At 37.2% G+C, this 137,340-nt stretch overlaps 2 protein-coding genes, 1 long non-coding RNA gene, 4 other non-coding genes and 5 pseudogenes across 10 annotated transcripts in view; 9 read left to right on the top strand and 3 right to left on the bottom strand.

The window, feature by feature from the left end:
* The first annotated feature begins 29,465 nt into the window (after positions 1 to 29,465).
* LOC148792181 (uncharacterized) lies at positions 29,466 to 32,622 on the top strand. The gene is made up of 2 exons (XR_016085378.1): positions 29,466 to 32,176; positions 32,270 to 32,622. It is a non-coding gene; the product is annotated as an uncharacterized LOC148792181 (long non-coding RNA).
* On the top strand, positions 31,500 to 31,687 carry LOC148792182 (U2 spliceosomal RNA). Its single transcript, XR_016070995.1, has one exon. It is a non-coding gene; the product is annotated as a U2 spliceosomal RNA (small nuclear RNA).
* A 4,310-nt stretch (positions 32,623 to 36,932) lies between the features above and the next one.
* On the top strand, positions 36,933 to 37,047 carry LOC148792180 (U5 spliceosomal RNA). Its single transcript, XR_016070985.1, has one exon. It is a non-coding gene; the product is annotated as a U5 spliceosomal RNA (small nuclear RNA).
* Positions 37,048 to 41,947: 4,900 nt separating this feature from the next.
* On the top strand, positions 41,948 to 45,986 carry LOC148792179 (uncharacterized; annotated as a pseudogene). The gene is made up of 2 exons (XR_016085983.1): positions 41,948 to 45,251; positions 45,344 to 45,986. The product of XR_016085983.1 is annotated as an uncharacterized LOC148792179 (transcript).
* Positions 45,987 to 57,327: 11,341 nt separating this feature from the next.
* On the bottom strand, positions 57,328 to 60,371 carry LOC104607338 (7-deoxyloganetin glucosyltransferase-like; annotated as a pseudogene). Its single transcript, XR_016085651.1, has 4 exons — positions 60,236 to 60,371; positions 60,061 to 60,124; positions 59,069 to 59,667; positions 57,328 to 58,967 (listed from the first exon to the last, which is right to left on the bottom strand). The product of XR_016085651.1 is annotated as a 7-deoxyloganetin glucosyltransferase-like (transcript).
* Positions 60,372 to 78,309: 17,938 nt separating this feature from the next.
* On the top strand, positions 78,310 to 78,469 carry LOC148792178 (U1 spliceosomal RNA). Its single transcript, XR_016075267.1, has one exon. It is a non-coding gene; the product is annotated as a U1 spliceosomal RNA (small nuclear RNA).
* A 3,194-nt stretch (positions 78,470 to 81,663) lies between these two features.
* Positions 81,664 to 81,782, bottom strand: LOC148792177 (U5 spliceosomal RNA). The gene has a single exon (XR_016070980.1). It is a non-coding gene; the product is annotated as a U5 spliceosomal RNA (small nuclear RNA).
* Positions 81,783 to 82,430: 648 nt separating this feature from the next.
* LOC148792176 (U2 spliceosomal RNA) lies at positions 82,431 to 82,594 on the top strand (annotated as a pseudogene).
* A 1,322-nt stretch (positions 82,595 to 83,916) lies between these two features.
* On the top strand, positions 83,917 to 88,048 carry LOC148792175 (uncharacterized). Its single transcript, XM_088902942.1, has 2 exons — positions 83,917 to 87,345; positions 87,438 to 88,048. The coding sequence occupies exons 1-2, from the start codon at positions 84,054 to 84,056 to the stop codon at positions 87,815 to 87,817; spliced, it is 3,672 nt and encodes a 1,223-aa protein (XP_088759068.1). The 5' UTR covers positions 83,917 to 84,053; the 3' UTR covers positions 87,818 to 88,048.
* Positions 88,049 to 102,931: 14,883 nt separating this feature from the next.
* Positions 102,932 to 110,889, top strand: LOC148792174 (uncharacterized protein At1g01500-like; annotated as a pseudogene).
* Positions 110,890 to 118,927: 8,038 nt separating this feature from the next.
* Positions 118,928 to 131,317, bottom strand: LOC148792173 (putative galacturonosyltransferase-like 7 pseudogene; annotated as a pseudogene).
* A 4,573-nt stretch (positions 131,318 to 135,890) lies between these two features.
* Positions 135,891 to 137,340, top strand: part of LOC148792172 (putative disease resistance RPP13-like protein 1) — a 5,003-nt gene continuing 3,553 nt past the window's right edge. Inside the window, exon 1 of one of the 2 annotated variants that reach the window (XM_088902941.1) lies at positions 135,891 to 137,340. This exon is cut by the window's right edge and continues 2,293 nt beyond it. In XM_088902941.1, the coding sequence (XP_088759067.1) occupies positions 136,054 to 137,340 (1,287 nt within the window). In that variant the 5' untranslated portion in view covers positions 135,891 to 136,053. The other variant, XR_016085421.1, reaches the window with a different exon arrangement.

The following is a 137,340-nucleotide window of genomic DNA, read 5'->3' as shown; positions in this document are numbered from 1 at the left end:
GTACTTCCAGCTCAATTATTTGTTTCGCAAATGTAACCTATCATTGTGAAGACCTCATGGGACAAACCTTTTTAAAAGTTTAAAATCAATTAGTTGTTAAATTTTTCTAAATTCCTAAATTTAACATATTTAGGGTACCAATTTCCACAAATCTTATTTTTTAGCTCAAAAGTCCAAATGAGAAGTTTTATCTATTGTTTTGAAAATTTCATTGAAAACTAAAATGAAAAATCAAGAGATAAGAAAATTTACTTGAATAATGATTTGATGTTAAATAATCGTTAAGATTAACCCATACTTTGATTCTCTAAGGATGGGTTGTTTTTACCTTTTCTAATGTCTAAAAAGAGAAAAAAAAAGTAAAATGTTATTTTGATCAGCTAATAAAAAGATTAAGTTTCTTCACTTACTGCTCCCTTCTTAACAATTCTTTTATTTTTGCTAAACAATTTCTTTTAATAAAAATCTGCAAACAACTGTTACTTCTTTCTCACTACTATCATTAATTGTTATTATTATTTTCTTTTTTTTATTAGAGTATAGACTCTTGAGAAAATGTTGTAACAAAATCTAAATTGGTTATATGGATGTATATATGTTAATAGGTGAAGATCTTGTTATGATTTACGTATGAGTATATATAGAATAAAGAAAACCCCACATGAAAAAAAATGAAAAGTTCAAAAAACTTGTATACAAAGATTAGCCCATAACCTAATAGTTTAAGCTTTTTTTTAAGGCAAGACATCATATTTCATTCAATTATGAAACTTGTATGAATACAGAGTAGTGATCACAGTACCAAACAAGAAAGTACCACAAACAATGTATGAAAATAAAAAAGTGATAACAATACTGAGAAAAAAACACAAGCCTCTAGAAAGAATAAAATATAAATAGTAGATAAAGGAGAAAATGAAGAAACTTCTACAATAGACAAAAGATGTAGCAGAATCACAAACAAAAGAGATAAATGAATGCATTTCCAACCACTGAATGAGAGAGATAAATACAATAGCGATTTACCATAACTTTAACCATTTGGAACCATAACCGTCAAAACTTTAATGAACTAGAACTAAATAGAACTTTAAAATTCTAGAACCATAACCGTCAGAATTCTTATCGCCGAAATTGGAACCAACTAGAAGTTTAACCATTTGAAAGAAGTAACCACTAGAACTAGAATGATTAAGGCCATCGCCCAACACTCCGCCTCTTATACTAAAATTCTGGCAAAAGAGAACAAAAAAACAAGAAAAAGAAAAAAGGGAGAAGAAATGAAAGAGAGGAGGATTTAACCAAATTAATCAAAAAGAAAGAAGACTAAGGGAAAGGGAGAAGGGAAGAAGAAAACGAAAACGAAAACGAAAGGGAGAGAGGGAAGAAAAGGAATTACTGAAATTGAAAGAAGAAAACCTGAGGACAACCCCGAGATGGTGACTATTTCAAAAAGAAAGAGAGAAAACCTCTAGAAACCCAAAGACGGAGACTCTCTTAAAGAAGAGAAGAGAGATAGAGAACCTTGAGGAAAATCCAGAGACAATAGTTTAAGCTTTTAGGTTAAAGGTGGTCTAATTCTTATATATAAGTCATAAGTGTGTATACAAATTCTTCAGTTTTGTAACTCTCCTAACCAATGCAAAATAGAATGTTAGAATTCCCTTATAAGAACTCCGCATTGAAAAAGAATAAGATGTACAAGGGATTTATATACAAGGATTAGCCTACAATTTAATGGCCTTAACTTTTGAGTTAAAGATAGCATTTAACTCTTGTATATAAGTTCTACGAGCGTGTATAGGTTCTCTGAATTTTATAATTCCCTCAAAGCACAATAGAATATTGAAGGTTCCATTTTTATGAGGTGAAATCCACAAATAGAGATAAAAAACTTAAAACAAAAATAAAAGATAAAAAAATTAAAATATTAAAATATTCTTTATATATAAATGAAGTGATCCACACATTGAAAAAAAATGAAAGAAACTAATATATAAAGACTAGCCCATAATTTAATAATTTAAATTTTTAATTAAAATTAGGTCCCTTTATTGAGGTGAGCCCCACTATTAAAGACAAGGGAAGTTAAAATAGAAAAAAAAAACATTGCAAATTTTGTAAAAAATCAATAATCATTTTTAATATTTTTTTCTTATTTCTTTATTGTGAATTCACTTTTACTGAAAATTTTTTTATATGTTATCCATCTTATTAATGATATTTGTTGTTGAAAATCAATGGTTATTGATTTAATATTTACTATATATTTCTAACTAACTACAAACCATTATAACTTATTATTTAGTCTCACAGTTATCATGCAAATCTTGGTGTTCATATTATTGCTTATGAATTAGTATCAAAGCTATTGATTCTTATATAAATCATAGAAGCAAGTTTAGTTTGGATGATTTTATTAAATGGAAAAAATTGGTCTTATAAGGAATATTTTTATCTCCATTAGTATAAGATTTTGATCTTATAAGAATGAGATTAATAAATTTTCAAAATTATGAGATGGGTTATATAAAATAATATGAATTGCAAATCAGTTTTCAAATATGTAAAACGTGTTTTATATCTCTACTTAAATTTGATTTTAACTAAAAAGCAAAATAAAGATGCTGTAATAATTAATTTAGTAGTGGAAATAGAAACTCTACAAAGGGTCTTTTGTGGTATATCTTATTTTGTTAAAATACTTGGTGATACATCCTATTTTGTTATTATTATAAATTATATTATTAAAAAGTATTGATTTATATTTTAAAATCTATAATAGTTGTTGTAGATACCTCATTTTTGAACACTTTTATCATTTTCTCTTTAAGTATCGTACAATTGACTTGTAATCTTTTAATTACTTCTTTAAAAAAATGATACTTTGGTTCTTTCAAGATAAAAGTTAAAAATTATTTAAATCATACCAATAGATAGAGTTAAACTTCAAGTATTTTAATACCTTATATACCTAAATCTGGGCTAAATTGCTAATTCAATTTAAGGTACATAGCTGGTTGATTAAGATAATCATAAATCTTCTTTTAGAGTTTTTATTTCAAAATAATTAATTTTACATAATATATTATATATTTATAAACAGTTCTTTAAGTCTACTTTTCAACACAATAAACTAAGTTTAATTTAGAGTTTTCTATACAAAGTCATAATCGGTTTATAAGAGAGGTACAATATAAGATTAAAAATCTCTCATTTTATTGTTGTTACTAAATATTGTGATTATGCCACAATACAACTTTCATTTTTGAGATCTTTTGTCTATGATAAAATTTACTATATAAATTTCTAAAATTTGTTTTATTCTAAGTGTTTATATATTTATATATTTATATAATGTACCATTAAACCTTTAATTAGTTACAATAATGCTATTATATAAGATAAATGTAATCATAACCCTCTCTCATCTTTTCATATTTATTACTAAATATTTAACTATCAACGATTATACCACCACATAAAAGAAAAACAATTCCATATATCTATATCTATATATAATGCTTCGTTAGTTTGTTGGTATTTAGTAGGGTTAAGTTCGTTAAACGGACAATTGATTATAATCCCTGCATTCATATGTTGCTATATTAGGTCATACGAAAAACTAAGATATTTAAGGGTCTCAATTACTTTCGTACCTAATACCTCCTTAAAATATGGATAAATAATTTACTCGCACATTAATAACATTCTTTCCCTTTGCCATCTCTCTTTACTTAGGTAATATATATCATACAAGAACATTGGAATCTCGCTTATCCAAATAAGAATAATATCCTAAACACTTGTATGAGTAAGCATACTTACCAAATAAGTGAAAATGAATAAGACATAAAAAAGACAATTTCAAGTATTTCTTTTGAGATATTTCATCCATTATAAAAGTTTTATTTTCCAAATTTACTCTTATAAATTTCTAAAATTTGTTTTGTTCTAAGTGTTTATATCTATATTATATTATATACGTCAGTAGTCATCTCCTTCTCCGATTCCTCTTTCTTTGATCTCTCTTTTCTCCTATACCCCTTCCTAACTTTCATTCATTATCTATTTCCTCTCCTTCTCCTACAGGCCTCTTATTGAGCCATGGGACAAGGATCTATCTACCACTAGTTCAAATCATGTTAAAGTGAAAAACTTCCTCCTTAACTCTTTTGCACTCTCTCTCTCTCTCTCTCTCTCTCTCTCTCACACACACACACACACACACATGAAGTGGAAGATAAGCACTTGTGGGTATTTGGTAGGGTTGTTCATGAATCGGGTCAAACCAATCAAACCGACCAACCCAACCCAACTCGATCAAAGTTGGTCGGTTTTGTTAAATTTTCGGTCAGCCTCAGTTTAAAGACATAAATAAACCAACTGATCGGTTTGGGTCACTATTTTTGAATTTACAAACCAAGTAAAACCGACCCGAACAATTGTATATAATGGGATACATAATGTGTAATAGTCGTTTAAAAAAAGTTAATTCTTTCTCACATGTGATATGTTTTGTAAAGTATTTTTTCTAAGATATCACAAGACAATGACATGACCTACCAAGTTTTGTAGGCCTACAATCCTAGCCCTTACCCCTAGGCCTATTTTAGGCAAATCTGTACAATTCCTTTCATTGTTTAATTCTTTATCCCTTTTTCATTAAATTTGTATTTTGATATTTGATTAAAATATTCAAATAATTATTTGTTATCAAAACAAATGTCAGAAAATCTATACCCATCATAATGATTTCCCCTTTTTATTAAATTTGCTTACAACCTGTAAGCAACAAAAATACAAGAAAAGAGTAACTTCGATTCAGTTAAAATCAAGCAAACCAAGTGTAACCGAACCGAACTGAGATGTTTGCTTTGGTTGCTAAAATACTATGTAACCGAACCGAACTGACCCATGAACAATCTTAGTGTTTGGTAAAAAATGTACTTATTTGGTAAAGAAGTACATATTAAAAAAGCCACTTGAGAGTTAATTTTTTTAAATACTTGTTAATAAATGGACCTACAAAAACTTTGGGACAATTTGGTCCCTATTTAATTTTTTAAATTACCAAAATACCCCTATATCTCCTTAAACCTCCTTCCTCACTCGAATAGGGATAAGCATACCAACGACAGAACCTGTTTTGAGAGCGACCAGCGACGATCAAATGAGCTACAAACTCGTCGGTGACCTAGTCGGTTTCACATTTGGACTTGTTTCCAACATGTATTCTTGAATATTTTGGGTTTTTTGAGGTTTTAAACGCTTCAAACCCTCTTTACTAGATCTGGTTTTAGGGTAATTCCATGCATTCTCATTGTGCTCTCGTCGGTGACACTCAGGTCTGCCTTCCTCCTCCCTCATCTTTGCTTTAAAACTATTTTTAGTGCAATATTTTGATTGAAACCAATTTTTTTTTCATAGATAAATCCGAAATATTTGTTTTTTCTTTTTTGCATTGTCTATGTGATGATTCCTATGCATGAATATATATATTTTTTCATTTTCTTGTTAAAAATGATGCAAACATATGCTGAAATATGTGGGTTACAAAATTCTTTTTCTTAATTTTATGTATGAATAATTAGTTAAATGTTTATATTTTTATTGATTTGTGATTGCATTTTTCTTTATTTTTGATATATATAGTTGTGATGTCTTTTATATTTTGTTGTGATTAATATTTAGTTAAATGCTTATATGTATTCTTGATTTGTGATTGCATTTTTCTTTATTTTTTATGTGAATATTTGTTATGTTTTGTATATGTTATTGTAATTAATAATTAGTGAAATGTATGAATTATTTTTTTTTGAAAACTTGTGATTGCATTTTTTTCATGAATTTTTTGTTCATATTTTATTATTTTTTTGAATAATCCAAAATTTTTACTTTTTTGAATAACCCAAATTTTCTTATTTTGCTTTTTTAATTCTCATTGGTATTGATGTCTTTTATCAATACGTTGGTTTATTATTAATATGTATAATTAATATTATCCTATTTTATTTTTTTTTAAATAGGATATTGGTGGTGTTCTTTATATTTTCTTGAATAATCCAAAATTTCATTTTTTGATTATTATTGACATGTATACCTAATATTAACCTAATTTATTTTTTTCTTTAAATTCTCATTGGTATTAGTGATCTTTTTTGTGTTTTTCTTTTGAATAATCCAAATTTTAATTTGTTGCATTATCCTAATTTATTTTTTAAATAGGATATTGGTGGTGTTTTTTATATTTTCTTGAATAATCCAAAATTTCATTTTTTTGATTCATTATTAACATGTATACTTAATATTATCCTACTTTATTTTATTTTTAATTCTCATTGCTATTATAACTTGTAGGTTATGGTTAGTAGTCATGGGAAAAATGGGGTGAGTTCTCGGGCTACGTGAACTCCTGAAGTACATAAAATTTAGGTGGACATATGCTTACAACAAGTCATTACCGACCACCAAACCAATATTACCCTATATAGACAGGGATGAGTAAATGTAATTCAGTAATTCAACGGGATAACGGGGAGAAACTACACCTAGAAACAAATGAAGAATCACTGGGATGTTGTAAAGAAATTGTCAACTTATACCGGTTTGGGTTGGGATCTAGTGAATGAAACATTCACTGTTTGAGGATGACTATCTGAAGGTATGGTGCAATTTAGTATTTTAAATACAATAAACATGTTGGTTAATCATTTTGTTAGGTAGAACCTTACATAGTTATGTACTTGTGTGATAAACATACTTTGATGCATCACAGTTTAGATACAAGGGTCTTCTCCATGCGGCAGATTTGGACATCATATTTGGTGGCACAGTTGCCCACGGCTACGATAGTTGGGCACCGAATGAGAGTACACTACTGGAGGTGGTACCTCTAACTCAACTGACTCTAAATGATGATCGGATGGATGAGGAATTACAACATGAGCTAGAGACACCCATGGGTGCATTTGAAACAATGTAAGAGGTTGAATGGGCCCAACTAGCACTTACTCATATAGAGTTGTCAACAAAGACATAGGGGAGAGTAGCAGCTATACCAGGAGAAAGAAGACAATGGGTGCTATACGGATCAACAAGAATCTAGAAAGAATTACATCTACATTTGACCTATCAATTGCTCATAAAGTTGGCAAGGACACGAGGCTAAGTTCTATGGAATGTTGCATGAACCTCCTAAATGAGATCCCTGAGAGTGAGGAGGGGAGTCCTATATTCATGTTTTCTAATCTCTAGTTCATGAAGGGTGAATTTCATGACTTGTTTATTGCAAACAGGTTTCCTGCCTTACGATTGAAGATGATTAAAGAGTTGTATGAGCATTCCGATAGTGTGTGAAACTTATTTGCATCAATCTGTATTTTCTTTTCTTTTGTCACATAGACTTGAGAACTTGAGTACTCTTCATTTTGATAAGTATGTCTTAAGATTATTATCATTGGACTTGATTTACATTATAATGTTAATTAGATGTGTGTTTTTTATATTTTCTGCATTTATGTCTTCCATTTTATGACTATTAATTTTGTTTGTCTTTATTAAATTGCATGATAGTTTAAGAGATGGCTACTAAGGAAACCGAAATGGAGACTAAGGTAGTATTAGATACCGAGTCAGATTCTGATAGCTTACCTTACAATGGGGTGATGGACAATGATGAGGAACTTGAGTGCATTATGGACATTACCTCTATGGTGAGTGAGTTTTACTATGATACTTGGGTTCACAAAGAACCCAAACACACAATGGATTGCACAAGAGCGGTGTACACAAAATCTCTCTTCGAAGGGCACGATGGTTGGTTGTATGAACTTTGTCATTTGGACAAGTAATGTATTTATATGGTTGTGCAATATTCTGAAAGAGTGTGGCCTCATTGCAAATAATCGAGATGTTTTGATGGAGGAATAGCTAGCCATTTTCCTTCATGTTGTTGGACATAATGAGAGGAACCAGATGATGCAAGAACGATTCTAACATTTTGACGAGGCAATTAGTTACTTTTTCAATGACATGCTGATGGCGATAGTTAAGCTCTTATTGTCAATAATATGCCCCCAACTTCGACATTGTCCATCCACTCAGCTACCAGAATCCAAAATACTAGCCATATTTCAAGATAGCATTTGTACACTCTGAGCCCATATTAAAACTACATCATAAATGGATACTAAAAGCTACTGTGTTTTTTTTTTGGTAGAACTGCATAGGGGCTATTGATGGGACACAGATCAGTAAGAGTCCCTACTGATAAGCAGACACCATACCAACATAGAAAAGGGCCTTGCACACAAAATGTAATGGCCGTATATGATTACATGCAGTTTACATTTATCCTTGCTGGATAGGAGGGAACCGCACATGACTATTGCATGTTTGTAGTTGTACATAATCCAAAATATAATTTCCCACATCCACCACAAGGTATGGCTGCATAAATTGAAATTTGATGTGTATTATCTGAAGTTGTGCAAAAAAAAATATTCATATCCCCATTCTTAATCTCAGGTAAGTATTATGTTGTTAATTTTGTGTACCCCAACATTGCTGGCTACATGGCATTGTATCATAATACACGGTACCACCTGCTTGAGAAGTGTTATTGAGCAAAGTTTCAGTGTGTTGAAGGCTTGATTTCCTATCCTAAAGTGCATGCCATGCTATCCATTGAAAATACAATGGTTGATAGTTGTGGCTTTCATGGCAATACACAATTTTTCAATAGGGACAACCAGAATACATACACCCTATTTAATAAGTTTGAGAATGATGAAGAGATCAAAATTCAACATCTGCTTGATACAAATGGAGAAGATTTCATTGAGGTTGCTATTGGTGGTGTGGATCAACAACAAGAGATGTTGCTGCCTAGGCAACAACTTGCAGATATGCTGACCATACTCTACCACCATTAAGGAGGCATAGGTCAACATAACCCATGTTGGTGGGCATGGTCTTTGTTTTTCTCTTGCTTTGATAAATATTATGCATCGAATGTGGATGTATTTGATTTTAGTTGAAGTAATTACACTAGGCATGTTGTACATGTCCAAGTGAGATGCAATTTTACAAATAGTTGCAATTGTGTTACTTTAGGATACATTAAATGAATATGGACATGGAAGTAGTTTGTGAAAACTGCTCTTTAATTACATTTTCTAGAAGTATTTTGTGAAAACTACCCTTAAAAGTGTTTTATGGAAATACTTTTGTGAAAATTGTACATTAAAAGCACTTTCTAGAAGTATTTTGTAAAAATTGCACCTTGAAAGTGCTTTCTAAAAGCATTTTGGGAAAATTGTTCCTTAAAAGCATTTTCTAGAAGTATTTTGTGAAAATTGCACCTTGAAAGTGCTTTTTAGAAGTATTTTGTGAAAATAGTGCCTTAAAAGTGCTTTCTAGAAGTAATTTGTAAAAATTACGCCTTAGAAACACTTTCTAAAAGTATTTTGTGAAAATCGTGCCTTAAAAGTGCTTTCTGAAAGTATTTTGTGAAAACTTTGCCTTAAAAGCACTTTCTAGAAGTATTTTATGAAAACTGTGCCTTGAAAGTACTTTATGGAAATACTATTCAATATTTATTAAATTATTATTATTATTATTATTATTAATTGAGTCTATATGGCGCTTTACATGTGGGCCCACGTGGGCTCTCAGTTGTCATAATATGGCGATTTTTCATTGAAATGTATAGTATAATATGTGAAAAGAATTGTATATATGTATGAGTGAAGTGAGGGCTAAAATTGTCTTTTATGTCAATATAAGCACTTCTGGGAAAGTAACTTACCAAACATCCCCACCCCTAAGTGTTTAAAATAATAAGTGATTTGGTAAGTGGGTCACCAAACAACCTTAAGGGGTTGTTAAAATAAGTACTTCTAAAAAGTACTCGTGCAACAAGTACTTCTTTTAACAACCACTTAATCGTCAAACAGAACCTACCTCTTCAGGCTATCCCATCATTTTATCTTTGTTCATTTAAACTATCTTTCTACTTTCATATCATCTAGCCAAGTGGCATCACTATCCCATACTTTCTCCTAAATTATCTTTAATTCCTTTTTATCCACTTCCACATTTCATTTATATCTATCTAAAAAAGGTCTAAATTAAAAAAATTAAGAATTATTTAAATATTATAATGGAATTAAGTAATAAATTGAAATATTTAGTAAAAAACATAAAAATAATTATAATAAATTTAATAATATTCATATCATTAATAGTTTTATATTTTATGAAATTCATAACGAAGTTATGTACTAAGAATATAAATTACAATTTTACAGATTATTCAACTTTAATGTTAGTCAAATAACTTTAAAATAAATAAAACTTAAACAACAAAAAATTTAAATATTTTACATATTATTTAAGCATTTAAATAACTAAGTATTTTAAATCATGAAATATTTAACATAACTAATTTTTAATAGTTAAAATAATGAAATTTTGTAATAATAATCATTTTATATATTACAAAATTAAGAACAAAATTATGTAATAATAGTATAAATTATAATTTTATAGATTACTAAATTCAATAAATAATTAATATTTTAAAATCCTATTTAATAATTTAAAATTTGAAATAAATATTAAATTCAATAACTAATTCTAAATATTTTAAATATTATAGAAATTCATAATTAAATCATATTTTAAATACTATTTAAAAAGTAAAAATATTAAATAACTAAATTATTTAATTAGATTAAAAAATTATGAAAAACACAAAAATAATTGTAATAAATTTAGCAATATTTGATAGTAAGAATATAAAGTATAAATAATTTAAAAGTTTTTAAATATTATTGAAAGAATGAAAAATAGATTAAATAATTTAGAGGTATTGAAGCTTCCAAATAACAAAAATATGTAATAATTTCAAAAAAAAATATTTTTAATAGATACTATAAATAGAATAATAATTTCAATTATTAATGTACTAATAATAAAAACATTATTCCACTTCTATCAATTATTTATGTACTAATAATAAAAACATTTTTAACTCTCCCATTTCATATTTTCTATTAAATGTCTAACTATTTACAATTATGCCACAATATAAGACAAAAAAATGATGACAAAAGTTTTTTTCTTTTACCCAATTCTTTCGCTCTCTCTTTGCCTAAGCCTAATATTTACGGCTGTCAATGGGTTAGGTCTGCCCTGAGATAGCCTATACCAATCCTATCCTAATAAATTTTTATTTATTTGTTAAATTAAATGAACTATTATCTATAATATTTATTTATTATTTTACTAAATTATTTATTTATTAGAAATAATTTACTAATAAATTATTATTACTAGAAAAAAATAGATCCAAAATCATCCTAATTAATTCACACATTCTATCAATACCTCCTCTCCCCTCGAGCCCAATATTTAGGGCTATCAACAGTCGGGTCTGATTTAAGATGACCTGTCCTAATCATATCCAAATAATAAACAAATTTTATTTATTCATTTATTTGATAAATTTATTTATTTCTTCATCTCCCCCACACTCTCTCTCCCCCTTGAGCCCAATATTTAGGATTGTCATGAAACGGGTTGAGTCTAGTTAAGGATTGTCTATACCAATCTTGCCCCAATAAACTTTTATTTATTTATTCAATTATTTTATTAAATTAAATAAACTATTATCTATAAGCTCTAATTTATTTGATTTACTAAATTAATTATTTTTCTATAAATAATTTACTAACAAAAACTAGATAAAAAAACCATCATGATGATTAATATTCTCTCTCTCAATACCATATCTTTCTCTCATCTAGCCCAACATTTAAGGCTATAAATAGGTCGAAAAATTATTATTTTGTCAATACCCTCTGTGACAATGCCATTTATTGCTTATTTTCTAATTTTCTCAAAAATTTCTGTTGTTGTTATTGATTTTTATTTTTTATATAATGAAAATGTAAATGAAAATCACGGAGAAATTGCCTAGAAATTTTTTATTTTTATTTTTTTGTCTTTTCCACCATTATCTATACCTTTTGATTAAAGACTAAACCTCAACCTCCAACACATACTAGATGAAAACCAGTCAATGTGCCATCACCCCATTTCTCATTTTGTACATTGTTATTATTATTTATTCTCAAGTGACACCATTTCTACCTTTGTAATTAACAAGAGAAAACTTTACAAGAAAGTAAAAAGTAAAAGACAAATAATGCTTACCTAACTCGTTATTACATTTTACTTTTACTTTATTATAATATTACTTTTAAATGTAATAAAAGTGATTATCCACCATTTAAATTATGTTTTTTGCATGTTATTGATACTTATTAATTAGAATAATTATAATGTAATCAATTATTCTTTAAAGTTGTAATATTCTTTACACATTAGGATTATGAAAATAATTTATTTTTTTATAATGTGACTTTTCTTCTTGGCTTTAATTTAACAAAAATTATTATTTTTCATATTATTAATAACTTTTACTATTATATACATTTTTACATTAGATGCACATGTGCGGCATGTGCCCTTTTGCTAGTAAGAAAAATTAATCAAAACTCATGTACAAGGTTTCCTTAAAGGAGAAAGTAGTTGGAAACCCCTAAAAAAAGGTTGTAAAAATATCAAGGAGGAACTCTATTTAAGTCAAGCATTGAAGTGGCCACATTCTCCATGAGATAAGCTCCATTCCTTTCTTTACTTTGGTTGAATTTAGATCAAATATACACCATAGTTTATGTAAATAGCAATTCCTTTCATTAGATGCATGCAGATAGTTTCTTTCTTAATGCATATAGTTCAACTCCCATCAAGTTTTAAGTCAAGCATATAGTGTTATTATTAGCATCACAATAGTGTCACAATCTCATGATTTGCATCTAGAATATATAACCCTTAACTTCCTAGTTTTTTTGTTAGTAGTTTTCATGTGTTTTTCTAAATTTTCCTCAAGTTCTTTTACAACTTTTTCCATAAAGTTCATCATTTTCCTTATTTTCTTAGAAAATTCATTGGCATTAGAATCTATACATGTTTTTCTTGATTTTGTTCCTCCTTTTATCCTTGTTACTTCTTATTTAGAATTTCGTTTTGTACTTGGTGATAGTCCTAGGCATCATCTTTGCATTTAGACAATTAAACCATCATTTTTATTCAATTTCATCATCTAGTGTTCATACTATTGCAATGTTCATCATTAAAAGGTACATTCATAGCATCCTTATTGCTTGTTACATTTTGCTTCCTTTAGTTTGAAATCTGAAATTTTAAGTTAATGATGTGTTTAGCACTTTTTCTCTTAACTAGAAATCTATTTCTACATGCTCATTTATAACCATATTACCTCTCATTAATTAGTGTAGTTTCAGTTTGTATAGTTAAATTTTAATGTTTTCTTTTGTTCAATAATATTTTGCTTAAGGTTATTTTTCTTGTTTGTTTTTTCTTCTTATTTATTTTCCTTGTTAATTTATTTTTAATTTCTATGTATACTTATTATAATTAGTGTAGCTTCATCCCTAGACAAGTAGAAACTTGAATTGGAAACTCTAGTAAAATAAAGGGCAATTTTAATTGGGCTTTTGTGGGGTGCTAACACCTTCCTATAACATACCTTGTCCCCTAGATTAAGATCTTTGGTTTTTATTGGGAGAGTCACAAAAAATACATTTTTGGTTTAAAATTCAAAGTTTTCCTAAGTGAGACTCTATTTTGTTTACCATCTAAGCAATGAAAGCATATATTAAAATGCACACCTTTCACATTGTTAAGTGATTTTTCTTAGCAAGAATTTGCATTCCCCTCTTACTCATGTGGCCCAAATGTCTACGCCATAATTTTGTAGAATTCCTTCTCCATAGTGTTCATTTCATTTGCACACGTGTCCCTATGTATGGTAGAGAGTGTAGTACCTCTTACCTTTTGCTACCACTAGAGATCCCTTCGGTAGTCTCCATTTTCCATTTTCAAATTGGTTATTAAAACCTTCTTCATCTACCTTCCTAGATGAAATCAAATTCAAGTAGAGATCCAGAACATATCTAACATCATTAAGAATTAATTTGCAACCTATATTAGTTTCAAGATACATATCACCCATCCTCACAATTTTGGAGGTTCCACTATTTTCAATTCTCACAACTCTAAAATCACCTGTACCATAATAGATAAAGTCTTTCTTGTGAGAGGTAGTATGATAGGAAGCACCCGTATCAACAATTTAATGTGTGTCATGACATGTTAATTAATAGAAGACTCTTCACAACTTGTGAGAACAATGATATCTCCACTTGTAACTTTAGTAGTGTCCTTTTTTCATTCCTTTCACTTTCTTTCCTCTCTTTTTTGTTTTCGCTCTTGAGATTTCAACACTCACTCTTGTAATGACCTTGTTTCTTGCAATGAAAGCATGTGTCTTTCCTTGACTTGGACTTGCCTCTAGAATTGTCACGGCTATGTGGAACTCTACTTTAACTTCTACCTTGAGTTTTTATAAGAAAAATATATGCTTTTGAGTCCATTGATTTTTTCTAATTTTATCATTGATCAAATTGCTTCTTGCCATGCTTATTGTCACTACTCTATTGGGTGTAGAGTTACTAAAAGAAACCATAAGTGTCTCCCAACTTTTTGGCAATGAGCTAAGTAAGAATAGAGCTTGAAGCTCATCATTCATCACCATCTTCATTGAAGCTAATTGGTTTACAATATCTTGCATTTGATTCAAGTGTTCGGTGATGGAGGTACTTTTCTTACTTCAAATTTATAAGCTTCTTAATCAAGAAAGCCTTGTTGTTGGCGGTCTTCTTCTCATACAATTCTTCTAATTTGTTCAAAGTGAAGCAATTGATGTTTCATTTGCTGATGACAGTCATTTAACCATTGTTTAATAAAAGCAATTACTTTTAAGTTAAGGAGCTCTCAATCTTCATTGGACATATCTTTTGGCTTACCATTATCACCTCTCATAAGTGCATACAAGTTTTTGTAAAGCAATAAGTCCTTTATTTAACAAAATCATTCTAACCAAACCTCCTTCCATGATTTACACAAAAACTAAGAGCTCTGATACTAGTTTGTTGGGAATGAATATCTTTCTATTTTTCCTTGTACAAATCAAAGAGATTTTAGCAACAAATAACAAGCATGTAGTAGTAAGGGAAAATAATCAAACACAAAAAAAGCGATAGTAGTAAACACCAAGATTTATGTGGAAAACCCCTCGATGTAAGGGTAAAAGCCATGGGGCCGAAGTCTAAATCATCCACTATCAATAATAATAATAATGGGATACAAAATGGATAGCAAGAAAGAAATTTCTCACCAAGAGTGGAAGCACAACAAAGAAGTAAGAAGAGATGCTGAAAATGGATTTGTCTTTGCTCCACCCTTGTAAATCTTCTTCTTCCCAAACCTTCTTCCTAAAATCTCTTTTTTTTTTCTTTCTTTAATGTTTTCCCTTAGAGAAATGTTATAGTTTAAGAAGAAGTGCGATCTATCCCAATTCGTTGGGTAGCCTAAGACGTACAAATGCAAAACCTTTTTGTATTCTAACCCCTTTGTTGTCTTTTTTTCTTTACCTTTTCTTTGCCTTTCTTAGTGGGTCCCACCTCATAAGGAGGGAACCCTAACACATTGTACATGATGGAGGTTATAATTTGTAGTGCCAATACAGTTTCAACATATTGACAATATGGCCTGAAAAACATGACTATAAGTACTTACTGTTGGGTTTGCTAGCCAATGGCTTATTCCTAATGAAGGTAGATAAGGATCTTGTCTATATTGCTACAGAATCACTAGAAATCTATAACTATAATCTTAAAGCATTGGGAAGGTGTACGGTAAGCACCTAAGGTTTAACATGTTGTGTATTCTTAGCTTAAAGGACATACTCTAATTTTCTAACACTTGTTTTTATGATTCGCACCCACGTTCTTTGTACCTTCTCAAATCATATATCTTTCGTTACTTCTCTCTCTCTCTCCCTCTCTATCTCTCTCTTTCAAACCTCTGTCTTATTGTCTTTTCTTCATCTTCTCTATTAGAACTCTCTCTCTCTCTCTATCTATCTATCTGTCTATCTTTCTTTCTTTCTCAATTTTGGGTTTTAGGTTTTTCCCTTTTGCTTCTTTGAGCAGTGGCTGTGGTAGTGACGGTGAATGGTAATAGTGGTCATCTGGGGTGATGGCAGACCTCCCCTTGTTTCAATTAGGTTATTTTGAGCGGTGGCAGTGACAATGTTGGGAAACGAAGATAGTGTTAAACCTTCTCTCTCTCTCTCATAATGTGGTGTTCTAGGATAGTGGTGGGCCTATTGACGATCGAAGACAGTGGCAGACCTTCTCTCTCTTACAATGTGGTGTTCTAGGATGGTGGTGGCTTTCTCTCTCTCTCTCTCTCACACACACACACAACAATTCTCCTATTTTAGTGCTTTTTTTCCCTTTGTTTCGATGCAATGACAGTGGTGTTGAACAATTACAATGGCAGTCTTTGACAATTGTTAGTAGGTCATCTAGTGGTGTTGTTGTTGGGACTTCATTTTTTGGGTAACGTATCTTCATTATTTTTTATTTTTTGTTTTTGTGTTGTTTTGGTTTCTTTGGTTTGTGTATCCGAGTTTACATGTAGGGATGGAAATTTTCCCCATCCCTGACGGGGGCCCAACTTCCCCGACTCGATGGAGCCAAGGAGGGGGATTGTTTTGGTGGGGCAGGGACGGGGACGTGGATTAATAGGAATCCCCAATCGGGGAAGTCGAGGATGGGGATAGAGGTCCCCGCCTCGCCCCAACCCCGATTATATATATATTAAATATACTATTATATTAATATATATATATATATATATATCAAACCATCTTTAAAACATTATTTATAATTTAAAATTTTTATTTATTTTAACTTTAAGTAAATTTGTTTTAAAAATAATAATATCTAAAAACATTTCAGGGATTTGGGTCCCCAAGGGGAACCCATCCCCGTCGGAAATCAGGGATGGAGGACAAATTTTATGCCCAATGAGTTTCAGGGACAAGGACGGGGCTTACTCTTATAATTGGGGTCAGGGACAAGGAATATGATCCCCGCCCTGAACCTGCCCCATTGCCATTCCTATTTACATGTATTGTCATTCTTAGCTTAAGAGCCAACTGTGCTCGACCTCTAGACTACTAGTTGCTAGTCTTTGGTTTTCTACCTATCCTAAGCTTGATTTTCCTTTGGTGGTTCTCTCAAATGGAAAATGTGTATCGACTGAATTGTTGGTGTAGAAAGGATTATTATCCTAAAACAGAATTCTTTCACTACTTTGACTTAGGTAACATCTTAGCTAATAAATGTTGTCATGTGTATATCTCCAATTCTTTCTCCTTTTTGTTTACAACATTTAATCTATATCTATTTTTGGGATAACCCATGGCTTCCATGCAACCAATTTGATAAATGTCTTTTTGGGTTGTTTCAATGTTTAGAATTTCACCATTTAGTTCTACTTCTTGACACTACACTTGATGAGAATGCACATTAAGTCAATGAGTTATCTAATTATCTAATGTTTCTTTCTTCCAAAGTTTTCTCTAGGCATGTATAACAGCTTCCTTAACTACTTGAGATTGTTGGTTTTTCATTTTTTTGTCTTTACATACCATTTACCTCCTATTTATATCCCCTTCTCTTATTTTGAATGCATGCTCTCATTCTTTTTCCTTCTGCCTTATACTTTTTCAACTCTCCTATTTGTTGTTGTGTTCTAAACACTTTGTAGATGTATTTTTTTATGCTATTTGTAGTGTTAAAACTTTGTAGAGGTATTTCTTGGGTTCTACTAGTATTATTGTTTCTTGGTGTACATAGCTTTTCTGTTCAAAGGTAATAACCATGTGCTTCTACTTGGTGTTGTTATTACTCTTACATTAGCCTTTACTTCCAAGTGTTTAATGCCTTTTTTTAATGTTGGTAGTTGTTAACGCATTTATTTCTTGTTTTGTTGGATATGGCCTTAATTATGCAAAATATTTTATGCATATGTTTTTTGGTTGTGTTATATCTTTTTATTACATGGAAGCAATGATGCATGGTTTTTTTTTTCTTTTTCATTCCAAGTGTTTAATCTTTGCTCTTGTTTTGTTGTATATGGCCTTAGTGTTGCAAAATGTTTTGTTTTTCTTTGACTTGAACTACTTTCTACTAATTATTGTTTCATAATCTTTTTGCACTTTTCATGTTCTCCTTTCCTTTATGTAACTATATTTGCATTTCTTTTTTTTTTCTATGTCTTCTTAAGATTTTTGCCTGTTTTCTTATGCTTTATAAACAATAATGCATTTTTTTATTTTAGGAACGGCCTTTGAAAAATTATTTCCTTCCTGTATTTTATGAGCTTTTTCTATGTTCTCCTTGTTTTTATGAGTTTTTTGGCATAGATATTCTATGTTTTGAGAATTAACTAGGCTTAAATGTCTTAAATGATAATTTGGCAATGGACCCATGTGTTATAAATACTATGTTTAGGGCCAAAGCTAAATAGAATAGAAAACAAATACAAATGAAATAATAGGACTTTGAAAATTTTAAGTCAAGAAATCTACCGAGATAAGGCTCTGTAAATTGGCTAGGTTTGGATCCGACACTTATGACAAATCTTAGACATTGTTGAGTGAAAATGTTAATTGAGGTGGTGTTTGGTATCATGAGATTGCATTAATTCATGTAAATGCCACATGTACTTAATTTATAAAAGATGGTATCAAACTTCGCAATTTGCATTATATTAAGTTACATGATTTAGTGTCTATTTGGTTTGTAGTCAGAATCAAGATTGGAATCAAAATCTCCCATAATCATAATTGGAGTTATTCCCCATTTATTTGGTTCATATAGGAATTGGAATGAGACTTCATTAGATATGCATGACCCTCAATGAGGGTTGGCATTGGGTAAATAAAAATAGGATTAAGTTAGTTTATCTATTTTTGCCAACTAAATGAAATACTCCATCCTAAGAACAGAGATAGGAATGACCATTCCCTTCAATAGAAAGATGTTATTCCACGAAGAATGGAAATCAAAATTTTATTCTATCAAAGTGGCTGAAATCAAAAATCCAAATGGCTCATTTCTGTTCCAATTCCAAACCCTTATTCCAAAAAGAAAAGAAACCAAACAGAATTAATGCCCACCATGTAAAATACCATCCCATGGCATATATGGACACATGCAATTAGACAAGATTCATCATTGATATTACAATTCCTCATCCTTTTCTCGGGATGTTGTGTTAGAATAAGACCAATCATGGCTTCAAAATAAAATGAAGGCATATTCGCCAAATCGCCAAGTGTTGACTACCCATTAAGGACAACATTGGGTTCAAACATTGGATGATTTGTATTATTTTCAACAAGTCACTCTTAGCTTTACATAAGTATATCTAGCTTTCTTGTGCATGGATTTCTTTAGCTCTAGTATCACTTTTATAGGTTATGTAATTAAGGCCTTAGGTATGAACAAACTCATATTGGCTTAATCGTTGGTCAATCTTATTGTGCAAAACTACCATCAAGTATCAACCACCAAGCACCTATGAACCAAAAATGACAAAAACCTAACGTATCAAATATCATCATCAGTGTAAATGTAACTGGATGATTCCGTAGTGACTCTACTTTGATCTCTTCAATTGGGACTAGTAAGATAATGAAAACATAATTCAAGACCAATGTTGATTGATTAAAACAACAAAAATATCACTTACCAATACTGCTTTGGTTTATCGTGGTTGATTGGTTGACTGGTTGAAGCATAGGAACTTCACTCTTCCATCGAATGGTTTTGGAGATTCACAATTGACCATGAAAAGCTCTAACCTTGTATAATTAAGAGTATGCATGGGATAACCTTTCATAATCAACAACACCCATTACAACCCATTACCTGGATATTTAGCTAACAGTGAGTTAGCTATGTGTTAGGCTAGAGTATCCTGATCACACATGGATTGGATAACACCCAAGAATTCAAACACATACCTAACCCATACCTTATCATGGTAATTTGAAAATGAAGTTATTAAATCTCTTGGTCTCTTTTCTCAAAAGGTCTTATAGTCCTTATATAATTATAGAAACACTATTTCTCTTTGAGAAGCGAGTCAAGATCTGATTCATTGGATCACAGAAGGGCTTAAGGAACTATTAGCAACAGGGATTTTCTGCAACCTACCGAGCCAATCTTAAAAAAACCCTTATATAAATAGTAATGTAGATAAACTGTGAGAAACTTATTAAATGTTAAGAGATATCTTTGCCCTTATTATCAAAGGCTCCCAACATTTAGGAAAGGGGTAATTTGGACCATGATATTTTGGTTGTGGTGTTTTTTATGCTTATTTTATCTTTTACATGTGGGTAGTTGAACACTAAAATACCATGAGAACAAAAAACCAAGTGGTGTCATTAAGGTTTCACATACTAAAAAAATTTGGTTTTTAACTCTAGAGGAATGGAACTGCATAACATGCCATCATACTCAATTAATTTCAGAAAATTGTTAGAACGACTAATTTCCAAGATGCATTTGACAACCTTAGAATGGATTATACAATGGAGCAATAAAGGCATATATGTTAAGGTTTCCTTTGATCAATATGGTGAATATTGGGTATTTGTGGGGGTATGAGGTCATTTAGAGCAAAAGGCAAGAGAAAGGGATGCAAGAAAGACAATATACAATATTAGAGATTCTTTTGACATATACATACATGATGCCAATTTTGTTCAATATCAATACTACTTTTGGAAATCTAATTCTCTTGACATAGAAATTGCTTACTTAGAAAAATGAGTCGCAAAGCTAGAGGTGGATCTAGCTAATTATCTAACTGAAGAATACGCCCACAACTTAGAGGACTAGTTGAAAGATCTTAAGGAGTAGTTTCTTGTTACCCCATTGGATGTTGAATCTAAGACAATATAAGATCTATATTGGAACTAAAATGTGGATGTTTTGTTGTTTGATTTTTCACTACTAGATCTTCTATTTTGATGTTACCAACACCAATATATCATGGTAGTTATATTTTTTTTGGGGTTAATACCTTTTGTTAATTGGCATGTGGTGTTGCATGAACGAGTACTTTTTATGTATTGACTGCTTTTTATATGAATAGGTTTTTGAAAGTATGAAATGTTTTTTTGAGATGGGATGTTATGTATGGATTGAACACCTAATTGAATGATGAAAATTGTTGTTTCTTATTCTCTATCTTCTATCTGTTTTAGTATGTATCAAGCAAAATTTTTACCTATTTAATATTTAGATATTTTAATTCTTTCAACCAAGAAAATACTCCACATTAAATCCAATTTATTTTCAAGTATTTTTTTTTAATTTGCAAGGTGTATGTCATTACCCAAATAATTTATAAATGTCTCATTTTTTCAGTTTTTATCCATTGCGTATTTTAATGCTCAATAATCCTTTTTTTTGCTACTCTCCAATAAAGTAAAAAAAAAACAATATTTCAATCTTTATAAACAACGCTCAAGCACGATAGCTCCATCAGGTACTTATGTCTTGAGTCTTTACGTAATTATAAGTTTATGACATAACCAAAAATCTTAGTTCTTGTTCTCATATATTATTTTTTACACTAATAGTCTTTAATAATTGATAGACGTTTCATGTCTAGAGTTTTATATATGTTTTCAAAATGGCAAAGTTGAAGGAGTTGTTGCATGATACAAAAAAAAAAAAAACAACTATTTAAAGTAGTTATAGCAAGTTTGTCCAATAATATGTTAACTTATTCAGTCTCATTTTTCTCATTTTTTCACCTTTCCCCTCTTTATAATAGTTTTAGCATCACTTTTGTTTTCTCTTGTAATAAATTTTCATGTTATAGAATTTCAGAAGTGGGGGTTACCTCATGCCCATATTTTAATCACACTTGCTCTAAAGTCAAAACCTATAACAAGCCTTGATATAAATAAAATTGTGTGTGCTAAGATTTCTAATGAAATTGAAAACCCTGTATTATATGACACTGTTGTTAAGTTCATGATACATGGACAATGTGGTTAAGCTAATCCGAATTCACCATGTACAATTGACTTTAAATGTTCTAAGCATTATCCAAGAGATTTTTGTGATGAAATATAAGGTGAATTCGGTTTTATCAAGAACTTAATGTTGAGGTTAGGCTTGGGCCAATTTAGCCCAAGTTGTAGCCTTAAATGCACCTACAAGGCTATAATCTTCTTTTTTTTTTAATTCAGACCATTACATATTTAATAGTTGTACTTATATCCATTGTACTTTTTCAAGGTTTATCAATGTCAACAACGAAATATAGCAAGCTTACATTTAGACCTAAAATAGCTAAGGCTAAGGATCTCTTAAAATGATAAGTCATACAATGACCATAGAAGAATTATACTTATTGTTAGCTTTTATCTTTTGTCAATAACTTTCCAATGAAAACTATGATTATTTTTTTATAGTATTACAGTTGATGATAATGCCTAGAGGATGCTTAGATATTATTAAAACATTGGGTCATTCTCTCATCAAGTTGCCTCTATACAATGAACAAATTTGTCTCGATTCAATTCTCTCTCTAGCAACCAAGTAACATAGGTACCAATCCTCTTCAAGTACCATATAAACACCAATAACACATTTATGCACATTACAATTTTATACATAATTATATCTATAACTAAACACTTTTTATTATTTAGAATAATGGCATTAGGTATTGGATACCTGCATATATTTCCTATATTGACATAGAACAAGGCTTTTGGTATGAATCATGCCTTACTTGCAAGTAAAAAGTTATCCCGTTTAATGAAGTTTATAATTGCTTCTATTGTAACTTATCACCTATAAGTACTTTTCTAAGGTAATTACAATCACATTAACCTACTCAATTTTTTTTATATAATGTAATGTGAAAGTACAAACAATTTGCAAGTATAAAATATGCATTCATTTACAACACTATAGTGGCAAGAGACCATTCATTATCTTCAACAAGCAAGCTAAGTTTATTTTTGGGAAACCCATATTGCATGTTAAAGAATTACTTTCTCAAGTTAGGGAAGTTACACTTGCTTTTTCTTTTATTTTTTTGTGTGTTTTTTGTTTAAAATTAATTCCCTATGATAAGTAATTTATTCTATTAAAACTTTTTTTTTATAGAAAACCCAGTTGAAGCCTTGAATCAATTGACTCATGAATGCCTCTAGAAAACCTACACTTTTATTGTTAAACCACCAAGGAAAAGCTCTCTCTTGTGATTAGTTTTATAAACAATATTGTTTGGGCCAAAGAAAGTTTACAACTTCTGCAAGAAATTAACAAGATGCAAACTCCTCCAAATAAGCACACACAACATGGTGGTAGAGTCTAAATATTTTTAAGTGCATCTTTATACTTATTTCCTAATGTATATGCTTAAATGTCTTATTTCTTCACCAAGTGCTACACTTAGAATGCCTAAGTAAGGAATCATACTATACCTGTTGCTTTAATTAGAAATCAATTATTTACTAATATTTTCTATTATCTATTAGTTTCAATTGCACTTACCATTAGGGAGCCAACTCTCGCAATTGAATTAGGCATACAAAAATCACAAGGTAATCATTCAACATATGATTACTCTTTCATAAAACATTATCATTGTCACACAACTACAATTCCTCGTTATTTATTTCCCATGTTCTAGGTGGTAAAAGAAAAGGAATTATTGGAGAGAATAGTTGCTCTCCAAAGCAGAATAAATGATGATTTCCACTACAATATCCACTATAGCTTTCAATTCCAATGATACTCCCTTTAACTTTCTATACTTTTTATGACAAGACATAACAATAGGCTAATCAGATATGCTAAATTTACTTCATTTACTTTATTATAATCATTTTTATTATGCTTTCTATGTGTCTAAGACATAATACTCTGATAAATTTGTTCCTTTTAGCTTATTTCAATCAATACTCTTGAGTCCTATGTTGAGCACGAACCTTTGGCCTACATGAAGAAGGTGGTGCCCATGTTTTCTGCTACATTTTCTCATTATCTTCTTTGTGCATGCTTAGCATGAGCCATTCCCCTAGTGATGAGGATTATTGGGAGTATAACATTCTATTCTACTCTCCAGCTACCAAGAAGTATGGCTACATTAAAGGATGGAGAAGAACTCCGACATGGTTTCTGATAAATAGTTTTGTGCCAACTCTAGTCTCTCCCAAAGCTATCGTTGGCCATGGTTAGTCTTTGAAAATAATAAAAAAAGACAATGAAGTTTCTTTTTGGTTCTAGAATTGGCTATGCTTTGTTTCTTAAGCTATATATTTTGGACATCTCTGGCAAATTTCTTCATTTTCTCCGGTGATATTTTCCTAACTCCAACGGTATTCCCGATGGCATTTCCCTCTCTCCGGCATGATCTATCACTATCGATTTTTTTGGTTGTTTTGAAATCTAGGCTCCATTCCAATGTCTTCATTAGTAATTTTCTTGTGGATTTTTATGCAAGGCGATTGGAAGATGCTTCAAAATTGTATGACTAGATGCCTAAGAGGACAATCATGTGCTGGGCGGGCGTCAATGATGGTGGGTTATTGCCAAAACGGAACTGTCGATGAGATCATATCGGTCGATTTTTAGGCAGATGCTGTTGGAAGACAACCTCTCTCATATCAGATTGTATATTCAATGGAGGCTCAGTTTGGAAGGAGTACAAATACAAATTTGTAGAGTTAAAACTTTGCATTTTATATTATTTTGTATGTATTTGTGCTGTACATATTTATATAAATATTACTCTTTCCAAACTGAGCTGGACTGGTCAAGAGGGCCTTTGTTTTATTCTTCCTCATGCTACAAGATGGAATTGTGCCAATTAAATCAGATATCGATTATAAGCATGATCCAGGCATGTTGTTTAGCAAAGGAATGGCGATTATTTATGCAGATTCATGGTTATATAATAAAATCAGATTTGTGCCAAGCCAAGACACCCTTGTTATGATTTCTCTTGTGGAAATATACTCCAAAAACGGCTATTACAAGTTTTTTATTCATCTTGGAACTTGGAAGTACCGAACAGTATAGAAAAAGGAGTTCACATCCGTGCCTCACAGGGGGGCACCCTACAATGCCCTTAGCACATCTCCACCTTGTATAGGGAACATCTCCTGATAATAGTATTGTCACGGGGCTAGTCATTGGGGCCCCGTGCAACACTCGAATGCGACAAGTAAGTCTAAGCAACAAGCAACAACACAAGAAAAGGCAATAAAGATGGCACACAAATTAGACAAAAGGAAACTTGAATTGCATTAATGGATGGCAAGCATAAGCACATAGTTCAGTGTCGAGGGAATCCCATGCTTAACCTTTACATGCTCTTGATTCACTCGACTACCTACCTCCCTTCAAAGAGTACGTTAAGCTTTTGGGGGAGTGACATAAAGATACATCAAAAGGATGAAAAATCATACTAGGTAATTATAGAAATGCCTTGGCAATCCACCCATACAAGAATACATGCATAGCCCACCCATGACACACACTTGGACATTGGAGTGGCGTTTGTAGGCACGATAGGTGGCACTTGATGGTGCGGTGAAGAGAACACTTGTGACAGTCTCCCCCACTCAATTCAGTCTTCGTCCTCGAAGACTACCTTCTGCTTGAGGCTCAGATCTGTTGTTGATGAAGGAGGGTTCTTCAGCTGCTCCACGAAGTTTATCTCTTCCAAGGCCCAAGCATGATGATGGGTGGAAGTCTTTACGGTGTTCTGGATGGTGGGAAAACGTATGGCTAGTCCCTACGTTAAGTCCTTGCCTGGCTGCTTCAAGGTAGGATTTTGGTTGTTCTGCTTTGGTGTTAGGAAGGTTTGCGGCCAAGGCTAGGTCAAAATGAAAGTTTGAATTTTTCGGGTATTGTTCCCCCTGATGATTTTTTTCCCAAGGGTTGCTCCTCACAAGGATTCTATGAGGGTTAACTTGATCATTGTGGTGGCGGACAAGGTACCTAAGTGGATTTGGTGGTACTCTCTCTCCTCGATGATGGTCATAGTGGAACTGGTTGTGGCTGGAGATGGCCTTGGGTCTTCCAGGAGTCCTCGATGTTGTCGACTCGTGGCGCTGATGTTGGTGTCATTGTTGATGCTGATGTTGGCGCTAGTGCTGCTGCTGATATTGGTACTGGCACTAGTGCTGATGTTGGAATGGCTTTGGGGGAGACTTCTTCCTGGTGACGACTTCCCAACCAGTTTCAGTGTCGATGTGAGATGATTGGCAGGGGGTCTTCCTTGTTGTCGCGGCGCTGGCTTCATGGTTGCTTGTTTCTTGGTACAACTGCAAGGCTGAAAGCTGCTTCCCAAGTATATGTAGGGTTGATGATACAGGAACCATGCAAGGGGAGTGTTCATTCAAGACAAGTAAGCTGCTAATGTGTGGCATAAGTGCTGCTTCCGCCTGCATGAAGAACTCCACTCCAAGAACAACCTGAAAATCATCAAAGGGTACCACAGATAGATTGATGGGTCATTTCCATGGTCCAACTTGGAGTTCTCCTACGTAGAGGTTGATCTCTGATCTCCCCCACTCAAGCTATTGGTACGCGGGCTATGTGGTTGGTGGTCTTCCTCTTTTGACTTCCTTAGATCAACTAATTGCTCAGCCACCGCCATGGCTGATGCTAAGTCCTTCACCCCATGCCGTTGTAGTTCAAGTTCCACCCATGGTTTGAGACCATCCATGAAGTTGAACAAAAGGTCTTTGTCAGACATGTCAGAGATCTCAAGGGTCAGGGCTGAGAACTCTTGGACATAGTCGTGCAATGAGTCTTGGTGCTTCAAGTTCTTCAACTTTCTTCGTGCAAAGTACTCAACATTTTCGGGGAAGAACTGTCGCTTGATCTCTCTCTTGAAATCGGCCCAGGTGTTGATGGTCTGAGTGCCACATTCAATGTCCTTGCAACATCTACGCCACCATAACATTGCAATATCATTTAAATACATGGCGGCTGTACGTACCTGAAGTTTGGTCATCATGGATGCCAGTCGCGGAGAAGTACTGATCAAGTTGCCACAAGAAGTTTTCAAGCTCCCGAGCGTCGAAGTATGGAGTCGGTTGGTGCACCTTGATGTGGGTGGAAGGAGCAGGTGAGGGGCTGGTGGAATTGGCCATAGCTCTTCTCATGATTGTCAGCTCGACCCTCATCTCATCCAACTGCGCTTGGAAGCTGTCCATCATGCCTTGAAGGCTGCTTTGGGAAGAGCTGGCTTGTGACTGTTGCATGGTGTTCTAGACGTCTCGGAGGGCTCCATTAAAGCGGCTCTCCAGCTCCACCACAGCATTCTCTATCGTCTCCATGTTGAGATGGAGTTCGTCGACCCGGTCTCGGGTTTCACCTACTGTTGCCTCGCAGCATAGGATGCGGATGTCCATGCTAGCTAGTTGGTCGTCAGATTTGTCACGCTTGCTAGCTTTAGTTGTGCGGCCCTTTGGGGCTTGCGTCTTGGCAGGATCGTTGAGTAGAGCCTCATTGGTGTCGTGGGCTTGGTGCAACCCGTGTAGTATGTCATCGGCAATGTCACGGTTGCTCTTCATTGTGTTGAAGTAAGGGGCGAAGATAGGGTCCAATGTGTGTGTAGGAGCTCCTGCTCTGATACCAACTGTCACGAGGCTAGTCAATGGGGCCCCATGTAGCACTCGAATGCGACGAGTAAGCCTAAGCAACAAGCAACAACACAAGAAAAGGCAACAAATATGGTACACAAATTAGACAAAAGGCAACTGTGTCGAGGGGATCTCATGCTTAACCTTTACATGTTCTTGATTCACTCGACTACTTACCTCCCCTCAAAGAGTACGTTAAGCTTTTGGGGGAGTGACATAAAGATACATGAAAAGGATGAAAAATCATACTAGGTAATTACAGAAATGCCATTGGCTCCCCCATACAAAATACATGCATAGCCCACCCATGATACACACTTGGACATTGGAGTGGCGGCTGTAAGCACGATGGGTGGCACTTGATGGCGTGGCGAAGAGAACACTTGTGACAGTACGGCTGATGATGAAACATCACTGGGAGATGTTCCCAATACAAGGTGGGGATGTGTTGTAGGGGATTGTGGGACACCCCCTTGTGGGCGTAGATCTGAATCTTAAAAAAAGGTGAAATAATTTTGTAGTTTGTAAATATTAACATTAAGTTATTTATGTACAAAAGACAATGAAACATAAAAGTGCAAAATAGAGTTTACATATGCACCCCACGAGAGGACACCTCACGACGTCCCACATCATTGGTAGATATTCCCAATACACGGCGGGAATGTAGTGTGGGACATTGTAGGGTGCAGATCTGAACTCGCAAAATAACCAACAGGCAACAACTACCTCATCTTTCTCGTGCCTGCAATTTATATATCTTCATTTCCTTCTTTCCAAATCTCAGACAAATTAAGCTATTCTAAATTGTGTGGGTAGTAGATCCAAACATCCTTGAATATACTTCATTCCTTCCGACAGTACCCTTTCAAAATTGAATACATGGCACCAAAGCAAACGTCGGATGGTTATCCCTCGGATTAAAATATTGATGATGTTGAATAGATGGTCGACATTTGTCGGTTAACTCACGGATCCAAAGTCCAGACACATCATTAATTCCAGTCGTCAATACAGAACTGTAAGACGCAAGAGGACTCCACCCATGGCCATGATGATCTCTATATATATAATGCTCTTTCAGCTTGCTTCAGCTCTCACGCAGCTGCGCGGTGACAACAAAGCCAGCCATTCTTTTCGCCTTTTACTTTTCCATTTCTTGGATGGATGGCCCCAACAATTCTTTACTCCCAACTCCCAAGTTTTTTCTTTCAGATACACTTTAGAGTTTAGACTGTGGGGTATTCAGATTTCCGATCATGCAGCTCTTTATTTCATCTTCATTTAATCCTTTGTGTTATCGGTTTCAAACGGAAAGATTCTCGACCAAATCGACAAATTGCAATTTGCAGTTGATCTGATGATGGTCTGTCGTAGAAGGTTTTGATTTTTAATGGTCTGTCGTAGAGGATTAATTTCTAGTTTAGTGGGTCAGAAGTGAGAATAGCCATTTCAAAAACTGGAAGAGGTACACCTCTAGTTTTTAATTTTGACCTTTTTTGCAGTGGAATTTGGCGATACAAACTAATTTTGGTTGTTTTTCCATTTGATTCTCTTTGTGGTTTAGGTCTTTGAGCAGGTCTGCATTCGAATTCTGTACTTTTCTCTTTAATGAATTGGGGTATTGGGGTTTGACTGATTTTAACCTTTTGGATTCGTTGTAAGTTACGTGCTAAAGTCTGAAAGCGTGGTAGTTCAGAAAAGTTACCAAGAAAGAAAAAGCTGCATTAATATATAAGAACTTGTCATGGTGATATATTTTAATTCATCAAACTCTTAGTGTTGCTTTTGTTGTTCAAATAATTTGTTGTACATTTACTTTTGTCAATTATAGTCCTTCTTTAGATGTTATTTGTTAACAATGTTTTGTGTCCATGATTTATAATACAAACAGAACATCTCAGTGATCATTTCCTTATTGTCTTTGCATTTTCCTTTAATCAATTCTTTTATGGTTCTGTTTTCTAATTTGAGTTCCAGAATTCTTCTCTAGTTAGATGGCTTATATTTCGATATTTTAGTTATCTGAGTTGCAACTGTTATCTTTTACTAGATTGCATCGGGGCTCTTGTTTTTCTTCTTTTTTGCTGGGTTATATTGCAGGAATTTGGTTGCATGAATTTTCTTTAATAATGGGTACTGTCACTTGGATAACTTTCTTTGATCTTTATGAGTTCATGTTTGTGCAAATGAAAAACATATAGAAACTAGACAAGTATATTTATTTATTTTGATTAAAATTTTATATTGAAGAGAAGTGATCAGATCTGCGTCTCTTTTAGAAACTAGACAAGAAATCCAATTCATGTGCCCAAAAATGAGATTTTTTGTTTATATTTAGTCTTTAAGACCCTGCTTTATCAGTATTTCAATGTCACTCTATGCAGCCATCCATTGAAAGGCAAATAGGCCTTTTTCAGTCATAAATTAGACCAGATAATAACAATGAGATATTTTTGGTCAAGTGATATGGAAGAGTTATGTAGGTTAAGGACAGCAAATTGTAAGAGTAGCTTGGGGAATTGGAATTCTCCATCTCAACCTCTGTACCAAGAAGGCAAGAACTTTGTATTACAGAGAATTTAGTCTTGGATGACTGCTAAATATCCATACCCATCAAAAGATATCATGACAAAAAAGGGCTTAAACCATTGAAAGGAAAAGAGCATAACTGGAGAAGATCCTTGTTAGAACAGAGTTCTTGGTACAGAGGTTGTCAAAGAATAGGCTACCAGGAAGCAACCAGATACAGATACAAAGCAAACTTTTCATATGTTAATATAAGAGATAGGATGCAATTAGGAGAATTTTTTATGGGTATAGAGGAACCATGGTTTTCTAAACCGGAGGTGACCGGTTCCGTTTTACCCCAAAACCATTGATTTGATCAGCAAACCGCTGATCCAGGCAGTCGAACCATTCAACGGTTTGGCCGGTTTTTATTTTTTAAAGTTTTTAAAGTTTTTAATTCTTTTTATTAGAACGGGTCATTCTTTTGGTTCAAATGGTCAGACCGTTCAACCCGAAAACCGGACCCCTAACCAGTTCGTTGTCCGGGTAGGTTTTAAAAACCTTGAGAGGAACAATGCATTGTTTCATTACTTGGTATGCAATCAGAGAGCCATAAGAATCACTCTTACATTGACCTTTTTTCTTTGGTTAAGTTGACTGAAAAGATGAAATATAAAACAGTTAAGCATACAAATTACTGTTAAGCAGAACCAAATGTGGGCTGAGGTAGAATCATTCATATTCTTGTGGTACACAGAAAGGCCCAACTAACAACCAATTGTAACTGAAACTGGAAACCTCATTTTCATGGAAAATAATTTTCAAAACAAAACTTGTTTTTTATAGATAGGGTCTGCCTAATAATGTACCCTTCTTCTTTGAACAGTTAGTGGTTTTAAAATATACTAAATGCATGTGACTTGGTGGCAGTCAGTAAGTTGTATCTTCTAATTTAGTTTAGAAAATTTGACAACTAGAATTTGGGGAAGAGTCATTGGATGGGTCTCCTAGTAAGGGAATTAACATGAACTAGAACTTGGCAGCTTTGGTGGCAACCAGAAAGCACTCATCTTCTTCTCTTCATGAAGTAAAGCAACACTGAAATATCCAGATAGTCTGAAGAAGTGGGTCCTCTAACTAAGGCTAAAGAAGAAATATTAGCTAACTCCGTTGTAATATGGAACTCAAAAGTGGACTGGGTTTAGTCTCACATTGTTAACATGGAGAAATATGTGGAAAGGTTAGGTTATAAAATGGAGGTTAATAAACTGATCAAGCCATACCTTTCTTGGCCTTTTGGCTAAGTGTAATATCTTTTCTTAACAATTTAATATCCGATATGTGGTCCATTGGCCCCAATGGTATTAAATTAATCTTTTTAGGGGAGGTCATATCGCAGGAATTTACTACTGGAACCTTCAGAATTTTCTTGGCTATATATACTCGTTACTTGTGAACTCCCTTATTTTCTATACCCTAAATGAAAATGTTGTTTGGTTATAATTAGTAATTTGATATATCTTCTCCTTGCAATATACTATAAGAAAAAATGAAAATATCAGTTAATACATTGTGAAAATATGTTGATAAATAAATATTTAGATCTATATATGTCTTCAACATTCAAAATTTTGAAACTGGTGGAGTGAATCCAAGGTCTCTGAGGACTAATAAATGCACAGGAAAGTCAAAAAACTGATGTAAAATATAGATAAATTGATCAATTAATTCACCAAGACCCAGAGGGATTTTTCCTACCCAAGAAAAGAAAAAGAAAAAGAAAAAAGAAAAGAAAAGACTTAGAAGGATTTGACTTGTCTGAAACTTGGAAAGAAAGAAATGGAGATATATTAATTGTAGGCTTGGAGAGGATCAGAACTCAGCAAAGATGAGGTTGTTGTTGGTTCTTTTGCGCTTATGCTTTATTGTTCTTTTGTTGTCTCTTGTGTATCAGAGGTACATAAACAATTTATTTTTGGTGAAATCTGTTCCTTTTGTATGAAGCCTGCAAAGACTGAATTTTAACACATCTTCTTTCGTTTTTGACAGGGTGCTCTGTCTACAATATCCGCCTGGTGCTGGTGAAGGAAAACCAACACCAATTCCCCCAGCACCAGACCCTCCGATTCCTTGATGAGAAGAAATGGGCATTGACAAGGCAACAGGAGAGATTGATGATTTCTTTATGGATTTTTGTGGTTTTGTGGAAGCTGTGATTGTATGAAATCATAGAAAGTATGTTTTTTTTTTTTTCGTTTTCTGAGAATTTGTCCTTGTTGGACATGTAAAATATGGGAGAAGTGAAGGATAATGAAAACAGGGTTAGGAATTAAAGGTGTCCAACAATGTTTGAAGTAGAGATGTGTTTATCTTGCACCATGATTTGGTCTTACAGAGTAAAATGAACAAGTCTAAGTAGAAACTTTTGAATCAATAATATATTTATTCCACATATCTGTATCAGCCTTATAACCTACTTTGTGTTTTGTATATGGAGATTTTCCCGGTGATATTAAGGATTAAAAGCTCATGTATATCAATTCAAAAAAATTTCATCAAAAGGAGCTTATTCTAGACATGTAGCAAGAGTTTCAACAATGTTGCTTTATGGTTAACACAGTAATCACGCAATTTGGTGATGCTTGAGTTGATGCAATTTGGTGATTAAAATGAGTTCAATATCACTTCCATGAGACTTGAACAAACTATAATTCTCTAATTAAAATGAGTTCGATATCACCAAAACTTAAGTCTATGTTTGATTTGAAGGGCCTTTCCCTACCTTTTCCTTCAAACCAAACATAGCCTTAGGGATCGGAGATGGGGTAAAGATGGTATTTGTCCATATCCTGTTCCAATCCCATCCTGACTATATTTACATAATATATATATATAACTATTAATATATGTTAATATATATTATGTTATATTATAATATTATATTGTACTATACTATATTAAATTACATAATATAAACTAGTTTTAGGTAGGTTTCAAAAAAATAATAAAAAATAAATTTGCAAATATGAAAGAAGGAACAATCGGCCGGGGTGGGGTGGGGCAAATTTGGGGATCCTTGTTCTCTGCAGGGATGGAAATGGGGTTATGATTTCTAGCCCCGGTGGGGTTCAAAGTTGGGAGAAGGCATGCAAAACTTGCCTGGCCCCGTTCCATTGCCATTCCTACTGATTGCATATTCACATGCCAACATATGTAGATGCATATATGCATACATATATGTGTATATATCCATACACACACGTGCATATGTGCAAAATATATAAATTTTCTATTTAAATGTTTAAATTACTAGTATTAAATAGCTTCATGAAATTTGTCAATACAGTAGACATAATTAACTTTGGCCCACCAAAGCCTAGCTTGAGCTTGGGCTCAACCCAAGTATGTATATTTTATTCCGAGCTGTGCCGATGTTGGACAGATCGAACTTGACCTTGGGCTTGGTCACTATTTAAATGCAATGGGTTGGATTGGGTTTACACTCAATCTAAGTAGTATGTCAAATTTTATTTTGAGTTGGGCTAAGGTTGGACAGATTGAGCTTGACCTTGGGGTTTGGTTTGAGCTTAGCTGTTAAGCCCAATGCTTAGGGTCGCCTAATGTGTACCCCTAAAGTTTGTTGATTAGAAGAAGGTGCTTTGTTCAATTTTCAAAATTTGAAAACTTGGTGAGAAAATTTAAGGTCTCCAACTATTAATGAAAAAGCATTTATCCACTTAAGTAACGCTATATATTAAATGGGCCAATAGAAATGCATACATATAAGTAGCAGGAAGCTAAGAGGTTCACGAGTATGGATTCCTTCCTCACAAAACTGTTATTACGTCGCTCTCACAGCCTTTTGTAGTCATGCATCGGGAACTAGTGATGGCAATTGGGCGGATTGCGTTGGGTTTGGTTTGGGTTGAGTTTTAATCCAATTCATTTAATCTGCTAATCCATTAATGATCCAGTTATATAAAATTAAATGGGTTGGATTTAACCCTCACATTACATGCATGTTATTTTTATACAAGCAACAAAGCCATTTAACTATGTTCGGGTTTTGGATTTGACAAACCACATAGGTTCAAACCGGTCAGACCAACTCGAACTATCTAAGTGGATTGTCATCGAGGTAATCACATCAAGTTCAAGAATGGTTGAATCGTTTAGATTTGGATCAGTTCGGTCGGACTAGACCCTGCCCGAACCGGTTCAGTCCGGTTGGACAAAACCCGATCGGAACGGTTCAGTTCGGTCGGGCCAGACTGGACTGGTTCAGTCAAATGGTGGATTGACTTGGGTCGGCTCATATTTGGTTTGTGCACGGATTTGGGGCCAAACCGATTGGCCCAAAGCGGGTCAAAAGAAGTAAATCGGAAAGGGCCAAATTCGGATCTGGTTGCACGAATATGAACCAAACTGGACAATCCAAACCGGGCAAAGCAAGCATGGTGGTTTAGGGTTCGGACCCCACCCCGGTTCGACCCATTTTGGATTCGGGTCGACCCGAATCAACTTGTGTCAGGTCGAGCCTGGCTGTATGAATAATGGTTGGACAAGACAACCCAAACTGAGCAAAGCAAGCGGTACTGAGCCATCCTTTCTGAGGTCTATTTTGGATTCGCGTCGACCCGGATCGGGTCAGACCACGTTGAACTGGTCTGGACTTGGGTCAAATTGATTTGGATTTATGTTGGGTGAAGTGTGTTGATTTAAGACAAAACTAAATTTAGTCAATAATTAATAGAAAATTAATGCATTAATTATAAATTATTTAATTCAAATGAAGAAAATAAAAAAAATGCTAAGGAATTAATACTAATGTTGTAATGGTTAACCCAACGGTTATCCACAACCCAACCCAACCATACCCATTTAAATGGGCGGGTTGGGTGATGGGTTGATCACACAACCCGCCAAGTAAATGGGTGGATTGGGCAGGTTAGATGCTGGGTGGGTTGGGTGGGTTCAGCGGGTTGGGTGAAAAATTGCCACCCCTACTAGGAACATCTCTGTGTTTGTATATTTTCATTCATGGGAGATATTTCCAATGCATAGTTGCAAGTGGGTGTGAGCATATGGTTCTATGAGTAGAGGTGTAAATAGATCAAATTCGAATTGAATCAAACAATATTCCAATTCAAATTCAATTGGATATCCGATGGATAGTGAGAAATAGACCTGTTCATGGCCCGGGTCGGGCTAGGTTTGGGTAAGGCTTTGTCTATGTATCAATAGAATACATTTAAGCCCGACTATGAGTCTTGAGCCTGAGCTCGACCCTCATATAAAGCCCGAAGCTCGGGCCCAAGCTCGAGTCCAAGCATGACCAGAAATTTGAAAATAGATTTTGTTTTCTTTTTTATTCAATAAAAAAGTGTTTTATTTATATTAAAAACCTTCCAAACTCAAAAATAATAAACATCTCACTATTACTTGAAAAAAAGAGAAGAAGAAGAAAGAAAAAATATTATATATATTTTTTATTAAATAAAAGATGCTTTTTATTATTTAATATATAGTATCAAGTCGGGCTCGGGCTCGGACTAAGGTTTTTTGAGAAAACCTGAAAAAAAGTCGGGTCCAGTGCTTCAGGCCTGAGCCAGTGGGCCTAAAATTATGACCAAGGCTGACTTAGAACGGGTCGGGCCGTGCTGGCCCGTTGGGCTACCTTGCCCATGAACAAGTCTATTGAGAATCAATGTTCGAATTTCACCATTTAATAATTTTAGACAATTAATAAATATATAAAATAAATATTTTACTTATATAAAAGTATATAAATATAATTTAATTATTATATAAAATATTTAAGAATTAAATAATCAATCAAATTTGAATATTTATCGCATCGAATCAAGTCATATCTGGATTTGATACGAATAGTTTAAACGGTATGAATAGAATTTCCGAATTTGACCAATTATAATATTCGAATTATCCAAACTCAATTCTATTATGTTGAGTGTCGAATTTAAAATTGATTTTCGAATACTGTTGAGACTGCCAAATTGGGAAGTTGACAATGCATTGAGCATTACCTTCAATACTGGAAGTAAAGAATTGAAGCTCTTTTGCAAAAAATAAAACGACCAAACCATTATGATCATGAACAACTACAAACACTCAAGAAGGCAAGGGTGGTCTGCGCTTTAAAGATGATTGAGAATAGATTGAAGGGAACGCCATCAAATATCAGTTGGTTTCTTGCAATTGCTTGCCAAATTTGTCTAACACAATCTCTCTCCCTCCTACATAACAAACCAATTTTCTTCAGCGTGATTTATCTTGTCCAAATCCCACCACTGGAGAAACAAGTTGGTTCTGAATGTCCTCAGAACGAAAATCAACAGATGGGAGCCAAACCAAATGACTTTAGCGTCAATACAGTACAGGAGACAAAAAGATGCACCAAGTATTATTCTTCACCTCCCTTACTGCATCTCTTTGCCTGCCAGCCCAGCCATAATCTGAATCTGTGGTTGGAATTCTGTCGTTAACATTTTTTTTTATTCTTTTTCTCAGTTAGAGACCTCAACTCAAGATCAAGGGTTTCAGTTAACTGAGTCGGTGAGTCTTTAAATGGGTAACGGAATACTAGTTGAGTGCAGTAATACTGTAATAGTGAATTTGAACCTAAGCCCACGATTACTAGATCTAGAGGAATTTGATGACCGAATCCCATATCGGACCAAGAGGAGAACTCCACCCACGATGAGCACAGAGCGAACTATTCTTTTGCCTTTTACTAAAGAATACCGTGTGCTCGTCTCCTTTTTTGGCATACGCCTATTTTTGGAGGGCTTTTCCATTTGTTGGATTGATAGTCCCAGCAATTCTTTACTCCCAAGGTTTTTCTTTCATTCGTCTCTTTAATTCTTCTTCATTTTACCCTGTGTATTAACTGGATTTCAAAAGGATATCTTCTCGACCAAATCGACAGCAGTGCAGCAACTTTCAATTCAAGAGTCATCTGTCTGCAGGAATTCTAATTCTGTACTTTTCTCTTTAATTCAACTGACAGACTGAACAATAGCAGCACTAGACAAGAAGAACATGAATTGGGGTATTGGGGTTTGATTGATTTTAATGTGAATGCCAGCCTTTTGGATTTGTTGTAAGTCATGTGCTAAAGTCTGAAATTGTGCTAGTTCAGAAAAGCTACCAAGAAAGAAGAAACTGCATTAATAAGAACTTGTCATGGTGATATATTTTAATTCACCAAATTCTTAGTGTTGCTTTTGTTGTTCAAATAATTTGTTGTACATTTACTTTTGTCAATTATGGGCCTTCTAGATGTTATTTGTTAACAATGTTTTGTGTCCATGATTTATAATACAAACAGAACATCTCAGTGATCAACTGATCATTTCCTTATTGTCTTTGCATTTTCCTTTAATCAATTCTTTTATGGTTCTGTTTTCTAATTTGAGTTCCAGAATTCATCTATAGTTAGATGGATTATATTTCGATATTTTGGTTATCTGAATTGCAACTGTTATCTTTTACAAGATTGTATCAGGCCTCTTTTTTTTCCCTTTTTCTTGCTGGGTTATATTGCTGAAATTTGGTTGCATGAACTTCCTTGCTAATGGGTACTGCCACTTGCTTGTGTAAATGAAAAACAGATAGGATTTCTTTTGTAGATATTTTTTTTTATTTATTTAAAATTATGTATTGAAGAGAAGTGATCAGATCTGCGCCTCTTTTAGAAACTAGACAAGAAGTCCAATTCATGTGTCCAAAAATGAGATTTTTGATCCATATAAGACCCCTGCTTTATAAGCATTCAGATGTTCCTCTATGCAGCCATCCATTAAAAGACAAATAGGACTCTGTTAGTCATAAATTAGACTAGAAAATAACAATAAGAGATTTTTGGTCAAGAGCAGATTGGGGAATTGGAACTCTCCATCTCAAACTCTGTGCTACAGAGCATTTAGTTTTGGATGACTGCTAAATATCCATACCCATCTGAACATATCATGGCAAAAAACTGCTCAACCCATTGAAAGGAAACGAACATAACTGGAGAAGATCCTTGCTAGAACAGAGTTCTTGGTACAGAGGTTATCAACTAATAGTCTACCAGAAACCAACCAGATACAGATACAGAAGAAAAAAGACTTGGAAGGATTTGACTTGTCTGAAACTTGGAAAGAAAGAAATGGAAGGATTTTTCCTACCCAAGATAGCCATCTAAATTGATCAATTAATTGACAAAGACCCAGAAGGGTTTTTCCTACCCAAGAAAAGAAAAAAAAAAGAAAAGACTTGGAAGGATTTGACTTGTCTGAAACTTGGAAAGAAAGAAATGGAGATATATTAATTGCAGGCATGGAGAGGATCAGAACTCAGCAAAGATGAGGTTGTTGTTGGTTCTTTTGCGCTTATGTTTTATTGTTCTTTTGTTGTCTCTTGTGTATCAGAGGTACATAAACAATTTATTTTTGGTGAAATCTGTTCTTTTTGTATGAAGCCTGCAAAGACTGAATTTAACACATCTTCTATCGTTTTTGACAGGGTGCTCTGTCGACGACAATATCCGCCTGGTGCTGGTGGAGGAAAACCAACACCAATTCCCCCAGCACCAGACCCTCCGATTCCTTGATGAGAAGAAATGGGCATTGACAAGGCAACAGGAGAGATTGATGATTTCTTTATGGATTTTTGTGGTTTTGTGGAAGCTGTGATTGTATGAAATCATAGAATGTTTTTTTTTTTCGTTTTCTGAGAATTTGTCCTTGTTGGACATGTAAAATATGGGAGAAGTGAAGGATAATGAAAATAGAGTTACGAATTAAAGGTGTCCAACAATGTTTAAAGTAGAAATGTGTTTGTCTTGCACCATGATTTGGTCTTACACTGTAAAATGAACAAGTCTAAGTAGAAACTTTTGAATCAATAATATATTTATTCCACATATCTGTGTCAGCCTTATAACCTACTTTGTACTTTGTATATGGAGATTTTCCTGGTGATATTAGGGATTAAAAGCTCATGTATTTCAATCCAAAAAATTTTCATCAAAAAGAGCTTATTCTAGACATGTAGCAAGAGTTTCAACAATGTTACTTCATGGTTAACACAGTAATCACGCAATTTGGTGATGCTAAAATGAGTTCAATATCACTTCCATGAGACTTGAACCAACTATAATTCTCTAATTAATGAAACAAATAAACCAACTTCACCAATAAGGCAATAAACATAGTTTCCTGTTAAAAAATGGATTCCACGCTTTAAATTTTCATTAATTTTTATCATTTTTAATGAGTTCATTATGCACAAAAAATTTTCATTAATTTTTTACAAACTTATTGTAATTTTTTTAATATTTATATTTTTAATTATATTTTAATTTTTTTTATTTAATTGTAATAAAATTGGTTGACCCATTTTGAAATGGTGGTTTATTTTCAACGTTGGTTTTGAACACATTTTATATTATTAAAAATATTAGATATAGATTTAATTAGTATTTTTTTTGTGTGAGAAAAAGAATTGAATGAAGTGAAAAGTAATAATTTAAATTACATTTTCTGCCCTCACAGTTAGAAAAAGGACCAAATTCAAAAGTAGGGGTGTTTTAATAAAAAATTCGCAAAGCTCATTTATTTAATACGTAAATATAGTACTTAATGAGAGGAGATGGGAGTTAATACCATAAATATGAGACTTTATAAGATGGAATCGAATGAATTTAATATAAGTAGTGATGAAGGGTGATTTGACCCGACCCCCTAACTAGGTGACACGTGTACGTGACTCAACATATATGACAGCTCGGCATAGGCAAACCGACACGTGGACATGACTCAACGTGGGTAACAACTCAACAAGTATCAGCTCGCCACAAAGCGAGCTCGACTACGCTGGTGTCCTGAGCTGCACTCCGAGCTAAGCTCACCTCAGTTCGCGAACTGAGAACAAGTTCACTCCGGGCCCAAGCAAGTGGGTCACCCCGAAGGCAACTCGCCTAAAGCAAAATCACTTCGAAACGCCACCAGTAGCTCTCTACGGAGAAGCCCGCTATAGAGTAGCTCGCTATGGGGTAGCTCGTTGCAAGGTAGCTCAACGTCCTGCGTGAAGCTTCTTATTTGATAGAACAATACCTGCCGCACTGCACCCACGTCTCTCGACAGGCGGCACAACACCTGCTGATTCAAAAGGTTGTACCCACGTCTTTCGACAGGTGGCGTCGCGCCTATAGATTGTCTCCTGATTGGCGGGACCGTACCAAGTAACGGTCACTGTAGCCCGCTTTCCTTCAGCCCTGACAATAACGGTCCGCCACCTCAAGACAAACAGATCCTGCCACAGCAGGGATACGCGGCTGACTCAACCAAACTCGTCAGAGCATCGGTATATAGACACTTCAACTCCCCAGGGACAAAGGTATCACATATTCACCACTCTCTAGCTCTTATTTTCTTGCATACACATTCTCTTTCTGAGCTCGCTACCGAGTCCTAACTTAAGCATCAGAGAGTCCCCGCCAGGTGTCCAACCTCGGGTCCCTTCGTCCTTCTTGCAAGTATCTCTTGCCCATTTTCAGCTAGAAGCCTCATCACTTCTAGCTAGGAGTGGCCGGATTGCGCATCATCAAATAGCAATTCAAATTACATTTTTGTTTTGATAATAAAGAGAGACCAAAATTAAGAATAGGAGTATTTTAGCCGATATAAATTTATATAGATAAGTAATTTTTTGAAATTATAGGGTACTACTTAGTAGTGTCCAAAACAAACAAGTCAAATAGAAATAGTTATATATAAAAGAAAAAAAAAACTGAAACTTAGAGGTCATAATTTTGGCTTAGTTGTTGGATTAGGGTGATATGTTTTTAATTGTGGGTGACTTTTCGCATCTATGCGTGGGCCAAAGGCACTTGGACCAACGACTTCTTAGCCCACTCGACGAAATACCTCAAGGTCAGGGCATTGAAGGTTAGATAAAAGTCACTGAATGAAGCATGTCCATGCATGCCTTTCAATGGTAAACGCCTGAAGCTACTGAACTCTGATCAGGAAGATCAAGTCTCAGCTCTGAGTTTGAATTTGAATTAAGTGATAGATGAAATCTTTGTCTGCAGAAAGTAAGTAGGACAAGTACTATTCGTTTTTTAACCGATTTGTGTTGTTAGCCTTGTATTCAAATGTTTAGAAATGATGTTCCTTCTATAAAGGAGATAATTTGACTTGTATGGCATCGAAGATTCAAGTTCTCTGATCGAAAGAAACACAAAGGGATTCAGCAACAGCAACTTCAATTCACTGAAATTTACAGGCACAAATTGAAAAGCTGTAGAGGTTTCAGCTTCAAAAATTCAAAATGACTAGTAAAAAGAAATAATATTTAGACCGAAAAAGCATAGTCAAAATTAAGCAGTTAGTTGTCATGAGAAAGAGAGTTGTGGTGTTCACATTTCACATCAACGATGTTGCAAACTTTCTAGGTCCCCCATTGAAAGAGATACAAAGGGTTTCTGCAAAAGCAATTTCACTGAAATTTACAGGCACAAAATGAAAATGATGTACAGGTTTAATTAAGAACCAAAAATTCAAAATGATTAGCTTAAAAAGTAACATTTAGACTCAGAGAATAGTCAAATCATGCAAATCAGAATCCATTTTAATTAATCCAGATGACTAAATTGAATTGCTTTGATATTGCCTTATTCTACTTTGCTTTTCATTGTTCATTCACATAGAACCAGGGCAAGGCTAAACATTGCAAATCAGTAGAGCTGTAGCCATGAGAGAAACATTGCATATCACTCTCTACTTTCTCATTCTGTCTTGTGTTTTCCTGGAAGCTCATGCTCAGGATGAAGCAGAAGCTTTGGTGAAATGGAAGGACAGTTTAAGCTCTCACTCTCTCACTTCATGGTCCCTCACCAGTCGCACAAGCAATCCTTGCAACTGGACTGGAATTCAGTGCAATAAAGCAGGGGACATTGTTGAGATAAATCTTGCCAACTCAGGACTTGGTGGCACTCTCTACAAATTCAACTTCTCTGCTTTCCCCAATCTCAGCTCTCTCAATCTCAACCTCAACAAGCTTATTGGGGCAGTTCCAAGTCAAATTGGATTACTTGCAAAACTTGTTTTTCTTGATCTCGGCAGTAATAATTTTACAGAAGCTATTCCGTCGGAGATTGGAAACCTCCTGGAGTTACAAGTTCTTCGCCTCCAGAACAATTCATTCACAGGTCCAATTCCATATCAAATTAGCAAGCTACAAAAGGTATGGCATCTTCATCTTGGGGGAAACATTTACCTAGAGAATCCAGACCCAATTCGGTTTAAGCCCATGTTATGATTAACTGAACTCCGGCTTGATTATAACCAGCTGAAACCAGATGTTCCCCCATTCATTTTTGAATGTTCAAAGCTCATTTTTCTGGACCTGTCAAATAATCAAATTGCAGGTCCGATACCTATTCAACTTATGACTAGTCTTAAGAATCTTAAAATCTTGAACCTCACCAACAATCAATTTGAAGGGCCAATTCCCATGGAAACCATGAAGCTAGATGAACTTCAAGAGCTGAGGGTAGGAAAAAATAAACTAAATGGTACAATTCCAACAGATATTGGCCTTTTGTCCAACCTCAGAATTCTTGAACTGCAGGAAAATCAATTTCATGGGCCAATACCATCTTCTATAGGAAATCTCACCATGCTTCAGGAACTAAATCTACAGAAAGCAGGCTTGAATTCCAGTATCCCAGATGAGCTTGGCTTTTGCACCAACCTTACTTTCCTTGAACTGTCAGAAAATAACCTTGCAGGGCCCTTGCCCCCTTCAATGGCCTCCCTAAGCCAACTTCTTTATCTTCGAATATCTGGCAGTCAGTTATCCAGTACAATCCATCCACATTTGCTCTCTACTTGGACAAAACTCATTTCTTTAAAACTTGATACCAACAACTTAACTGGAATAATCCCTCCTGATAACTGGTTACCTATTCAATAACCAGTTATCAGGTTCCATACCCCAGGAGATTGGGAACTTGTTGAACTTGAAATTCCTTAACTTGAATGGAAACTTGATTACTGGTTTAATTCCTTCCAGCATAGGAAATTTATCTGTGCTTGTCAACCTAAGTCTCTCCAATAACCAGCTCACTGGGTTCCTTCCCCATGAAATTGGCAATATTGAAAGCCTAAATCATCTTGATTTGAATACAAATAAACTGCAAGGAACCTTGACTTCTTCCATAACCCACTTGAAAAACTTGGTTGCCTTTCATGTTTACAGTAACAACTTCTCTGGTAGTATACCTGAAAATTTTGGCCCCAATTCACTCGAAGTCGCAACCTTATCCTACAACAACTTCTCAGGCAAGGTCCCTCCGCAAATCTGCAGAGGAGGACAGCTCAAACGCTTCACAACTAATGGAAACAATTTTGTTGGACCAATACCCCAAAGCCTTAAAAACTGCACAGGATTAACCAGAGTCCGTCTTGAAAAGAACCTTCTTGACGGAGACATCACCAATGCATTTGGGGTATACCCAGATCTCCAACACTTTGATATGGGTGATAATCAGCTGTCTGGTATTTTATCAAAGAACTGGGGAGATTGTGCAAGTCTATCATTTTTCCGTATATCTGGTAATATGATATCAGGCAAAATTCCCTTGGAGATAATGAGGTTGAAAAACATGCAAGAGCTCGACCTCTCTTCAAATTAACTAACAGGAGAAATTCCTGCGGAGATTTTCCATTCAACTTCTCTTGTATACATGCTAAACCTGAGCAACAATCTGCTTTCAGGACAGGTCCCAGTTGAGATTGGAAGGTTGCCACATCTGAAAAATTTGGACTTATCACACAACAGTTTAGGTGGATCAATACCAGGGGAACTAGGGGATTGCCGAGAACTAATATCTTTAAATCTCAATGGAAACAAATTAATTGGGGATATCCCACACAAGATTGGGAATCTAGTGTTTTTACAGACTGCACTTGACCTCAGTCAAAATGTTCTCACAGGAAGCATACCACCACAGCTTGGGAGTCTAATCTCACTAGAATATTTGAATCTTTCTAACAATAGGCTCTCAGGTTTAATACCTTCTGCCCTGCAAGATTTGGTAGGCCTTCAAGTTGTCGATATATCAAATAACCAGCTTCAGGGTCCACTTCCAAATGTTAAGGCCTTTCGGGAAGCTTCTCCCAAGGAATTGGCAGGTAACATGGATTTGTGCGGTGAAAAGTGCAAGGTTTGGCTCCTTGTGGCAGCAAGACTAATAGAAGTGAAAGCACAAAAAATAGGCAGAAGAAATTGATCATTGTTATAACTGTACCTCTTGCTTCTCTTGCCATATTTCTACCCATTTTGTTTAAAATCTTCATCTGCCACTATAAACCCAGAGACCTATCTCAAGAAAACTATGATTTAGTGGGTGCAACTTCATTCTCAGTGTGGAATTACAACAAGAAATTAATATTTGAGGATATTGTCAATGCCACTGAAAATTTCAATGATAAACACTGCATAGGGAAAGGGGGTCAAGGGAGTGTCTACAAAGCAATTCTTCCAACTGGAGATGTTTTCGCGGTAAAGCGCCTTCACCCATCAACATCTGATGAAGATGGGCTTCATGATAACCAGTGGAATAAGAATTTTCAATCTGAAATATATGCTTTAACTGAAATTCGACACCGAAACATTGTAAAGCTTCATGGGTTCTGTTCAAACAAGGACTTCATGTTCCTGTTGTATGAATATGTTGAAAAGGGTAGCTTGGGACGTTTCCTACATGAGGAGGAAGAAGCAAGGATGCTGGACTGGGAGAAGAGATTGAAGCTTATTAAAGGAGTTGCACATGCTTTGTCTTATTTGCACCATGACTGTTCTTCACCCATCGTGCACAGGGACATATCAGGGAATAACATTTTGTTGGACTCAGACTTCGAGCCAAAGATCTCAGACTTTGGAGCATCAAGGTTGCTAAGAGTTGGTGAGTCTAACTGGAGTGCACCAGCTGGATCATATGGCTATATGGCTCCAGGTTAGTTTTCTTATTCTCCACACCTAATCTAAACAGTCTGCACTGCTATTGATTAGACTATCTATTAATTTGTGTTCATCATGGTACTGCAGAGCTTGCCACTACAATGAAGGTGACAGAGAAGTGCGATGTGTACAGCTTTGGGGTTGTAGTATTAGAAATTATCATGGGAAAGCATCCTGGTGAACTCCTCTTATGCTTACAAAGTGAAGAATATGATCTGCAACTCAAAAGTGCATTGGACCAGCGACTACTACCTCCAACTGGTCTCATTGCACTAGAGCTGGCTTTGGTGGTGGCAATTGCTTTCGCATGCACAAATGCAAATCCGACTTCTTGGCCAACCATGCTTCAAGTGTCTCACCAACTGTCAATGAGCAGAAGTCTACCATATTCTGAGCCTTTTCATAAGCTCACACTACAAAACTTGAAACATCTTGGGTATAAAATCCATCAGTTCAGAGTTTGTTAATTAGTGTTTCAGTCTGTCATGGTTACATATGTGCTTGTCCAGGTGGATCAGATTTGAAATGTTCGAAGCATATTTGCAGTTGGTTTTATGCATAATACATTATTGGATGTAAAAGTATGTTCCGTTTGGTCAAAGTTACTATTACGCATGGTAGAGATAAAACTTCTGTATTATTACTTGGGCTGTCAACAGACCTATAGGAACACTTTCATTCTGTGTGCAAAAAGAAAATATTGAAGAAACAGAGAAAAATAATAAGTGAAATCTCCCTTTTCAAATCTGCAAATTCATCTTCTCTTTTTTCAATTACAATTAATGCATAGAAGACTATGCAGAGTATTCATTGTGAAATTCCTAAAGAATATTTCCTCAATGTCCTTAGGTTTTAACAGGCAGAAATGAAAGTATTAAAAATACGGAGAAGTACACTGTAACCCACTGCAAAATTCTGAAATTACAGTCCCCACAGTCTACTAATAGCCTCCCGCTATAAACCGCATCCTACCCGTGGATTTGGCATCAATCCATGGTTAGGATTCATCCTACCTGTACGGTGGGGCTAAGAATTCTGAGATGGGCTGAACAGTCATTTGCCCTTAAAAATATGGGGAAAGATTATAGCAAACCTCTTTAAAGTTAAGGGTGGTTATAATTCCATATATGGAGTGGGCTTGCTACTTAGGTTGTTTATTGAGTTTCCCCAAATAACCAATGCTCAGTTTGGAAAGAGTACAAATACAAATATGTACAGTACAAATACATACAAGATAATAGAAAATACAAGAGATGATACAAATACTCTTTAATTACAGGTTTGGTTTTAGATGCAAGCATTTTCTTTTTTCTTTTTTTTTTTTCTGTTTTTTGGTATTACTTGTTACGCATTACAGGGGGATTAAGGGGTGGGAATAGAGCAGGATGCATATGAGGTCCACTGACTTTACCAGAGCTTGCAGTTACATGGGTTTGATGCCAAATGACCATCTCAGCTACTAGGTCATAAAGGATGCAAGTTTATATACCTTCCTTCTTTATTTGTTTAGGTAGAGATCACATTGGCACCCCAAAAGTGCCCCACATGCACATCTCAGCATGCAATGGAAACATTTCCCGTACTTGTCATGGGGAGATGTTCCCAATGCACGGCTGGGGGATGCTATGGGGCGCCCTCTGCCCTCTGTGAGGCACAGATGCGAATTTGATTTGGTATTTCCTTTTACAGATTAAGCACTTAGGGGTAGGGACAGAGCAGGGTGCACTTGAGGCCCAAAACCTCATTTTACAAACTAATAATGTTTCAAAGTAGGTGGTAAAGGGTAGTGGGACTCAATCCACATTTCTACTCAGAATACCCAGCAAATGTACATATATACCAACTGAGTCACCACTCCGCCCACAACTCCTATTTCAGAGGTATGGAGAATGAAACTACTAGGTCATTCGTTATACAAACTTGTACCTACAGTTTCAGTTTTCTAATGTTTTGATGCTAGGATTTGTGATACATCATGAGATGAGCTTTTATCTTGGAATTGCCTTGCTTTGGGAAGAAAGTATTAATTTTTGAAATAGATCTTCGCATCATTACTTTGATTTTAAATGTCTTTTAACACAAGCAATTTGTTGAGCCATGTAAGTATGTTTGTATTCTAATGTTATTTTATTTTATGGTTTTTTAAACCCCAAACTTTACTCTAGATGAAGGGGGCACCTTTAAAAATTTATTAATTATGCTCACGTAAAAGGAATACAGGGAAGGACTTAGCCCACCTTTCCCTAAGTCCACATAGTAGATAAGCATTTGAACCGAACGCGCTACCCACCGAAGAGGCTACGGATCAGGGCTGCAAGTCGGGCTGGGTTAGGTCGGGTTCAGGCCAACCCTAGCCCACCCTGAAGTTCTAAACCCCCAACCCTAACCCTAACCCAATCCTATCTATCCAACCCTAACCCTAACCCTAACCCTAACTAAATTCCTTCAACCCTAATCCAACCCAAAGTCAACTTCGGGTTGGGCTGGACTCAGGTTGGGCCCAACCCAACCTTCTTCCCATCCCTTAAAATCTTGTAGAACTTCTTAATCTTAGATCTTAGCTCAACTTTTATTACATATATTAATCATATGTTTTATTAGTATTTGTTTTGATGTTTTTATTGGTTCTTTAAATATAAAATTCAGGAAAAAAGTGTTTGAAATGACTATAGTTTATTATGATGACTTATAATATATCTTTTATGGGCAGCAAGCTATGGGTGGCAAATAATAGAGAGGAGATAAAGAATAAAATATTCAGAAAGCATAAAATATATTATCAAGGTTTTAGTATTTCCAATTAGGATTAAGTGAAGTGATTATCTTAAATAAAATAAATGATAGTATGTGGTAGTGGCTATACGACTATCACCTTGGGCAACCTGACCCAACCCGAAGTAAAGTCGGGTTCATAAATTTCAACCCTAACACTAACCCGAGCATCAACCTGACTTTTTCGGGTTGGGTTAGGGCTGGGTTAGGGCTGGGTTCGGGCTAAACCAACCCAAGTTGCAGCCTTATTACAAATGCAAATAGATTGGATCAGATTCAAATCAAGGTATGTTTGAATCTGATCTGAAACACTATAGATTAGATTTGATTGGATCTCATCAATACTGATCTGAATTCAAATTCGATCAAGATATCAGATACCCAAATTTGATCCCATCCAAATTAATTTTTAAAAAAATTAATAATGTATTAAAAGGAAAGGAACGTATAACTGTTTAAATAAAAAACAAAAATACAAGTCTTTTTTTTAATATTTATAAATAAATACATAACATATATATATTATATATAAATAAATAAATAAATAACATATATATATATATATATATATATATATATTGGATAGAGGTGATCCAAATCCAATCCGAAATAGGGATATTCAAATTTGGCAATATAAGATCGAACTTCGGATTGATCCATTTGCATCCCTACAAGAGGCCAAAACTAAACAAAAAGAATACAATCATTTAACACGTATCCAAGGGATGCCTATTTTATCTTCTTGGATGCACTTCTTGATCTTCAAAGGAAGGGAGTTGCTAGGCCAAAACATCCAGTTATTCATAGTATGTAGAGGTGTCAATTGAACGGATTTGGTCCAACCTGATCCAGTCCAGTGTGAGCCACTTATAAATGGATTGGACCCAATCTAGTCCAAATCCAATACAAACCAAATCCCATCCAATCCATTAACATGTAAATGGATTGGATTGGATCTAATCCAAACTGAATGAAATATAAAAAATTATATTATATAAAAGCACTTTTAGCATTAAACAATCACTTTTGTAAAAGTATTTTGATAAAAATATTTCACAAAAGTGCTTTTACAAAAGTACTTTATTGAAAGTACTTCAGAAAAATGTTTTTTAAAAGTACTTTTGTAAAAGAACTTTTTGAAAAATACTTCCATAGACTTTATAAAATTACTTTCATAATAGTGCTTTTGTAAAAGTACTTTTATAAAAGTGCTTTCGTAGAAGTGTTTTTATAAAAGTACTTTGGAAAAGTGCTTTATAAAAGTACTTTTGTAAACGCACTTTTCGAAAAGAACTTCCAAAGACTTTTACGGTTGGGTCAAGTATATTCAGTTTATGGTTGGGTTAAGGTTTTGATTTTTCAACCCAACGGATGATGATGCCCTGCATATATACAAAGTATTCTTGTAATATTTTGACTTCTAACTCTATAGCCTTAAAGTTTAAGATTTATTTATATATTGAATTTGGTTTTCTTCTTTTTTTAAATGGAAAATGTGACACCTTAAAATCTATAAAACAATTTCCTAACTTAAAGTAATGGATTTTATGTCTTCAAAACATATTTAAGACATGCAATTGAAAATGTTGCAAGTCTAGTTGGGTTCGTATCGTGTTAGACCCTATAGGGTCGGGGTTGAGTTTGGGAATCATGCATTTTAAGGTCGGGTCAGGTCCGGTTCGGGTAGGGGTACTGGAGGGTGGGGCTAGGGTTGAGGCACCCATACCGAACCCGACACATTGACATCCCTAGTCCCACTTGTAGAGAGTTAAATGACGTCAAAGGCCCCATGAGTGTTCCCAGGGGTGAGGACTCTAACGGTCAAGTTAAATTGTTACTGCCAAATCTAGAGACGAGGGCAGCTTAGTAATTTCCAAAGATTGAAGGCTGCAGGTCCCACTTGCAAAGAGTGAAAAGACGTCAGAGGCCTGGGGAGTATTCCCAAGGGCGAGGACTTCGATAGTCCAAGTTAAATTGTTGTTGCCAAATCTGGAGCAGAGGGCAGCTCAATAATTTCTAAGGTATGAAAACTATGGGTCCCACCTATAGAGTGTAAAAAGACGTCAAATGCCCTAGGGAGTGTTCTTAGGGATGAGGACTCCAATAGTCAAGTTAGTTGAGGGCTCAAAGGAAAACCAACGTCACAACAAGAGAGTAAGTGCTAGGTTGAGTATAAGTCAACATAGTTGGAGTTGCCTAGGAGAGGAGTGATGAGCAACAAGTAATTGTCCCGTGAATTGCGGTCATGTACGGGAGCGGGTGTTTTCCCTTGGAGGAGTACGGAATGACATGGGTACCCTTGGGTGATGCCATGTGTCGGTGTCTGGCGTGCTGACCAAATATGCCTACACAAATTCTCTATATTCTTTTGTTACCATTAATCTTTAGGGTAGTGCTTCCTTAAACTAATTTTAGTATTTATTTATAAAATTTATAAAAAAGTAGTCAAGCCCCACCAAGATCTTTTCTAACATCTTTGTTCTTTCTTCTCCTATAGTTGTATTCCATATATAGTTGTAGTTGCATAATCCAAGTACTAAGAAATTGTTCTTCACAACTGCCTTTCAATAAATGAATAAAATAAAGACAATTCTATAAATCATTGCTAGAGGATGTTTGTATTTTTGGAATTTATCTTAATTGAAATGATGTAAAGCTAAGGATGGAAAACGAAACTAGAAAGGTTGGTCAAGGAGAATGAAGAGACACCTTTAAAAAACCAATTTTGGATACAAACAGTATTGGATGGTTATGGAAATATGAAAATTTCTGAAGAGTTAAGTATAGTTAAAAATTCCCCAATAATTTTACAATTTAATATCTAATAATTACCAAAAATCAAAATTTTTTTATTACCAAAATTAATTTTCAAAATCAATGGTTATTTAAAATTATCAAAACATTACTAAAAATGAATAATTATCTTAAAATTAATTTTCAGGTAATAATTATCAATTTCATCTAATACTGTTATATAATAATAAATTAATTTTTGAATGTTAAACAATGATCATTCAATAATTATTGATATGAATAAATTAAATTTTAAAAACATATGTATTTTTGAGTATTTAATTATTAAAAATATCAAAATAAAATTGATATTTTCATTATTTTTATTATCCTATATATTTAATGTTTGGGAAGTTTCTTCCTTTGCTACTGTGGGGAAATGAGAGGTAGTGTGAGCTGGCTAAAGGTCAAGAGCTCGATGATGTGGCAAAATGAGGCACTTAGTTAGGGTGAAGGTAGAGAAAGGCAGGTATAACAATATGAAAATAATAATAATTAATTTTAACTAAATTAATAGTCTAATCTCTAATAAATAACAATAGTTTAATCTCCAATAATTATTGAAAATATATTTATCAAAAAAGTATAATAAATAATTACTAAAAATACAATAAATATTAATTTTAGTATATATAAATACCTAATAGATATAGCTAAAGATTTTAAAACTATTATTCATACATATTAATTTTTATGAAAATTATTTTCTAGAATTGTTAATTGATATATGTTAAATAATGTTTTTACTACTAGTACATTAATAATTGCAATTATTAATTTTTCATTATTTCAATAATATTTAATTTTTAAATTATTTACTTTTTATGTTCTCATTATCAAATATTATTAAAACTTTTATATTATCTTTTTCGTTTTTGAGAAATTTTTAAAGTTATTACATAATTTTGTTTCTTAATCCTCTTTCTAAATAATATTTAAAATATTTAAAATTTAGTTATTTATAATATTATTTAGTTATCTAAATAATTTTGTTATTTAATCTTGTAAAATATTATTATTTTTATTAAATTGAATAATCTATAAATTATAATTTATACTATTATTACATAATTAGATTTTAGTTTTGTATAATATTAAATTATTGTTAATTTTAATATTATGAAACCTATTATAATTATTTTTCTATTTTTATGATTTTTTAAAATTTATTACATAATTTTGTTATTTTAACTATTGAAAAATTTTCTATATTAAATATTTTGTTTTTAAATTCTTTAGGTATTTAAGTAATATCTAAAGTATTTAAAATTTTCATGATTTAAATTTATTTATTTTAATGTTATTGCATAATATTGAATATTTTGTTATGTAATTATTTAAATATTTTTATGTTTTTTTATTTAATATATTTACTTATTGAAATATTTCAATAATGTTGTTATTTTAATATTTAGAATATTATTTATTTATTAATTTGAATTATCTATAAAAATATAATTTCTATTGCTATTACACAATTTCATTATAAGTTTCACACGAATATAGAATCATTAATAATCTGAATATTATTAAATCTCTATTATAATTATTTCTTGTGTTTTTAATAAATATTTTAATGTTATTATATAATTTCGTTTAATATTTAAATAATTATTAAATTTTTGAATTTGAAATTTATATCTATCTATCTATCTATATATATAGCAAGATAGTCCACGTCACCATGCCTCTCCTTGCTCCAAACCCCCTTCCTAATTTCCTATTTTTTTAAATTTTTTATTTTTTAATTCTACATAATTACCCATTAAACCAATAAGGAAATTACATAGGCTTAACTATTTCTAGCAATGATAAAGAAATATGAATTTGCTTTTCTAATGTTTAGCCATGTGGCGCCACTTTCCCTTCCTTTCTCCTAAATTGTCTCTAATTCATATTTAGCCCCTAAATTATCTCTAACTCCTATTTATCTCTTAAATTATCTCTAATTTAGTACAAAGATTTCCTCCTAAACTATCTCTAATTCCTATTTATCCTCTCCCCCACTTTTTTAACTATATCTATCTAAAGAAAGTGTCAATTAAAAAATTTCAGACTTATTTAAATATTATAAAGAAATTATATACTAACTTTAAAATATTTATTCAAAACACAAAAAATAATTATAATAGATTTAAAAATATTCATATTATTAATAATTCTATATTTTTACAAAATTCATCATTAAGTTATGTAGTAGCAATATAAATTATAATTTTACGAATTGTTCAATTTAAATGCTATTAAATATCTTAAATAACAAACCATTAAAAATAGCTAAACCTCCCATTAGATTGATTTTTCACAAATAGCTAAACACTCCCCTCTGTTTTTTCACAAATGCTTTAACCTCCCATTAGTTCGATTTTTATGTTTTGTCCCATTAGTCTGATTGATGATAACCTAATTGAAAATATTTTAAATTTCCTAATTTTCCCATGAATAACAATATTGGAGTGTGTATTGACCAAAATACCCTCAATTGAATTTTTAGGCTATCTTTCGTACTTTAGTTTGAAAGAAAAAGATAGGGAAAGCTATAAAAGTTGAATAGGTTTTGTTAACTTTTCCTTTGTTTCCCTACTTTTTTTTTTCTTTCAAACCGAAGACATCTTTCTATTATTAGTGAAAAGAAATAGTGGAAATGGTTATTAACATATGAATCTCCTCTACGCTTATTTGACAATTCTCCCAAAGTTACACTCACTTTCTTTTAAGTCGCCACTTGTCACCATGGGAAGTTGTTCACTTTCCTCTTCATTATTTTTTAAATACAAAAATAACCCTAACCCTAACCCATCAGTTAACTCTTCTAACTAATTTTCATATGACAATGATGCCCCTAATATATCTCTATCTCCTATTGCATGTTCACTCATTTTGCAACCAACCAACCTTTTCTATTATCATTTGCTTCTCCTCAAATGCAAAGAGTTCAATTGACTCAACGAAGACAATGCTAAATCGTTTCCAGACTTTTAGAACTTCAGTAATACAAAGGCATCTTGGCTTGCAATTACTTGTACAAAACATTCTCTCTCCATTTCACACACCCAGATAGAAAATTGAAGACTAAAGCCTAACTCAGTCATTTGTACATAGCAAAAAAATAGGGCAAACTTCTTAGAACTACGACTAATTAAGTTTTAGGAAATTGATTAACTCTATCCTTACCTTACTATTTACACATTATCTTAAAATACCGATAAGCTTCCTGACAATTGATTGAATCGTCCCCTATTGTGTTTGAAATTTTAACATTTCCCCTGCTCAATTAGGCAATGAAGCCGTACTTACCACCTGCTACAATTGGGCAATGAACCCATATACCTAATTGAACAAAATACTCTGCTACAACCCTGAGATCACATGCATGATTCTGCTCTTCCTCATCAAAGGCACATGAGATTTGGTGATACCATGCACACAGTGGGGGTTTGAGAGACCCCTGTAATGCTTCCTATGCATCTTGTGAAATCGGACGAAACCCTTGTCCACCAAAGGAGAGCGCTCCCCTTGGTGGGAGTTTTCTTAATTTGAAAACCCACATGTACTAAACCAGGGAATCAACAAGCTGGAGGTCCGACTTATCAAAACCCAGAAACCCAAAGTTGGTGTCCCGGGTAATCTTCCCCTTGGGTTTCTCATTCAAAACAGGCTTATCAAACCCAGAAAACATGTACATGTTCTCCATGTCGTGCTGAACCACGAAAACATTGAGCTGGACAATCGACAGGAGGACAGAATTTTGAGATGATAGGCCTCTCCAGATTTATACCCCACCATGGTTTTCAAAACTGGACCAGACTGGAAAAACCGGGAACCGGTCAGGTGATTAGTTCCCTTTTACCCCAGAATCATTACTTTGCCAAAAACTGTTGATTTGATCAGCAAACTGCTGACCTAGGCGGTCGAACCATTCGAACCGTCCAACAGTTTTTGCCGTTTTTTTATTTTTCTTTTAATATTTTAATTTTTTGTCAGAACGGGCCATCTGTTCGGTTCGAAAGGTTGGACCGTTCGACTTGGAAACTAAACCCTAACCGGTTCATTGTCCGGTTCAGTTATAAAAACCTTGTATCCCACAACTGAAATTCTTGACAACCGACACATGGTTACAGTCATCGTCAAACATCAAACAATGATTCCATGGGTTTTTAAATGGGAGAATGACGGTTCAGCCTAGGGTTAGAATTTTTAGGCCCAAAGTACAATTGGGGTGGGTGCCAGCTCGGAATTAATGCCAATTCACGGGCGGGCATTGATGTATAGAGTGGGGGTTTTTGACATTTTGAATGTTTATAGCTCTGCAGTAGAATTCAGAAATCTACATTGAGCCTGTCTGTACTTCTCCGTTTTTAAATTTGCCCTATTTCTTAAACCATGGGCAGTATGGTTTCCTTCCCATTTCCCCGTAGTCAATTTCCTCGAATGTCGGATCTGAGTTATTAGTTTAGAGAACAGTGGCGGAGCATAAGGGTGGCCACGAACTAAGCCTTTTATTAGCTATTCGAGTTTGGCTCGTGAAAAGGTTGACTCTGCTTGGTTTAAACCGAGCTTCAAGCCGAATTCGAGTTGAGCTTGAGCCCGGTGAAGCTCGGCTTGTGAGGCTAGTAAGACTAGTATTAAATAAATAATTTTTATTATACATATACATACATACATGTATATATAATAATATTTTTATTTTTTATGTATAATAGTAAATAATTTTTATATTTATTTTTTGTATATATATAATATTAAATAATTTTTATAATTCTTAATTTTTTGTCTAAAAAAAAAATAATTTTATACATATAATTTTTATTTTTCAAAACAAACTTGGCTTATAGTCAAGCTCGACCCAAGCTTGCGAGCTATGAATCGAGCCGACCTCGAGCTCAAGTCTCTAGATTGAATTGAACTCAAGCCTAATACTATTCCTGCAATCCGAGCTCAAATAGCCAAATATTTGGCTCGGCTCGACTCAAATTCAGCCCCAAAGGAGCACTTAGAACAGGGTATTCTGGCACCCTAGGTATTCCGACTTGAATACATATCCCTGTATAGATAATAGTTTCCATTTAATGGCCATTTTTCGGTGTAAATAATGGTTGCCGATGTTATACCGACGTGATTACAAGTTGTTGGCATCAAAAGCCATGGATCTTGACCACCTATTTTCGCTTTTGTGGTCAAAGGAACCACCACTCGTACCACTCCTTTTCTAGTTGTCTTCAATGCCACCATCATTGTTGGATCTCAACGAACCAACCCATATGTGATCCTATAATAGAAGAAGATGAGGAAGAAGAACCCTTGAGACAATACGTAAACAATAAGGGTAGAGTTAGTAAATTTCTTAAGTCATAGGGGTATTTAAGGAAATTTGCCCATAGTATAATTATTGATCCAAATTAATGCATAAGAGTAAGAAAAGTTAAAAGAGACCTGAGAACCCACCAATATGATCTGCTTCATTTCTCCATCAGCACATAATTGGCGGATAAAATCTACAATAATATTAAGGCTCAGTTTGGAAGGAGTACAAATGCAAATATGCAGAGTGCAAAACTTTATATGTTGTATTATTTTGTATGTATTTGCACTGCACATATTTGCATTTTTACTCCTTCCAAAGTGAGCTTAAGGCTAAGTTTGGAAGGAGTACAAATACAAATTTGTAGAGTTTAAAATCTTATATTTTATATTATTTTGTATGTATTTGTATTGTACATATTTGTATTTGTACTTCTTCTAAACTGTAAATGGGGATTGGAGGCGAATAAGATGAGATGTTGATGGATATGACAATGTTAGAATGCAGCAAAAATAAAAAGGATATTAGTCTTCCCCTAGCTACTCTTTATAGGCCCTTAAATAATGAGATGTTGATGGATATGACAACTAAAAGCATCTATATATACCTTCAGTTTCAAAATGGTAATCACTCTATGGTGTAGTACAAAAACAAAACACATTTGGAGAAATTTCAAAGAAAAGATCAGAAATCATCTATCAAAAAGAAGAATTATTTACTGAATAATTAAGAGAAAATTCAATATAAAAAATTGTATTAGTCTTCCTCTAACTACTCTTTATATAGTCATTCACCCCATGGATCCTACAAGAAAGCTTCATAATATATGAAAACACTCTATAATAGATTCCTATTAAAACTTTTCAAAAAAAAAGTTCTAATTCAATAAAAATTTGGAAATTATGATATAATACTAATTTGGTAATTATGAACTAGAATAGAAGTCCTACGCTAACACTAGCTTGGTAAATTTAAACTAACATAGAAATTCCATGTTGGCGCTTCCAATTAGAATAGAAGTTCTGTGCTGTGCTGGTGCTAACTTGGTAATTTATTAATTGGTTTGATTAGTAACCTCAAGTGGTCCCAATTTGCATAGAATTTATTGACATTCTCTTGTACTGCATCACTCTCTTATAAGATTAATTAAAACTAGTACAATCCTTTTGCTTTTCACAGGAATTTAAGCTAATAACCATTTCTCATCCATTATCTTTTGATTTTCATCGCACAGACACGCCCTTCTGTACATTTCGTGAAAGACACTGCTTGCTAGTTTCAGAGGGAGCAACCCATGTGTTCCATGTCATAATCAGAATACACGGCTCAAATTTCTTCAATATTCGATCGTAAAAGGCTCAGTTCAGGAAAAGTTTACAAATATGTACAGTGCAGATACATATCGTTTAGAAATACAATATACAAGGTATTGCATTGTACAAATCGTCCCTGATCCACCGAACTCAGTGGCAACCGAAAGTGCCTAAGAAGTGAGCTCACCCAGAATAGGATTTTGTGGGTACAGGGTTTCCATATATCTATCATCTCATACGGTAGTGGGATTAACGTAATTGCCACTGCAAAGGCTAGTTTGAAGATCAGTTCTTGTGATGGGATCCGGATGAATTGAGAAAGGTGACGAACTGTAATTTTCACATCTTCGTTTCAACGATAAATTTGATGAGGGAATTCAGGAATTCAGATCGTAGATGCCACCCCTATCTTTCATCATGTCATTGATCACTGTCTGTTTTGGTCGCATTCCTGTTCACCGGCAAGGAAGAAGAAGAAGAAGAAGAAGAAGAAGAAGAAGAAGAAGAAGAAAGAATGGGGAGATAGAAAAGAGGAAGTCGGTAGCTAGGTGGGTTAACTGCAGGGCTGCGGTTGATCCTAAAACAGAATTTGATTCCCCTAGCCTTATTTTGAGAGAAGCACTTCCTTAACCATTTTGTCAAAATTCAAGGAAGACGAGCCACCTTGAGACGTAGCTTCTTCGGCTTTCTTCTTCCATTCTATGGCCTTGCTCTTCAGTTCCTTCCCCTTCTCTCCATTCACTAATTGTCTCACAAGACTTTCAACTTCATCCCGCTTGACGTCGTTATCGATCTCCATGCCCATCCCCCATTCAGTACAGGCGACAGTTGGTTTGTTGCTCTGCGAAGAATGGCCAACAGATCATAGGCACTCCACCGCAGATGCTTTCAATCGTCGAATTCCACCCGCTGTGAGTTAAAAAGACCCCGGTCGATGGGTGGTTCAGGATTTGCTCTTGCGAGCACCACTTCGCCAGTAGACCTCTTTCTTTGGTATGCTCGACGAACTCTGGAGGTAGAAGCGCTGAATCACCGGCGACGAGATCAGGTCTAATAACCCATAAGAAGGTTTGATTGCTATTAGCTAATCCCCACGCAAGCTCGACCAGTTGTTGGCGTGTCATTACAGTGATGCTGCCGAAGTTCACGTACACAACCGAGTTGGGTTCCTTGGAGTCGAGCCACTCCATACATCCCGGTTGTTCTTCCCATAGATTTGAGCCAATAGACTCCAAATCATTTTCTGAGATATGATTGACGAGCAACTCAAGTGGACCAACAGAGTACACACGAGAAAACATGACTGAAAGAGCACCCAGGACGTCGCGTTCCAAGGTATCGAAAGTATTAAGAATGATTCCCTGAGCCCGTTTAGCTCTCTCTACTTCTCCCTTTAAAAAGTTGAGCATGATGTTTTCTGGGTTAGTGATTCGAATGAAGCTTGGGAGATCCCTCAAACGAATATCCTTTATTAATCCAGGAATCCAGTCGATGGTTTTGTCCAAATACCCATCTGTTACACAGCTTGCATCTACAAATTAAAACTAATGCCATAAAACAACCGCGTAAGAGCATAGTTCTTCAACAGATGATTGATCTGAGTCTGATCAATATAATTAAAGAGATAAATACCTTTGAGTAGCGTAAAACCTCTTTCGATAAGATGAGGATAGTGCAAATAGCTCATGAAGCCACAAGCGCTGGTGGTCCAAAATAGAACCTCGGGGACACCTAGTTCTTCAGCAGCAGCGACAGTGAAGCTCATGACCCCATCGGAGACGATGCAAGTGACAGGAGGAATGTTGGATGACGAAGAGTTATTGAGCTTGGAAAGGAGGTTGCAGAAGGGGAGCAAGCAAGACTTTGTGGTGGAGTTGCATAGGGAAGGGATATCTTGGGTGGCGTCGAAATCATCAGAGGGTGGAAGACCATCAGGGATGGTTTCGAACCTGAAATCAGGTAAGCCATTTAGGGAATTAGGGCCTCTGGACTTGAGCAACCGCCGGTGGTTGTATTCGGTGTTAACAAAAGTGATGTGGAACCCAGTGCAATAGAGGAGCTTTGCCAGCTTGAGCATAGGGTTTATGTGGCCTTCAGCTGGGTATGGGATGCATACTGCGTGAGGCTTATTATCAGCTACCCTAACAGAACCCCTCTCTCTCTCTCTCTCTCTACAATCTAAACTCAAAGGAATTTCAATGTCTCTGCTTACAGAACCATCCCAACCCAAACTTCATATCTGAATCATTTTGTTAATAATATGTAAAACGATTAATTAGTTTAAATTGTTAATGTTATTTAATACATGACAAAAAATGTAGGATCGGAAAATAGTAAGCCGAGCAGGCTGGACCCAGCAGATAAGGTTGGGAATGATCCCTCCGGAGTCCAGAACTCCAGATATTTTATATTTTTGGATAAAATACAAAAACCTTCCCTAAATTTTCTGACAATCTTAATAACCTCCCCTATAGTTTCATTTTAACAAAATCCTCCCCGCTATTTAAAAAAAAATTAACAAAAACCTCCCTTCCATTAATGATCATGATGGAAAACATTAAACTGATAATCAAATCTTTCTAAATGCCTATTTTACCCTTTTGCATTTTTTTATTAAAATATGCCTGTCGACATATTGTTGTCTTTCCCCTCCCATCGACCTCTTTACCATCTTCTTGTAACAAAAACCTGTACCATGCACGGGTCCCCATTGGTTATAAATATACAAATTTGGCCTCCTTTTACATCCGATCTCTCTTTCTCTTCTTCTTCTTCTTCTTCTTCTTCTACATCTCTTACAGTACTCGCCCACAGCCATGTATAAAGTGGCAAACCCGTCGGAGTACTTAGTGATCATCGGCATCGGGATACGAGACACCAAGCTTGCCAAGAAGGCATGGGTCCTTCCGGGGAAATCTTGCACTATCTTCGACATCTCTCCGGTAAACTACATGTTTGAAGTAGAGACTATTAGTGCAAAAAATCTCTCCTTTGTTCTCCCGACGGTGTTCACAACCATGGAAAATATATATTTTTTGACATATCTTTCAAGGTCTCATATGCAGCAAGGTCTGTTCCTGCATAAGGAATAATCTCAAGAAGAGATGGGACAGCACCTCTGTAGAAGGCTTGAGGCCCCTCTTGAATCCATATATCTTTTGTTAAAGCTCCGAGTTTAGGAACTTTTCACCTTCACAAGCATAAGTCCGCAATTGAGTTTTTACAAGATACATTGGACAAATAGCAGTCTGTGCAACTGCACCTGCATGTTAAAAAAATAATCCACTTTCCAGAAGTTTTCTAGAAGTTTCCTAGAAGTTCAAACTTCTAGAATTAATTAGCACTCTAGAAATTAAATCTCTAAGTCTCTAGGAAAAGTAATACACTTTCTAGAGGTTCTAACTTCTAGAATGTATTTGGGTCTAGAAGATGATGATTTCTAGAAAAGGTAAAATTCTAGAGAGAGATGTCTAGAATGTTGGTGGGCTTTGCTCCACCTACTTGGCTCTACTATAAATAGGGCTAAGCTTGTACATTTGAGAACAACCCAATACAAGTTCCCATTTTCCCAACAACTTGAGCCTTTATCATTTGCTACCACCCTATCTTACTACTCTCTCTCACATCCTAACTCCTAACAACTCTACTCTCCTCCATATCCCAATAGTGGTATTAGAGCCCGTTCGATTATTTTTGGGTGTTATATTTCCTTTTAGCTAAAATTCCCTATTATCCCAAAACTTATCATGGACATCATTATAGCTAATAGCCAAATTCCAATCCCCATTTTTTTCGAAGAAAATTATCACTATTGGGCCATTAAAATGAGAACTTTCTTCATGTCCCAAGGTTAATGGGAAATTGTAGATAAGGGATTTACATTCCCTAAAAGCAGTTCTACTCTATCTACAGTAGAGCAAGAGAAATTACAAAACAATATGGAGAAGGATAATCTTGCTCTCTATCACGTACAAATGTTAATGGCGGAATCGATTTTTCCAAGAATTAGTGGTGCTACAAGTGCCAAAAGTGCATGGGATACCTTGACGAAGGAGTTCCAAGGCAGTGCCAAGGTACATACTGTTAAACTTCAAGCTCTTAGAAGGGATTTGGAGAATATGAAGATGAAGGATTCTAAGACCATTAAAAATTATTATTCTAGATTCAGAGAAATTGTCAATCAATTAAGAGCCTATGGAGAAGATATTACTGGAAAAAGGGTGGTTGAAAAATATTAATTAGTGTGATAGAAAAATATGATCCAATAGTAACCACCATTGAGGAGACAAAAGATATCACCACTTTGTCAGTAATAGAGTTGGTGGGTTCTCTAGAAGCTTATGAAAAAAGACTGAGAAGGCGTGATGAAAGCTCTATGGAGAATGCCTTTCAGTCTAAGCTCAATATAAGGTCTCAGAAATCCAAAAGAGATGAAAGAAAATTTAGAGAAAATTCCGAAAAAGAATAAAGTTGTAGAAACGATGAGAATGGAGGAGATATTAGGAGAGGTAAAAAAGGAAAATATCCACCATGCCATATTTGCAAGAAAACCAATCATCTTGAGAAAGATTGTTGGTTTCGGGGAAAACCACAATGTCAAAATTGTAAAAAACTTGGGCATGTAGAGAAGGATTGTCATCTTAAGGAAAGACATCAAGCTAATTACTCTGAAGAGAAGAATAAAAATAATTATCTATTCTATGCCTATCATGCTGCTTCAGAAGTAAAGGGCGATACTTGGTATTTGGATAGAAAATGTAGTAATCACATGACAGGTAATGAGAAGATCTTTAAAGATATAAACAAGTCAGTCAAGTCACAAGTCAGGCTTGGAAATGGAGAATTAGTTGAGGTCGAAGGTAAATGAACTATCACTATTAAGACAAGGAATAGGATACAACTCATACAAGATGTGATGTTAGTCCCAATACTAGAGACAAATCTATTAAGTGTTGGGAAAATGGTAGAAAGAGGATATTCTCTACTCTTCAAAGGAGACTCATGCACGATATACGACAAAAAAAATAAAAGCTTGAAGATTGCTAAGGTAAAGATGCAGCACCAAAGGAAGTTTTCAATCATATGGCAATACACTGAGACGACGATGAAGGCTCAGGAAGATGAATCATGTCTTTGGCATCGAAGATTTGGCCACTTCAATTTGCACGGGCTAAAAGTACTCCATCAAAAAGACATGATGAAGGATCTGTCATCCATTCAAGTGATGAACGACATATGCGAAGGATGCTTGCTTGGTAAGCAACATCGAAAATTGTTCCCATCAAGTGGTGCATGGAGAGCCAAGGCAATCCTGGAGCTCGTACATACAAATGTTTGTGGACCAATGAGAACGACATCCTTCGAACAAAGCAAGTACTTTATTCTCTTCATTGATGATTTTACAAGAATGACTTGGGTTTATTTTACATGTGAAAGGTCAGAAGTCTTTAAGATTTTTAAAAGATTTAAGAATCTCGTTGAAAAACAAAGCAACCAAAGCATAAAAGTGATCAGAAGTGATAGGGGAAAAGAATATACTTCAAATGAGTTTGACAAGTTTTGCAAAGATGAAGGCTTGGAGCATTAGTTGATCGTCGACTACGTCCTAGAGCAGAATGGAGTTTCAAAAAGGAAGAACAGAATAGTGATGCAAATGGCAAGATTAATACTATTGGAACAAGGTATGCCTAAGATGTTTTGGGCAGAAACAGTATATACTGCAGTCTATCTACTTAACAGATGTCCAACAAGAGCAGTAGAAAACAAGACTCCTATAGAAGCTTGGAGCGAAAGGAAGCCGTCAGCACAACACTTAAGAGTTTTTGGATGCATTTGCTATGTTCATATTCCAGTAGAAAAAAGGCACAAGCTAGAAGAGAAGATAGAGAAGAGAATATTCATGGGATACAATACGCAATCAAAAGACTAAAGAATTTATAGCCTAAAGAGCAATAAACTAATTATTAGTCGAGATGTGGAGTTTGATGAGAATGCTACATGAAACTAGAACGAAGAAAAAGTGGAGAAACATAGCATCATGGTACCAAAAATACAAAGATTAAGGCTACTCAGTAATGAAGGAGAAGAAGGAACAAAAAGTCCTCAATCTACAACATCGCCATTAACTCCATCATTAGCTACAATAGAATTATAAAAACAAGAAGAGTCATCTCCAGAATTGCCACTAAGAAGGACAAGGCCACTCAGTGAGATATATGAGATATGCAACTTTGTAACTATGGAGCCTGAAAGCTTTGAAGCAATAGCAAAACAAGAAGTATGGGTAAACACGATGAAAGAAGAAATCGCAATGATTGAGAAAAACAAGACATGGGAATTAGTGGATCGTCATCAAGACAAAGAAGTGATTGGAGTCAAGTGGGTCTACAAGACAAAGCTCAACTTTGATGGCTCAATACAAAAGCACAAGGCGAGGCTAGTCGCCAAAGGCTATGCACAATTGCCTGGGATAGACTACAATGAAATCTTTGTTCCGATGGCATGTTTGGACACTATAAGAGCACTCGTAGCATTAGCAGCATAGAAGAAGTGGAAGATCAATCAACTCGATGTCAAGTCGGCGTTTCTGAATGGAGTGCTCGAGGAAGAAATATATGTAGAGCAACCTTAAGGGTTCACAGTAAAAGGATGAAAAGACAAGGTACTAAGATTGAAGAAAGCTCTCTATGGCCTAAAGCAAGTACCACGAGTATGGTACAGTCAGATTGATGGTTACTTCATCAATCAAGGATTCAGAAGGAGTCAAAGTGAGCCTACTCTATACATCAAGACCCAAGGTAACTCTAACACTCTCATTATTTCTTTATACGTAGATGATCTCATCTATATAGGAAACAATGAGACAATAATCAAGGAGTTCAAAGAAGATATGATGAAGACGTTAAAGATGAGTGATCTCGGGTTAATGCACTACTTTGTTGGCATCGAGATCAAACAAGAAGAAGAAGGTATCTTTATATCATAGAAGAAGTATATAGATAATCTATTGAAGAAGTTTAAGATGGAAGGATGCAAGACGGTCGCTACACCACTCGTTACAAATGAGAGGTTCAAGAAAGAAGATGGTTCAAAGAAGGCTGATGCCTCAATCTATAGAAGCCTTATTGGGAGTTTACTCTATCTCACAACTATGCGGCCAAACATTATGTATGCAACAAGTTTACTCTCAAGGTTCATGCAAAGCCCAAGTTAAGTTCACTATGGAGCAACAAAAAGGATACTAAGATACTTGTAGGGCACAAATCCACTTCTAACTCAAGATTCATCGGCTACACTGACAGTGATTGGGCAGGATCAGTGGATGACATGAAGAGTACCTCAGGCTATGCCTTCTCACAAGGATCTGTAATATTCTCTTGGGCATCAAAGAAGCAAGCCACAGTAGCACAATCATCAGCAGAAGTTGAATACATAGCAATGGCAATAACAACAAGTCAAGCTATATGGCTAAGAAGAATACTTGAAGACATGGGTGAGAGGCAAAAGGAACTGACAACGATCTATTGCGACAACAAGTCTACTATACCATGGAAAAAAATGCAGTATACCACAACAGGACGAAACACATTGCAATCAAGTATCACTTTTTACGAGAGGCAACTAGCAAAGGAGAAATTGAGCTCAAGCACTACAAGTCTGAAGAACAATTAGCAAACATTTACACAAAGGCATTACCGCGTTCAAAGTTTGAGTTGTCATGGGAGCAACTAGGAGTTACAAGAAAGTGCATTAAGGAGAAGTGTTAAAAAAATAATCCACTTTCCATAAGTTTTCTAGAAGTTTCCTAGAAGTTCAAACTTCTAGAATTAATTAGCACTCTAGAATTTAAATCTCTAAGTCTCTAGAAAAAGTAATACACTTTCTAGAGGTTCTAACTTCTAGAATGTATTTGGGTCTAGAAGATGATGATTTCTAAGAAAGGTAAAATTCTAGAGAGAGATGTCTAAAAGGTTGGTTGGCTTTGCTCCACCTACTTGGCTCTACTATAAATAGATCTAAACTTGTACATTTGAGAACAACTCAATACAAGTTCCCATTTTCCCAAATTGAGCATTTATCATTTGCTACCATCCTATCTTACCTAGTCTACTCTCTCTCACATCCCAAGTCCTAACAACTCTACTCTCCTAGATATCCCAATACTGCAATACCACTAGCAACAAGGCCGAAAGTACCAATATCATCCTTTTCTTCCCCTTTATCATTGACAATCAAATTATTCAGCATTTCATAAGTGTAAAACCTTATAGCACTTTCAGGTGCAACCTTCAAAACTTTTAATCCATCCCCTCGGAAAAATCCCAGAAACCACCTTTCCGCCATATGTCCTTTATGGCAGGCATAATGCAAGCACGTATTGTCTAGACTTGCAAAACCACCTTTAAGCGATCAAGTGGAGCTGTCGCAGTACGGGATGTTGCTCCTATAACACCTCCTGCTATTAAATATCTGCTTGCATGGACATGCTTGCCGATGCCTTCTGGAATAACAGCCTGCTCCCCAGTATCTACAAGGCATGCATATACCCTCTCCAGGTAATGATAAATATTCTCAATAGTAGCCTCATGGGGATAGAGTAGAAGAAAATCTCACCATTCTTCAAATGTTATAATTCCATTATTATCTTTGTCCACATGTTCCACAAAACGGGTAAGTTCTTCATCATCAATTTCAATCCCTACAGAAGAGAAATTGCCATGGCTTATAGAGGAAAACAAACTGACTGAAAAAGGAAATACTGCACATATAACTGGGAAGTCATAAATGGCTAAAACCACAATTTTAATCCCATCTCTCTAGCCACGTTAAGGAGCTTAATCAAGGGATCATCGAGGGTAAGACTCCAGTTCTAGCAGTATCGATGACCATGGAGGAAATCTTCAGAGGAACCAAGGAATTCAAGCAAAAAGTGTTCGAGAAAGTTCAACTGGAAATCAACCAGTTCGGCCTTCTGATCTACAACGCCAAGCGTTAAGCAACTGGTTGACGTGCTTGGTCTTGAGTACTTCTCGTACCTTGGCCAAAAGACCCAGATGGAGGATGCCAACTAGGCTCAGATCGATGTGGCTGAGGCCAAGATGAAAGGTGAGATCGGAGCAAAGCTTCATGAAGGGCAGACAAGGATCATATCAACCCAAAGGCAAGGAGAAGGGAAGAAGGAAGAGATTAAGGTGAAGACAGATGTGAGGATATATGAGAACTAGAAGGAGGCTGATGTTGCAGAGGCCAACGTGGAGTTGGCGGCAAAGAAAGCGGGGTGGACTCGGCAAGCTCAGATGGTGGAAATGGAGTCAGCAAAGGCGGTGACCATCCGAGAGGCTGAGTTGCAGAGAGAAGTTGAGAGGATGAACGCATTGACCCACATAGAGAAGTCGAGCTACTGAGTAAGGCCAGCATGGAGTATGAAACCCGGGTATGGAGCATTGCCGATCAATCCAGTCATGTTCTTTCTGTTTTTTTTTTTTTTTTCTAAATAAATTTAACTGTTCTTGATGAAATTTCTGCGATTTCTGAGGAATTAACGTCTAAATATATATTTGTTTGTACTTCTACATCTACAGTACTATATGAGAAGTAGAAAGAGGCCGAGGCATAGAAAGCAATTGCAGAGGCAAGTTTTTACACTCGCCAACATGTTGCAGACGCAGAACTGTATGCAAAGAAGAAAGAGGCCGAGGGAATAATGGTGCTTGCACAGGCACAAGGCGTTTATCTATGGACTCGGCTGGAAGCATTCGGAGGCAACTATAGTGCATTGAGAGACTATATGATGATCAATGGCGGAATGTTCCAACAGATGGAAATCGTCAAGGCGTATTTGGAAAGGATAAAATAGGTATTTACAAAGATTTAATCATCGGTTTAACATTTTCGGTTATGATTATTGACGGAAAGGAGGTTTTTGTTAATTTTTTTTTAAAAGTAGCAGGGAGATTTTTGCTAAAGTGAAACTATAGGGGAGGTTTTTATGATTGTAAGAAAGTTCAGGGGAGGTTTTTGTATTTTACCCTATATTTTATCGCAAAAGAAACAGTTATTTAACTTTCTAGGTAAATAAGATGACCATTTTAACTATAAAAAGAATTTTTTTGTCCAATCCAACGGTTGGCAACTTTTCCAAAGAGGGAAAGTTATTTATTATGCACCTGCGAGATGGGTATATTATCACTTTCTTGGATAAGTGATACCCAGAAAAATTAACTTTCCCTCGTCACCATATAAATTTGAAAAACCAACTTTCCCCCATCTCAAAATTCAAAATCAAACACGCTCTATAAATTTCTTTTCGTTGTGGGAGATAACTAGTGAGGGAGTTTCTTGTCATTTCATATGTAGTTGCCAATCTCTTTGAAAGAGGAAAGGTATCGGGAAGATAATCCTTTTTGCAAGAGTAGAAGAATTTATCTTAGCCTCAATATTCCACAATTCATCTTTGGTTTTCCATCTTATTGGGTGAGATTTATCTATTTTCTCTTATAATCTATTTTTAAAAAAGGAAGATAGTTTTTATCCAACAACTTTATATCTCTTGTTGTGAATAACTTTGGTTTTGTTAGAATGAATGTTGTACCCCATTTGTTTTGTTAACAGTGTAAGATTTATAATTATGGTCTTGTGACTTTTACCCTCATATTGAGGTGTTTTTAACGTAATGTGTCTTGTTACTGTTGTCTTTTGACTATTTGTCTCATTGTACATTCTCTAATATCTTTACTTGCACTTCTACTAGCTTGATTTGAACATATTAAACATAGAATTGTTAATCATAACATTACGGGAGAGAATGCAACAAGTAACTAGCTTATTGTTTTTGCCATTGGTGTCAAATTAAAGTAGAAATCATTTTTTTGTAAAATGTTAAATGTAACTCCCAATGAAATGCAAACACACCAGCTAGCACTTGATAATTTGATGTGATGCCTTCAATTTATTGGAAAGGCTGGCATGCTTACATTTTATTAGGGACCTCTGGACTCTTTGCATTCTAGCAAATAAATTTCTTTCATTATTCTTTATTAATTAAATATGTACTATATATAAAAGTGTGGATGTAGAGTGAAAGGTTTTTCAAACTAAAATTACCCTCTATTTCTTTGTTTGAGAAATGATATAAAAGTTATTGTATTACAGCTTTAATAGCTATTAAAATGCCCATATTTGTGTATTTAGTTCACCTGTAATTGTAAGTGTTGAAAATATAACTCCAATTATTATTTTTCACCTCATTTAATCCCATCTCATTAAGTCTTATACTTAAGATATTAATTCCCATTTTCTCTTATTAAATCCTATGTTTAAGTTATTTTTCACTGATAAATGCTAATAATTAAATATATGTCAATAGTTTTAACAATATAAATCCGTATATTTTAAAATCTAACTCAAAAACAAAACATTTTTTTATTAAGTGGTGGCTAAGCAATTCAACCATCCGGATGAAATTGATCAACATATGAAGTCATAGTTAGGTAATAAAATTTTTAAAATATAAAAAAAATAGACACATTTATGATTTTTTTATTAATCAAAATAAAAAGATATGTATAATAAACAAGAATTATCTTTATTGATAATGAAAATGAAATACATAATTTAAATTTGGATACTGCTACACCCTAATCATAAAGCAGTTCATGTCATGTTTTAAATTTTATCTACATCCTAGGAGGGCACAAGAGAGTGTTGGGAGTACAGTTATAGTAGATAGAAGTCATCTAATACAAAATGGCTGAAATGTAATCTATTTTGCTTCAGCCGGTGATATTAAACTATTTGGTTGAAAATGCTAATCCAATATTGTGTGTTTCACCCCTAGTATGTCTTACCAAAATGCTGTAGCAATAAGATTCCAACCTAGCCTTATCCCTTGCTTAAAAGAAAAGAGAAACACAAGGCAATAAGATATCATGTCCAATGATAGCCTCTTGCTGAGCACGCTTGTTTCTCCATGTTTTGATCATCTCAACACGCACGAAGAGAAAATTATTCTAGACCTGTTTGTCCAAATCCAATGTCTAAACACATTGGCCCATTTTTAAGCAGAAATTTGAGCATGTAAACATGCATCATGTACCAACTAAATGGCGAGTGGCGACTCAGCTGGTACATTAATTGGGGTGTCCTAATGGAGATGAGGGAGGATTTGAATCCTGGTACCGTCTACCACCGACTTTGGAGGAGAGTTATTAATGTGTGGTTCATTTGTTGTGCTATGTCCAAAAAGAAAAAAGAAATACAATCCTATGGGGGATTCGGAAATAGGATTAAATACTAGAAAATAAATCATGAAACATGCACCGTATATATAAATGATTCAAGTTATATCATAATCACGGGCACTCAACCATGCTAGAGATTTTATTTTCAAAGAACCCAACCTAGAAGTGAATTTCTTTTATAACACCTCTCTTCTCTAAAAATATATATAAAGCCTACCAAGCTACACTCTATAAACTAGCCCATAGATATTTAAAAAGAAATAGGAGACAGATTATCTAGTATATTATAGATTATTCGAACAATAGATATAATGCAACAATTAAAATTTTTTATCCTCATCTTAATCTCAACAAAAGAAAGGATAAATTACAAATTGCAATCCTATATTTAGACTTTAAAGGGTGGTAATAGTTAACCCCCAAACTTTGTTTAGCAATAAAGAACACCCTGAAATTATACTTTTAGTTTCACAAATATTCATTGAGAGAATACCTTTTCGTATGAGAGCTATCTTTTGTAGCAGTTGCATTGAAACTCTCTCTCTCTCTCTCTCTCTCTTTTGAGTCTTGAGCAAGTGCATTCTGATCAAGGGAGTTCTCCACATCAGTAGTGTCTTCTGGTAACGTGCCATAATCCATCCTCGTAACAAAATGATTAGCTCGATATCTCCTTTTCTCCATTAGCATCAGTGCTTGTAGAGCTTAAAATTTACATCTTTGAAGTAGTGATCTCTCCTTTGATGAAGCCTTATAAGTCTTGGCTTTCTATCAAAGTCAACATTTATGTTTCCCAAATCAAATAATTGGATTAGTTAAGGTGTATGGATAATAAGTTACCCACATTGAATTAATGGGGTATGGGAATTTTGGTATAAGAATAGTGGTCAATCACATCATTTCTCACTTAGATCTTATGATACCATAAAGATGAAAGAGGCCAAAATGTGAATGAATAAATCTCTTGATATCATCATCGCGTAATCAATGTGTCCGGGGGATTTGGGGTTCTATCTATACAAAATAAGAAATTTACAGATGTAGAGAAATTTCAAATTTAATTAGACTATGTTATAACACAATCTATTATGGACCCATGACTAAAATTCTATCCTTGAAATCCTGGCGTATCTTCTTTATCATTTTCCATTCTTCTAATCTTTGAAACTCCAATACTGAAGAACCCATTAAACTAATAAGAGGTATGACATATTGTCTTCTATACTTGGATCTCTTTAGTTTTCAACCACAACCCTTATTTACATGTCAATAAAAGTAGACACAACCTATTACAATGAAATAATAATAACTTTAGGCCATATTTGGTTTGAAGGAAAAGTTATAGAAAGGAAAGGAAAAGTAGGGAAATCTGTACAAGGTTTGTAATGGTTCCCCTACCTTTTCCTTCAAACCAAACATAACCTTAACGAGACTATTTGGCTCACATAGTTGGTAGGATGTTCTTTTCGTCATAACAAATCCTAGTGAAGCATGATCTGAAGAAGGAAAAAGAAGACATATGTTATATTGTCTCTTATACTCAGATCACTTTAGTTATCAGCCATAGGTAGGCCCTTTTTTACATCATTACATGCCAACAAAAGCAGACACAACCTATTACAATGAAATAATAATATAACTTTAATGAGATTCCTTGTGTGGCTGCTCGTAGTTGGTAGGATGCTTTATTCATAACACAGCATTTAGATCCTAGTGAAGCATGACTAGAAGAAGGAAAGAGGCATGTTAAATTGTCTTCTCTACTTGGATATCTAGTTATCAGACATGGCTAATGCTTGTTTACATGTCAACAAAAGTAAAAACACCATATTGCAATGAAACAATAATATAACTGTCAGCTTCCTATGGGTGCAAATACAAGGAAAAAACTATTCTAAAACAACGGTTTTAGATGCATGCATTAAATTCAAGTAAAGCTGAAAGCAAGAGCAAAACAAGAAAAGGGCTGCAAAATCTCCTTATGTATTTACATTCTAGTGGCTTCTTGTGCAAACTTGGTAAAAGCTTCTTCTACATGCTTCTTACAACTAACCCTAGTTAAATAAACAATCAAATACACAACTAAAGTTAACTTTTTTACATGTTGACAAAAAGTAAAAAATACTTATTTTATTGACCCAGCACATTAATTATAACATTCTTCCCCTTAATGTGCTGCTCTTGGTGTCCTAATGATACAAGTTTCACTTTTCCATCTTCAATTGCATCTCGAATGAAATGATGTTTGAGAGTAATAGGCTTTGTTCTACTATGAAAGCATGTTCTTTGTCATTACAATGGCAGATTTGTTGTCATAATGGATCACTATAGCTTTCTTTTGCTTCATAAGTATTTCCTTGTTAAGGGTGTTTCCTGGGATCTCAATCTACACAACACAAACTCATAGGAGACACAGTAGTTGACCAGTTCATCGTCACCATTCTGAAGGAGGATAAGGACCCAAGTTATGGAAATGAAACAAGTGGATCTACAAGGACCAAGGGACTGGCGTCACCATTTAGTCTTTTGTGTCTTTATAGGTCAACTATGAGGTTAATTACACTAGGTAAGAAGAAAGAATTAATGTACAGACAAAGGGTGGTTCCTTAGTCAAAGACCATGAGAGTGACCTACCTAAAAAGAGGGACTAAAGAAATAGATAATGAAGGAAGCAAGACAATTGTTGATCATCTCTCCCCCAAAATCATATGGGAGATCTTATCCAGGCTTCAAATTGAGTCTATCATCAGATGCAAGCTCGATTGTAAAGGCTAGTGCGATTAATAATGGATCCTCATTGGATGGAGCTGACAAGAAAACACCAGGCTAAGGCGCATCATCCTATTCAATAGGAATAGATCAATGGAAGCAAACACCAGGCTGAGGCGCATCATCCTATTCGATAAAGGAATAGATCAGTGGAAGAAAACACAAGCAGAGGCCCATCATCATTTAAATGGAAGGGGATGTAGCTTCTGATGCAATTCATGCAGTGGTTCAAGAACAAAGAGTTAGTAATTGACGTACGGTTCTTGCAATGGTTTGCTCTGCATCCTTCCATTTAACTCAATGGAGATAACCTCCACTTATAACTCAATTATAAAAGAATGTGTGCTATTTCCTGAATCAGAACTCCAGGAGACATGTCCTCCCAAAATTGGTTTCCACATCAATTCTATAGAGAAAAGAAGTATAAGGTCCTCTGAGTGCATTATGTAGGCACAGATAGGACTAAGGACATGTATAAGTTCAATACTCTTGATGAAACCTCATGGAGAGAATTGGAAACTCCTCATGGTGTTGGTTATAGCAGTTGGTTGGAAGGCATATTCTTCTTAGATGGGGCCCTTCATTGGATCAGCAGAACTAGACCCTCTAGTTGCAATTCTGTTATCACCGTGTTTATTTAGACCATAAAAAGTTTCAGAGTATAAAGTTCCCTCCCTCTATACCATTACCATGTTTTATTAAAAATTTTAGTCCAATGGAGATAAGGGGTTCTTTGGCATTGGTTGAATGTGAAAGAACTTTCTGGTGGAGTATAATTTGCAGTGCCAAAACAGTTACAGAACTCAAGTGACATGGTCTGATGATTAGTACTTTCTGGTGGGTTTGTTAAGCAATGGCTTATTCCTAATGAAGATATATAGGGGATCTTGCCCATATTTCTCTACAATATCCAGAAATGATGAGGATTAGTGGGTGAGCAGCAATCTTCTAGTCTACTCTCTAGCTACCAAGAAGTATCGTTGCATTGAAGGATTGGGAAGCACTCTGAGATGGTTTTAGATAAATAGTTTTTTGTCAACTCTAGGTCATGTTTGTGATTTCTAAAGTTAAAAATAAATGCTTAAAATCAAGTGCTTATTCGAATAAGCACTTATTTGCATTTAGCACCCAACTTTTTCTAAGTGCTCACTTATTTTATATTGGGTGTTTGGTAGTCTTTTTCTCTAATAAGCACTTAAATAAGCATTTGTGACTATGTTGCCCTTATTTTCTTTCAAACTTTCAAAATATACCCTTTGAAAGCATTTTTATTGAATTACTTTTATGAAAGCACTTTTATAAAAATACTTTTATAAAAGTACTTTTATGAAAGCACTTTTACGAAAGCACTTTTATAAAAGTTCTTTTGATAAAAGTGATTTCATAAAAGTACTTTTATAAAATTCAATTAGGGATAATAATTTTATAAGTGATGCTTTAAATTCAACTAGGGATAGTTTTGAAAGAAAAAGAATGAATAAATGCATATTGTATAAACACTTAAGAAAGCTGGAAATTTGGGCTTAAAAAATGAGCCATTATTTTTAAAATAAGCACTTATTTCAGATTTATTTCCCAAATACAAATAAATAATTAATGACTCAAATAAACACTTATTTTTAAGCACTCCCAAGTCCCAAACATGGCCCTAGTCTCTCCCAAAGCTATCGATGGTCATGATTAGACTTTTGAAAATTAAAAAAAAAAATAATATTTCTCTTTTGTTCTGGAGTTGGTTCTGTTGGCCTGTTGTTTTCTTTTGATTAATAATCATCACTATACGAATAGAGGTTTCATGGCTCTATAATTTGTAAGCAATTTTGAGCAATTACCTGGGCCATTGATTGGATCAAACCGTATGGCATCCTATAACAGAACACCATGTGTGTTGAAACATGCAAGCCCAGCCCACAGCCCAAAGTTGGTATTGTAAGGACCCAGCCATGTCATCTTGTCCTCTGTGTGGGTTAACAAAAGTTGAGCCCAAACTCCAAAGTCCAAACACCAAAGGTCCATAAGCCATGTGGATATTAAATTCCCGGTCTAGGGTCAAAACATTGTACTGTAATGGGCCGTACAATGGCTTGAGCTTAAAGTAATACTTGATTGAGCTGTGGGAAAAAGGTCTTTGCCATGTGGCAAAGGCCTATTGGCTGAAACTTGTCATATGGAAGCGGTATAAAAGTAAAGGAAAATTTTTAATAGATACCCTGTACTTTTAGATCGAGTGCCGTATCCAAACTTTAAAATGCACAATGTAATACCCAAACTTTTAATTTGCGACATCGTGTTAACTCATTGTCAATCAAAATACAAAAAGACATAATTACTCACTTAATTTTCGAAATGGCAAAAATGACCCCAGTTATAATGCTTTCTTTGAAAGTGGGAACCGTTCACCCACTTTCTGCTGGTGATGTCAAGCGATTGCGACGCCGAAAATGTTGAAATCGATGCTGAATGCAACACCGGAAATTTCCCTATTTATAACCTCTGACCTGAAGAAAATCTTGGCTTATTATAGGTAGATTGTCCTGTAAAGTAAGGGCTTCTAGTTTTCTGGTTGTGTGGAGGAAGAGCAGAGCTTCAGAGGTACGTTCTTTTGCATTCTTCCTTCAGAGCTTCAGATTGCTCTGTAAAGTTGTACGCCTTTGGAGGAGCAGAGTTTCAGAGATACATTACTTTGCATTCATCCATTCCTTCATCGATAATTCAAACGATCAATATGAAGATTTTCTGTATAAACAAGAAAACCTTTTATAACAAACAACGAACAATCAAATCTGGGCTGGTACCGAGAGTTACTGGTGCTGAATCAGTCCGGTCTCTATCCTCCCAGCTGCAGGTGCAGAAAATTTTTCGATCACACGACAAAACTAAGAAGCAGCAGAAGAACAGGCGTTACCTAGATTGGGATTTTGGCTTGAGAGTGAAATCGATTGCTACAAAGAGAAACCCAGCCGAATTCAATTTATTCGACATGTGAACAAGCGATGAGGAGAGCGAACGCGAATTAATCAGATCTGAAAGGAGATCTGCTTCGAATAGAGAGGACAGTTGGGGTAGCTTCTTGTGCTGCTTCTAATTCCTCAAACAGATGAGGGAATCAACTTCAACAGTAAAAATAGGGATGTGTTGCCATGTGAGATCATCAGGGGTTCGGTCGCGGTGGTAATGGCGGTGATCGACGGCAGTTGTGTGAAACAGAGAAAAGAGAGAGAGTCCAACACTGAGACTGGCTGCGCTCCAATATGCCACTGCTGTGACGAGTTGCAGGGTGCAGCGGTGATGAAACGCCGCTGTCGCGTCTACTCGTTCACAGGGAAGAAACGGCTAATCAGGGGGCTTTCCATGAAGAAGAAGAAGAAGAAAGAAGAAGTGGAAAGAAGAAAGAGAGGGAGTGCGGGCGGGCGGAGAAACCGCCGCTGCCCGAGGTTGCAGTGGTGGTTACTATTAAAAGCGAAATAGAGGGAGCTGGAGGAGGAGGAAGAAGAAAGAAAGAAAGAGATAGGGAGAGGAAGACCGAAGATGGGGGTTGTTTTGGATTCGCCGCCGCCGATGCTGCAACTCGCAGCGGCGATGGCGAGAGTGGAAAGGGAGAGTGAATAGTGTCCGCAAGGGCCTTGCAGTTGGGTGTCCCACCTTGCAAAGCAGAAACGACGACATGTCAAATTTCTCCTTTAGCAACCAAGCCCACATTATGCGGCAACAGAAGCAGGAGAGCAACGATGCTCATGCGGAGTTCCAGTGGGGTTTGGAGGAGTTGATGCATCGTCATTTGGATGATTGTATGTCATTGACTTCATGTTGCTCTACTCAAGATCAGGAGGAAGTCTCCTCTCTCCGAGTAAAACGCCGGGTAAAACGTTCTCCACTATCATTGTTTCAATCCAGATTAAAGAGAAAGGAAATTAGGGGAGTAGGAAGGAAAAATGGTCAAATGATCTGAATTTTTCATAAGGGTTAGTTTTAGTATTAGGAAAATGTTTAAACCGCACTTGATATCACGTGATTGTTCTGACTGACGGTGAGTTAATATTGGGTATTGGATCATCGCAAATTAAAAGTTCGGGTCATGTTTTAGAAATAGAAATTGACACTTGGCCTAAAGGTTGGAAATTTTCCCTAAAAGTAGTGGACTACTACGAGGGTTCATTCTTTTCTTTTAAACATAATCTGTATGAGAACCCAAGCCTGTCTTGTGTCAACATAATTTTCTTTTCTTTCAAATAGAGTTTATTCATTCTGTTTGGAACACACTTGCATTTTAGCACAAAGATACAAGCCTACCTGTCATGCAATGCAAAACAGGGTCTTTGAGATAAAATAAATCGGGACCCAAAGTGAATGAGATGATAGAGTAGTCTTAGTCCTTACTGAATCTGTTGTCAAATACCAACCCAAGGTGAATGAGATGATAGCGACCAAGGCACACTCACCAATAGGGCTGTCAGCATAATATCCACCAGTGGGAAAGTAGTAACAGTTGCCCCGAGAAAACAGGCTAGGCTAGCTCCAAAAGAATAAAGCACCCAAGCCAGAAGCAGAGAATTAAGACTGCCATTATTTGGGCCCAAACAACTCGTGACAATAAAACCTATAATTGCCATAACATCAGATTTTGATCCCGTAGAGTGGACTGATACCCCCACTCAGGAGGAAAAATTGGATAGAAACAACAAAAACACATTCAGAAAACTGAATAAAGAAAACTAATAATTGTGGACCCTTCTACATATAGATCTTAATTTTGTATCACATTATGCATAGAAATCTCAAGAATTCATTCAAGGCCTGGTTCGTTTTTCGGTAAATTACTTATCTGGGTATAAATATAATTATCTGGATAAGTTTTTTATGGGAAATCTTTACTCGGGTAAGTGTATTTATCCATGTTAAATAAGGTAATGACCATTTTATCCATAAAAATACATTATTAAAAGGAGCGTTTTTATCCCATTCAAGTGTTAGCAATTTTCCCCATGGGTGAGAAAGTTATTTACCCACCTAAGAAATGGGTATCATCTACCCGAGTAAGTGATACTCAGGAAAATAAACTTTCCCTGGTCCCCACATAAATCTAATAAAAAAAACATTGGATTCTTGGTCAATGGAACCCATTGACCAACTTTCCCCCTCTCAAAATCCAAAAAAAGAACACCCCCTAAGTGTCAATTCAAGCAAATTAAATCGCAGAGTTGGCCAGCCATAACTTCTCAAATGTAAGCTTTCTGCCCTAGTCCAAATTTGTTTTGTGGGGAAGAAGAAATGGAGAGTAAAAAGAAAAAAAAGAAGAAAATACACAGGTCGAAAAAGACACGATCATATACAGCACCACACCATTACTGACTCAAAAGAAAAAAAAAAAATACAACACCATTACTGATAGATAATCTACTGCATAACTTGCCACTTGTACCATTATCATGCCCCACAACTACGAATTCCACAAAAGGAGGTCGACAAAAATCAGGTAAATAAAAAACATTATTGGAGGCAAAGTTTTGAACCCTCTAACTCTAATTATATTTGCCATGTGTTCCATTTTTTCGAGCATTGGGGGTATGGATGTGATTTTATTGGACGGTCAAAGAAATTTATTCATTAAAAAATTAAATACAAAATCGAAATGAAATGGTTCATATTTATCTGATCATGGCCAACGTCATTGGAAATAAGTAATACTAGTGCCTGAACGAAGCTCTCATATGTATTTGAAGGCATCAGATGGTATGACAGGAGAATGAGCAAATGAGCATTTCTGATTAGTCTAACGTTCTGTTTTGTTTGAAGTCCCACATCGGTAAGATAGGGGAGAAACAAATAAGAGAGAGAGATATAAGAAAGAATAGAGAGTAAGAGAAGAACATACTTACCTGGACGGGGTCAATGGGTGATCAAGAAGGCCCATGGCCTAGGTGGGCGACCTCCATTGCACTGAGGAGGGGTGCCAGCTTAACATCTCCCCAAGTGGGAGAGTGTACGTCATAATTTGTGAGAGCGGGGGTACGCGTTCGCGCGGCCCCTACCCAATGCATCCTTGTTCAAGTTTTACTGTGTTAATTTGTTCTATATTGTGATGACCTACTTGTGAAGATGCAGTTAGCCTTAATTCAGACTTCCTTTGTTCTCTAAGGACTTGGAAGTCATTCGTCTTCAACAGACTCATGCTGTTGAATTTCTGAAGCATTAAGGCTATCATATCTTTGGAATCGGTTCCAATCATCTGTCCTGTGTTGAAAGCCCAAAATGATTTGGATGCCTCACGCCATCAACTCAACCACTGTGTTGGTCCTTACTGGACTCCACCCCCAGTTGGTCAAGTTAAATTAAATGTTGATGCGGTGGTCTCTTCTCATTCAACTGGAGTAGGAATTATGTCTGTAGAAATCATCAAGGTAATCATGAAATCAGAAATGCTCTTAGGCTACCTCCTCGGCTCCTCCATCTCAGTCTCTAGTTGGTGAAGTTTGGGCTCTGTTTTGAAGGTCTGGAGTTTGCCCCATTCTTACACTTTGACGCATTGGAGCAATAGAGCCTAGTCATTTCTTGCTGGAGGAGATCAGTGCTGCTCCCCCTAGACATTGCCTCATCTGGACCGACTTTCTACAGAATTCTATTGCCCTGCTTTTTGAGGTTGAAGGCTGATAAATACAATCAATCATATCAGCTGTAATCGAGATTTTCTCAGTTAGAAACTTAAAATTAGGGGTGCAACTTGAGGGGGGATCAAAAACTTTTTATGAATGGGATCCTAATGAATCCTTGGCTACTTTCTACAGAAAAAGAAATCCTATAGGTTTTTTAAGTTGCACTCATGTTTATGAAGATCCAAAAGAAAGCTGTGAGTTGATAGTGGTGACAGTACCCATTAGTAATTCCTGTAGTATAACAGAGCTGAAAAAATAATCCAAAGGCCTGACACAACCTATCAAAAGAAAACAATTGCAGCCCAGTTAACCAAAATATTGAAAAAATGACACCACCTGACCTGAGATGAACTTCGGAACTCAATTTAGAAAACAGAAATTAAAGAATGGGAAGACAATAAGGGAACGGGTCACTGAGGTGTTCTTACTGTATTTAATATGGATAATCATAGAAACAACATACAGTTACCAAATAGCATCTATTTGAAGGCTTATAATCGACAGAAGCGAATTACCAAAAAGCTGTAATTTTCATTGTTAAACTCAGCGAAAACAAAAAGCCGTTTCATGTTTCTGTTGGATAGAGCTGCCATTGTTCAGTGTTGTCAATTGCATTAAAAACTCAAATAACCAAAACCATATGCTTTGAGCCTGCACACTACACATGAATCTTGGATTGGAAACTGACACATTGGAAGATCGTTCTTGTGTACGACAAATGGCTAAACCACAAAGAGAGTCCAATGGCAAAACAACCTGAAAGAAGCTCTCATATCGGATATGGCTGCAGCAGAAGATGTGACACGAGAGTTGGCATGTCTTAGCAGTCTAATAACATTCTGTTATGTTTTCAAGTCCCACATTGGTAAAAGATAGGAAAGAAACAAATAAGAGAGGGAGGTATAAGAAGTAATATAGAGGAAGAGAAGAATTCTGTCAATAGTGAAAAGGTCAATGCATTGCTTCCTCCAAACCATCAAAAATATCCATGAACTTATTTCCTTATTTATTTTCTCAGAGTTTAGCTCATCTCCTTTATTAACATATGAAAAATGTCTTACACCCTCCAAACTAGAATAAAGAACGTTGTACTTCATCTAGTTGGTTCCTGGTAGAATATTCTTCGACAGACACCTGTACTACAAATACTACTCTAGCAAGCATCTTCTCCAGTTATGTTCTTTCCTTTCAATGGGTTAAACCCTTTTTAGCATTAATATCTTTAGAGTTTAGATGGGTGTGGAAATTGTAGCAGTCATCCATGACTCAATGTTCTGTGGTTGTTACACAGAACAACCAATTAGTTTAGTTTGGGTTCATCCAAAGGAGTATTGGGTTGGTGAATTCCAATTTCCCCATGCTGTTCATACGAATCTGGCATGTCCTTAGTCTACCCATCCATCTCTTGCTTACAATCTCATTTTCTATTTCAACCCATAGCTCAATGGAGGAACATTGGCACGTTGAAATTTTTCTGATAAAGCATGAGTCTTAAAGACTTAATATGGATTCAAAAACTCTTTTTTGATGATATGACTTAGATCCTAATGTACCCTTGGTTAGTTTATACAGGAGACATGGATCTAATCACTTCTCTTTTCGTATTTAAACAAAATATATTAGAAAAAAATACCTGCAAAAGAAATCCTACCTGTTTTCAGTTACACGTATGTTCATGAAGATCCAGAAGTAAGCTGTACAGTATCCATTAGTAGAGAAAGTTAATGTCACCAAAGTCATGTAATGTAACATATCTAAAATAACAATCCAAGAGGCCTGATATCATCCAGAAAAGGATAACAATTGCAACCCAGGTAAACAAAATAATGAGAAAATGAGACCATCTAACCTGAGATGAATTTTGGAACTCAAAAATAGTAAACAGAAATTGAAAGACAATAAGGAAATGAGTCACTGAGATGTTCTGTTTGTTTGTATTTAATGTGGATAATCATGAAAACAACTTGCATTTTATGACTACTTATAATCGACAAAAGTAAACTACCAATTAGTTGAACAATAAAAGCTGGCATTCTCATTGTTAAATTCAGCCAAAACTCAAACGAATTAATGTTTTGGTTGGCCAGAGCTGCTATTGTTCAGTCTGTCAGTTGCATTAAAAACTCAAACCAAAACCCATATCAAAAGTAAAGAATTTGAATGCCTGCAGACTACAGCACTTGGTCTAGGATTGGAAGTTGCCATATAGAAAGGTGTGTGTTCTTGGATCCTACATGTCAAAATTTGCATAAACATGATCTCATTAGAGAGACCTGCTCAAAGAGATAAACCACAAAGAGAGTCAAATGGTGAAGATCAAAAACTAGACGTTTTTCTTTTGCCAGTTTTTAAAGTTCCGGCCTCACTAAAATAGAAGACTGCAAAAAAACCATGAGGTGAGAAGTTTCTGTTTGCACATTTGTGAATTTGGTGGATAAGTTTTCCACTTGTAACCAAGAACACAGGACAAAGAGAATGAAATGCAGAGAAGAGAGAAACCGGACATCCAAAACCAAAACCCCCCACATCAAGTCAAACTGAAGTAAAACCTTGGGAGTAAAGAATTGTTGGGGCATTCCAAAAGATGGAAAAGCCCTCCAAAAATAGGCGTATGCCGCTGAATGCGGCGAGTACACGGTATTCTTTAGTAAAAGGCGAAAGAATAGTTCGCTGTGTACTCACCGCGCGGCTGCGTGAATGAGTTAAAACGTAAAAGAATCTTATATAGAATTCATGGGGAGTGGAGTTCTCTTCTTTCTCCCGATATGGGATTCAGCCACAATTAATTGGAATTTGGAACTGCTGGTCCACACTCACTAATGGGTTATCCATTTTAAGGATTTGAAGTTGTGAATAGAGGTCTCTAGTTCTACGGAATTCCAGGCATGGATTCAGATTTGGGCTGGCAGATGAGATGGGAGGGCCCAACCCAAACCCAACTAACCCCACCTAAATTAGGAAAATTTGGACCTAAAATGAATCTATGTGGGCTTTAGATCTAAGTTAGGGATGAAATTTAAGAGAACCTAGAACCAACTAATCCCATATATGATGACAACTGAGATGTTCTTTCTGTGCGGTTGATAGTGTCTTTTGGGTAGCCGATCTGAACTTTGGATGAAGGCATGCATACCCCCACTATCACAAATTAGGATATACACTCAGTCATCACCCACTAGGGGTGGATGTGCACGGTGCAGCATTGAATTCCAGCCAATCTCAAATGGATGGCCTAGATGGGCCATAAACAACCATATGAAGCAATTAATAATGGCTGCTTGCAATGGTATAGTTGCAAGTATGCAACTCTAAAATGAAGGTGAGGAGTCAGATCGAACTATACCTCTCTTCGCCTTTTGGCTAAGATCAAGTGTAATATCTGTTCTTATCTTTATTCTTTTTTGGTAAATCATAATATCTGTTCTTATCAGTTTCATATCTGAAACATGAGCTAGCCATTGATCCACATGACATGATCACAGTAGTTTTCTGTTGAAGCCTTCCAATTGATCATCTGGATTTTGTCTTCACAACCCTTTGAGTAGTGCATTGGAAACATCTTTGCATGAATGAAAATATACAAGGACTGAGAAGTTGTTAATACATGGCTGAGAACGGTGTGAGAACCAATTTTATTGTGAGGATAAAATCGGGTCTCCTTTGAAACAAGATGAGATTTGTTGAGCAGCATAAAATTTTTCCTACCATGGCTGCTGCTGGTCGTATTTTGCCGAAATGTATTTTCTGTAATCCTGTGAAGTCTTCTTATCTTTCCATCAAGTTAGTCAAGGAGAAAGTTTTTGTAAGTCATCTATACACATACATCCACACACACAGGTAGGGATGACGTGGCCAGTCTTACCTGGTTAATTTATCTTATGGGCCGGGAGGGCCTTTTCTTCCCTTCATGGGCTGAGGCTGACATCTGAATCCAACATATGCCATAGTTGTGTATATCCAAATTGTATGACACCCTTCAATTCAATTTTGATGCATTTAAGTTAGTGATGGCACCTTTCAGTGACAACCATAAAACTTTCGTTTGGTTTGGTGCAATGTGTTCAATTTTCAAAAGCTTTGAAACTGGTGGAGGGAATTATATTCAAGGTCAAGGTCTTTGAGAACTAATAAATGCAAAGGATGACAGGAAATAGTCATAAAACTTACGTAAGATACAAATAATGTGATCAATTGACACACCAAGAGTTGGAAGGATCTGACCGAGTGAAATTTCATATATCGGGTTGAAATTATGATGGAAATAGAGATATATAAATTGCAGGCTTATGATATTCTTAATTAGGGGTGGTCATGGGCCAGGTTAGGCTATAGGCTTATTATAAATCTTTATTTATGTAATTATTTTAAATAAAATTTAAATTAATAAAAATTAGGGTAAATTTGACTTGTATGGCATCGAAGATTCAAGTTCTCCCATCGAAAGAAACACAAAGGGTTTCAGCAACAGCAACTTCAATTCACTGAAATTTACAGGCACAAATTGAAAAGCTGTAGAGGTTTCAGCTTCAAAAATTCAAAATGACTAGTAAAAAGAAATAATGTTTAGACCGAAAAAGCATAGTCAAAATTAAGCAGTTTGTTGTCATGAGAGAGAGTTGTGGTGTTCACATTTCACATCAACGATGTTGCAAACTTTCTGGGTCCCCGATTGAAAGAGATACAAAGGGTTTCAGCAAAAGCAATTTCACTGAAATTTACAGGCACAAAATGAAAATGATATACAGGTTTAATTAAGAGCAAAAGATTCAAAATGATTAGCTTAAAAAATAACATTTAGACTCAAAGAGAATAGTCAAATCATGCAAATCAGTATCCATTTTAATTAATCCAGATGACTAAATTGAATTGCTTTGATATTGCCTTATTCTACTTTGCTTTTCATTGTTCATTCACATTGAACCAGGGCAAGGCTAAACACTGCAAATCAGTAGAGCTGCAGCCATGAGAGAAACATTGCATATCACTCTCTACTTTCTCATTCTGTCTTGTGTTTTCCTGGAAGCTCATGCTCAGGATGAAGCAGAAGCTTTGGTGAAATGGAAGGACAGTTTAAGCTCTCACTCTCTCACTTCATGGTCCCTCACCAGTCGCACAAGCAATCCTTGCAACTGGACTGGAATTCAGTGCAATAAAGCAGGGGACATTGTTGAGATAAATCTTGCCAACTCAGGACTTGGTGGCACTCTCTACAAATTCAACTTCTCTGCTTTCCCCAATCTCAGCTCTCTCAATCTCAACCTCAACAAGCTTATTGGGGCAGTTCCAAGTCAAATTGGATTACTTGCAAAACTTGTTTTTCTTGATCTCGGCAGTAATAATTTTACAGAAGCTATTCCGTCAGAGATTGGAAACCTCCTGGAGTTACAAGTTCTTCGCCTCCAGAACAATTCATTCACAGGTCCAGTTCCATATCAGATTAGCAAGCTACAAAAGGTATGGCATCTTCATCTTGGGGGAAACATTTACCTAGAGAATCCAGACCCAATTCGGTTTAAGCCCATGTTATCATTAACTGAACTCCGGCTTGATTATAACCAGCTGAAACCAGATGTTCCCCCATTCATTTTTGAATGTTCAAAGCTCATTTTTCTGGACCTGTCAAATAATCAAATTGCAGGTCCGATACCTATTCAACTTATGACTAGTCTTAAGAATCTTAAAATCTTGAACCTCACCAACAATCAATTTGAAGGGCCAATTCCCATGGAAACCATGAAGCTAGATGAACTTCAAGAGCTGAGGGTAGGAAAAAATAAACTAAATGGTACAATTCCAACAGATATTGGCCTTTTGTCCAACCTCAGAATTCTTGAACTGCAGGAAAATCAATTTCATGGGTCAATACCATCTTCTATAGGAAAGCTCACCATGCTTCAGGAACTAAATCTACAGAAAGCAGGCTTGAATTCCAGTATCCCAGATGAGCTTGGCTTTTGCACCAACCTTACTTTCCTTGAACTGTCAGAAAATAACCTTGCAGGGCCCTTGCCCCCTTCAATGGCCTCCCTAAATCAAATTCTTTATCTTCGAATATCTGGAAGTCAACTATCCGGTGCAATCCATCCGTATTTTCTCTCTAATTGGATAAAACTCATTTCTTTGCAACTTGATACCAACAACTTGACTGGAATAATCCCTCCTGAAATTGGGTCTCTCCATAAGCTCGAGTACTTGTACCTGTTCAGTAACCAGTTATTAGGTTCCATACCTCGGGAGATTGGGAACTTGTTGAACTTGAAGTTCCTTAACTTGAATGGAAACTTGATTACTGGTTTAATTCCTTCCAGCATAGGAAATTTATCTGTGCTTGTCAACCTAAGTCTCTCCAATAACCAGCTCACTGGGTTCCTTCCCCATGAAATTGGCAATATTGAAAGCCTAAATCATCTTGATTTGAATACAAATAAACTGCAAGGAACCTTGCCTTCTTCCATAACCCACTTGAAAAACTTGGTTGCCTTTCATGTTTACAGTAACAACTTCTCTGGTAGTATACCTGAAGATTTTGGCCCCAATTCACTCGAAGTCGCAACCTTATCCTACAACAACTTCTCAGGCAAGGTCCCTCCGCAAATCTGCAGAGGAGGACAGCTCAAACGCTTCACAGCTAATGGAAACAATTTTGTTGGACCAATACCCCAAAGCCTTAAAAACTGCACAGGATTAACCAGAGTCCGTCTTGAACAGAACCTTCTTGACGGAGACATCACCAATGCATTTGGGGTATACCCAGATCTCCAACACTTTGATATGGGTGATAATCGGCTGTCTGGTATTTTATCAAAGAACTGGGGAGATTGTGCAAGTCTATCATTTTTCCGTATATCTGGTAATATGATATCAGGCAAAATTCCCTTGGAGATAATGAGGTTGAAAAACATGCAAGAGCTCGACCTCTCTTCAAATCAACTAACAGGAGAAATTCCTGCGGAGATTTTCCATTCAACTTCTCTTGTATACATGCTAAACCTGAGCAACAATCTGCTTTCAGGACAGGTCCCAGTTGAGATTGGAAGGTTGCCAAATCTGAAAAATTTGGACTTATCACACAACAGTTTAAGTGGATCAATACCAGGGGAAATGGGAGATTGCCGAGAACTAATATCCTTAAATCTCAATGGAAACAAATTAATTGGGGATATCCCACACGAGATTGGGAATCTAGTGTTTTTACAGACTGCACTTGACCTCAGTCAAAATGTTCTCACAGGAAGCATACCACCACAGCTTGGGAGTCTAATCTCACTAGAATATTTGAATCTTTCTAACAATAGGCTCTCAGGTTTAATACCTTCTGCCCTGCAAGATTTGGTAGGCCTTCAAGTTGTCGATATATCAAATAACCAGCTTCAGGGTCCACTTCCAAATGTTAAGGCCTTTCGGGAAGCTTCTTCCAAGGAATTGGCAGGTAACATGGATTTGTGCGGTGAAAAAGTGCAAGGTTTGGCTCCTTGTGGCAGCAAGACTAATAGAAGTGAAAGCACAAAAAATAGGCAGAAGAAATTGATCATTGTTATAACTGTACCTCTTGCTTCTCTTGCCATATTTCTACCCATTTTGTTTAAAATCTTCATCTGCCACTATAAACCCAGAGACCTATCTCAAGAAAACTATGATTTAGTGGGTGCAACTTCATTCTCAGTGTGGAATTACAACAAGAAATTAATATTTGAGGATATTGTCAATGCCACTGAAAATTTCAATGATAAACACTGCATAGGGAAAGGGGGTCAAGGGAGTGTCTACAAAGCAATTCTTCCAACTGGAGATATTTTCGCGGTAAAGCGCCTTCACCCATCAACATCTGATGAAGATAGACTTCATGATAACCAGTGGAATAAGAATTTTCATTCTGAAATATATGCTTTAACTGAAATTCGACACCGAAACATTGTAAAGCTTCATGGGTTCTGTTCAAACAAGGGCTTCATGTTCCTGTTGTATGAATATGTTGAAAAGGGTAGCTTGGGACGTTTCCTACATGAGGAGGAAGAGGCAAGGATGCTGGACTGGGAGAAGAGATTGAAGCTTATTAAAGGAGTTGCACATGCTTTGTCTTATTTGCACCATGACTGTTCTTTACCCATCGTGCACAGGGACATATCAGGGAATAACATTTTGTTGGACTCAGACTTCGAGCCAAAGATCTCAGACTTTGGAGCATCAAGGTTGCTAAGAGTTGGTGAGTCTAACTGGAGTGCACCAGCTGGCTCATTTGGCTATATGGCTCCAGGTTAGTTTTCTTATTCTTCACACGTAATCTAAACAGTCTTCACTGCTATTAATTAGACTATCTATTAATTTGTGTTCATCATGGTACTGCAGAGCTTGCCACTACAATGAAGGTGACAGAAAAGTGCGATGTGTACAGCTTTGGGGTTGTAGTATTAGAAATTATCATGGGAAAGCATCCTGGTGAACTCCTCTTATGCTTACAAAGTGAAGAATATGATCTGCAACTCAAAAGTGCATTGGACCAGCGACTACTACCTCCAACTGGTCTCATTGCACTAGAGCTGGCTTTGGTGGTGACAATTGCTTTGGCATGCACAAATGCAAATCCGACTTCTAGGCCAACCATGCTTCAAGTGTCTCACCAACTGTCAATGAGCAGAAGTCTACCATATTCTGAGCCTTTTCACAAGCTCACACTACAAAACTTGAAACATCTTGGGTATAAAATCCATCAGTTCAGAGTTTGTTAATTGGTGTTTCAGTCTGTCATGGTTACATATGTGCTTGTGCAGGTGGATCAGATTTGAAATGTTCGAAGCATATCTGCAGTTGGTTTTATGCATAATACATTATTGGATGTAAAAGTATGTTTCGTTTGGTCAAAGTTACTATTACGCATTGTAGAGATAAAACTTCTGTATTATTACTTGGGCTGCCAACAGACCTATAGGAACACTTTCATTCTGTGTGCAAAAAGAAAATATTGAAGAAACAGAGAAAAATAATAAGTGAAATCTCCCTTTGCAAATCTGCAAATTCATCTTCTCTTTTTTCAACTACAATTAATGCATAGAAGACTATGCAGAGTATTCATTGTGAAATTCCTAAAGAATTTTTCCTCAATGTCCTTAGGTTTTAATAGGCAGAAATGAAGGTATTAAAAATACGGAGAAGTACACTGCAGCCCATTTCAGAATTCTGAAATTACAGTAATAGCCTCCCTATAAACCGCATCCTACCCGTGGATTTGGCATCAACCCATGGTCAGGATTCATCCCACCTGTACGGTGGGGCTAAGAATTCTGAGGTGGGCTGAACAGTCATTCTCCCTTAAAAATATGGGGGCAGATGATAGCAAACCTCTTTAAAGTTAAAGGTGGCATCAACCCTGTCGATTTGCTTGCCTGTTCTTTGTCATGCCTTTCCACTCAATTTGGTTTTCTTTTTCTTGAGATCCATAAAGAATATGGTTAGTTTTATTCTCTTTCCACCATTTGTGTTATTTTGCCTCCAAAATAAAGGTCCATGACTGAGCTTCACATCTCAAAAGTCAGCCGAAGTTGCTAAATATCAAATGATTAATATGTTATTTTGGATTTGTCATTCTATAGGAATCCGAGAATTGGCAGTTGGAAGAAGCCAACTGCACTCCTCTATTCTTTTCATTTTCTGGGGGCACGTGATCATGACAGGAGAGCAGAGGAATGCAGGAGCCTCAAATCAGTTGAAAGATCTGCATCTTGCAATGAAGATCAATTTCTCGACCTTAATTCTCGTTTGAGTGGCTAGTGATCATGAGAGGAGAGGAATGCAGGAGCCTCAAATCAATTGAAGAGGTCAATCAAGAAATCGAATTAACAGATCTGCAGCTTGGTTGTGATATGTCCTGGAGATCTCACACACAATTCTCAGACACGGCAAAAATCAATTGAAGAGGTCAATCAAGAAATCGAATTAACAGATCTGCGAGTCATGAAAAACTGGGTGAATCCGTGCATCTGGAGGAAGTTGAAGTTTATAAGCAACAGTACTAATTCTTTCCACAATAGCAAATGGTCCATAAAAACAAGGGGCAAGCTTTTCATTGAGTCGGCAAGCTAAAGACTGCTGGCGATAAGGTCACACTCTCACATACACCAAATCCCCGACATCAAAATTCACATCACGCCGGCTTGCATCAGCCGAGTCCTTCATCTTTTGTTGTGCACGGTGTAGATGAGCACGTAGCTCAGTAAGTATAGCGTCACGTTGAAGGAGAACAACTTCAACATCAGCATTAGCCATAGAACCAAACTCATAGCGGATTAATGGAGGAGGATCGCGCCCATAAACCACCTTAAAAGGTGTCATACCAGCATCAGTGTGAATGGAAGTATTATAGCTGTATTCCGCCCAAGATAACCAAGAAGACCAGCAAGAGGGAGAATCAGCCGCAAAACAACGCAAATAAGTCTCTAAACAGCGATTAACCACCTCCGATTGACCATCCGTCTGAGGATGGTAAGCTGAACTACGACGCAATTCTGAACCTTGTAAAGTGAAAAGCTCATGCCAAAAGAAACTCATAAAGACTTTATCACGATCAGACACAATTGATCAGGGAATGCCATGTAAACGAACTATGTTGTGTAAGAAAGCCTTAGCAACCGTAAGAGCTGAGAAAGGATGACTGAGAGGGATGAAATGGGCGTACTTGGAGAAACGATCGACCACCACCATAATTGTATCAAATCCCTTAGACTAAGGAAGAGCCTTAATGAAGTCCATAGCAATATCCTCCCAGATCTGATTAGGAACGGGTAAAGGTTGCAAAAGGCCAGCAGGAGACATGGCTTCATATTTACTGCGTTGACACACATCACAAGCCTGTACGAACTCTTGAACATAACATTTTATCCCCCTCCAATAAAATTCAGCTGCTATACGCTGATATGTCCGGCGGATACCAGCGTGACCCCCCACAACACCAAAATGAAACTCTTTAAGTAAGAGGGGAATAAATGGAGAAGCAGGCAGAACCAATTTACCATGATAACAAAGGTGATCCCCAACTAAAGAGTAGGCAGGATAGGTAGCAGGATCCTACTGTATAACATTTTTAATGTTGGCCAAAAAAGAATTAGCATCAACTTGCTCCTTAAGGTCATCAAAATCAAGAAAAATAGGGACTGTAAGAGAATTTAAGTGCATTTCAGCAGGAATTCTAGAAAGAGCGTCAACCACGGCATTTTTAGTACCAGGTTTGTACTGAATCTCAAAATCATAATTCATAAGCTTAAGGAGCCACTTATGATGCTCTCCTTCGACAACCCACTGCCCCAATAGATACTTAAGACTACACTGGTCGATACGTACAATAAAGCGCCTACCAAGAAGATAGGGGCGCCACTTTTTAATGGCAAAGACAATGGCCATTAATTCATGCTCGTAAACAGATTTAGACTGTGCAGATGGACTAAGCTTGTGGCTGTAAAAAGCTATAGGGCGATTATTCTGCATCAATACCGCACCAAGACCCACACCGGATGCATCTATCTCGATCAAGAAGGGCTGGGAAAAATCCGGAAGGGCCAACACAGGTACTGTCGTCATAGCCCATTTCAACTCCTGAAAAGCATTCTCAGCTTCTGCATTCCATGAGAAGGCATCCTTTTTAAGCTGTTTGTGTCAATGGCCATGCTATTTTACTGTAGTTACGCACAAAACGGCGATAATAGCCCGTAAATCCCAGAAAACCGCGAAGAGCTTTAAGTGAAGATGGTTGGGGCCAATTCACCATGGCCTGGATTTTAGAAGGATCAGCAGAAACACCAGTCACACTGATAATATGACCCAGGTATTCAATGCTAGGCTGAGCAAAGATACATTTCTTTGAGTTAGCAAAAAGACAGTGGGCACGCAACACAGAAAAGACCTGTTGAAGGTGATCCAAATGGGCAGCTTCGAAAGCACTATAGACCAGAATATCATCGAAAAACACCAGAACAAAGCGCCAGAGGAAATCATGGAAAACAATATTCATTAACGACTGAAAAGTCGATGGCGCATTAGTAAGACCGAAGGGCATGACAAGGAACTCATAATGGCCCTCGTGTGTGCGAAATGTGGTCTTGGGAATATCCTCATTGCGGACACGAATCTGATGGTAGCCCGATTTAAGATCAATTTTGCTGAAAATAGAAGCACCATGAAGCTCATCGAGAAGTTCTTCGATAATTGGAATGGGAAACTTATCCGAAACCATGGTACGGTTAAGGGCTCGGTAATCAACACAGAAACGCCAGCTTCCGTCCTTTTTCTTGACTAAAAGGATCGGGCTCGAGTAGGGACTTGTACTTGGCTGAATAATACCCACAACCAGCATCTCAGAGACAAGTTGTTCAATTTCATCTTTTTGGAACTAAGGGTATCTGTAAGGACAAACAGAGATAGGGGAAGTGCCTTCATGCAAGACAATAGCATGCTCCGTAGCCCGAGTAAGGGGTAAACCCGTAGGCATATCAAAAACATCTTTGAACTCATCCAGTAAATAAGAAATTGGCAGAAACAAGGGTGTAGACAAGGCAGAGTCCAAAGAAGAATCCACCACCTGCAATTGTCTCAGTTCCAACAAAACCCCTTGTCCCTCATGTTGCAAGTTACGCATCATAGCGTGCAAACCAAGAATGATGAAATTGCAGAGAGAAGGGTTGTCCTGCAATTTCACACAGATACCCCCCAAATTGAGCTTCATAGACATGTTACCCCAATTCATCACTGAATCACTGAGAGATGCTAACCAATGAAAACCAAGAATGACGTCCATAGAGCCCAATTTCAAAGGGAAGAAATCTGCAATGACATCTAATTCAGGTAAGTTGAGGCAAACCTGACGGCAAACTCCAGAAGTTCTCACCTCGTCGCCATTACCCATCTTAACTCCAAACTCGTGTGTAGGAGTACGGGGCAATTTCAACTCCTCAATTAAAGCTTCCGAGATAAAATTGTGGGATGCACCCGAGTCTACCAATAAGACTACCTCACGCGACAAAATGCGTCCACGCATCTTAAGGGAATTAGCAGCACACAAGCCCACAAGAGATGAAACACAAAGCACGGCCGAATCTAGAGCCGGAGCAATTTCAATGTTAGTCGAAGTGCTGTCCAAATTAGACACCTCAGAAGCAATTTCCTCCACATCATCCTGGACCCATAAAACCTGAAGTGATTTCTGAGCACAACGATGACCAGGACTGTATTTCTCGTCGCAATGGAAACATAGACCCTTCTTACGCTTCTGCTGCATCTCTTTATCGGTCATTTTTTTGAAAGTCGGTGGTGAGGACTTAATAGTAGGAACCAATGAAGAAGAAGAAGGGATCGCGGCACGTGTAGGTCGAGTGACAGCAGAAGTAGTCACATGCGAAACATGTGAATTAAAATAAGCTCTAGAGGGGGATGATGTGGGCCAACGAGGAAATAAACCCGATTGATACACCGAAAGGGCCTGATTCTTATCCTCAATCTTCTGGGCCGCGACCATTTTCCTAATCAACCCAATGGGTTCCATCTGTCAGAGCTCGGTCTGGATATCTAGACGCAACCCATTAACAAACGCCGCTTCAAGGACTGATTCCGGCAGGCCACGTAAGGGAGCAGAGAGAACCTCGAATTGGCGGTGGTATTCTTTAACAGTAGAAGATTGATGTAACGAGAAGAGCTGCTCCTGTAAATTACCTTCCTGAGTTGATCGAAAACGTTCAAGGAGGAGCTCTTTGAATTCTTCCCAGCCACGAAAAGGTCACCGACCATCTTCCCAGTAATACCAAGCCAATACATCGCCCTCTAAACATACAACGGCAGCTCGCAAACGCTCCATCGGCAGCAATCCATTAATCTCAAAATAGCGCTCAGCACGAAAAAGCCAGTCGTCTGGATTCTCCCTATCAAAAATAGGCAACTCCAACTTCCGAGGAGGTGAATCAGAAGCATGTTCCGACACCGGCATCAAAGAAGACGTCGGAAATGCCGTACTCTTCCCTTTGTCAGCAGCACGACTCGATGCGAGAAGTGGAGGAGAAATGTCAGTAGTAGATAAAGGAGCCGAAGATCCCTGAGGAAGATCACATTAATGAAGCAACAGATCAAAATGTTTCACCAGATCTTGAACGCCTTCTTCTAGAGATTGTACAGAGCTCTCCAGAGACGAGATCTTCGAAAGACCAACTGCTACCTTAGCTGGATCGAGACGCTGAAAATCATTACATAAGCCATCCATCTCCAAACAAAAATCAGAATGCAGAGAAGACAAGCGTTCTTCGAATCCCTCCACCTGCGATGCCACCTCCTTAACTGTCACCATGGCCGAGGAAAGACGGGCTTTGATACCACTGATATGTCCCGGAGATTTCACACACAATTCTCAGACACATAGCAAAAATACACAACACAAATGAAAAGAAACTTGTATTCATTCAATGGAAGGTAATAACATTTGGTCGGTTCTTCGAGAGACTGCCGACTCTCCCAAACACTCAAAATATTCCTCACACCAGAATGATCCCTCCCTATCCCCAGACTCCCTTCTTATTCCCTCCTGTCATCATAACTAACTCCTTCTAGGAATGCCCAACTGGCATAGCTACAATAAGCCCTAGCTGGCATAGCTACAATAAGCACACCAATATCTAAACATTTCCCTCCTTAACCGACTACTGACCTGGCTTACGCTGCCCTTCTCCTCTCCTAGCATATGTAAGGATAATTGGGGGCCTATCTGGTTGACATTCTCTACTGTAACATCGCCAGATCCCAAGTCTAAATTAAATCACATTGCTGGTTAGTGGTTACAAAGAAGTGGGAAGGTAAAATATATTTCAAAGCCGTTGAATGGCGAAAGGACTAGTATTCAAGCTTAAAATCTCTGGTTTTCAAAGCAGCCTGCAGGAAAAGCACATTGACATTGAATCAATCTCTTCAACTCGATCAATTTGCAAATTAAGCATCTACTTTGCCACTCCAATGCATATACAAATTTACTTTTGTACATGACCAAGGAGAAAATCTCCCCAATGCAAACATTAATCAATAAATTATTTTTCATATTTATTAATGAAAAATTTTTGGGATGAATTCTGATCTTGATCAAATTATCTTGTAATTGATGTTTTTTTTTTATTTTTTGTATTTTATTTCGGTATAAATGAATTTAGAGAAAGCAGGTAGTTTGATAAAATTAGAAAAAAAATTGGTTATTTGAAAAAATATATATATACTTTTAGCGGCAGTCACTGCCGCTAAAAGTCATTTTTCTTGTAGTGACTGATTTGCAATGTTTACCCTTGCCCTGGTTCTATGTGAATGAACACTAAAAAGAAAAGTAGAATGACGAAATGTCAAAGGCTCAAAGCTATTTGATTAGTCTGCTAGATCACTAGGAAAATTTATAGATTGTAGAAAATAGAAAAATGTTAAAAAACATAAATTATAAAAAACGTTAGAAATTATAACAAAACACTAAAATGCAAAAAAAAAAAGAAAATTGAAAACTGAAAAAGACCATTTTTCCTCTAACTCACCATTCAAGGGTTATTTGGTCATGAAAATTGTTATTTATGTTGGCATGGATACGTTTGTTAAGAAACATTTACATGCACTAACGGAAGGTGAGTTTTGGAAAATAAAAACTTATTGACATGGTCAGTTTTAGACATTTTGAAAAGTTGTGGTGAATATAAGAGAAATACTAAAAACTCATGGTGAGTTTTAGACAATTTTCCTTATATTAACTAACGTTTTGGTTCACCTTGAATATCAACTTGGAGACCTAGATATTATTTTGGACTCCGAATCTCTTGCCCACGTTTTCCCACAACACACTACCCCGTGAATTGGGAACATCTCCCCTTGCATAATACTACGTGGGCAGAGTTTGGATCAGTTTCAATTTGGCCATTTGCAAACTAACCAAAACCCAACTAGGCTGACCCTATATATTTAAAATATATATAAATATGATTTTACCGATTAAACTAAAAATTGACCCAAACAGATACAACCTAAGCTGGTTGGTTTTCACTAATGCTTAGTTGGTTTTCGGCTACCTACTCCCCAACTTGACCAGGTCGATTTGGTTGGCTAAATAGCAAACAACCAAACCAAACAGACCCATAAACACTCCGGACTTCAGCTAAATTAATAGCTTAATCTCTAATATATAAGAAATATTAATATCCAATAATAATTGTAAATTTATAATGAAAATAATTATTGGAAATAAATATATAATGAAAATATAATAGTAACTCATAAAAATGCAATAAATATAATAACAACAAATATAAAATAAATACTAAAAATATATTAAACTACTCAATAAATAGTGTAATCTCAAATAACAGTTTAATCTCTAATAAATATTAATTGATAACTCATAACAAAAATACATAATTACTAAAAATAAACTTATAAAAAATACAATATGTATAATAAATTAAATTTAAAAAGTTAAATAATAGTAGTTTAATCTTCAATAATTATTGAAAAGTTTCTATTAAATATCAAAAGAAAAATATATTTATACATAATTATTCCAAATATGTATAAAAATATAATAAATAATTGCAAAAAATATAATAAATATTAATTTTAGTATATATAATATATAATGAATATGAATTAAGATTAAAAAATTATTATTAATAATTATTAATTTTTTGAAATTTATTAATTGATATAAGTGAAGTTAGTTATTTACAATATTATTATTTATTTAAATAATATCATTATTTAAAATTTTAAAAATATTAATCATTTATTGAACTTAATAATCCTTAAGATTATAATTTATACTATTATTACATAATTTGGTGATTAATTTTGTAAAATATTAAATTATTATTAATTTTCATACTAATGAGATCTATTATAATTATTTCTATAATTTTAAGAATCTTTTAAATTTATTACAGAATTTCATTATTCTAACAATTTAAAATTTATTTATGCTAAAAATTTAGTTATTTAAAATCTTGTGTTATTTAAATATCTAAATAATGCATTAAATAATTTAAAATTTTAGTTGTTTGAATTTTATTTATTGTAAAGTTGTTATGTAGTATTAAATATTTTGTTATATAATTGGTTAGCTATTTATAGTATTTTGTTATTTAAGATATTTAAATATTGAAATAATATTTTAGTTTTTTAATGTTAAATTTTTATGATTTCAATTAAATTTGAATTGAAAAATCTGTAAATTTATAATTTATATTATTAATACATAATTTCATGATAAATTTTGTAAAAATATAAAATTATTAATAATATGAATATTATTATCATATCTACTATAATTATGTTTTGTGTTATAATTCATAATATTTTAATTCAAACTTTCTTTAGATAGATATAGGTAAAAAGTGGGGGAGAGGATAAAAAGTGCTTTCGTAAAAATACTTTTCATAAAATTATTTTTATAAAAATGTTTTCGTAAAATTACTTTCATAAAAGTGAATTTATGTTGTTTTCAGTTTGATTGATTTCAAATTGGACAAGGGTTTGGCATCATGATCGGATTATTGGAAATTTGATTTAGGTCTAATTCAAACCAATAAAAATATGGACCAATTTATTTTGAATTGGCCCAATCCAATAATTACAATGGACCATCCAAATCCAATTTAATAAGATTTAGATCGAATTGGGTCCAAATCAAAACCAGTCCATTGACACCCCCTACCATTGACCACCTGACAGTTTTGGATGAGGAACACACCCGCATTCAGGCTTACCCAATTTTTCTTCTCGTATATCAAATCCTCCCACCCGTGAACCGCCGCATGTTGTGCTCCCTGTACCTCTCTACCTCTGCAGAGGCAGCTTGAACTCCATGTTTGTGAACGCCACGTCCGAGGCACGAAGATGGCTGCGATCCAGACACTAGGAGAGACTATGGAAATAGAGCACCACCCTTGGATGGTTAAAGAACGTTTTGAGAGACTATACAAGGTTGGGAAGGAGTTGGTTAAGATCCTCCACAACAACATATGAATACGTGGTGGGATATGCTTAATCTTCCAAAAACGTTTCCAAGTTAATTTTCCTGTGAGCAAGAGCCGCAATAAATCTATCGTACACACTGTCAGATTTGGATTAATACATTCCTGGAAGGTCGGATATCCACCCTCCCAACTCCCTCTTCCAAGTTGACATAAGAAATAAATTAAAAGAATAATCAGTTCTTCTAAATTTCTAATGCAAACATTAATGGAGCATCTACACAGATCCATATACACAAATATTTATATAGCCATAAATCGTTGTGTTCCTTTTTCTAGGCATGATTTCTGAGGAGAAATCAATTAAACCTCAGTAATAATCAAAGCTTTCTTCAAAAAAAAAAAAAAAAGCAACGAAAAAAGAATAAAAAAGCGAGTACATATGTGCTGCTTCTATGCGAGTGTAAAACCCCTCAGTGAAACCCATTCAGGTGTTGCTCTGTATGAACTCGTTTATACGTTCAGCACACATGAACTCATTCTGTCGACTTCGTTTTAAAATTATTAAATAATAAGGATTTTATTATTAAGAATTTAAATTAGAATTGCAAGAGATTCAAAACCCACAACAACCTTAGATTCGGTTGTAGAAATAGAGGGAAAATAAATCTGGGATATGTAAAAAACGTCATAAAACTGGGGTGCAAATCCAATGAAGATTAAAAGAAATAAAGCTTTTAGGTGGGAGGCTGAGTACTAGAAATGTAAAATAGTGGTATGTTTTGAAAAATAATAATTAAGGACAAAAAAAGTCTTTTTCCCAATTCAATTACAAGACTTGACGAACCTCTGAATATTTGAAACTTCTGCGTACTTTTAAGTATGTTTTTAAATTCTAGGGGTCTTTATCTACGTTTTTAAATCGAGGTTACTTTAAGTAATTAACCCCTGTTTTGAAAAATTTGATTTTTACATTCAAGATTTTTTTTTTTTTTCATTTTCATTTTTCTTGACAAAATACAAAACTCTATTGTCTCCGTAGTAATTCATTTGAGGTCGCCAAGCAATAGATCATTCTCCCGTCAACATGCAAATGAGACATTTTTGCTGCATTTGGGAATATATGCACTCTAGTTTGGTGTGGGGATGACAATGCGATGGGTTTGGGGAGGGTTTTGTAAATTGTTGTTCTTATTCGTCTTCCTATACCTTCTAACAATTATTTGCCCCAAAACCCTTAACAGGTTGGATTTTGAGAATCCAAACTCTCTTTATACATAAAAATGCAAATTCTCCCTCGATTTTTTGTTATATAAATAAGTAAAATAACATGAACAAATAACCGAATTTTCACTTATTTGATTAAAACATGTAAAAAAAAAAAACGCATAAATTATTAATTTTAATTAAACAACTTCCTTTTATTATAAAGAGTGTGTTGGTGTTTGAGTTTGTGCAGTGGACTTTTGTTTTTTCAAGTGTGGGGACGTCTTATTATGCATCGTACCCAACAAATTTACAACAGAGGAAAAGGAGAAATTTTGTATCACAAAATCAATCAAACAGTTTAATCAAGCGAGGAATTGAAATTTAATTCAAGCTTAAAAGATCGGCATAGCTATAGTAACTTTGCCATATATATATATACACAGTAGAGCCCCAAAAAATTGTTAGTCCATACGAAAGTACTCCCTGCAACAATAATAAGTTAGTATGTGGCTGTATATGAGTTGGGCTTCAGTCAGGGCAAAGTTCATTGGAGCGACTTTTACAGCCTTGCATCGAGAATATCTCTATATTTATATGCTTTATTTGATGGAGAGAGATTTACATATAAAATTGCAAAAGACGATTCACATGGGTTTGCCACGGAAGTGGATCTTGCTATATATATATATATATACACAAACCTATGTCATATTTAGATTTATTCATGGACCGGATTTGGGTTTAACTTTTGCCAAATTTTAAGGACACCCTTTTAAATATATATGCAAAATAATATTGCCAATTATCTTTACAAAAGGCATTGTTTATACTCTTTTTACGTATATAATTTTTGTTAGTCAGATTTGGCCCGGAGAAGGTTCTTTCTTCAATTTTGAAAATATCGGAGCCGAATTTATGTTGAAATTTTAATAAAATCCCAACTCGAACCTGCTCAAATTGCATCCTAACCAGTCTTCATGTGAGGATGTGTGTATTGATATAGAATAACATTTTATCCATCATATACATCTAATAAATACAGATACAAATAAATTGATCAGTTGACAAAATGGCCTAGACTTGGAAACATTTGAAATTGACTTGGTCTGATATATTTGATACAAATTAAGGGTAGAAATGGGTGAAATGGATGCATATAAGTAGCAGGGTTAGGATGGGGCTCCAAGCACCAGAAGAAGAGAAAACAAAGATGGGGCTGTTGATTTTCTGGCGCTTATGTTTTCTTATCCTCCTATTGTCTTTATTGCATCAAAGGTATGTAAGGTTCATGTTGTGATTCAACCTATATTGTCTTCTATGAAGCCTACTGCAAGGACTGAATTTACCATATCGCCGAGATGCTAACAGTCTAACACATATTTTCTGTTTCGACAGGATGCTCTCAGAATTGGCAAAAAGGACATATCCGCCATATCCCTCTGAACCAATTGCCAATCCACCGGAAACTCAGATACCCTGAGGCCTGGGAAAGTTGGATATATAGAAGAGGCAACAAGATGTCACCCATTTGCTTTTGTGAATTACAATATCCTTATATATATATATATATATATATATAAAAGCATATTAAGATGGGGTTATCTTTCTCTTCATCCTTTATTTCCAGTTCTTTAAGGTTATGCTTGGTTTGAAGGAAAAAGAAAGCAAAGGAAGAAAAAAGTAGAGAAAACCTATACAAGGTTTGTAAAGCTTAAAACTGTGTTTGGTTTGAAGAAAAAAGTAGGGAAAAGAAGGGAAAAGCAGAGAAAGCTATACAAGTTTTATAAAGGTTTTCTTATATTTCCCTTCCTTTCCCTACCTTTTCCTTCAAACCAAACATAACCTAATTCCCTTCCTTTTCCTATTTTTCCTTCAAACCAAATACAGCTTAATTGTATGTAAACAAATATTGAAAAGAAAAGAAAAGATAATTGTATAATAACAAACTATTTATTATATATGTCCTACTTTGTTCTCTTCTTTCAACGTTGTGAGGATGGAATAATTACACTGCACCCTAGCTCAGAATTCTGAATTTCACTGTAAATCTATTACAATTCAAAATTTTAAATACCTCCACTTAAACACCAATAGTCCAATACCAACCTGCCTATTGACATTAATTCCGAGCTGACATCTACCCTTATTGTACAGTGGAGTTAAGATTTGTGAGGGTGAACTGAACAATAAAACCCCTTTTTTCGGCACAATAGAAATCCAAACAAAACATTGTGAAACCCGACTTTACCAAATTGTTGTTCAATCAAACTGAGAACCGGAAATTTGTTTCTGACATGAGAAGGTACCAGTGCATGATAGCAATTCAACATATTGTCATACCAAAATTGGGATTTCTGAACTGCCTGAATTGTCTTTGAAGAAGACAGTTGTGTGCTCATCTTGATGAAAGAGGAAGCTGTAAATATTATTCATCAATCGACATATATAGTCTAACCGAGTATGATGTTTGTTTAAACAGCTTACTTGGTTCTAATGACAACAATAATGGACTCTCTCTCTCTCTCTCTCTCTCTCAGGAACTTTTTTCTATATATGCTAATTTGAAAGTGCGGGAGCAAGTGGGGGTTGAGAGGGCGAAAATCTTAGGCCAGTGGTTGCTACAATTAGGGGTGTTGATTGGAATGTTTTGGTCCAATCCAATACAATCCAGTCTAATGTGAGTCCATTACAAATGGATCAGGTCTAATCCGATCCAATGAATAACATGAACCATTTTGGACCAATCTAATTCAATATTCAAATCGTTCAATTTGTTCAATTAATTTAGATTTATTTCAACTCAAACTCAATCCATTGACACCTATATGCTTATCTTATACCAATAGACTGGATATTGGCTTAATCCAACAATATAAATTTATTATAGAAGAACCAAGTCCAGTCCAATTTAATAAATATTTTGGACTAGGTTGATCCAATCTACTATCTCTTTTTGGTTCATCCAATCCGTCTAAATTGATTTTGGACTGGATGGACGGTCCATTGACACCCTTAACTACAATTACGTACAAACTTTGCCGAGTGCCCCACCTTCTACGGAACTTGATTGTCATATATATAGAAGATATTTAGGTATTAGCCAAATTGTCATTCTCAAATCAATTTTAGATTTTTGTATATTTTTGTGCTCAATATGATAAAAAGAGGAAGCCTTAATTAAATATGTCTTATATATAATCATCCATCAATATATATATATAGATAGATAGGAGTTTGAACAGTCAATTAAGTCAGTGAGAATTACAATTATTGATTTTACCATCTGATCGATCCTTGGGAGAAGTTATCGGTCTAAAGTTGTATATGGCTCCACTTACTTTGGACATCCATTTCTGATGACAATGATCTCTTTAACTGGGTCAAAAATGATTTGGAAAAATGCTTTAGATAATTAATTAATGATGACTATGAAGATAACGAACACGTGATTGTATATGAAGACAAGGAGAAAGTTGCATATATCAAGTCTAGTGACAATGATGTACAACCAGGCAAATGTTGACTTGAAAAGTGAAGTAGTTAAAATATTATTAAATTGAAAAGTGACCGATTTCGATCATTTGATCTGGTCCGTTTTTGAAAACCATGTCTTATATAGCAAGAACATCAGCGAATTCACTAGATCACCACCCTCAAATTTTAATTGGACGTAATTAGCTCAAATAACTTGCCAACATGACATTCAAAGTTTAAGAACATTGATAATGTATCAAACAGGGGAAATATTGATGTAATAGGCTGAGATGAATATAATGAAAGATAATATGGCCATGGCTTTTACTACAATGACAAGCCGCACAAATTAACCAATACAAATAGTAAGGCTTAGTTTGGAGGGAGTTCAAATACAAATATATAGAGTGCAAAATCTTATATTTTGTATTGTTTTATATGTATTTGTACTTATTAGAGTATATCTTTTCATGTATATCAGTTAGGATAAGAGTTCATCCTTAGGATAACAATTATCCTTTATCCTAATGAGATGTTCTCTTAGGATAGTCATTATCCTAAGACATAAACACTGTTGGTTGTTATCTTTGTAGGACTCTATCTAGGATAGAGTTTCTATCCATGTAAATTTCTTATTGTTATAAATACAGTTCAAGGCCAATGGCCAATTCATTGTGCCCAATTATTATTGGAGATCTTTGTTTTTAACTTGGTATCAGAGCTCTTACCGACCCCATGGCTTCCGGCAGTTTCAGTTATGAGTCACAACACTCAACAGGTGCGTCCGCTTCCAACAACATAGCAGGTTTGAATTCAGTTCCCCATAGTGGGGTTCACTATCTTCCCATCAAGCTCACCAACAACAATTACCTGCTCTGGAAGGTGCAGCTGCTGCTGATCCTCTATACAAATAGACTAATGTGGTATGTAGACAGGTCAATCACTACATCACCTCAATATATACTAAATCCGATCAATGGTGATTGGATGATTCTCAATCTAGCACATTCAGAGTGGTTTGAGAAAGACCAACTAGTCTTATCCTGGATTATTGCGTCACTCATGGAGAACGTGTTCGCTCAAGTTGTAAGACATTAGTCATCACGTGATGTTTGGAACGTACTTGCCAAGTCCTTTGCCAATTACTCACGCTCTAGGTTAATGCAGTACAGAAGACAACTTTAGAGTCTCAAGAAAGGAGGTATGTCTATTTCTGAATATGTTCAGAAAGCTAAATCTATAACTAATAGCCTCATAGTTGTCACAGAACCTGTTAAGATGAGCGATTTGATTCTCTATATACTGGCTGGATTAGGATCAGAATATAAATCTGTTGTTACTGCCATTACTAATAGGTCTGATAAAGAGGACCTCGATATTGATGATGTTTTAGGCATTCTTCTTGGCCATGAGGGCTGGTTAGAGCAGAATGCTACTATAGTTCATACCACACCCCATGCAACTAATGTTGCTAATTTTAAAAACAAGAATCAAAATAACAATCAATATACTGCTTCTGGAACACCCGCAAGAGAGGCAAGAGGCATGGTTCTTCAGAAAACCGCATAAATAATGGTGGTAGAGGACGTGGCAGTCAAATTGTGTGTCAGTTGTGCAACAAACTGGGACATGGAGTTGTCAAATGTCGCCGGCGTTATGATCTGAATTACAAGAATGAGGAACCAGAACAAGCTGCCTACAACAACAACACTGCTCCCACTCACTCTGCATTCGATCCAATTTGGTATCCAGATAGTGGTGCCACGCATCACATAACACCTAACATTGACAATCTACAAGTTTAGTCTTAATATGGAGGATCCGATCAAGTCAAAGTTGGGAACGGTTCAGGTTTGGAAATTAAAAATATCAGTTCTTCAACTCTTCATACTACTACTCACCAATTTGCTTTAAATAATATTTTCCATATACCGGAACTATAAAAAAATCTGTTATCTATTCGCAAATTTGCTCGTGGCAACAAATTATTTTTTGAATTTCATGGTGATTATTTTCTTGTGAAGGATTATACGGGGAACATCCTGCTACGAGGAACTAGTAGAGACGGTTTATATCAGTTTCCAGGCGAGGTGACTAACACAAATTAGTCTTCTGCATTAATTGGAGAGCATGTTTCTGTTAATGATTGGCACAAGCGCCTAGGGCATCCAACCATGCGAATTGTGAGGCAAGTCGTCACCCAGTTCGGACTACCATATGAAGATCAATTAAGTTTCAGCCCTAATTTACTTTGTGATTCGTGTCAAGTCACTAAGAGTCATAGTATCTCTTCCCTTGTCTTCCTCAATTGTTTCTAGCCCATTAGATTTGGTGTTTTCAGATGTATGGGGACCAGCCCCAATTTTATCTAATGAAGGGTTTTGTTATTATGTAATTTTCATTGATGCTTATAGTAAATTTTCTTGGTTGTTTTTGTTACAATGGAAGTTGGATGTCTTTGATGTATTTTTATCCTTTAAGCGTCATGTTGAAAATTTGTTTAATAGCAAAATCAAGGCCCTGCATGATTGGGGTGGAGAATATTGGAAGTTCTCCTATTACTTGGACTCCATCGGCATTACTCATCGACTTGCCTGTCCACACACACATGAACAGAATGGTTGTGCTGAACGAAAACATCACCACGTCATTGAATCAACCTTGTCTCTACTGGCTTCCCCGTCGCTCCCCTTTTCCTTCTGGGCAAATGCTGCCCTTACAACTATTTATTTAATTAATCAGCTTCCAACTGTCACTCTCTGGCACAAATCTTCATATGAAGTACTGTTCGGCTCTTCTCCAAATTACAGCTTTCTCAAAATTTTTGGGTGTGCTTGCTATCATCTGCTTCAACCTTACAATTGACACAAGTTTGATTATCCTTCTCAGTAATGCATCTTCCTTGCCTACAACAACAAACACAAAGGTTATCGCTGTCTACATCCTAGAACTGGGAAAGAATATATTTCCAGACATGTCTTTGATGAGCATCATTTCCCGAGGTACTCTATGGCTGCTCCTTCTGATTCTATCCAGCTAACTGGTGTTTATTTGCAGTTGCCCACTGTACCTATCCCTTCCACTTCAGATTCCCCGGTTCCCACTTCACTGTTGCAGAATGACTATTGTTTGTTTGCCACCATCTAACCGCCTTCACCATTCAACAGCTTCCCCTGAAGTTGGACCTCGTGGAACCCGTCCTGTGTAGAACATTCTTGATGCAATGGTTCCAGTTGCTCCCCAGCATTCTCGCTAGCATACTATGGTTACTAGTTCTATGGACAAATCTCTTCCTCCCCATTCTCATCTCACGATTAGGTATCCCTTACCACAATCACTATTATTTCAGTCACGAGATGATACAATAGAACCATCCGATTATTCACAAGCGATAAAATCTGCCCATTGGCGTGATGCTATGACTAAGGAATTTAATGCTCCTGTTTCTAATGGTACTTGGAGCCTTGTTCCCTACTCTTCTCACATGAATGTTGTAGGGAGCAAATAGGTCTATAAGGTAAAACGAAAGGCGGATGGTACTATTGATAGATACAAGGCACGATTAGTGGCACAAGGTTTTACTCAAATCCCCGGGGTTGACTTCACTACTATTTTTAGCCTGATTGTAAAACCAATAACCATCCATACCATTCTCTCTCTTGCACTCTTAAATCAGTGGTTGTATTCATTGGATTGATTTTGATAATGCCTTTCTGAATGGGGAACTTTGTGAAGATATATATGTCAAACAATCTAAGGGTTTCGAAGATCCTACTAAACCGACCCATATTTGCAAGTTGAACAAAGCTTTATGTGGGCTTCATCAAGCACCACGGGCTTGGTATACTTGTCTCACTCATCAATTAACCCAAATGGGTTTTTGGGCTTCTACATACTTCTTTATTTGTGTACTACTCCAAGACTGTTACACTTTATCTGCTTATATATGTGGATGATGTTTTACTTATTGGGAACTCCCAAAATGCTATCCATAGTTGCATTCAGGAGCTCTCTCGCCATTTCTCTCTCAAAGATTTGGGTCCTACTGCATTCTTCCTCAGTATTCAGCTTAGTCGGCATCCTCATGGGATTCTTCTTAGTCAGTGACAGTATATCACAGATCTACTGCACCAAGCTCACATGGAGGCTGCTAAGCCCATTTCTTCTCCCATGGTGGTTCATCCCAAGCTCTCACGATATGGTGGTTGTCATCTCGATGACCCTACAGAATACAAAAGTATTGTTGGCACTCTTTAGTATGTGGCGATCACTCGATTGGACATCTCATTTGTAGTGAGCAAAGCCTCTAAGTTTCTTCAATCTCCAACTGACGAACACTAGGCAGCCGTGAAACGTATCTTGCGTTACCTTAAACATACTATTATGCATGGCCTAAACCTCTCACGGATGTCATCTTCTTCTCTTTCTTTTCATGCTTATTTAGATGTTGACTAGGTAGGCTGTCTAGATGATCATGAATCTACCGGAGGCTTTGCTATCTATCTAGGTCCCAATTTAGTTGCTTGGAGCTCCTACAAACAAGCTATAGTTGCACGCTCTAGCATTGAATCTAAATTCCATGCTTGTGCCACATCAGCAACTGAAGTCCTTTGGATTACATATCTTCTTTGAGATCTTGGAGTTACACTATTCGAGGCACTTACTATCTGGTGTGACAACATTGGTGCCACCTATCTTGTTGCCAACCCTGCCTTCCGTGCTCGGATCCAGCATGTAGAGGTTGACTTTCATTTTCTTCGGGACCTTGTTCTTGCACGACGACTAAGTGTTATCAAGGTTCAAAGTATCGGATACACTTAGTGTATTAGGAAGGCAATTTTAAGATATGTATCAAGATACAATTTGGATACACATGTGTATCGAAGAAAAATTAAGATACACATAGATACTTATAGAAACACTATAAAAACTTCAATATAACATAAAAATACACCAATAACACTAAATATAAGGCTTTAATAAGATATACACATTAAATTAATATATTTTAATAAAATTGATAAGGAACCGCAACATACTCAACTACTCGAACATATGTGAACATCTAAACAATGTTTATTAAAATTATAATCACATCAATATTTAATAATTCAATTCAACACATACAACATAATTCAACACAAAATATTTAGTAATAGAAGTGTAAAAATACTCAACACACAATATCTGGTTCTTCTTCCCTTTTAGGTGCCATATCAAATACTTGGTAGAGAGCACTTCATAATTCATGTAAACCATAAAAATAAATTAGAAAACACTTTATAATCATAATGATATTTATTCAATATAAATCAATAAATTCCATACTTATTCATGATCCACATTTCTAAATTATTATTCAAATTTAAATAAAAAAAACCAAATGATCTATGGAAATGATAAATTAGTCATATATTAAGAATATATTCAGTGTTTATGAAAAAATTATAATAAAAGATAAATAATTAATATTCAGTTTTAATTGTAAAACTGATAGATCATCCATATATTAAGAATAGATTCAGTCGTTAGGGTTATATCATAACAAAATTTAATTAAATATTATTTATTTTTAATTCTAAAAATTACAAAAGAAAATTCAAAAAAATCATATTTGAATGATAAATGTCAAAAATAATCTATGGATGTGATAGATCATCCATATATTAAGAATATATTTAGTGTTTATGGACAAAACATAATAAAAAATAATTAATTAATATTTATTTTTAATTCTAAAAATTAAAAAAGAAAATTAAAAAAATCATATTTGAATGATAAATGTCAAATAATCAATGGATATGATAGATCAACCGTATATTAAGAATATATTCAGTCCTTAGGCTATATCATAACAAAATATAATTAAATATTATTTATTTTTAATTCTGAAAATTATAAACAAATTAAAAAAAATCATATTTGAGTGATAAATGTCAAGTAATCTATGGATATGATAGATTCTCCATATATTAAGAATATATTCAGTGTTTATGGACAAATCATATTAAAAAATAAATAATTAATATTTATTTTTTATTTTGAAAATTATAAAAAAATTCAAAAAAAATCATATATTTAAAGAAAAAATGTCAAAATTCCAAATGATCTATGGATATGATAGATCAGCCATAGATCTATAATACATTCAGTCATTATGGACAAATCATTTTAAAAATAATTAATTAATATTTATTTTTAATTCTGAAAATTGAAAAAAATCATATATTTAAAGAATAAATGCCAAAATGCCAAATGATATGGATATGATAGATCAGACATTGATCTATAATACATTCAGTCATTATGGACAAATCATAATAAAAATAATTAATTAATATTTATTTTTTATTTCTAAAAATAAAAAAAAAAACAAATATTACATAGAAAATTTAAAATCTTACATGGGTATGGAAAATCACCCATAGGTTTCTAACATATTAAGTGCTTACATTCAAATAAAAAACAAACAATTTTTTTAAATTTTTTTTTGTACTTTTATTTTTCCATATTTCTTCATAAAAATCCATAGATCTACACATAATAAAAAAAAATGTGATTTTTGACATGAGAAATGTAGATCAGGTAGGTTTATAGCATTTCCAAGCATTCAAACAACAAATCAAAGATATTAGATGAAAAAAAATTGAAAAACTCACTTGCTTTTGCAATATTTTCCAAAACTTCAAAAATCTTCCCAAATCTTCAAGTTTGATGCGTTTTTTATGTTTTTTTTTTCAAATCCAGCAGTGTAGACAAGTATGTGAGAGGTTTGGGAGGGAGATAAGGCTTTTTTTGGGAGAAAGAAGCCTTATTTCCCCAGTTTGAAAAATAAGTCTTCCGCCCATATCGTTTTGGGACTGTATCGGTCAATACAACCCTGTATCGGTAGCATATCGACCGATACGACATCGATACGGGTGATACGTAACTGTTTCATATCGATATGGCTACTGATACAACGAAAAGATACAAGACCTGCGAATTCTTACCATATCTTGTATCTTAATCTAAAAGATACGATACGATACGCCCTGTATCGGGCATATCGTATTGATACTTTGAACCTTAAGTGTTATGCTTCTTGAGAGACAAACTCCATGTTCTTGATAAGCATGGAGCTTGAGGGGCATATTAGAGTATATCTTCTCATGTATATTAGTTAGGATAAGAGTCCATCCTTAGGATAACAATTATCCTTAGAGATTTAGGATAATTGTTATCCTAATGAGATGTTCTCTTAGGATAGTCATTATCCTAAGAGATAAACACTATTGGTTGTTATCGCTGTAGGACTCTATCTAGGATAGAGTTTCCATCCATGTAAATCTCTTACTATTATAAATACAGTTCAAGGCCAATGGCCAATTCATTGCACCCAATTATTATTGGAGATCTTTAGTTTTTAACTTTACTATACATATTTGCATTTGTACTCTTTCCAAACTGAGCCTAAATGAAACTAGTAACTAAATTTATTAACCACTTAGAGAAGAATGCTAAAGGAAAGGTGTCCAAGTCAAGAATGCCAAATATCTAGTGATGTATGAAGTCCAATAAAAGCTTTTGCTGGAGAATGAAAGGAGAGATACAAATGATAAACTCAATTCTTAACGTGCAGGTCCTTGCAACAAAGTGGTCCTTGTGTCCCGATCCTTAACATGACAAACATCGGAGTGAAACTCAAAATAGATATCATTATCCGATGAGAACTAAGCAACAGAGAGAATATTTTTCTATATACGAGGAACCTGAAGAACATATTTGAAGTAAAAAGAGTGATCTCCATGATGAACATAGAAGCACCAATATGGGATTTGTTCAAACCTTTACACCATTACCTATAGTGATTGTTTGGTCCAGTGTACATAGAGTGAACATGCAACTTTTCCAGTTTAGAAGTGATGTGGTTTGTTGCCCCTGAGTCAAGGTACCACTAGTCATCTTCAACAGTGGGAGAACTAGATGATTGAGCAGTATATGCCATAGTGCTGAGGTCTCTATTTTTCAAGATTTTTGAGGTTTGGAATCTTTGTTGTATCAGTTTTTGCACAAGAAGGCTGAATGATTTCAACCACCACAGATTTGACACAGATTATTGGCATACTTTGATTTTGGTGGTAAGTCCTTAGTGTCTTTCTCTATTGTACAAGGCTTAGTATTGGATTTTTTGGCATAATTGGATGATGGAAAGAAGAAATAGTCTTCAGTTGTGATTGACTCTATACGAATTTCTTGATTGATCAACAATGCTTGGAGATCATCAAAGGATACCTCTTCTAATTGAGTTTAGATCATGGTTTTCAAAACCAGACCGGATAGGACGATCAGACCAGAAAAACCAGGAACCAATCACCTAACCAGTTCCGTTTTGCCCCCAAAACCATTGATTTTGGTCAGCAAACCGTTGAACCGGCCGATTAGCCATTTGAACGGTTTTGACCTGATCGGTTCGGTCACCAAGTCGGTTTTAAAATCCATGGTCCACTAAAAATAAAAAAGAAAAACCTAAACGTGTTGGGAGTTGGAACTCATTTGACTCTTTCCAACCTTCTGCCATTTAGGTTTCTCTCTCCGATTCCTACCTTCAATTGTGAGGTCGACAATTCAACCCTCGAGTACTTGACTCTCAACCATATCCCACTCAGCCTTGAAACCCACCTGGAAGTGAATGGTGTGAGAAGTAGCATCTACTCTGAAAGTGTCTCTTCCCTTCTTCGACAAGACTGAGTGGATAAGAAATCTGAAGAAGTCACATTTGTGAGCACAGATAGAATAATGGTGACTGGGAGTGTGAAGTTTGATATTCATGAGAAAGACAAATTGGTGCTCTCTAGCGTATTGGAGATGTCTAATTGTAATGGTTCTGTTGATGAATTGAAAAGCAAAAGCCATGGAAAGCAATGGAGCATGAGTTGTGAATCCAAGATGGTTGTAGGAACAGGATTCTTGAAGGGAAAACAATATGTGGGTCCTGAGTTACTTTCACTAACCATTGACGTTTATGTTGCAGGTTGTTTCTCTAGGACTCCTATCATCTTGACAAAGACTTTACAGCTCAATTTTTGAAAGAAGCATAGAATAAAAGGGATGTTGGATTCAATCCTAGAGAATGAAACAACTAGTGCGAGAAAGATAATCCATCTGAGCTTGCTTTTTAGGTATGTACTTCGTTAGCTAATTCGTTCTGCTTGTGCAGGTGCTCCTTGTTTGAAACTGATGCTTAGACTGACGAAGATGATCCATTTCAGGAAATCTAGGGCCACACTTGGGGGGTTTTAATCCATATGAGTGATCTTGGTCTAGTGTTGGGTTCTTGTTTCTCCTGTTATAATTTATTAATTTTGTGTTGGATTCTAAAAGAAGGCTCTTGTAGTCTTATTAGACTTCCTAGTTCGCCTTGTAATCATATTCATTACATTTTATTCTTGAGATGCATTTCATTATAGAATTTGCACTCAATTGTGTTGCTTGTTCAACAGGTATGCTACCACTGAGGCCTTTTTTCTATTAATGGAAAGAAAGGTGGGAGCTACAACCATCTTGGATTCACAACTCATGCTCCACTGCTTTCCATGGCTTTTGCTTTTCAATCCATCGACAGAATCATTACAATTAGACATCTCCAGTACGCTAGAGAGAACCGGTTTATCTTTGTCATGAATATCAAACTTCACACTCCCAGTCATCATTATTTTGTCTATGCTGACAAATGTGACTTCTTCAGATTTCTTATCCGCTCGGTCTCATCAAAGAAGGGAAGAGACTAGGGGTGATCATTTTAGCCCGGTCCGGCCCGACCCACATATATTTAAACTTACACATTTTGTGTATAATGTATATATATGTATACATGTTATTTTACATTATATTATATATTTTATATATAAATATTATAACATGACATGTATAATTTATATTATATGTAATATTTTATATTATATAATGTATAAAATAAGTTTATATGCATGCTATGTCATTTAATATATAGATATGTAATGTTTTATATAAGATTGACATTGGCTCGGAATCAGGCCCAGGCCCGTATAGACCTGGGCTAGGGCTTATGTTTCAGGACCGGAACCCCGGGCCGAGCCGGGCCAGACCTAGGCCTAAGCTATAGCCTTTATCATAAGTGCAAAGCCCGGCCCAGCCCATGATCACTCCTAGAAGAGATGCCTTCAGAGTAGATGCTACTTCTCACACCATTCACTTCCAGGTGGGTTTCAGGTCTAAGTGGGATATGGTTGAGAGTCAGGTACTCGGGGATTGAATTGTTGACCTCACAATTGAAGGTAGGAATCGGGGAGAGAAACCTAAAAGGAAGATGGTTAGAGATAGTCCAATGAGTTCCAACTCCCAACACATTTAGGTTTTCCTTTTTTATTGTTTTTTTATTTTTAGTTATTTTGACAAAAATAATAAAATACTTAATAGGTAATTCCTAATGGAACAAAAACGTTTTGATGAAAGGCACAATAGTTGGGACAGATGTCACACACAGCTATTAGGTGCTCTCACTCATTGTTCTTAAGTAATGTTTTTGGTTGGACCCCATCGAAATCAAAATCAATTTGGATGGATTGGATGGGCCAATAAGACATATTATATTAGACTAGTCTAGACATAATGGTCCAAAATATTTATTGACCGGATTGTATTTAACCTAGTCCATTTGTAATGGATTTATATTGGATTGGGTCAGATTGAACCAATATCTAGTCCATTATATTGATAGAAGATAAGAATACAAATGTGAATGGATTAAGTTTGGATTGGAATAAATCTGAATTAAAACCGATTTGAACAGAATGGATGATCAATTCATTGGTGTTCACCCGGTAGAGACTTGCACTATTTAAACGTCTGAAGTCTGAATGGATAATCTAAATTAAAATCGATTTGATTGCACTATTCAGACGTCTGAAGTCTGAAATAATTGCTTTTCAGACGCCACAGCCGTTTGGATGTGCTTCTTAATATTAGGTCTAAAATGCATTTTCAGATCTTAAAATAAAAGTGGTTGGGCGAGTGCTTAATACGCTCAGAGGGCATTCAGACCTCGGTAAATGATGATATTATCCTCATAAAAATTAAAAATGACAAGAAATTGTCTTTCAAATAAAACCCAAAAAATTAGGTCATTCACCCTATTTTCGAACTGAGAAGAAGCTCACCACCATCCTCTCTTTAATCAATCTCCACCGCCATTTCTCTTTGAACCTTCACTTCGAACCAAATCTGCTCTCTTCTTGCTTCGAACTGAAGAACCTTCTCTTCGAACTTTGTCTTTGAACCGAATCTGAAGAAGCTCCCTCAAAAACCCTCACAATCTTCAGTTTTTTTTCTTTTTTATTGCCATGCTTGTTGGACAAACAGGAAAGTTTTATGCTATTCAACCATTCGGATTTATGCTATTCAACCATTCAGATTCGTTTTCTTTGTGGTATATGGATAAACAGGAATGGTTTTCGTTTGATTTACTTTACCCACATTCTTTGTAAGATTTATCATTAACCAAATGTATGTTGGGGAGAAGAACTAACCCAGAATCGTTTTCTTTGGAGTTTTTCTTTTCTTTTAATTTTGTAGTTTTCTTCAATTTATCGAAGACAATTGGCAGAAGGCAATTGGGCATCTTCAAAATCAACTCGCTGAAACTATTTTAATCCCAGAATTGCATGTTTTTTTAGGGAAAAAACTCCCTATTCCAGTGCTCTGTGGTCACGCAGTTTGTATTATCGGGTTACTTTACTCATTGTATAGGGAGAGAATAGGACTTTTTCAAAGAACTTGCTAACTGTGCTAAACCACCTCGGTTCTACTTATAACATTTTACTTTTGGCCCATTCATTGAAGTAGTATTGCTTTTTACTGAGTCTTGTCTTGTTGAGTGTCCCAAGCTCTCTGGGGATGAGTAAATGAATGGTGTTAGTTTGCGGAACTAGTTGTTGGCATATCAGAATCAGAGATAAGGTGTGTGTTATTTATTAATGATACGGTTTTTGGTAGATTTTGGGGTAAACGTAAGTTTTGCCAGTAGAATTGAATGAACCTATTAACTAATGAGATGTCACTGTATAGTTTTTACCAGTAATAACAGAAAAATGTATGGGATATGGCTGAATCAGTCCATGGGATTATATCATTAACCAAATGTATGTTGTTGCTTTAGTAGTCATTCCATATTACACAAAATTGTTATTTTATAGGATATTTTGAGATGATTAGCAGTGTGTCTATGTGCACTTTCATAGAAATCCAAGTGGATCAGTAGTCATCAAGTTCAGGTTCACTATGTCTGTCAATGAGTTGCATAGAGTAGGTGCTATTCCTACTCTATGGGTCATCCACATCCAAGCTGTTCCCTTGAGCTATCTACAATAAGATACGGACAAGCTTGGTGCTCCCAAAACGTGATGCTTCAAGAAAACACTGGTTGACATTGTCCACACCACCTTCTACCACCATTCCCAGCAACCCCTGAATTGTAGTAGTAGAAATACCAGATGCCCAACCAGGGTCAGATGAGCTAAGAGAAGAGATTGAGGGGAAAGCATTCCACATCAAAAGCTTCTGTGAAATCCTTTCCTCTAAGCTGGTTGGTTACCAACAAGATCTAGAAATGTTTTGAATGCTGACAACTGGAGTTGGATCTCAACAGCTGAACTTCGATTTTACTCTATCCCTGTTTCCCTGACAACAGGAGTAAGAGTATGTACATTTTAGAGCCCATTTTGTAAAATTTTGGACCTTAGCTCCAGCTTCTGCCTTCTTCGTCTCCATGGCATTCCTGGAGGTGTTCATGCAACCTTTGGGCCCATGATAGTTACTCTTTCTGCTAAACTCATTGTTTGGCTCTGATAGGTAGACAATTAAATTTTAATCATTTTATTATTTTTTAATAGTGAGTAATTATTTTTTATTAATTTAATTACGTTATTTATTAATTATTAATTATTTTCGTAGTTATTCTGTATTTAATTATTTTTTATTTGCGTTGGTTCAATATTGTTATAACTATTAATTGCACTATTAAATTTTAATCATTTTATTATTTTTTAATAGTGAGTAATTGTTTTTATTATTTTAATCACATTATTTATTATTTATTAATTATTTTTCGTAATTATTATGTATTTAATTATTTTTTATTTGGGTTAGTTCAATATTATTATAACTATTAATTGCACTATGAAATTTTAATTATTTTATTATTTTTTAATAGTGAGTAATTATTTTTTATTAATTTAATTACGTTATTTATTAATTATTAATTATTTTTCGTAATTATTATATATTTTATTAACTGTTTTGAACGATTTTAATATTATTTTGAATTTGATAAATTATTTTACATGAAATAGTACAAATTAAGTTTAAATATATCAAATAGTATATTCTAGGGGTAAAATAGTAAAAACAAGGTATTTCAAATGTTAAGAGTTTGGTCCAACACAAACAAGTCAAAGTATTCAGACCCTCTAAAAAGTAGAAATGCATTAATGCTTCTTTTCATATTTCAAACAGTTTTAATATATTTTTTAACTTTTCAGACTTCAGATTTCAGATTTATCAAACGCCACCAAACAACACCCACATGGATTGATGGAAGAGGTAGGGTGTTATTACCCAATAGCATGGTGGCCTCACCGTTGTAGATGATTCGATTAGTATATCTCTCCCCTTTAATTTATAGTACTGAAGACCTCCTTTTGATGTTTGTAGTGGGGAGAATGGTAGAGAGTGATCCGAACGAATGATACACTAGCATGAGCTTTAAGGTAGATTAGAGCAGCAGAGAGAGTTTCCTATTTTCATCCACGAGGTAAGCAACGATGAAAGGGGATGGATGGAGGGAAAAGTAAAGGGACCTTACCTATATATCTTAGCAGATGCAGAATAGCCGAGCATCCAGGAGATAGGGAAGAGGATTTTATACATTGAATTTGAGGGTTTTGAGAAATAATGCTTAGACTTAGAGGGTTTAGAAGTAGAATTCGTATTGTAAGGACCAAGTCAGTAGTGCTTGACCCACTCTGCATTAAAGAGACCTACACTAACAGTCAGCTGCTATATTATCTTGTCCACTAAAGAGTATGTAAAAAGGTTAGTTCATCCTCAAATCTTAAGCCCAAGTAATGAGCATGTTTCTGATGAATGCGCAACCCCATTGCTGCTTCACCTAATTTTAACACGGCAATGTGAAAATTGATTTTGATATTTAATCAAACTCTGTGGGTGTCACTTATAAATACTTTTGATTTTAATGGTTGTATATATTAAACTACATTCCATCCTTTCACTGTCAATGATCTCGCTTTACTAACAATCTTTGGCTTGGGATTATATGAAACCTATACCAAAAACATGGGCCTATACCTGCCAAACCCCTTTATATCAACAAAGTAAGTTCGGCAATAGTTTCTGATGCATTTGGTCTAGCTGTTTTCTGACAAAACTGTGAGCTCAGTCCAAGATAAATGATTCCGCCTTGCTTCATTTGTGTGAACTCTCTCTTTGGATCATGTCAAACTGTGATTAAGGTCCAAGATTGGCAACGGCCCCTTAAGTAATTAATCAGGAAAAGAACAAGAACCTGAAAGGAGGGATAAATTAAGATATGTTGATAAATCTGCTTTGATCCAGTCTTAAAGGTGAATGGAATAGTTGCACATATAAATTTGTGGGTTGGTTTAGTCTTTGGGTAACTAAGAACACAAAACAAGATGGGTTTCTCATTAGTTCTTTTGTGCCTGTTCCATCTTATGCTTCTTCTATCGCTCTTGCAATTATTGTAAGTATCATGGCGTCAAGCTTTCATCCAAACTATAGTCCATGTATGGCTTGAAATAGCTATTTAGCCAGAATCCAAATTTTGCCTTTCAAACAAAAGAGCTCTCTCTACATAGAATGATTAGTTTATTACTACATAAAATAGGGTTATGGGAGCTAAACTTAAGCCACATCTAAAGCAAATACAGCTAGAGCTTGATAGAAGGCTTCACTAACTAATTAGTTTCTTCTAACTCAGTAAACTGATTTCTTTGTTGACAGGGCAAATGCAGAAGACCCGGTATCTCCAAGTCCTCCCCAATCTAAGGGTGGTCCAAATGAAGATATGATTTCTTTTGTAGAGAGGGAAAAATATGGGTTGAATAGGGACTATCCAATACTCCCACCCTATCCCCCAGTGAAGGGAGTCCCAACTGAAGTCAATCCAGGAAGCCTAATAAAAGGCACATCACCCCTTGTTGATAACGTAAATGCAGAATCCCCTTCTAGAGATAGAGGGTATGGCGGGCGCTATCAAGATAATCCGCCATCCCCACCTCCCCCAATCAAAGTGAAGTTTCCAGTACGACCCTAGAAGAGGGGGGAGGGTGGAGGAAGAAAATGTTGGGAATAAGAACAAGAGAACCATCATTTCTGTGGGTTTAGTTTGGTAAGTTGATTGTCATATGATGTAATGTTTAGTCTTATATATGTGCAATAGATATGCTGCACTGATGCCATTCAAAAGATGGATAGATATAAAATGAATAGATTGAACTCAATTCAACAAAAATCAATGAATGAGAATTTTGATATGTCTTATTTTTATGATGGAGCCAAAAGAGGAGGCTGAATTTTTTTTTTCCCTTTTTGGGGGGTGGGAGGAGATTACTGTTAATTTCAAACCATGGATTTCTAAAACAGTCCTAGATGTTCTCTACAGGCTCAGTATAGACTTAAATCTGAATAACTAGTCAAATGGTCGTTGTTCTTGAAGTGTGTATTTAACAATTGGTGCAGATACCAGGGCAGCAAATCTGAGTGGTTAAGTGATGATAAACTACCTCCTTAGACTCTAGGTACCAAAGGGATAAACAGAGTTGATAAGCTGGCTTTAAACCAGACTTGAAGACAGGGGTAGTTCCGTACAAAAATCTGAGAAATTAGGTTATGGATCACTGGAATACATAACAACATGACAGAGGCTCCATTTTGGAAGAGTGCACATACAAATATGCAAGGTTCATGAAAATGACTAGAGTTCTCAAGTAATCATCTATACTATTAGTTATATTTTTGCAGTAAAGGGTTATTGACTGAAACTTGCCAAATGGAAGCAGGATAAGAGTAATTGACTATGAGGATCCATTCTGGGATTGCCATCTCAATCATTAGAGTGAATGCTCATTTGGAAATATCTCTGTGAGGACCCAAGCCTGTCTTGTGTCATTATAATTTTCTTTTTTTCTCTAAACCAGAGTTTATTCATAAGATTTTGATTCCATTTTTGTTCCATCCCTCATTTTTGTCTATTTTTTAGTTCTTTCCATTTTTTGGGAACAAGTTTTAATTAGGACAAAGATATATGCCTATTTGTCAATTATCATGCAATGCAAAGCAGGATTTTTGAGCTAAAATTTGGTCAAATCCGATCCAGTCCAATGTGAGTCCATTATAAATGGACCAGGTCTAATCCAATCCAATGAATATTTTGGACCATTTTGGACCGGGCCAATTCAATGTCTGGACTGTCCAATCCATGAAGAGACCTAAAGCATAGAACTTGCAAAGTTTCCACCTTCAGTCGTTTCAATATAAACCTGCTAGAAAATGAAGCCAGCTCTATTCATAATTCATCTCAGGAACAACTTGTTTGACCGGATATTTTTAGTTGAGATAGGAGTACCTCTTTCTAATCTTCTTCAAGAAGCCCATTGAGTGGTTGAGAAAAAGTTGTTGTTTTAATGTAAGAGAAGTTCGGCTCTCTGTAATTGGTTCCTTTCTTTTTTTGACTCTCTTCTTCATCATTCACCAAGTTTAGCAATCCACTTTGTCCTCTACTTCATCATGTCTTGAGAAAGTAAAGAAAGACCTGATTAATCAGTTGCAAATAGTAAAACTAGACTCCATTGGACTCTATCGCTCTCACATTATTGGCCAAATTCAAATGATATATTGTCTCTACAACAGTTTCTTCACATGAGCTTATTATATGCACAAGCATCAACGCCTTTGAGTCATCACCTAAATCAACAAAGTTAGGTTAGCATTTAGGAGCTCGGTTCAGTTTATACAGTTAAGAAACAAACATCAGATTGAAAAACTTTATCCAGGCATGAAGGCAATATTCCTTAAGGATTTGAATCAGCTTGATAATTCTGTCCATAAAGAAAGATTAACAAATTTTTTTCTTCAAAAAAAAAAGAAAAATCACCTTCTGATAAGTGAAGAGCAAATGGAGTTGGATTAAGGTATATATGGTCCATGTGTATCGGAAGAAGAAATGGAAAGAATTGTCACAAGTGTGATCCTACTAAAAATATCCACCTGGAAAGGAGAGGAAAAGTCTCACTTCCTAAGGAGCCTTCGCATTTGCACTAGTCTTCGGTAGCTGCTCATTTATACCAAGGTCCATCTACAATTTTCTCACTTACGATTTACCATCTGCCTTGTCCCTGATCTCCAATGGTAATTCTAGTTAAGCTAGAGAGATGATATAATATAATTGCCAAACCAAATGAATCCATAGACGCAACAAAAATAAAGAGGCCTCAAAACCCACCAATATGATCTGTTTGACATTTCATTCACATTCATCCACTATGTAGGTATACCCTGCCTCTCTTTTATGTACCATCAGCTACTAGCTTCTGTAAAGTTGAGGACACCGGCATCGGTGAGATTCTTTCCACAGACTCATTTTAATCCTTTGAATAATTTTGTAGTCAAGGTTTAAAACTTTCATACAGGCCAATACGAAGCTGGCTGGGGTGTATCTTGGCTTGCTTTTAATTTTATTCTTTTCAAATTGGTTCAGGTCATAACCCGAAACACCCCTATAGGGGCCCACCGATATGAGACGTATCAACCCATACGGCCTGATACAAGATAAAGCACATAGTTAATCCAACAAATAACCTTCAAGTTCACAACAAATAACCTCCTCCACTTCGCTAGATCCATCACCATGACTCCCATGTTGAAGTAACAGAGTTTTCTGCCCATGAACGTGCTGGAAAACCGCCTGTACGACCAAAAACTCTCCCTGAAGTACTTGGTGAAGTTGGCGTGGCAGTACTCTGGTCGTCCATAATTTCGAAACATCGTCTACTACCACGAGATCAGAATCCAAATATATAACCCGGCGAACGCAGGGCTCGAGAATGTTCGCGAGATAATTCCTGGCGTAATTCAACGGCTGCTCCAGAGCTTGCCTCAACGAAGTGGAGATCAGGTTCCTAACAATCTCCGGATTGAAGAAATAAACTTTGAATTTCAACTGCGGGAACGTAGAACGAACTAGGGTTTCGAGATTGGTCTCCGACTCCGACACGAGAAAATGGAAGAAAATGTTCTCTGGACAGAGGGAATGCTGTAGGATAGAGTGAACGGCGGTGATGGAGCCGCGAAGGTACTCAATGTCGAGAGCCAAGGCGATGTGGACAAGAGAAGGAAGTAGCACGATTATCCAAATAATACGGCAGTCGGCAGTTCTACTGAAATTCTCAAACTTTAATACTTCTGTTCAGCCTAGATGAACTGAAAGTCGAGAAACGAGCTTTGTAAATCAGCACGATTAGCAAAAAAGAATTTGATGATGCACAATCTGGCCGGTCTCAGCTGTCGATGATCTTGCCTCTGACTGAGTAACAGGGACCTGAAACGGAAGGAGAAGAGAAGCTCCGGGGAGAACCCGGCGTAAGGGCTCCGAAGCTCAAGTTAGAATCCTTCAAAGGCAAGAATAACCAGATAGCGCGAAAGTTAGCATACCTCGTTCCTGGGGGGTAGAAGCCTTTTATAACCACCTCGCGCACTCACTTCCAGGCCTCCGTCAGGTCGGGCATGATTACTTCTGAACTCCTGCCAGTTCGGGTGTCATTTCCTCTGGCCGGACAGAACAGCCACTGTTCCTTTTGTCGGAGCCGTCTCTGCGGCTAGTGACGATGGTTGCAGGTGGCGGTGGCAGGAAGCCGTTTGAAATGCGGCTGTCAGGCGTCAGATCCCAAATCAGTCAGGTGCGTCGCCCTTGGATACGGACGTCCCTGGTGTCGGGTACGTTTGGCTGGCCTGGTGCTTTGGAAGTGAAGTGTTGGAGTGGCGAGCGAGGTGCCTTGAGTTCGGTTTGGAGTGTTCCGAGCTGCCATGGGCCAGCTCGGATAAGCTTTGTGAGGCTCGGGGCCCAGTATAGTTCGTGCTCCTTAAAGGGAGCTCGGGTTCTCAGTAGGGAGCTCGCTCTTAATAGGGAGCTCGGACTCCCAGTAGGGAGCTTGTTCTTAATAGGGAGCTCGGATTCTTAGGGAGCTCGGACAGGGAGCTCGCTCTTAACAGGGAGCTCGGGCTCCTAGTAGGGAGCTCGGGTTCTTACTTAGGGAGCTCGAACCCTTAACAGGGAGCTCGCTCTTACTTAGGGAGCTCGGGCTCCTAGTACCGAGCTCGGACTTAGGGAGCTCGGGTTTTAGGGAGCTCGGACCTTTGACAGGGAGCTCGCTCTTAACAAGGAGCTCGGACTAAGTACAGCGGTCTGGAGTTCGGGCTCGGTAGTGAGTTTGGACTTGCTTCCGATGTTCGCTTTGGGTGCTCTACTGTCCCGAGCTGCTTGCCTTTCCCACGTGTCGGGCGATCGCGAGGTCGGGCCAAATTTCCCTTCATCAATTGCCCCCCACTCCCTGCGACAACAGTCCCGTCTTGGCGCGGGGAGTTTGCAAGGTAGCAGGAGGGTTTTGGTCCGTGCTGAGCGCGCTTGCTCTAATTTGATTTTCAAAAAAGGGCGCGCATTTGGGAGTCGTGACGGCAGTTATTCGGGAGTTGCGCTGCAGACGCTTTTATTGCGAGGAGACGTGCGCCGTTACCCCGTCAGTTTCGGGAAGACGCGTGCCGACACCTGTCCTCTGACAAGACGTGCGCAACGTTCCGTCAGTTTCGGAAAGACGTGCGCTGATTGGTTTTGGAAGACGTGCGGCTTAGCGTGGCTGTGGGCCGTTGGATTGGCTTCGATCTGGGCCATCGCTTTCCGTACGCTGTGGATATAAATAGTGCGCGGGAGGGGGGGGGCCCGTCCTTGCTACTGTTGTACGTCTTGAGCTCGCGCCTTAAGTTTCAGCTCGCGTCCAGGCTTTTCAGCTCGCGTCCCAGGTTTTCTTGCTTGTTCGAGTTCTCGCGGTCTGCTTCAGTCTTCTTCCCGGGTGAGTGTTTTTTGGAATCCCGTTCCGTTTCACGATGTCTGGTTTGGAGGGTTCAGACTGTTCAAGCGGGTCTGATGTGGGTTCTACGAACCAGTTTGCGTCCCACGGTAGTTCAAGTGAGCCCGATGTAGGTCCTGAGGGAGGGGTCGGGCCTACCACCTGAGGTGCTTCGGGTAGGTCAGCATCCACCTCCCGTCGTGGCCGGGTTGTAGATCAGTTCGTCCCTTCGACTATGACGCTTGAGGAACTTCAAACCCTCGTAGACTACTACAACTTGCTCAGTGAGTACGGTTACTTTATCCCTACGGGCAGCTTTCCTTGGGAACACGGTCATGATGAGATGGTGATTTTCCGGGAACAGCTCGCCGCGGGGCTGCGACTGCCCTTCCACCCTCTTCTTGTCGAGGTCCTAAACCACTTCGGTGTGACGGTTGGCCAGCTTCACCCGAACTCTATTAGGAACTTAGTGGGAACGATCTCTTTATTTTGCGACGAGAACTTCCCTCTGGATCTGGAGATTTTTTCTTCTATCTTAATGCTGAAAAAGCAAGTGGGTCCCCTTCTTGGGCTTAGGCGGGCATACTACCTATCCCCTCGCCCGGGCTTCAAGCTCTTACACGGACTCCCCAATAAGGTCCCGGCGTGGAAGCGGGACTATTTCGGGGTGCGAAGTGCGATGGGGTGGCCGTTTCAGACTGGCTGGGGGGTGGCCGCTCCTGATTCCGGCATCACACTTGATGAGGAGACGGCGAAGGGCCTCCGGCAATGGGCGCGGCTTGGGCTGGATTGCCAATGGTATCTGACGGAGGCCAAGCTTATTGCTGTGGGCCAGAGTTCGGGTAGGTTCTCTCCCTAGTGATCCTGTCTTGCTCTTCTCTTACGTGTCTTACTGATGCCGAACTTCTTTTCGCAGGTACAATGGATTCTCGAGGGACCCGAGGTGGGCACTTGTTCGAGGGCATGAAGAGAAGGAAGCGGGTGGCCAAGCGAGCTCGCGCCGAGCCATCCCGAGCTGCGGAGCCCGAGGTGCCGGATTATCCGGCAGAGGAGCCCGAGATGGTTCCTCCTATGCAGGAGCCGGCGGGGGCTCCTTATGCCGAAACCACACACACGGGGGCTCCCGCCTATTCCGAGTTTGCTCATATGCGAGCTGGGCTGTCGGGCTCGGAGGCCCCGGGGGATTTCAAGAGCGTGCTGTCGCCTGTTCATGCTCTTCAACGGAGTAAGGAGGCGATGTTTCCCGAGGAAGTTGCGGCGTGGACCGAGCTCCCTCTGCACCAAGTGGCCTGCCGTGCCGTTGCTCATGCCATGGTGGTAAGTGATCCCTTCTTTAGAGCTCGGCTTTTATTCGTTTTTCTGATCCCATTTTCCTTTGATAGGTGAACTCCTCCATTCACGCCTTGGCGAACCAGGCGGAGAAATGCTCGAGGCAGGCGCGAGCTGCCGAGGAGAATGCTCGTGCTGCTGCTCGTCGTTCACGGTCTAGGCAGGCGAGGTCTCAGAGGGATGCCGAGGCCATGGGAGTGGTGGTGCAGCGTATGGCGGAAATGAAGCTGGACCTGGAGCACCAGGTCGAGTATCTTCAGGAGGATATCAGGGAGAGGACTCAGATCTTCTCTCAAGGCATCGAAGACGCGAAGAAGAAGGCTGTCAGCGATTACATTGCTTCGCCGGATTTCGATGACCTGATGGTAGACTCCTACAGGAGGGGTTTCAAGCTAAGTCGGTGGATGATCCGGAATACGTACCCCGACCTCGATACCAGCACCATATCCACTTCGCGCATCACTCCGGAGATGGCTAATGCTGCGGATGCCGAACCAGACTCCGAGGGGGAGGCAGGTCCTTCGGGCGTTGTCGAAGAGGCTTCTGATAACGATGAAGTAGCCCTGGGCTTGTGAATGTACACTTTTTTTTTTATGTACACATCTGTTTTGAAATGAAATGTCTTTTTGTTCATGTACTGGTGTCTTCGAGCTATATTTTTTGCCGAACTGACCTTTTCGGTCCTTTAGTTCGTTTTATGAAATGACTTCGACGTACTTGCCTTAGTGGCCTATAGATAGTACCTTCTCAAGTTGACAACGTTCCATGCTCGGGGTACTTGTTTCCCTTCTAGGGTTCCGAGCTCGTACGCTCCCCCACCGAGTGTTTTCATTACTCTGTAGGGTCCTTCCCAGTTTGGTCCAAGTTTCCCTCTGCCGGGTTCGGGCACCATGACCTTACGGAGAACTTGGTCGCCGACGCGGAAGTTTCTCTTTACTCGCGCGTTGTAGTACCGAGCTACCTTTTGTTGGTAAGCCGCAGTTCGGATGTGCGCGAGGTCTCTCACTTCGTCCAGTAGGTCGAGGTTGGTGCGTAACTCGTCCTCGTTTGTCCGTTCGTCGTACGCTTCTAGTCGCAACGTAGGCACTTCGATTTCCGCCGGGATCACTGCTTCGGTGCCGTAGGTGAGGTTAAAGGGGGTCTCACCTGTGGCGGTCTTTTCCGTGGTTCGGTGTGCCCATAAAACACTTGGTAGTTCGTCTGCCCACAAACCTTTGGCTCGGTCCAATCGCGCTTTCAGTCCACGGAGGATGGCTCTGTTCATTACTTTTCTTTGGCCATTTGCCTGCGGGTGTGCGACCGATGTGAAGTTCTGACTAATTCTTATACTTCGGCACCATTCTTGGAACTTGATATCTTCGAACTGTTTGCCGTTGTCGGAGATCAGTACCCGAGGTAGCCCGAAGCGACATACGATGTTCTTCCAAAAGTTTTGTATGTTTCGGGCTGTAACTATTGCCAGGGGTTCAGCTTCTATCCACTTTGTGAAATAATCTACTGCCACCACTAAGAATTTTCTCCCGCCTGTCGCTGGTGGGAATGGCCCCAGGAGGTCGATGCCCCATTGGGCGAAGGGCCATGGACTGGTGAGGTATTTGAGGTCGGCAGTGGGCTGATGGTGGATGCTGGCATGCTTCTGACACTTGCCGCATTTTCTGACGAGCTCGATTGCCTCTGTCTTCATCGTTGGCCAGTAGTATCCTTGTCGAAGTGCCTTTTGGGCGAGGGCTCTGCCCCCCAGGTGTCCGCCGCACAAGCCTTCATGGATGTCGCGGAGTACCAGCTCGGCTTCGGCTGGGCGCAAGCATCGCAGATAGGGGAGCATGTAGGACCGTTGGTACAACCGTTCGTCTATAATGACGTATTTGGCTGCCTGGCGCTACACCCTCTTGGCTGTGTTGCGGTCCGCGGGGAGGGTTCCGTCTAACAGGAAGCTCGCGAGTGGGTCGATCCAGCTCGGCTCTGCTTCGGTGACGGGAGCGACCTCTTCTGCCCCACCGAGAATGCTGGGCCGAGGCAAGTCCTCTACGTACACGGTTCTCCTGGCGTTGTGGCTCGTGCTAGCCAATCGGGACAGGGCGTTGGCCTCAGCGTTCTCTGACCTCGGGATTTGCTTCATGAAGTGTGATTGGAAGTTGAGCAGAGCTTCCTTTACTTTTACTAAGTACGCAATCATAGTGAGTTCGCGTGCTTCGTACTCGCCTATAACTTGGTTGACCACGAGCTGGGAATCACTGCAGATAACCATGTGCTTTGCTCCGACCTAGCGCGCTAGGTTTAGCCCGGCTATCAGTGCCTCGTACTCCGCCTCGTTGTTGGATGCCGCGAACTCAAAGCGTAGTGCGTATTCCAATTTTGTTCCGCCCGGGCCGCGTAGCACTATTCCAGCCCCGCTGCCTTGTTGGTTCGAGGAGCCATCTATGTGAAGGATCCAGGGCTCCTCATCCCAGTTCGCGCTTGGTCTAACCAGGAGGGAAGCCACGCTGACTGCTACTTCACGGGGTTTGGACTCGTTTGGCTTGGGAGCTCTGAGTTCGCCCGAACTAGGGACCTCGGGCTCGACCAGCTCAGGGGCTTCGGGGTTGAACGTGCACTCTGTGATAAAATCTGCCAAGGCTTGGGCCTTGATGGCAGTTCTTGGCTTGTACTGGAGATCGTACTCGCTGAGTTCAATGGACCACTTCGTCAGCCTGCCGGAAACCTCGGGTTTGAGTAAAACTTGTCTCAGAGATTTGTCGGTCAGGACGATGACGGTGTGGGCCTGGAAGTACGGGCGGAGTTTTCGTGTTGCTACCACCAGGGCATACGCTAGCTTTTCTATCTGCGGGTACCTTGTCTCTGCTCCTTGCAAGATTTTACTAACATAATATATGGGTCGTTGGACCCGGTTTGCCTCCTTTACTAGTACCGAATTGACCACCTCGTCGCTAGCCGAGAGGTACAGCTCTAAGACTTCGCCTTCCTCGGGCCGAGCTAAGGTTGACACATTGGCGAGGTAGCCTTTTAGCTCGTCAAACGCGAGCTGACAGTCTTGGGTCCATTCGAACCTTTTGCCTTTGATTGCTTTGAAGAAGGGTAGGTAGCGATCTGCCGACTTGGACATGAAGCGGCTTAGGGCGGCTATGCGGCCGTTTAGCCTTTGGACTTCTTTTATTTTCCGAGGTGGTCTCATATCTAGGATGGCTTGTATTTTGTCTGGGTTGGCCTCGATGCCACGTCGATTGACAACGTAGCCCAGGAACTTGCCCGAGGTAACGCCAAAGACACATTTGTTGGGGTTTAATTTCATGTTATACTGATGCAGGATTTGGAAGACAGAATCTAAGTCTTGTATTAATTCTTGCAAAAACTGTGTTTTGACGACCATGTCGTCTACATAGCACTCTATCTTTGTGCCGATCAGGGGCCAAAACAGCCTATTTACAAGTCTTTGGAAGGTCGCCCCGGCGTTTTTTGACCCGAAGGGCATGACCTTGTAACAGTATAGACCGAACTCGGTTATGAAGCTGGTTTTTTCCTCGTCGGACTGGTCCATCCGGATTTGGTTTTTGCCTGAGTAGGCATCCAGGAAGCTTAGCAATTCATGTCCCGAGGTCGCGTCCACTAGGCGGTCGATCCTAGGAAGGGGGAAGCAGTCTTTCGGGCAAGCCCGGTTCAGGTCGGTGTAGTCGACGCACATGCGCCACTTGCCATTCGCCTTTTTCACCAGCACAGGGTTGGCCACCCAGCTCGGGTAATGGACTTCCCTTATGAAGTCTGCCGCGAGGAGCTTTTCGACTTCCTCGTCGACCACTTTCCAGCGCTCCGGGGCTAAGTTTCGTTTCTTCTGTCTAACGGGTCTGACTAAAGGGTCAGTGTTAAGTTTGTGAGTTATAAGACTAGGGTCAATACCGGGCATATCGACCGCGGACCATGCAAAAATATCTAAATTTTGGAGTAACTTACCAGTTCGGTCCGTAGGGGTTCCTTGACAGAAGCACCAATCTGGAGTGTGCGAGATAGGTCCGTAGGTGAGGTCGGGATCGCGACTGTTTCTTCTGTTGGCGAGGCTCGTTCTTCGCCTTGCTCCGTAGGCCGCTCCAGATCGGGGTCACCGGCCGGCTTGGACTTGCCCTTTAGGGCGGCGACGTAGCACTTGCGGGACTCGAGCTGGTCGCCCCCCACTACCCCCACACCGAAGTCCGTAGGGAACTTCATTGCCAAATAGTAGGTAGAGACCACCGCCCGCAGGATATGCGTGATTGGCCGTCCTATTATGGCGTTGTATGGGGAGGGGGTCGCGACCACCAGAAAATCGTGGTTGAGTCTGACCGCACAAGGCCACGTGCCAACTTCCACGGGCACCGTTATCTTTCCAAGGGGCCTGACTTCTTCCCCGCTGAAGCCCACCAGGGGAGTGCTTGCAGGTTTTAGTTCGCTCCTTGGCAGCTGTAGCCGATCAAACGCCGACTTGAATAGGATGTCCGCCGAGCTGCCTGAATCTACGAGCACGCGCCTAACCTCGAAGTCGCTGATCCTGAGTTTAATGACAAGTGCGTCGTCGTGAGGGTAGCGAACTCCCCGCACGTCGTCTTCTGTGAAGAGGATCGGCTCCTCGGTCTTCGGCCTCTTCGGGGGTTTCCGCTCCTCGAGGACCGCTTCGCGAACTGAGGTCCGGGCTGCCGCTGATGTGCACCCCACCACCACCGAACCTCCCACAATTACATGGATGGTTCCCCGAACTGGCCTTTCTGCCGGAGGCTGTCGCTGCATCGGTTCGGCAGGCCTGCTGCTAGTCTCCGGGGCGTCTTTTAAGTGTTCGCCCGGCTGATCCGCTTTATTGGTATTATTGTTGTGCTGTACAAAGTTTCTTAAGTATCCGCGACGGATGAGCCCCTCTATCTCATCTCGGAGGTTATTACATTGCTCGGTACTGTGACCCTGATCCCTATGGAAACTACAATACAAATTCTTGTTTCTTTCGTTCGGATTTCCCTTTAGGCGAGGTGGCCATTTCACGAAGGGGGCGTCCTTGATCGTCATTAGGATCTCGGTCCGCCTCGTGTTCAGTGGCGTGTAATCCGTCCGAATTGGTAGGGGAGCTCGGAACGACTGGTTCGGTTTTGGGTCCCGGGTCGGGTTTTTATGGTCGGCCGAGCTACAGGCTCGCCGTCCCTCTTTCTTTTCTCATTTCCGCCCTCGGTTCTTTGGTTGATTTCCTCCTCCGTCCTCATGAACTTGTCCGCGAGTTTGAGGAACTCGGCCACGGTTGCGGGCTGGTTAGCTACCATGTGCCACTTGAATTCCTTGTGCGTCACCCCTCTTTTTGCTACCGCGGGGTCTAACCGGGGTATCTGTAAGCATGCCTCATTGAATCGTTTGATGTAGCCCCGTATGGGTTCTTCTTCCCTTTGGACTACTCCGAAGATGCTTTCCTCTGCTCTGGGGCACCGTTTGCTGGTGACAAAGTGTGCAGTGAAGACCTGCACGAATTGAGCCCAACACTTTATCGATCCGGGGGCCAGGTTCCTGTACCAAGTGCGGGCTACCCCCTTGAGGGTGGTGGTGAAGGCCATGCACATGCATGATTCGCTGGCCCTCGCAAGGTGCATTTGGGATTGGAAAGCGTCCACGTGGTCATTGGGGTCGAAGGATCCGTCGTACTTGTCTAAGGGCGGGAGCTTGAAATCTCTAGGCAAGGGGACTGCCAGGAGTTCTGAGGCGAGGGGGGAAGGAACTGAGAGAATCGGGGCGACTCCTACCTCGTCCGAGCTCGTCTCGCCTTTGCCTCTGAGCTCAGATAAGACGCGGGTGGCGGTTCGTCGACTTCGACGGCGTCTTCGCTGCTGAGTGGGCCTTGTGCTGGCGTTGCTGGCCTCCGTGTTGCCGAGCTCGATGGGCTCGGAGTGCTGGTAGTCCGCTGCTGCCCGTGCGCCGAATCAGTTTCCCACCAGTGGGGACTCCGGTTTGGAGACCCGAGGTGCCGACCTTGCGGGCGAGGTTCTTGATCCGCGTGCGAGCCGCGAGGCGGGGATGACTTTTCTTTCCCTCCGGCCTGGGGACGAGGCCTGGCTGTTTGGGGGATTTTGGGGCCTGGAGGCCTTTCCTTGGTGGAGGCGCCCATCCTGCGGAGAGGCCTTTACTGGCTTCGGGGCAGGGTGGCGAGGTTGGAGTAGTGGTTGGGTCGGTGTCTGTTGGGGGAACTGCTGCTGATAGTGGTATTGGGAGAGGTTGTGCAACACTTGGTGCTGGTGAAGCTGGTGTTGCTGGAACTGCTGCATCTGGGCTTGCATTGCCCGCATGCATTGCATTAAGTCGTCCAACCGATTTTGGCTAGCTGCCAGGGGGACGGCGGTTGGTTCAGTGAAGGTAGTCTCGATGGGAAGAGGGAAGGGGATGTTTGCGGAAGGTAGGCTTACAGGTGCCACTGCTTGTGGCGTAGTCAGATTGGGGATTCCATCCACCGTGAGGGGGATGGTGAACTGCCCAACACACACCACGGGAACTTGGAGCTGTTCCCCGGTGGTGTTTGTCTCTGTGCCGCGTCCGGCGTTGCTGGATGAGGCCATGAGTAATGAGTTTTTCAGAGAAGAAGGAAAGGGTATGAATGTTTTGGAGGGAGGCTTTTTGAAGCGTTTCCCACAGACGGCGCCAATTGATGATGCACAATCTGGCCGGTCTTAGCTATCGATGATCTTGCCTCTGAATTGAGTAACAGGGACCTGAAACGGAAGGAGAAGAGAAGCTCCGGGGAGAACCTGGCGTAAGGGCTCCGAAGCTCAAGTTAGAATCCTTCAAAGGCAAGAATAACCAGATAGCGCGAAAGTTAGCATACCTCGTTCTTGGGGGGTAGAAGCCTTTTATAACCACCTCGCGCACTCACTTCTAGGCCTCCGTCAGGTTGGGCATGATTACTTCTGTACTCCTGCCAGTTCGGGTGTCATTTCCTCTGGCCGGACAGAACCGCCACTGTTCCTTTTGTCGGAGCCGTCTCTGCGGCTAGTGACGACGGTTGTAGGTGGCGGTGGCAGGAAGCCATTTGAAATGCGGCTGTCAGGCGTCAGATCCCAAATCAGTCAGGTGTGTCGCCCTTGGATACGGACGTCCTTGGTGTCGGGTACGTTTGGCTGGCCTGGTGCTTTGGAAGTGAAGTGTTGGAGTGGCGAGCGAGGTGCCTTGAGTTCGGTTTGGAGTGTTCCGAGCTGCCATGGGCCAGCTCGGATAAGCTTTGTGAGGCTCGGGGCCCAGTATAGTTCGTGCTCCTTAAAGGGAGCTCGGGTTCTCAGTAGGGAGCTCGGACTCCCAGTAGGGAGCTTGTTCTTAATAGGGAACTCGGATTCTTAGGGAGCTCGGACAGGGAGCTCGCTCTTAACAGGGAGCTCGGGCTCCTAGTAGGGAGCTCGGATTTTAGGGAGCTCGGGTTCTTAGGGAGCTCGGACCCTTAACAGGGAGCTCGCTCTTACTTAGGGAGCTTGGGCTACTAGTACCGAGCTCGGACTTAGGGAGCTCGGGTTTTAGGGAGCTCGGACCTTTGACAGGGAGCTCGCTCTTAACAAGGAGCTCGGACTAAGTACAGCGGTCTGGAGTTCGGGCTCGGTAGTGAGTTTGGACTTGCTTCCGATGTTCGCTTTGGGTGCTCTACTGTCCCGAGCTGCTTGCCTTTGCCACGTGTCGGGCGATCGCGAGGTCGGGCCAAATTTCCCTTCATCAGAATTCAAGTTCTAAAATCATAAAATCTTTTTCTGCATCGTGTAAAATGATTTGAAGCCTTCTAAACTAAGGTTGATGATATTAAAATTTCATGTAAATTGCTGAAATCCCTCCGCCGTGATGATTATTTATTGCCGACGGTAATAATTGTGCAGTCGCCGTCGGATAAATGGAGAGAAAGAGTGTAAAGTTCGTCACAGAAAAGGAGAGGCGTTTTACTTTAACCCTTCATACGATTCAGAGACACGTGTTTTTCCAATGCGGGAACGTTGCCTGGGCGCAGCGCGCCAAGACCGAAGCCGAACTCAATGATTCGGCTGCCCGTAGGGATAAAGTAACCGTACTCACTGGGCAAAATGTAGTAGTCTACGAAGGTTTGAAGTTCCTCAAGCGTCATTGTCGAAGGGCCGAACTAATCTACAACCCGGCCACGACGGGAGGTGGATGCCAACCTACCCGAAGCACCTCAGGTGGTAGGCCCGACCCCTTCCTCAGGACCTACGTCGGGCTCACTTGAACTACCGGGGGACGCAAACTGGTTCTTAGAACCCACATCAGACCCGCTTGAATAGTCTGAACCCTCCAAACCAGACATCGTGAAACGGAACGGGATTCCAAAAACACTCACCCGGGAAGAAGACTGAAGCAGACCGCGAGAACTCGAACAAGCAAGAAGACCTGGGACGCGAGCTGAAAAGCCTGGATGCAAGCTGAAACTTAAGGCGCAAGCTCAAGATGTACAACAGTAGCAAGGACGGGTCCCCCCCCGCACACTATTTATATCCACAGCGTACGGAAAGCGACGACCCAGATCGAAGCCAATCCAACGGCCCACAGCCGCGCTAAGACGCACGTCTTCCAAGACCAATCGGTGCATGTCTTTCCGAAACTGACGGAACATCGCGGACGTCTTGTCAGAGGACAGGTGTCGGCACGTGTCTCCTGAAACTGACGGGGTAACGGCGCACGTCTCCTCGCAACTCCCAAACAACTGCCGGCACGACTCCCAAACGCGCGCCCTTTTTTGAAAATCGAATTAGAGCAAGCGCGCTCAGCACGGACCAAAACCTCCTGCTACCTTGCAAACTCCCCGCACCAAGACGGGACCGTTGTCGCAAGGAGTGGGGGGCAATTGATGAAGGGAAATTTGGCCCGACCTCGCGATCGCCCGACATGTGGCAAAGGCAAGCAGCTCGGGACAGTAGAGCGCCCAAAGCGAACATCGGAAGCATGTCCAAACTCACTACCGAGCCCGAACTCCAGACCGCTGTACTTAGTCCGAGCTCCTTGTTAAGAGCGAGCTCCCTGTCAAAGGCCCGAGCTCCCTAAAAACCCGAGCTCCCTAAGTCCGAGCTCCCTAAAAACCCGAGCTCCCTACTAGGAGCCCGAGCTTTCTATTAAGAGCGAGCTCCCTGTTAAGGGTCCGAGCTCCCCAAGAACCCGAGCACCCTAAAATCCGAGCTCCCTATTAAGAACTCCCTACTGGGAGTCCGAGCTCCCTATTAAGAGCGAGCTCCCTACTGAGAACCCGAGCTCCCTACAAGGAGCACGAACTATACTGGGCCCCAAACCTCACAAAGCTGACCCGAGCTGACCCGTGGCAACTCGAGACACTCCAAACCGAACTCAAGGCACCTCGCTCGCCACTCCAACACTTCACTCCCAAAGCACCAGGCCAGCCAAACGTACCCGACACCAAGGACGTCCATACCCAAGGGCGACGCACCTAACTGATTTGGGATCTGACGCCTGACAGCCGCATTTCAAACGGCTTCCTGCCACCGCCACCTGCAATCGTCGTCACCTGCCGCAGAGACGGCTCCGACAAAAGGAACAGTGGCGGTTCTGTCCGGCCAGAGGAAATGACACCCGAACTGGCGAGAGTTCAGAAGTAATCATGCCCGACCTGACGGAGGCCTGGAAGTGAGTGCGCGAGGTGGTTATAAAAGGCTTCTACCCCCCAAGAACGAGGTATGCTAACTTTCGCGCTATCTGGTTATTCTTGCCTTTGAAGGATTCTAACTTGAGCTTCGGAGTCCTTACGCCGGGTTCTCCCCGGAGCCTCTCTTCTCCTTCCGTTTCAGGTCCCTGTTACTTAGTTCAGAGGCAAGATCATCGACAGCTAAGACCGGCCAGATTGTGCATCATCAAAACCTAGCTTGTGGAAAATGGAATATACTATTGAAATCAAGTCATGAATATTCATTTCTACAAGATGTTGTTTCATAAAACATACAACCTTTGAAGAAGCTTACCGAGCCATTAGAACTTGGTATAATCAATATATTTTGCTTGGGGTGAGTGAGTTATATTACTACCATGTGCCTTAGTAGTTTCCAAACTGTAATTCTATTGTTTCATTTAGTCATGTTTTACATTTCTAGGATTGGGTCTTATCCAAGTCAGATATGTTGATGCCCTTGATGGTGAATGGTGAATTGAAGCTACTTGTCAATTTACTTGCATGATGAATAATGATTGCATTTCATATAGGACCGATCATACTAGAAGAATTGTGCATGAACGTTATATTTGTAAGAAAAGAAGTTAATTATTTTTTTAATTATATATATATATATATATATATATATATATATATTATTTATTTTCTCATTTTTTACTCTCCCAATTATTCTGTATTGCTCGCCCATGCTGAGCATGGCGCCCCTCGCTAGTTTTCAGAATTTTGGATAAGACTTGATGATAATTCTTACTATTGCCACATGTACAAGACGTGTTCATTTGTGACTGAAAGTGTATAACCGGTTGTATATTTGTTGTTGGGGATGTATAGCCGATTGTACACGTCTAATTTCTTAGAAGATCCCCACCAAGGCAACAATTGAGGTTTATAACCTCGAGTGATATTTCCAGTTTTGTGATGTAAAGCTGCCCGGTCCAAGTTCAGAGCCCAATGACAGCCTAGCTGTGTCATCTATTCAATGCAATATTATTTTAAAAGCTGATCTGGAAGCAGAATTGTTATAGCCACCGGTTTTGAGGTTAATGGCCCAACCATCTGGTTCGAACAGATGGTTTATTGTAATTTAAAAAATAAAAAATAAAAAAATATATTAAAATAAAAAAAAGGCTAAAAACCGTTGTTTGAATCCGATGGATTGACAGTTTGACTGCTTATAGATCAATGGATCGTTGACTAATCAAAAGTTTGTGACAAAAGATCGGGTCAGGGGTAAAATGAAAAACCAGTTGCCTCAATGATTCGGAGCCAAATAGTCCGACTCTATCAAAACCGATTGGAAAAACATGATTCTAGAAATAATGTATTTTAGTATGTGGTTGAGCTGTCCCAGTTCCAACTTGAATCCATTGGAAAAACATGTTTCCACCCTGTACGTGGATTTAATCCAAGAAAATTCAGCAAATGAGCTGTCCCAGATCTGTTTATATGAAGCTGAAGGAGTGATTGTTTCCACTATTCATCTCAAAAATTGTTACAGACCTTTGGATTTATTGGGCCTGTCATACCAGCCAACTCTCTTCAAAGCCCAGTCCAGAAGTATCCAACCATTAATTGCAGCCCAGTATAACCGTTTCTGTGCTGACAAATCATTACCGTAGAATTGACAATGATATCAAACAAAACCTAAAAGAGTCAGGGGGTATAGAATTTAAAGTTTAGGGTTTAAGATTTAAGAGTTTTAGATTGTAGAGTTTAAGGATTACAGGTTAAGCATTAATAAATTTATTTTTTAATCAAGAGGTCATTGGATGCATTCCTCTGAATAGGGCTGTAAATGGATCAAATTGAATCAGATATATGCATACCCGAATTTGATTTGTTTATATTTGCATTGGAATTGGACCATATCCATCGGATATCTAGCAGATTCAAGTCAAAATTGGATTATAATCAGATATTAAATAGCATAAATAAATTAAACTAAAAATGACCAAAATATTATATATTATTAATAAAATGTGTTAAAAGGACTTTAATATTATACTTTATAAACAAAATGAATTGAAAATTACTTGTATAAAATTTGAACCTATCACAATTTAGTGAAAATACAATATTAAAACTACTATAATCATAGATATAATATAATTATGAAGTGCATATGAACATTTATATTTAAATCGAATTGAATCGAATTATATCAGATCTTTTTGGTAAACATGAGAATTATATCAGGTCGGATAGGGATAAATTCATATTCGATCCAATTATAAAGGGATCTCACCTGTGAACGAATTCGAATTCGGATTCGGATACTCGGATACCATTTGCAGCCCCACCTCCGATCATTAGTACCAACTACCACGAAATAAAGCAGAAGCCCACATAAAGCAACCATATAAATCATGTCTTATTGTGAGTGAAGAGGCAAGACAAGAGCTCATGATTCCCACGTGGTGTGCCTTGAAACTGCCCAATTATTTAAAGACAAGTCCATTTATGACTTCGATAGTCCAAAAGATTGAAATTTTATAAATTCAGCGGTCCAAAAGTTGAGGTTTATTTTATAACCTGAGCACATGAATGGCCTTAAGAATGCCCAATTGTTTAGTAATATTTTCATTTTGTTAACTGGTTGCCTTGGTAATAACGACAAGGCTAAGTGGTTAATTATATAAAAAATTGAATTCAAAGAATGAATAGTCCAGATCTATTTATATGAAGCTGCCCCACCTCCGATCATTAGTACCAACTACCACGAAATAAAGCAGAAGCCCACATAAAGCAACCATATAAATCTTGTCTTATTGTGAGTGGCGAGGCAAGACAAGAGCTCATGATTCCCACGTGGTGGGCCTTGAAACTGCCCAATTATTTAAAGACAAGTCCATTTATGACTTCGATAGTCCAAAAGATTGAAATTTTATAAATTCAGCGGTCCAAAAGTTGAAGTTTATTTTATAACCTGAGCACATGAATGGCCTTAAGAATGCCCAATTGTTTAGTAATATTTTCATTTTGTTAACTGGTTGCCTTGGTAATAACGACAAGGCTAAGTGGTTAATTATATAAAAAATTGAATTCAAAGAATGAATAGTCCAGATCTATCTATATGAAGCTGCAGAGGTGATTGTTTCGGACCATTCATCTCAAAAGCACAATCAGACTTTCTTAATTTTTGTTATTCTAACTTGCAAGAAGAGAAAACTATGGCAACAGTAGCAGATGTGGTGGTATCTCCTCTGGTTCAAGCATTGCTTCATAAATTGGACTCCAGCGCCATTAATGATTTTGCAAAGCAATGGAACACTGAGAAAGAGTTGAAGCAATGTTCCGTAGTTCTCCAACTGATTTACACAATGGTTAGTTCCATTGAGGATATGCAAATTAGAGATCCATGCTTGCCCATTGACCTTGCAGATTTAAGAGAAACTATCTTCCGAGCCACTGCCACATTGGACGAGTTCATCTACGAGATGCATCATCAAAGAATCCGTGGAAAGGTAGGCCAATTCATCCATTACTCTTTCAATGAAAACCAAAAATTACGTAAAGATGAGATTCGAGGAGTCGTAGCTGATTTAGAAAATGAGCTGGTTAAGATCAAAGAAAAGATTGAATCCAAGTATCTCAACTTGATCAGCTCAGATAAATGGAGTCCTGATGAAACAAAAAGGAGACTTCAAATTGTTTCATCACTAGACAAACGTACTAAGAGTGGCTCCACAGTTGATTATTCTCAAATTTTTGGTAGGAAGGAAGTAGCGAAAAATTTAATAAACATGTTATTATCTGAAAAATATGATAAGAAGAAAGTCACTGTTATTTCCATAGTTGGTATTGGGGGGATGGGCAAGACAACACTCGCTCAACTCATTTACAATGACCAAGAAGTAGTTAAACATTTCCAAGTGAGAGCATGGGTTTGTGTATCTGAAGAGTCTGATGTTATAAACATAACTAGAGCAGTTCTGGAGTCCATAACCAGTGAAAAAGTAGATATGGAACAACTACAACCACTTCAAGATAGACTCAAAAGTAGCCTAGAGGGGAAAAGGTTTTTACTTGTGCTTGATGATATATGGAGTGATGACCACAAAACTTGGGATGACATAAGGATTTCATTAAATGTTGCAGCTTTGAATGGAAGTAGAATTATAGTGACCACTCGGTTTAGAAGAGTTTCCTCCATTATGAGTGCCATAGAAACTATTGATTTAGAAGGTTTGCCATATGAAAACTGTTGGGACTTGTTTAAAAGGAAGGCATTTATTAATGATGATTGTGAAGCATATCCAAACTTGAAAAGAATTGGAGAGAAGATTGTTAAAAAATGCAAAGGGTTGCCTCTAGCAATAAAAACACTTGGAGGGCTTCTATGGGGTGAATCAGATGTGAACAAGTGGAATTCTATCTTAGAAAGTGAAATGTGGGAGATTGCAGGAGAAGACTCAATATTGCCAGCTCTACGTTTGAATTATTATCACCTCCCAGCA

Source organism: Nelumbo nucifera, chromosome 4 (genome assembly GCF_055504915.1).
Source record: "Nelumbo nucifera cultivar China Antique chromosome 4, China Antique-T2T, whole genome shotgun sequence".
In the NCBI taxonomy this organism is placed as follows: domain Eukaryota; kingdom Viridiplantae; phylum Streptophyta; class Magnoliopsida; order Proteales; family Nelumbonaceae; genus Nelumbo; species Nelumbo nucifera.
Note: the sequence above shows the minus strand (reverse complement) of the source record. Positions and strands in the feature narration are given on the sequence as shown.

Excerpts from the sequence above, each read along its gene's own strand:
- LOC148792175 (XM_088902942.1), top strand. The coding sequence starts at position 84,054 with ATGAGAGAAACATTGCATATCACTCTCTACTTTCTCATTCTGTCTTGT. Across the intron at positions 87,346-87,437 it reads ATTTGGCTATATGGCTCCAG|AGCTTGCCACTACAATGAAG; the intron begins GTTAGTTTTCTT and ends ATGGTACTGCAG.